Below are 105,945 nucleotides of genomic sequence, written 5' to 3'. Positions count from 1 at the left end.
AGTATTTACCAATCCAGCCATTGCACTTCAGCATTCTTGCATAGGGTGGCAATTGCGACCGCAGCTGGTTTGCAGGATATTTAACTTCACTTTTCAGAAATTTTTTTTTAATTTTAATGTTCTGTGAATATAATACTTGGTCAATACTGATGAGAGCTGTTCTCTATTTTAAGTATTTGCTTAGTGAAAATGTTTCACAGTTAATCCTATGGAACTCTGTGAAGCAACTGGAGGGGTTTTTGTCCCAGGGGTACCATCAGCCAACAAAAGAGCATTTGTATTTTTTTACTTGATAATGATGCTACAGAGAGTATTTGTAATGATACCTGCCATGTTGTCCATGGGTGTGGGGAGAACTGTAACTTGTCCTCCCTGTATTCTGCTTACTAGAAACGTGAATGGGAATGCAGAGATATTTTTACCAGCCTCTAGTGTGGATGCACTCACTGAGGGTCTACCTCCAGGGCCTTGCTGGCTGGAATGCTTTTTGGAATGTCCCAGGCTCTGAGCCCAGCCCCGCCCTGGAATGTGAGGTTAAATGTTGGCGGCACAAATACAGAGTTTGAATATCAAAATCCTAGAGTTGCCCAGCACTGCAGTTTCAGAACCTGGCAAGTGAGCCACATGTCAGCTCAGCTGCTCTCCAGTTCAAAGAATAAGCATGCCTCGGGTTGCTGGGGAAGGAGGGGGGTGGGATGGGTTTTGTTTTGGTTTGGTTTTCCCTTACCCGTTATGACACGCAGAAGAACGTGCTTTTCAAACACGTCAGCTGGCAAGATTGTCAGAGGTCCCACACAGGTGTTAGCTGGAAAGAGTCTTCATTCACAAAGGGATTTTACTGCCATTCTGCAATCAAACCTAGGAGCTCAGCATAATGAGAGCTATTGCCTTTTTAAACAGGAATCTGCTTGTATTTGGACTCCAAGTCAAGGAGTGATGAGATGGCCTGTAAGGCTTCAGTTCCATCTGTGCCACTGTGCAGGAGGCTGATGCTTGAGGCTTTGAGTCAGAGGTGCTGATGACAAAGCTGATGAAAAACATGAAAAGCTAAACATGGAAAGCAAGCCTTTGGTGAGGAGGGAGTGCATCATGTATTGTTAAAAAACAGTTGTCTAGGTCAGTTAAGGAGAAGAACTGCTGAGCTCCAGGGGGAGTCTGGTTCAGTCACCCGTATTCCAAGGAGCCTCAGTGGGGTTTGTGAAAGGAAGCTTAAAATATGCCTCACTTGTGGTGTTCATTTAGCTCCGAAATGAAACTGTGTTGCAGGAGCTAATGTGAATCAGCTGTTAAACATCTATCAGTTAAACAAATAAATATTTTTCCCTTGCCCTGGTGTGGTGGGAGAGGCTCTGTTTTCTGTTTTTAGGAAATTATTGTCTGCAAGAGTACTGTAGTACAAATCTGATACTTTACTCATTTTAACTTAATTTTCCTTGATAAACTTCGTACATTTGTTAATGCTTCAGTATGTCATGGTGTTCCTGTTCAATTGTCTTGAAAATTGGTGATTGCAACCAATGGATATCATTTCTGTACAGTTGTGAACCTGCATTTTTTGATTAGTATTCTGTTGCATGGAGCTGGCAGAACTGGATTTGAATACAGATCTTCAGCCTACTTTTTAGCTGTTTAAAATAAACACATTCCCTTTTCTAGTACTTTTCTTGTTGATTTGCAAACTTCTCTAAGCAGTGTTAGGCTGCTGTGCATGCCTGTGCACAGGTGTTAGCATGGGCTGTCAGCAGCTGGTCATGGGCCTTTGTGTTAAACTTCTTAAACAGAAACTGATGAAGTGGTTTCCCTCATTGTGCTCAAAGACAAGTGAGCGTTATAAAGAATTAAAGTTAGTACCTTTTTACTTTTCTAATCTCAAGTGTTGTCAAAGATTATCTTTTTGAGTAAAAAAAAATCAGGCTGTAATTGAACTTCATTGAAAAGCTTCTCACTAACTTACCTGGTCTGGCCCAGTGTATGCTTATTTACTTAAGAAATGGACCTCTGCCATTCTCTAAGTTTTTCAGGCAGTAAAAGGGTGGTTTTTTTGGTTTTCTGTGTGTTTGGGGTTTTGTTTTTTGTTTTTGTTTGTTTGGGTTTTTTTTTGTTATTTGTGGGGTAGTTTACTGTTTCAATAGCTCTCTGAATTGCTATAAAATTGAAAGCAAAGTTTCTGGCCATCTGTGTCTCCATTCCAGTTACGTACCCATACTAAATGCCAGGCAACAAAAAATATAAAAGCCGAAGCCATTGTTTTGTTTTGTGCTGAAATAGAGCCAAATCCTGGACACCAGACAGAACACAAGTAAACGTGTGAGTGGAGGCACCTACACGAGCCACAAAACCCATGAGATCTGAAGGGTGTTAAAAACAATATGAGGCAGTCTCACTTGAGCAGAAGTGTGCATTTATTTCCCTTGTATGGCATACAAAAGGGGTGTTTGTAAGGGTTGGTTTTTTTTAGAAGTTAATTTAACAGTGTGTATTCAGATCTGTAGGTGGAAGGGAATGGAAGGTGGAGTGTTCACAAGGGCATCAGAATGATACGATTTCAGAGAGGTGCAACACTGGGATTGCAGGATTCAGTCAGTAAATCACTGTACAGTTAGACCATGATGCCTACCTGTCACATCAGTGGCATGGTAATTATGTCATGCTGCCCTGTGACATTCTCTTATTACAGCTAATAGCAGCTTTCATGTTTTCCAGTGCCTGAACATGGAAAAGATTTGTAGTTCTTAGAAAGTTTGTACCCTGTAGGCTATAGAAATACTGCATTATGAATGCTGAATTAATAGGGATTTAATAAATTACCTTCTCTCCCATTGACTTTTATCAGCATGCCAAGTGTTGCAATGTAGACTGTAAAATCCGTGGTAGTTTGCTCACTGGTGTGGGTAACATGCATGACTGTGCAGCATGACCTGACCATGCATATCCCATAATGGCAGCGATGCTGACTGAAGGGATAGAGAGACAAAAAAAAAAAAAAAAATTAGTCACTGCAGCATTTACCTATAGATTAAACATCTACCCCTTTTTCTTGTGTTCATTTTTAGTATTTAAACTCACTTTTGCAGTAAGATGCTCCATTCTTTGTTAGAGGCAAAATGTGTAATGCAGTGTTTATTGAAAGTGATGCCTTATGCCACAAAAGAAAACACAGCTCACAGTAGGATGGAGGGAAGAGTTTCCATTTAACTTTGTAGAGAAACTCACTGAAGACAAACAGATTTGATCCACCCACACTTTATTTTCTTCATACCTCTTCATTTAAAAAAACAATCAATTTAGATGAAGAGGAGGTTTTACAGAAAAAGTTGATATATTTTCATGAAAGGAAGAGCTAACCTCATCCTGTTAGAAAACATCTTGCATCTTCACCTATCACTGCCTGACTGCTATTGTGTACTGTTTTCCTCTCAGCCCAGCCTGTGAATTCACAGGATCACCTGGTCTGAGAGAACATTTCACCCACACAGCTCACTCCTCTCACTTCCCCTGTGCTTTAGAACCTCCCATGTCACTGTACTGACAGTGAGCAGCTAATTGTATTCCTTCCTGCATTAGGAATTTTATTGGCTGTTCTAGGACCGTGACTTAAATTGATTTTCATTGAATACAACTCAGCCCTTAGAGAAGAAGCCATCTGCAACTTTTTAACAGATTTTGGGATATTGACAAAAGCTGATCTTACCATACTCATGGTAGTCTTCACTCAGGTCTGTGTGGGTTGGGAAGAGGGTTTTCAAATGGTAATTCAGAATAGCTTCTGCTCAGTTGTTTTCTTAGCCTTACTAAACTAAAGTTAGCTTTTGTAAACACCTTTCTTTTCTTCCACTTCAGTATTTAGAGTAGGCATGTCAAGCTGACCAGTCTTTTTAGCTGAACATAAATAGTCACCTTGTTAAACCTGGAATTTCCACTGCAAGCCTTTCTTGCATCCCTGAGTGAACTAAAATGAATTTGGGATGCAGCTGTTAAACACCTGAACAGTATTGTGCAGGTATTGACTTCCATTCAAGAAGGTTTTTAGCTGGGGTGACAAAAAACTACATCAGTTGTTTTCCAGTCTTTGGTCTGCAAAGATTATTTCTGTAGTAGAGGTCATTACACAGCTTCTTCCTTGAGGTTTGTAGGGCAGACCTGGCAGCATCCAACTGCTGCCAGTGCTGGTTTTCCTTACAGTGCTCACTCACACTGCAGCTGGGAGCCTCAAGAACATGTGTGTACAAAACATCCTGTTAACAACCTCAGCACAAACATTAGTGGCAGAAAAAGGGCAATTAAAATATTTCTTCATCTGTCCAAGTACATTATGTCCAGATCAGGACTCAGTCAGTGATAAGGGTGCCTGTGGAATTTGTACAGTTACTGTCTGTAATGCAGCTCATCTCCTAAAAGAATGTAATAATTTTCATTCTTTGTCACCTCTGTGCAAATTAGCAGAGAAATTAGTGCCATCAGAAGATACACATCAACAGATTCACTTTTCTGTTATGCTTCCTTGTGACTGAAGAGATGAAACTGGAAAATCTCTGGAAAATTTCTATCCACTATACTTCACATTTATTGCCTGCTCAATATTGTGCAGATGAGTTCATAAGCTTTGCATAGGTATTCAATTTATTCTATTCGTTTCTATGGATTAATCAACCAATGAGCAATGTACAGTATTGAGCTCTGTCAACAACTTGTATCCATATAACAGAAATGCACCCCCAGTGCATGGTGAACTGCTGTAGATAACACAAAACTTGCATCAAGAGGATGTTCCTTGATAAGTGAGGAAGTGGCATGATCTGTCATTAGCTTCCTTCTAACGAGAAACAGGTATCTGCAACCACATCTTCAGACTCCCACGCCACTGTGGATATCAAGATGTTAAACTTGGTTTATTTTAAAGGTCATTGTGTGAGATCTCATGCACAATTTCTAAGCCATAAACAAAACATAGCTCCATAAAAGGAAAATGCAGATTATCAAAAGTGAGTGAAACTTAACACAGTGCCTAAAAATAGACTTCTACATTGCTTTTCTGACTCAAAAACATTAGCAATTTTGCACAGGGTTTGGGGGTTTTTGGTTCATATGAGAAAATGTGTGGAATACAGTTTTATCCTCTATATGATAGCAAAATCCAAAGTAGGCCAAGGGTTAAGAGTATATGGAGTGCTTGCTGTGAAGAATTTACCATCTAAGAGAAGAAATCTGAACAATAGAGCAGACAGGATATAACTACAAAGGCTAAAAGGTAGGGAGGAGCACAAAGCTGACTGACCCATTTTTCACAAGAGTAGAGGAGAAGCTGGAGTACATATTTTTGCACTTTTTGTGCTCTGTGACAAGAATGGATGTGGTGAAGGAAGGAGGAAGCTGAGGGACTCAGAATGGACTCAGAGTGGACTCGTGGTATCATCAAGACAAAGGAGAAAGAAAACCATTATCCAAAGCAGCTTAAAGAATGTGTTGTGGATGAACTGGTGAGCAGAAAGTTAAAATAGTCAGGAATCTGGAACTGGGGTCACATGAAGCAATATTAATGTCAGGGGAAAATTATTTGCCATCTCCAAGAGTGCTTTTATTAGTAATTTTGGTATGACTGCAAGATTCTGGGTGATGTCCTGAATTCACATCTACCTACAATATACATGAGAAGTATTGATGAACTTTCTTATATATGATTGTTGACAGGAGATTGTTTAACATGGAAATCAGCATTTTTTCAAGTTTCACTAGTTGAATATAAAGCTTTAGCCTGAATTACTTATAAAGGATGAAATGCTGGTTGAATTAGATGGATTACAGTAACATATTTTGGATCTAAGTTCTCACAAACTTAAAAGCTATTTAGCCAAGGAATTTTGCTCCGAGCTCTTTTCTGTTTGAAATTTTTTAATTGTGTGCTAAAGAAGAAGGAACTGATATGCAGCAATTCATGGAGACTGCATGAGATTTTTTGTGAAATGTATTGTATTTAGCTGAGATGGGAGGTGAACTGAAGAATGCCAAAAGGGGTACTCAATTAAGGAAATTGGTACCATCAATTGAGGAAGTTGGTACCTGCCCCTGAGTCTTGTAAATGTATTGGAAGGACACTGTTTGAACTCTGTTGCCAGTATATTCTTGGATTAATTATTCTTGAAACAACACACATTTCTCAGAGACACTCAAAGCTACTAAATAAACTCTTGTAGCATTGAATTCAAACCTGTTAAATTCCTTCTTTATTGAAAGGAAAGAGTGGAGATATAACCAAGGCGAGGGACTATGAAGGCTGGCTTGACATCTATTCTGAACTCTTTAACTGACCTTTCCCACTCAGCAGTCATTTCATGCCTTTACAGTTCCAGATTCTCTGTTAGAATAGATGCACTCTGTTAGCAAGGCTCACGTAACAGGCTGTGATTTGAACCAACGTATCAAGTCCTTGCCTTCTGCTTCTTACTGCAGCCTCTTTTGCTTCTTACCTCCTCCCTTTTGCCAACAGACACTTGCTTGTGCTTGCTCTTTTTTTTCAGCTGAATCAATTCCCTGATTTGATTTACTCTGGGACCAAACCAGTCTCGGTGGTGGCACAACAGCAAGGATGGCACCTCAGTGAGAAACAGTACCTAGGAGTGGAGCCTAAGGAGGGAAAAGGGCGACTGTTGGGCAGCATTAGTCAGCTAGGAAAGGTCAGTACAGCCAAAGCTTTATTAGCTTCAGGCCCAGAGAAATACCTCCCAGCAGTTTGTGGGCAGTGTTGATATTAGTCAAATGAGACTTGTAACTTTTTTGCATCAAATTATCCCTAGAGATGATGAGAGTCATGGCAAAAGAGCCTTTCTGAACAAGGATATGGTACACGGGGAGACAGTTTCCTTTTAAGTTTTGTGATTTCTGGGAGCAGTTAAGACAAATGTTATTTCCATGTAATTGAAGTTGTATTGTTAAAATACCAGTTAAAATGACTGACTACTGGCAGAAGAGCTAGACTGAAACAGATCTCTGAGCTGGCTAATAATACTTCTCAAGTATTTATTCAGTTTTGCAGAACATCATGCACCCCTGCAATGAAATCTGTGCTGCAGGAGTTCTGCTAACAACAGCTGCTCTACAGCCAGGCTGGCTGTGCTTTCATGAGCTGTAGCTCTAAAAATGCCTGCAGTGTCCATACCCTCTCAGACTCACTGGGGAGTTGCTGGGCCAGTATCTCCATTACTGAATGGTTAAAGTAGTTGTAGTCCAAGTGGGCTAGCCATTGATTTTGATGCATGTGGCAGCAGTGCAAGTTTGTGATGGAAATCTGCATTTCTGAGCCTAGATGGTGATTTTAGGCAAGACTGCATCTTTCAAGCCCTAGGCATTTTATTAGTTCTTGCTAGCTCTCAATAGGGATCATGGCAGCTGATAAACAATTCACTCAAGTGTAGAATCTAAAATAAAATATCTTGGTTTACCTCCTTTATCCTCCCTCTATTGTTTCCTGAAAATAAACATTTTGAAATCATTATTGAATCCACAGCCTATTTGTAGATGCTTGCCTGAGGAATTAGTGCTGTGGAGGTTTGGGTTAGTGTCTGTGGAGGCTGAAGTCCTCTGTCTATGATTTGGATGCACTGTGGTCAAGTCAGTTTTACAAGTGTGACTTGTGAAATTCTAGAAGAGTAGATTTGAAATCTCCTCCTGCCCTGCATCACACTCTCAGTTCTGCAAGTGCAGCTGTGTACAGCTCTCTGGCCAGCTTGGCTGGGGAACTGATGCAGGGTGAAAAACAAGCCTGCAAAAGAAAGTGGGTTTGTTAGGTGGAATTTTTTGATAACAAAGGACCACTGCTGCCAGAAGAACCACTCAGGAACCTCATTTATTCCCTCTGGGATGCCTTTGAACCAGGTTAAATAGTTCCTGGGCTACCCAGGGCCCCACAGTCCACATTACCAGATGCTTTGGACAATGTCTCAGTACTAAATGAAAGATGAAAACAGATACCTTTTCAACACAGAAGTGGCAGCTGGAAGTACTTAAAGGGTAGATATATTGGCAACTACAAATGAGCTGAAATGGAAGCTAAGTGGATTCTTGTACATCCAACAGACAAATAGCATTCTTGTACAAAGTGAGTTGTCTTTCCTGGCAGTAAGGCACTCAGACTTGTTTCTTGACTGGGTAACAGATGCTGTGCCTCTTCTCTATGCTATGTAAGATAGCAGCATTTAATATTTGGAGGGAAGTTAGTCTGCAGCAAAAAAAGTTGTGCTAATTCAAAGTGTGGACAAGAGAACAAATATATTTCATCTTGCAGCAGTTTTTGAGTTAACTGGTTTTAATTATAAGAGATTATTTTTAAATAGAACTGCCAGAGGCTAAACTTTGCAGATCATTAAATATAAATACTTTTTTTCCAAATGGCCATCAGTCCCTCTCTTTAAAGAAACTACTATACAGTTGCCTACTCCTATGATATTTCTAGTGAGATTTCACTCTCCTTCTAAATCATGGTATTCATTCACTTTCTATCAAGGTATTAACAGCCATGGTTACCAACTGTCAGTGAGAACCTTGTCCAGTCCCAGGAGTAAGAGGAGGCAACAAAAAGGAACATTTTTCTTTAATTCCTTTCCTATGGTTCTCTGATAGTTTGCCACAAAAAGCAGATTGTTTTGACAGAACCAGATTAGGGAGTGGCTCCATGTGTAGTCAGACTGTAGTCTGAGGGGGCTGGCAGCTATAGGTGATGTGGAGGAGTTCATCTCTTAATACAGACCAGCTGCACCACTCTGACCATGTCCCCAAATTCAGTAGTGCTCTATCTGAGATCAAGGCAGGGGAGATGGAAATTCTGTTCTCAAAGTCCCTTGTGATACAGGGGCCAAATAAATGTTCAGCTTATGGTCTGTATAATTTCTGAATGATAAACTTGAGGGTCTGATTGCTCTAGACAGGCAGATGAGTCTGATCCTTTGCTTTACTTGACTGTGAATGAAGCCAAGGTTTGCAGAGCAATCCTCTGTATTGAACTGGTCCCAAAGAGCTTGTGGGATGAAAAAGCCAAGGGGAAGGAAAGATCCAGGGGAGAGGATTGAAAGAAAGTTGTCCCAGGATCCACACTAACATTTTTTCACTACTCTTTGATGCTGCTCCTGAGAATTTATTATTTTCTAAATGCATGAGGTGATGACATGTTGAACAATATGTCCAGGTATTTCACAGCTGCTGGGATAGGTGACAGACAAACTACACAGTTATCTGTGAGCCATGTAACATATGTCTAGGACAGCATATAAACTTTTGGGACATTATTCACCCTTGAAGGCAGATTGGCAAAAAGAATACAGTTGGCTCCAGTCTCCACGTTCCTACCACATCTATATAAGCCTAGATAAGATAGAAGCTCTTTTAAAAGGATTTATGCATTTGAGTTTTCTTCTGGCTCCAGATTTTTGTCTATAGACTAAAAAAACACATGCATGAAGGATTACCAAGGGTTGTTTCTGAAGGTAAAGATTTGGGAGGGGAGGAGCAAAACAAAAATGTGCCTCTGTTCCCTAAAACAAAAGCATATTCTTTGGAATCTCTTTATAGACTTCTAAATAAGGAGCATATACCCTGGTCAGTATGTGAAAGGTACTTAGTCTAGTCCCACTGCCCTTCAGAAAATATACCAGGCCCTGGAAGTATCACTGGGGAGGCAGATATGACCTGTAAACAGACTAAGTGTTAGGGATTACCTCCTGCCTCATGGAAAAACAAGTACTCTATTATATAGAGTAATAACTCAGCCCTCTATTCATAAAAGTGTGGAATGAGCAGCTGCCTAACAGCTCTTTTCTGTGTATTACAGAGCCTTTAAAATTTGGTCTATGAATTTTTACATACAAATACCTATATTGTGTAACTGGTTTGGGGACAGCAAACATACTGAATCTTGGAAGTTTGTACATTCATGTGGGGCTATAAAATAGTCTGCATATTTTAATTTTTAATTTTCCAATAAACTGCAAGAGTCACTAACAACAAGCTGGTTCATACAAAAGCAGTGTGAAATTGCAATCTTATAGAAGGAGAGACCATGGAGGGCTGTGTGTGACCCTCTTTAAGTAGGAATCTCCTTGGTCCTAATAGTGTAAGTCTGATTTATAGGTGGATCAGGGAGCTTTTGCAGGTTAAAACCTGAGTTCTCCACATCACTTCCACCCCCCTCCAAACAGTCCATTGAGGGCAACAAGGCAGAAAGAAAAGGAAGGAACAAGGAGCCTGGAGACAAGGATGGCAAAAGCAGCATTTGTCAGAATGTGTCCTGTAGATATTAGCTACCTTTGTTGATGTGCATGTCTGTGACATTAGAAATATTAAAGGCTTCCCAGCAGAGCTAGTGCAAGGAAATATGAAACAAATCCATTTGTTTCAGGACAAAAAACCCCCTGATCTATGGAAAGGGAGAATTGCCATTATGGAAGAGATGTGATTTCTTCAGCTGCCCCTGGTGAGGCAGAGCACACAGAATTTATATGTACACCATGGCCCTTCCCTGCATATATGTGTATTTGTCATATAAAACTGTTAGTAGAAAAATGTCAACAAGTTGAAGTAATTTCAAATTTGAAGATTCATTTTCCTGACTAATATTAGAGGCTACATCTGACTGACTTAAAATGAAAAAAATATAAATATCTAAGGCATTTTGGAAATGAAATGTAGTTTTTGGAGGTAATGTATTGGTGGTAGACTACTCATTCCATTTGTTGCTAAGACTCAGTCCTACTGCTGTGTATGGTCAAGCTTCATCTCTAGGCAATGTCATAAGAACTTGCTGGGTGTCAGAGTTACAATTCAAGTCAGCTGAGAGGCATTTTTGATTTTGTGCCATGTGACTAAAAATCAGAACAGAAGTTGTATTTCCAGTTGAATATATGGGGACTTTTTAATCTTGTAAAATGAAAACAATTCTCTCTCTAACTGCATGCAACTTTTCAGTGTTAAGGAAAGTTTTATATTACTATCCCATTGTCTCTCCCTCTCACAAGAGGCAAAGTGAGTTTATGTAGGATGAAAATCTCACCATAATCTTCTATTTTTAGAACTGAACTTTTCCCCCACAACTGCTGAAGACAAAACACCATGTGTAATGTTGACTACTCTCATCATATTCCAGATGAGAACAGAAAAAAAAGAGCCAACATCACAAATAAGCCTTTTTCTCACAAGACTTACAGCACATTTTTTTCTGATAGAAAGCATTCAGATGAATTTCTAAACTCTTAGATGTTTATCTAAACTATACCCACATTTTTTAACCTTTTGTAGCTTTCCTTATATCTGAGACTAAAAGATGCATTCATCAGGGTCATGGCTTAGAACAACAATCATCCCTAGCGGATAAATTGTTTGTTTTCAGATTTACTGCTATGAATTGTGAGGAGGGGAAAAGTTGATGAATTTTTGTCTAAGTGTTTTAAAGATTGCCTCTTATTTGATCTAAGCTTTAGCCTGTTTTTCCTGATTTACTATTTCATATACATCTTTCTGACAGTGATCCTTTAAGGTGATTATCCTTTTCTTTACTGCATGCAAAATGTCTTTAAAACAAAGATTAACATGAGGAAATTGTTTAGCAAATAATTCAATTTATCACTTCCAATAAGCCTCATTATTTATTGTTCAGATTCACTTTCTCCAAGTTTCACTACTGATCAGCCTCATGACAGCTTTTATTGTAAAGTCACTGTACAGCAAAGCACTCCCAGCGTTGATCCTGGAGGTACCATCTGTTCATCCTTCATGTGCTCGTTCAGGGGGTTTTTCCTGCTCGTGGGGCTCATGGATGACTCAGAGCTGGAGCGTTTCTCTGGGGCTGCTGCCTGCCGTGGGCATGGCCAGTGACCAGGGCTGCTCCTGTGGTTTTGTCTCATGACACGCAGCCCTTGGCAGCAGCACTAACTTTAGACATGCTCGCTGTGTTCCTGCTGCAGCCGCTGCCCCATCCCTGCGTGGTGGTGCTGACACAGCTCTTCGTGGGGCCACGCTGGGGATCTGGTCAGGGGAACTCGCCCAGCCCTAGCAAGCCTCCCCTCTCCCCCAAATAAAGGCCAGAGCTGGGTCAGTTCCCTTGGTCTGGCTCACGGGGTGGTCTCACACATGGTTCTGCTGAGGCAGCTGAGCAGATGGGATGCTTGCAGGGCACAGAGGGAAGGAGCAAACCATTACACTGGCATTGCCTAACACCATATTCTTATAAGCCTCAGAGTACAAACAGATGAAAATATTAAATTTATTTCCTAATACTTGCAGTTATAACTGCAATCTACTTTAATGGCTAGGTTGCTGATTTTAAGGGAGGAGGTTTTGAGACTTAGGTGTTATAACTTATCATGTAGCCTAAATTAATTTATTTATTCAAATTGATTAAAATATTTTTAGAGAAAAATCCATAGTTAATACACCCCAGTTGGCATTAATGGCAAGCTAAGTAACTGGTATGGATCAAAGCATTGCTTCTTTTGCTAATTATTCTTTAATTGCTAGGCTAATACCATCTTTGGTTTGTTATCTGGCACAGTAAAGATACGTGTTTAAAACAGCAACAAAGGTCCTGCAAATGGGGTCAGGTCTGGCTGTGTTCCCTGGATTAGAGTGTGCTCTGGCATTCAGTCAAATTGAACCAATTCCAGTGATTTCTGTCCTGTACCTGACTTGGGCTGGCTTTTCTTGCAAGTCTTGTAGGTCAGAAACCTGTGATTATGCCTTTGCTGTCCTGCATTCATTCTCCATGTATTGTTCTTTGATCAAACCTTCAGGTATCCCGTGGTTTAAAAGCTTTTTTTTTTTCTTCTCTCACTCTCTGCAGTTTGACACAAGGCAAGCAATTGACAATTTCTGTTGAAGCAACAGGTTCACCCTTATTAGTACTGTATTTTTAAAACTCGATGTGTTCAGTTGATACAAATTGCTCTTTTTGTTTTAATTTTATGGTGAACATGTGGAGACACAACAATAGAGGAACAGGAAAAGGTTACATGCAAAGCCCTGTCTTTTACATGTTTGTTGTGGCCTCATTGCAAAATTGGTGCATAATGAGGGAGCTCTGGTACACACCCATCAAATACCTCAGAGTTGGCTCTGAGGCATAGGCAGGTGGGCTGTTGGTGAAGAAAACTGAGGTGATAAAGGTGTGACAGATACAGGTTCCATCCTGATTTTCACAGGGAAAGTTCTTCAGTTTAAGCTGTGTGGGTAATGTGGCTTATTTAAATAGTGACTGCAAGGGAGTGTCACTGGGTGAGCTGTGGGTGCCTGGCTCGGTCACCCCTTCCCCGAACCATCCCACCAGGACATGCATCCCCAGCCCGGGAGGGAACAGCCACGGGCCGAGCAGAGTTGAGCTGAAAAACCTGCTTCCAAAGAAAATTACTCCATTCCCACCTTGTTCTGCCCCAGGCAGAAAATTAACACAGCAAAAGCGAGTGAGACATTTCCATCCGGTTGAGTGAGTTTAGGCGGTTCTCATGGAGGGGGGTCATAGGGAAGGATGTGTGTGGAAACCCCCTTTCCACACAGGGAAATGTCCAGCTGGAGCAGCGATCCCACTGCACCTTTACTGTGCTGCTTCCAGCAAACCGCTTCTAACAAGTCATGCTGGGCCATTTGTGACTTTTCTGCTGAAAGATGTTACTGTTCCCATGCTGGAAGTCTCAGGTTTGGTGAAGTTTCATCTGTTTAATTTACTACCTGGTCCAGGCTAATTCCAGTTCATGTCACTCTGGGGCTCCCAGCAGGGTGGTCAGCCACGGAACTCTGGGGGTCCCAGGGCTTCTCCAGGACCTCCTCTCAAGCAAGCCTGAAGCTGGGCTGGCTGAGCTCCCTCCCTGGTGCCACTCACGCTACCGGATAATGAGCCAGGTCAGGGAACTGAGACCAAAAGTTGCTTTCTTTGGAGCACGAGCCTTTAGCTGGCTGAGCTCCCTGAGCTGCCTCGGTACGCAGCGCTCACAGCAGCACAAATCAGCACGGGGAGGCTGCAGGGCCAGGCTGTGGCAACTGTGAGTTAGGTTGGCTTAAGGTGTTAGGGAAAAACACCCTGGATGGAAGCAGAAAACATAGAAAAACTTCCCTTCCAGAATACTGTTTTTCTTGAGCAATCGAGCCGCTACTGAGAAATGCGAGGATATTAAGTACAAAGGAATTTAAATCCTACATAATTCTAATTGAATTTTTAATTTTGAGTCATATTTGGGCCGGTTAAGTTATAAATATTGAAGTAGATTTCCCAAAAAAAGGGATTATTTCCACCCCTTCCCTTTTGTTTAAATACCTGTCATTCTGGTGATATTATGGGTTAATTAGTTTATTTTCTGAAATGTATTTCTGGAATATTTCCCCTTTAACTACTTCAACCCATAACCTCGTGTTCTGAGAGTTACTTAACCTTTGGTCTTGTACAGTTCACTGGAAACCATTCCTTTCCTTTTAGGATTTCTTCTTTCTTTGTGATTCCCTTAGTAATATAAACCATATATAGCTCCTATTTCCTAACATGAAGCCTCACACAGGCAATTGATTTCACAGTTAATTAACAGAAGAGTTTTAGATATTTCACAAAGTTATTGACACCAGAAATGCTGTACATTAATAGCAAATGCTTGACATCATTTACTGTAAGAAGAGATTGTAATCTCAGATTAAAAGCATATTAAAAAGTAGATCAAATTTATTTTCCAACTAAAGGACTACTATAGGAAAGAGTTAACATTGCTTGGATATCCTATATGTAGTTCTATGTCTTAATAAGTTTGGATTTCTTTCAAGTTCTGCTCTAACACTTATTGGCTTACAAATTTTAAAGCTCAATTTTAAACTCTTACAATCAATTTTATTACAGCCTCAATATTATTTGTCAGGGAATCCCCAATGAGAAAAAGTCCAAGGAATCCAGTATGACTATTTTTAATACTCTGAAGATATATAAATACCAATGTTGAAACTATTTTTAGTTTGATCTTTTGTCTGATTCACTGGTCTGTACCAATTGTTTTGAACCAAGCACAGTGAGAGCCTGGTAGCCAGTTGGACTGGGTTTACAACTTTGGAAGCTGCTTAGACAAATAACTTTCATGTACTGTCTTGACTGGAAAAGATTCATTTTCAGTTTATGGTCATACTGCAGCAGACATACCCCTCCCTTTGTGATAATAAATACAAAACTGCATTCTGTGATATGGATCTTTAATACATTGACTGTTTTTGGAAGGTGCTACTGTAAAAAAAATTTAAAGCATAAAATGCACTTTTTCTTAACAGAGATAAAACTTGGAGCAAGCAATGTCCCACTTGGTGCCTCTGGTGCTTTAGAAGGCTTTTCCTTTTAATGTTTTTTGAACAACTGTATAAACCCAGAGGATTAGAGTCTGCTGCAGGAGAGCACCAAGAAGGGCAGCTGTTGTTCTCTTCAGCATTTTTTTGCTGAGCCATCAGGACAGCTTAATGCTACTACATGCTAAGAAAGTCATGCATTACAATGATCGTGGGTACATCCAGTCCTGCTGAGTCCTGCCCAGCTGAAACCTCTCCATGGCTGATTGATTGTTTCTTCTTTTTAATTGTGCAAAACTGGAGATGTGTATGTTTGAGTTATAATGGAGTAGATCTACTCCATTATAACTACTTATAATCTAAGTAGCAGATTCCAGAGACCTTTTCTTATCTGAGTATATTTAGTTCAGCAAAAGGGTTTATGAAGTTAAAGCAAAAATTGCCATAAAACTACTTAGTAGCACCTCCCTGTCTGTATTTTACCTGTCACCACAGAGGTGACCTGTTTCCATTATCTTATATTCTTTGCCTCCCAAATGTTACTACCTGGTTGTAACTACTATTATGATATTTCAGCCTAACAGTCACAGAAACCAGAAGTAAATGACAAAATTAGAGAGTAGTCTGAACACTGAGCAATTTTCTGATGATACATTTTGCAATCGTCTGCTTTCTGATTAATCAACAGATTGTGAACCTCAGTGTCAAAAAATGCTTTGTAAAAAAGTCAGACTGAATAAAAATAAAACTGAATAGTTAATTGTGTTTCCCAGGAGCCAGTGCAACCTTGAATGCTTTAAATGTTAACTAGCCAACATTTTGAATGATAAAGGCACATGACATTTTGTAACAATCATATTTTCAGTCTGTCAAAGTCAAGCAATTATAATGCTCAAAAAAACATTATGTAATGAAACACACAAGAAAAAAGACTTTGAGCACTCTAAATTATGTATCATTTTCTAATGGATGTATTCTGTATTTTTACATTAATCACTCTTAATGTCATGGATTACAGAATTGTTTTAGACAAATTCCATTTTTTAATGGGAAGGTGGTCTATTTGAGCTTGGTACAGACCTCACAGAATTATTTACCAATCAAATAATACCATAATGTTTAACTTAACAAGTTTAGCCTTTTCTCTTATTGGTTTTCTCAATGGGAAAATATTTGCAGCTTATTGGTGTTATTTCTTCTTAATGTATAGGAACACCAGACTCTGGTCCCCAAAGGAGTAAGCATTAGGCCAAACATTTTATTTTGTATTTGTAGACAGATGATTTGTGCATATTCAGGCATCTGTGGCCTTTTTGATAATGAAAGCAAAAGGATTGATCGTATGATTTGGTTTTGCTCGATGATTAAGTGACATGAACCCTTGCAGTAAGATTTCTAATTTGAATACATGTTAAAAATCCATTTTATGTGAGCATTCATTTAAACTCTGTTGTTTTGTTCAATATAAATTACCAGCCAAACCATTCTTTCTATACATATCTGATGAATACATATATAGGATCGGCAACTACTAAATAGGATATAGGTATAGTATCTGCAAATACTATATAGGATACAGCAAAACTAAATTAATTTTAATGGGTGAACCTTTACTGAGTAATATTCTTCCAGAGCTGACTAGGATCACCTTATTAATTGAATAGCTCATTCTCCAGCTAGGAAAACTACTGAGATAGTATTTAATCAGTTATTCCTTTCTGTGTTTTGTCTTTTCTACTTTCCATAAATTTTTAATGTACAGCAGTACCTTTATCCCAATCCACTCTGCCAATATATAAGGAGCTAGAGGATGCAGCTAAGCCTATTCTTGGGAAGGGGTTAGGGTAGAAAGATAAGGATCAGGACCAGCAGCATATCAGATGACTGGCTGTAATGAGGATTGATTCTGTGACCAAATCAAATAGTTAAAGCTCCCAGCCCTTGCTCTGCTAAAGAAGAACCAACCCTCTTCCACGCTGCAATCTGGACATCAAGCCAGGCGGAAACTCAATCAACTAAAGCATGGAGAGGCAAGAGCAGCTAATGAAAACCACCACCTCCACTCCAATGCAAGGGCAAAAATAAACGTCAGCCACCTGGCTGGCCTGTTTGGCTTTAGACTGGGATGGATTACAGCAAAAAAGACACATAAGCACCTGCAACAGCTGGGGAATGGCAGTCGTGTTCCACATGTTACCTCTCAGCTGAAACCTGTTGTGTCCAAATTAAGATGTGGAGTCAGAAAGCTCATTAGGTACAGGCTAAGCAAGGGTGAGCAGATGTGCTCTAAGGACTGCACAATGCATCCACAGAGGAAAGGTGGAAGTCTGAGATCCAACCTGCCAGGGAGCCTTTCAAGTTTTCCACCCCACTGGAACTATTGTTTCATGTTGGCTCAGCCTGGTCCGAGTCAAGGACACAAGAGTGCTTTGCACGAAGCTGACAGTCCTGCTCACTCAAGAGTGAGCCCATTAGGCTTCCTATGGAAACCTGGGGACAGGCACATCAAGGAAAGTTTAGTAATACATTTTTCTAGTTGCTTACTCTGAATTATGGTGAAAAGCTGTAATGAGGGAAAATACTATTTTTCTACTCCCGAAAGTAATCAAAATACTGATGAAGAAACATTAATTTATGGATAAGCAAAGTCTATGTATCATTTACAAAATTACAATACATAAGGAGGGATGACTTAAGCACATAAGATTGTGGTTATACCTAAGCTAATCAAAGCATGTCAAATGTATATATGAAATACAGAAAAACCATTGCACCTTCAACTGTGTGTGCATTACACTTGAACACAACAGAGCCATTCCACGGAAGAACCATAGTATTAATAGATCCTAGGACAGAGTAGCTAAAGGGTCAGGGGCTTGGGTTCCATTTTGCTACAACATTCTGTGATGCTTCTCCTTGTCCAGTACACAGAGAAATACCAGCCCAAATCATCTGGCCAGGCTGCTTCAGTGTTCAAATGGAGTGTATAAGAAGTATTCCAGACTTGAGAGTCCATACTCAGATGCATTTGCAATCTAAGTGAAAAAAGGAACAGAAGTTGTATTACCCTCACCTTAGAGGGAAACTAAGGCAATGTTTTATGTCTATGTAAATAGCAAGTTACTTGTGCCCCTCTGAAGTCTGGAAATTAGACTGCACAAAGGGGAAGCTTGGAATAGAGCCTGCATTTTCTATATCCCAGTACTGTACAAGAGGACTGTCTGCTGGCTAGTGAACAGTCAAAAATGAAAGTTAAAATATAGAAAAGTAAGTAAAATGCCATCTTAGTCTTTTTTTTTTTTTCAAGCCTAAGAGCTTTTAAGAAACCTCATTTGAGTTTCCACAAATATTTATCTTATGCAAACATCACTGTGCATTAAAGGAGTTTGTTCTTGTTCTGGTAGCAATCTCGGTTGTCATCTGATTTCACTCACAAACCACTTTAGGCTTTGTAATAAGACTCTAAGGTATCTGTAAAAGCAATCATTTCAGAAGCAAGTACTTGTGCCTGGAGTGTCCTTATATACTGGTATCAGTAATAATGCAGCTGGTAATTTTACTTTGCTTTCACTCAATGATCTGAGAGCAAAGTACTATGAATTTAAAGTCTGTGAGGAGAGCCATGCAGTTCAGTGCCAGATTTCTAGACCCTCTTAGTCTTTTCAACATGTGTGATGGTAACCTCCAAATAGGAGGATTGCAACCTGCTCTGTAAAACTCTAGAAATATAAAACAGCAGCAAACTTTATGAAGTAATGTCTGCTTTACATGGCATGTTAAACAAACAATAAAGCAAAGCAATGATTGTTTAATGTAAAAGTATATTGAGGAGAAATATATTAAAGCGTATTTAATATGACTGCAGTAGGTTTAGGAGAGCGATGAAATTTCTTGGGGAAAACTGTAAAATGGTTAAATGAGACTGTGACCTCATTAAGTTTTTATGTGGGTATGTTTTTGTCAACACACACCTTGTCAGCAATCTTCTTTTTTTTTTTAACTTTGTAATCTTGGTATTACAAATACCCCATTGATCAAACACCAAGCTCAAGATCTAGATAGGAGTGTGGTAACTAAGTCACGACATAGGAAAACTTAAAAAGGATGACTGCAGATTTTCACTGAAAACTTATCAAAGTTCAGTTAAATTACTGTCTTGTAGTTTATTTTTTGCTACTGTGTATTCTAATGCCTGAATTAGCATAACTCCTAATTTTGCTAGAAAACTTTCCAATGCAATCTACTTTTGTTTTTATTTTCTTTTGCTTTTAATTCCCCAATGGCAGAAGTTTCATATTTCACCCAGGCACTGGTAATTAGCCAAGGAAATTATTTAAAATGCCAGATGTCACATATTAAATATAAATAACCTATGACCTTGTGTGCAGAATGCAACCTCTTTCCTATATGACTGCTGAATTTAATCTTCTTCAACGTAGGCTCTATACTGAAATATTATCTTTCTCCTGCAGAACACCATTCTGCTTGCTTAAACAATGGATGTGCCTTGTTAGCTGGAAGAGACATGAAGGCTATGATAATTTTGTTTGCATGCCATTTGCAAATGAATTTAAGGGTAGTAAGTATACACATTGAGCAAAAAATGTCCCTTGTTGTGCTCACACTTTCTTCAATAGCAGCTGTAAAAGGCATAATCATTGCTGCAGCCAAGGAACACTATCTGCTCAATCCAGGAGCCTTTCTCTGTGCTTTCTCATCTGCCCTTTCTGTGCCACGCTGGTGTGTGTGGCTTTTAAACAGGTCCAGATTCAACCACAAACGGGAATGAGATCAAGCACATGAAATGCAACCTTCTGTGTTATATTCCTAATTCGAGGCTGTTTGGTTGGTTGAATCATGCAGAACGAATGCCTGACCATGCGTCTTGCAAAGCCTATTCTGGCTGCAACTGCACAGCTGGCTTTGATTTGCTGCCCATAGGAAGGGGGGAGGAATCCCTATTACTCCAACACAAATACAGATCTGGGATGTGGCTGCAGATCCAGAATTCCTAGCTATCCAGCATCGGATGATGTGTGGAAAATAAAACACAGCACAATGTAGCCCTCAGGTTTTTGGAGCCCAAAGTCACAACACGCCTAAAAAATAGCCACAGATTGGAAAGGATTCAAATACCACAGGAAGCACGTTCCTTCCTTCTCGAGTCACATGCAATAATTCCAGCTCCTGACCAGATCAAGGTGTATCCCCATCTGGATGCAATAACACAGCCTAGAAGCAACAAGGACAGAAACCACCTATGCATATTAAATAAATGAATAAATAAAGGAAACTTCTCCTCACAAAACCACAAGCGAAATAAAGTTGCCCTTGTTACTGCCACCGTTTCATTTCTCAGTAGCCAACAAATGCCAAATCAGCCATCCATGCCCTGGACCTCAAGCACAGAGGTTGACATAATTCCCTGGAAATTGATGTGAGCTCACTCACGTCAGTTGTTTTACCAACTCACTCCCAGTCACACCCCAATTGCTCTTTAGCTGCGTAAAAGAGGTTTGAAGGTGTATTTCTCTTTACAGTTTCAAATGCAGAAAGGATGTGCTTTTTGGTGCAGTACAACAAAGTAAGCAAAATGAAAGCTATGGTGAAGACAAGATAAAAAGAAAGGATGGGCAATGGGGGTACTGAACTCAAAGACATGTGCAGAAAGGATGTGCTTTTTGGTGCAGTACAACAAAGTAAGCAAAATGAAAGCTATGGTGAAGACAAGATAAAAAGAAAGGATGATGTTGGCAATGGGAGTACTGAACTCAAAGACATACATCTGCTTTTGAAGTAAAAAGCTTTATTATGTTTACTGTAAATAACTTACAATACCAACTTAAACAACTTAAAATACTTAGCTTTTGTGTATTCTCTAAATTCTTACCTTGTCAGCAAGGTGGTCATGTCATAATCAATTACTCTGTTTATTTTAGGACACATAGTCCATTTTCTTTTTTAATTGACACCAGTAGGTAGGACTAAAAGCAATACCTAATGTCCTGCTTATGTCATAGCTTTCTGAATGAATAGTGCAGACAAGAAAGAGACAAGATTTATTTTGCAGTTAAGGGAAATTAACAAGTCATTAATATTAAAATCTTTAATTCGGCATATTCATTAGAAATATAGTCGGAGCATCTTATCAAAGAACATGGATCAAATACTTGTGTTCAAATCCACCCTTGTGAAGAGAACAAATTTGATTGTATTTTTCACCGGGGACGTGCATAATGAATAATCTACTGGTATAACAGAACAGGAAACTGCTGTGGTTGCTCCATTTGCTGTAATCTGACACAACAATTATTTAACAATAAGACAAAGTCTAATTCAGCTGCTTTGAAAACCAAAAGATTACCCCAAAGTTTTTAGACAAAAATTAGCTGTTAGAAGTCATTTTATGTATAGTGTATTTTACTGACTCGTTCATCGTAGATCTGTTTTCATTCAAGAATGTATGAGGGTTTTTCTTAACCACAGTTAATCCAATTACACATACTTTTCCAGCTTGTCTTGCTATGTGACCTTGGATTTAGAGATAAAAAGAGGCTACAGGCCAACTGGCTCTGAGCTCCTTATAAAGGTTGGGGCTTCCTTCAGAAAAGGGAATTGCCTACCCTAAGAAGAGCATGAATCTTTGGTTTAAGTGTTGTAAGAACAGTAGCTGTAGCTGCTCATGTATTTTCAGTCAAGAAATAGCTAGTGCTGTGTGGGAAGTGATAATGGCAAGGACAGTGCTTTACAAGATAAGTAAAAAACATATGGCTGCTTTTGCACTAGAAGCAACTTCCCATTTTGGGCAAACTTGGGCAAACTCCTGCTGTCCCAAGGTCTGCAAAGTATTTTTTAATATTATGCATTCTGTTTCCACTAGAATTGCAATGTCACAAAGTAGCTTTTCATTTAGCCTTGCTTTCTTCAGGACGGATTACTGACCTTCCTCAGAAGTGCACAGTGAGAATTCACAGAGAATTCACTGCACTCTGTTAAGAGCCTCTGGATTGAGGATTATTCACTGTAGCTAATTCCTCTTCACGTGAGCCTTCTTGTCTCACTTTCATTCACAGGTTCTAATGAGAACATCCAGGTACAAATGCATGCCTGGAATTATGACATGCCTGTTGGGATCTGTCTAAATAGCAACAAATATGGAAAGACCCTGTGCATGGAAACAATTAGAATTATTTCAGAATCAAACAATATTAATATCCAGATGGCCATAGAGTCACAACACACTAACTAGTTCAGATGATTTTTCAACTGAGTAATGAAGCCTTAGACACAGCAATGATATTTCTGGTTAATGAGTTTCACATCCCATAACAAATTAAACTGTGAATATTACATAACTGGCTAAAAGCAAACTTGACTAATTGTAGTAGTTTAAATCCCATCAATGCCCAAGTTTCAGCACAAACCTAAAATCTTCCTAGATCATATGTGTTCAGGATTAATATTTTACTAATTCCACAGGACACAGTGACTGTTTCATTAAGTTAGAGCCATAGCATAGACTCACAGAATCATTTAGGTTGGAAAAGACTCCAAGAAAATTGAGTCCAACCGTTGACCAATCAGCACCTTGTCCACCAGCCCAGAGTGCGGTGTCCAGTCATTCCTTGGACACCTCCAGCAATGGCAACTCCACCATTTCCCTGGGCAGCCCCTTCCCATGCCTGACAACCCTTTCCATGGAGAAATTCTCCCTGATGTCCAACCTGAACCTCTCCTGGCATAGCTGAAGACCCTGTCCTCTCATCCTGTTGCTGATTGCCTGTGAGAAGAGGCTGATCCCCACCTGGCTATACCCTCCTTCCTGGGAGTTATAGAAGAGGGATGAAGTCACCTCCTCATTCCCAGGCTAGACCCCAGCTCCCTCAGCCTCTCCTCGCAGGACCTGTGCTCCAGACCCTTCACCAATTCTCTGCTATTCTCTGGACATGCTCCAGCACCTCAATGTCTTCCTTGAAGAGCGGTGCCCAGAACTGGACACAGGACTCAAGTATTAAGGACTCAAGTATTAAGCTCCCTCAAGTTGCTGTAAGATTTCTTAGAGCGCAAATCCCAGACACATCAGGACAGTTACAGTTTCTATACTGCCATCTTCTGCAGGGAACAGATGCTTATGCTGCAAGAACAAATTCTATTTTATTTTGCCCTTCTTTTTGTCTTCTCATCTTAGTGCAAGGCAAAACTATAGATTGTGGTAAGTTATCGTTCAGTCAGAACATCCTGAAGCTTCTGTGATCTCCCTGCTGACTGCTGGGCTCCCTTCATTGATGGCATACATTGCTAAGGAATATTTTAATTAGTTTCCTTATAGTTTAAAACTTTTTAGATGCAGATCTCACAGAATACAAGACTGAGAAGACACTGTTCCATGCTTCAAAATTCTTTTTGGAACAGGTTTCAGAGGAGAATTCCCCACAGTTCTACAGCCTTGGTGCAGCAGCTGTGGTGACCAGAAAGCGCGTGAGCAAGTGGCACAGTGCAAGCCGGGGTGGCTGGGCACTGGGACGGGCTCCCGAAGGCAGCGGCGACAGCACCGCACCTGCCAGAGCTCAAGGAGTGTTTGCACAAGGCTCTCAGACACACGGTGCGGTCCTTGGGGTGTCCTGTGCCGGCCCAGGAGCTGGGGGATCCCTGTGAGTGTCTTCCAGCTCAACGTTCTGTGGTTCTGTGTTTGCTTGATTGTTCCCACTGAGCCGGAAGGCAAGCGGCTAACAGCTTTGAGTCCTGGAGCCAGCATTTGTTACCCAAGCGACATCCCTCAGCTTACGCCATCCTACCTAATTATTCGAGCCATTAGTTGGTGCCAAGAGCACCACCTATTTACATGCGGTGTTTTAGAAAGTGCCGCTCCGCGCGCCGCGAGGGAATTCTGCTCCTTCGCTCTGACGTGGGCCGGTCTGCGCTTTGCAGGAGGGGTCACAGAGCGGGTCCGGGAGCGGGCACGGAGCGGAGCGGGCTCCGTGAGGGGCGGGCTCGGTGCGGAGCGGGCACGCAGCGCAGCGGGCTCCGTGAGGGGCGGGCTCGGTGCGGAGCGGGCACGCAGCGCCGCTGGCTCCGTGAGGGGCGGGCTCGGTGCGGAGCGGGCACGGAGCGCAGCGGGCTCCGCGAGGGGCGGGCTCGGTGCGGAGCGGGCACGGAGCGCAGCGGGCTCCGCGAGGGGCGGGCTCGGTGCGGAGCGGGCACGCAGCGCAGCGGGCTCCGTGAGGGGCGGGCTCGGTGCGGAGCGGGCACGCAGCGCGGGGGGCTCCGTGAGCGCCCCCCCGAGTGACAGAAGCGCCCGGGCACCGGAGCTCGCGCTGGGGCCGCAGCCGCCGCTCGCGCCGCCGCCCCGCCTCCGGCCCCTCCGCCGCCCGGTGTTATGCGGCCGTCCTGAGGGGCGAGCGCAGCCCGGCAGGACCCGGCGCGGCCCTGAGGGGCGACGGGGTCTCGCTGCGCCTCGCCGGCCAAACCCATGACTACGGCAAACTGCGGCGCCACCGACGAGTTCGACTTCAGGCTGATCTTCGGCGAGGACGGGCAGCCCGGCCCCGGGCCGCCGCTGGGGCCCGCAGGTGCGCCCCGGGGCCGGGGGGGTCGGTCGGGTTCCTGTTTTCCTCCGAACGAGGCGGGGAGGGCAGCGGGGACTGCGCCGGCCCCGCCGCCGCGGGAGGCGGCAGCCCGGGGGGAGCGGCGCCGTCTGTCCGTCCGTCCGTCCCTCAGGCCGCGGCCGCTTCCCGGCGCCGCTCCCGTTCCTCCCGCGGGACGCGGGGGCTCCGGGCCGGTCGGCCGGGCCTCTCCCCGCCGTAACAACTTTCTTTGGGAAAAAAAAACCCCAAGAGCTCGCATCGTGCGGGAGGAGCCGCCCCGGGCGCGGTGGCGCTGGCGGGGAAAAGGCCCCGGGTTGGATGGGGTGGCCTCACGCCCCCCGAGCCCGGGGAGCGCGGTGGGGACAGGGCAGAGAGCAGCCAAGTGTTAGCGGGGCAGTGTGCGGGCACTTCGGTGAAAAGTTTCAGCCGAAGTGTTCCCCGTGTATAGAACATCCCGGTACTCCAGCGTGTTCTGCAGACTTTGTGTACGTGTGCATGGGCGAACACCGCGTGTCGAGATGTGATGGCTCTCTGGCTCCGTGTGTACAAATGTACGCATACATCTCAGAGTGCTTCCATTTTACTTTGTTCTGTAGTACTGAAGGTTGAAAATCCTGTTTTAAAATGCTCGTGTTTCTTGAAACTGCAGAAAACAAAGTATTCCCTGTGAATTGTGGCGTGAAGAATCAATAAGGAGCAGCTGTGCCTTGTTTAGCTGTACCAGAGTTTGATGGCTGCGTGCTTTATTTTCTAACGTACTTGAAATAAGTTTTAATTGGTAATGGGCTGTCTCATGTCTAAGTGTTAGATGATAAGATAGCTCTGAAACCCGGCTGTATCCCGGCTAAATGATGCAGCCATGTTGTTTGACTCGGTTGTCTGCCTAAGTTAATTAGAAAAAAAAATTGTTTGATACAGTCTGTGTGAAAGCACTCAGGATTAACTTCTTAGAAAATCCCTAACTTTCTTGATGCTCAGATTTAATTTGCAAATTCGTTTAGATCAGGGAAGGCTTTGTCTATTTTCCATCTCAGTACAATAGCAGATGGTTTGTTTTGTGAAGGGGGCCTGAATTCTGCAATCTAGATAAGTGCATTACAGTACCGTATGAAAGCAATTGAAAACATGTGAACAAATGACAACAAAAATAACTTTGATACCCCCATTTCTGTTATTTAGACATAAAACTGGTTGTCTAAACTATGTTCCTTTGTCAGTAGATGAAAATGAGAGAGCAAGTTTCTCAGAAAACTGGAAATACTAGTGTGGTATCAACTCACTATTATATTTGTATTTGGGTAGCAGTCTTTAACAAGCAGTTCAGATGTTACTCTGAATACTGAGAATTTTCCATGCTTGATAAGTCACAACTATTCTTATGTCAAATTTAAAAATGTGGTATTTGGACCATGAACTAGCTTGTTTGCTGTAGCTCTCAGTAAGAACTTTGCATCTGAAACTCAAGTAATTTTACTGTTTTGTAGAATTCTGGAAATGATCTCGCCTGCTGTGCACAGATGTGGCCTTCAGGGGAAAGGGTTAGAGTAGGACCCTGCCTTCATGTATTCTGTTAAAAGTATTGCCAGAGCTCATCTGTTTATTCTGCCCATGTATTTTACATGTGAAGAACTAGAATTCATATGAGAAGTCCCATGTTGGAAATCTGTTTTTCCTTTACCCCTCTTGCAAACACATTAGATGAACAAAAAAAAAAATTCTTAGAGCTCCCTAAAGCATCTATTTCATAATCCCATATCACTTCCTTCAATGGTGGTGTCTGTTGTGCTGCAAAGTAAGCATAAGGGTATTTTTTTTCAAATGTATGCTAATAATAAAACATGTAAGTCACAGGGAAAGTTGCTTAGTTTGAAATAAATAATTCTAAAATTACTAAGTATTCTGTGATCATGGAAAACACCTGAAAACATATTCTGATCCTTCATGCTTTGTCTCTAGAAGTTTGAGACAGGCATTCTGATGAAGGAAGTGTCTGGTACTAAGTTCTTGTGCAAATAACATGGAAATCTATGTTAATGGTGTCTTTTATACTGAGACTACTCTAGTGTTGTGGAGATTTCATTCTTTTATATATGTACACATATAAGTACATACAGTTACATATTTGTATTTAACTGTATTTGTAATCAAAAGCAAGGAAAAGTGAGCTATTCTTTCATTTTCTTGAAATACTTTTGATATCTGAATTAAGAAAGTGCTAGTGCCAGGCAGTAGATTACCCTTTTTATGATATTAAAAGAACAGTAAGAGAAATTAGGTGGGGTCTTTAGTTATTACACAGAACAATTTCAGTGGGTTTCAGGATATAAGGACTGACATTTGTAGTTTTGTGCTAAGTTGCAGGATTTGAGACTTTTGTTCTGCATTAGTTCTTATTTGGTTGATCTGAAAGTTGTAATTCCTGCTGCAGAGGAGAATGCATGAAAGAAGATGTGTGAAGATGCTTGAAATCCCTAATGAATTGAATACTGCAATCTTTGCAGCATACTTGGATTGAAATTAAAAGGGGTAGCACATTTCCAGTTGTTTTTGAGTGGAGGTAAAAATGTGCTCAGGTAATTGCTAAATTAAAGATTCTCAAAAGTTCTTCAGCTGCTTTCAAGTGGATGTTAGGTACTGAGCAAGACATTGTGCAAACTCTTGCTTTCTGTTTCTCTGATTGTTCAGTATCCTTATTCCAAAGAACCAAGAAATTGTCACTTTGGTTTTGTAGTGTTAAGCACCAAAAGCATTTGGTACAGTTCTAGGTACTGATGAGCTTCATCTTTTTATCACCAAGAAGTTCAAGCCTCTAGTTCCCGAAGGTAATGCTATAGCTCACTCTGAAGTGAACTAAATCTCTTTGTTGCGAAATTTTGGGTAGCTGCAATAGCATCAGAGTGCATCGTGCCACCTTGTATCAGTTGCATTTGAAATGTCTAAGTCAGCCTGTGCATTGCAGATGTTCAGGTGCTCCACAGTGTGTGAAAGAGACTGGCATGCAGTGACAGTGGCAGTGTTTGGTGGGCCACCTGGTTTGGTCTTTTGGATGAAGACACCTTTGGGATGTAATATGTGAACTTGAGTGATTGAATTAGCTTGAATGCTTTTGTAATGATGCCCCCATTCCCTTCACCACCACCACTTTTGCAATACTATTCAGTGTCATTTTGGAGAATTTGTCTAGAATTTATTAAGCAATTAAACTGCATTGAGTTTTTCACACTGCTGAGGACACGTTATACTTTTTAAATGCCAATCTTCTCAAAATGGAAGCAAATATGAGTTGCTATGATATTTTCTGAAGTTTTATTTTAGGGGTTCATGTTCTCTTTTAAAGAATGAGTTTTTACAAAGTAAAAGCTGTACTTGGAGTATATACTACTGAGCTAGGAATTTGGGATCTTAGAGGGTTCTGTGTCATGCAAAACTATTTCTTATTGGTATATGAAATTAGAACTAACATTCTAATTTCTTATTGGTATATGAAATTAGAGTCTGCAAAGTGTTCAATATTCAGAAGATGAAGAGTTACAGATGAGTTATTGATGCCATTGTTCAGCATCCTGCCTAAAATGTTCATTATTTGTGATTAAGTATTCTAAGAGCTAAAGAGGGGCTTATGTTTTGTTACCCAGTGAAAGAGCAATGTGAGTTTCACCCTAACTTCTACCTTTTGTTCTTGCATTATGAAGTAGAGAAGGAGAAATTAATATTTCCATGTAAATAATCTTCCCTGGTTGATTTTGTTTATTTGCTTTCCCACAATATGAGTGCTTTAAAAGAACTGATCAAACTACCCTCCTTGGACTTCAGGTTCATAGTATTTATTTTATTTTATTGGAAACCATGAAACAAGCTGAAAACGGATTCTTCGTATTTCCTGTGACTTAACATTTGGTTAAGTAATACTATTTGGTAATCCTGTTACAAATGAGTATTATAATATCTCTTACTTTTCTTTTGAAGACTATAAAATACATCCCAGTTCCGTGATGAATTTAGTGACTGTTCAAAACATCTTTGTGAGCTGCAGCCTCATTCTGCATAAGGATGCTGTGTCTGGATTTCTCTCTTTCATTGATTTACAAACTTCTACTCCTGTTCTCCTCTGAGATTTTTTCCTTTCACTTAGAGCTGGTGGGTTATTGGTTTGTTACTGGATAATATGACTGAAATACACATTTTGCTGTAGTGACTGTCAGAGTAATACCTGATCTTTTCGTTTGAAGGTTTTCGTGTCAGACCTTTCTCTGTGAGCATCCATGAGCTGCTTGGGCTGCTCAGCAGTTGTCTCCTGCCCACATACCAAGTGCTCTGAAGTGATGATGGCTGCTGGATTTTCCCTCAGCTAGGCAGAGTTCTCTTGTAGTGAAAACTGGCACCATGTATGTGTTATTTCATTTATGTATGTCACAGAAGTCCTAAAACCACTGACTTGTACTGAAACACCACCACAATACTAGTCTTTATAGTTTTGCCTTCATCATCAATGTGTAAAGTATCCTTTTTCCCTTCCTAAATGTGCATTCATGACTGGTATTGCTGTCAGGGATTGTTGGTAGAGAGCAGAAAACAGTCAAAGCTGTTGACAAGAGTTTGCAGCGTGGTTGAACTTTTTGTTCTTTTCCCCGAGGTTGTGATTAACGTAAATAATCTTAAGAAAGTCAAGTTGTGGTAGAAAAGAGAGAGTAGTCTTATAATTAGATTGAGTGGAAAATGAAGGCCTGGATGCTGGCAGTAGCTGTGAACTTATGGTGTGCATTGACTGAGGTGAAATTTGGTTTTGTGCTCAAAAGCTGGCGCAGAACTGTTGCAAAGTTTGCTTTCCCTGGCTGAGTAAGAGGAGCTTGTGAGACATCTTTTGAAGTCTTTTTACCGGGCTACCTTGAACACCTGTATGTTTCACTTGAAGTTTTATTGGTTTTTTAAATTAGTTTGATTCTGTTTAGATTTGGTTGTCTGTATAAATAGGTAGGAGAGAAAGTCTTTGCACAAGATGGTAACTGTGGTTAATATATATAATTTGAGCCATCCATCTAAATACAGCTGTCTGTGCTGCTCTGTTAACATTTGCTATACAAAAGAGTGCTCATGTGGTTAAGAATAGGATCAGCTGGTGCAACTCTAACAAAGGAATGAATGGATAAGTTACTTGAATCCATTTAATTTTTTCTCTCTTAGATATAAATTACACTTTCTAACATAAATATTTATTTGATAACTGAGTTTTTAATATATAGTGATAAACCACCACTTGCAGGAAATTGAGCTACTATCATTTTATTTTACAAGCTGGTGGGTGCTGGTATCTGCATGTAAAAGATTGACACACAGGGACACAATGCAAATCAGTCATATAGGCTGTGGTTATATAATCTACTGATAGGGGGGAGGAGGAAAAGCCAAACAGCTGCATCTGACCAAAAACAGAGGGTCTTGTGAATTCAAGATAGCTTAGAGAAACACTGAGGAAGAACCAAAGGAGAATGTGTACTAAAGTGCTGTCAGTGGAGTCAAGAATTGCCTGGCAATTAAGAGATTAAGATGGTAATCCGGGCAAGCTGACATGTTTGAGTATGTTATGATTTTTCACAGTATTCTGGATAAATCTTGCCTATTTGAATGAAGCTTGATCAGGATGAGACTATTCAGGGAAAATACCAAAATCTTTTGTGTGGTATTGCACAGCAGTTGTAGCTGCAGCTAATCTAATTTAATAACTTTTCTGTTTTGGCAGTTTGGTTCTTTGATCACTACATAGTGCATTGAAAGTCACTAGCTAGTGAGTCACTATGTATTGCAGGGATTTGAAAAAGGTCCCCAGTTTGACAAAATGTCACTTATTTTGTTTGTGAATTCATAGTTGCACATCACTCTCTGTCCCCTTTCCTCTCAACTGAATTGTGGGCAGAGTGTAAATGAAAACAAATCCTGAGACTTGGGATGTGGGAGATGGCCAGGGTAAAAAAGCATTTGGGCTTTTGTCTTACGTATTTCTGAAAATTATAAATTTCTTGCTATTTCTCAAAGTAAAAAGTAGTAAAAACATGACAGTCCCATTACTTTGGTCTGTATTGTCCATCTGGAAGCAGTTTGTCCGATGCCACCTGAAGTGTAGCCAGCTCAGTAATGTGGCTGTGAATGAGAGAGAATAAATTTGAGTAGATGGGCCTGGGTCAATAGTAAGCAGCAGTTTGGCTGTTCACAGCAATAACGTAAATGTGGGAGTTGTTGCCTCAAGCTGCCCTAGTGGGCCAGGGAAGTACGTGGAGCAGACTTGGCAGAGAGCCCAGCCAGTAAAACAACATCCAAGTCCTTGTATTTGTCCAGGCATGCCATGTGGGCTCAAATGACACTGGAATTCAAGATGAGTGAAATGATCAGTAAGGCTAAGTAAAACTGCAGGGCAGGAGCAGGCTTTTTAAGAAGCCAGTACACCCATCTGTGAGTGTTCTTTGAAATACTGGCAAAAGAGAACATTAAAAAATCATAGAACTGTTCAAAGTCATTCAGGGAAGATGAATTTGAATCTGAAGCACTGCAGGTCTGGTGGAAGGAGAGAAGAATGAACTTTCTGGGGATCTGACTACTAACCCATGACCTTTCAGCAGTAAAGTCATGAAAATAGAATTCTGTGTGTGGTTTGATTTGGTGTCATGTGGTGATTTTGGTGGGTTTTTTTAAAGGAGAAACAAAAACTTCATTTGAGGTTGCATGAAGGATGTTTGTAGGTAAAAATATGAGCAAGTACTTGGAGCTAATTCATTAATACCAGAAATGTAGTATCATATTATTTAGATTAATATTTAGATTAATAGGAATTGCATGCTTAAAAATGGCTCTCAGGCTGCACTTTGAAGATTAGTCATCACTTCTAAAAATGAGAAATATTTTTAATACAGATAAAATTGTTGAATGGAGTTTAATATTTCTGGTGTTTTTCTGGGTTTTTTAGCAGGTTGATGGAGAGGGTTAACAAAAATCTTAATGTTTTAGTTGCTGCTAACATTGCTTTTTTGGGAACAAATGCTGTGAGACATGTTCTTTTAATCTCATATTTTAATGTTTTTAATGGTTTTGGAAAAAATGGAAGGATGACTTAGACATACTTTCAGAGAGGCAGTATTTGCTCTGTGCTAGAGAGGGAATGAAATTGTGACTGATTGTAGTTGGGCCAGGGCAGAAGCTGTCACCTTTTAACTAAAGTTGTTTTACAGGGTAGCCCTCTGTATCTTTGTAGCCAAAATGAAAGTGTGACAGAATGACAAACTGCTAATCCAGTCATGTTGCATTTATTAACTGTTAGTGACAATGATTCATTGCTTTGATGGCTGCATAATGGCCTGTAATAATATCTGCAGTGATGTATAACTGCTCATGTGTATCTTGAGATGCTTTCTAGAAGTTGTTCCCTAAGTCAAGGACAAGAAGGAGGTGAGGAGATTCAGTAACTGATTACAAAGGGCTTTAATAGTGTCATTTGGGATAACTGTATTCAAACAACAAGGCTATAAGGAAATACATTATTTAATCCAAAGAACTGCTAAGAAAAATTGTCAGCATTTTGTATTTTGCATAGCTTCTTTAAGTGACGTAAGTCTCTGTATTTCATCAGTGTAATTTGTCACATTTAGTCTTTTGAGAGCAAATGCTGCTGTCCTTCAAATGGCCAAGCTTTTTGTGTTGGGGGCAGGAGTTAGGCTGAGGTACAGTATGTGGTGATACCTCCACTCCTACTGGAATAAACACAAGCCATTTAGGATTCTGGGAAGAGATGCAGTTACACGTGGCACAGTCGTGAGGCATGCTAATATCACCATCTCTGCATTTTGGGGTGTCATTCTGAACCTTGCTGAGAAAAATGGTATTTGTGCTCAGCTTCAGCCTCCTCTTTTTCATTTGGCTGATTCATGTCTCTGCCTTTACTGTATCAATCTAGCAAAGTGAACTCAAGGTGTTTCTGATTCTACATTCATGTGAGCAGATGGGAAAACAGGGCAGTTTCAGATTGTCATTCTGGTTTATTACAGCCTTTGAGTTTAATGCACCTGAAGTCCGCATTTAAGCTGCATTATAAAATATTGGTGAAAAGCTGTAATAACTGATGGTTTGAAATATTGAGTTAACTATATGGTAGGACTGCCTGCTGTGGAATGGTTTGCCCTCTGTCATGCAGGCCAGCTGCAGCAGTACAGTGTAATTTGGCTGAGGTGTGAAGAGTTCCCAAACGAGTTTGTTCAGATACTATTGATACCAGTTCTCAATCTCTGTGTTGTGCTCTGTTTGATAATCAGAAAGGGATGCCCCCATTTCAGTCTCCCCTGCACTGTGTAACTGTTCCCCACTCAGACATCTTGCCTTGCCTTACTGCTCTCCTTTTCTACCAGTTTGCACAAAGACCCTGCTCTGTGTCACTGTACTCTCCTGTGAACTAAAATACACATTTTCTTGCACATTCCTGTCTATTTTCTTTGATACGGCCCTACTTAACACCTTCTGATTTTGGAAGTTTGGTTTCTGCTCAGTGCTTGCTTTAGGACTGGCATTGTCTCTGTAAAGAGCAGCAGGTTGCTGTGAGCAAGGTCATGTTGGAAGTTAGTTTGTGGTAAAAACATCCATGTAGGAGTTAGGTGAATTCAGTGAGGATTTCGGTTCATTCTGTTTGAATAACTGAGGAGAGCCTTTTCATGGGGTCTGTTAGCTCTGCCCCCACAAAGGAAGAGTTGTGCATGGTAAATTGGCCCACAGTAGCAAGAATCTAGGCAAACCTGGCCTTCTGGCAATTACAACACGTGATTAATTCCCTTGTTCCCTTCACTCAGTATTTGCCTAATCTTCTCAATTACCTTTATGCTCAGTCTACTTCCAGTGGGTCAGGCACAGCACACCAGTTTGGGAGTGATCAGGCTTCTCTCAGGTCTGCACATCTGAAATGCTCTGGGGTTTCAGGGCTGCAGTCCTTTTGCAGACTCTCACACCTGATCATATAGAGTAAGTTCATCTTCAGAACAGCAGTGTCAGATGGCTGCTCATACTGTGTGAGAGTACCTGCTGTGCCCATGCACTGTGCTGCTTCCAAAAGGCTGTACACTAATATCTCTGAACTACTGGGTCGTGTTAAGATTACCTTTGATCTGACAGTGAATGACAAATGAGGCTTCATCAAACTGGAGGGCAGCAGCTTCTGTTTTGTCTACAAGGTTATTATGCAGTGACATACCGTGTCCTCTTGAATGATATAGACACAGATTAAAAATAGGAACCAAAGAGGAGCCCACAGAACTTGGAGGCTTCTAAAGCAAGAGCAGATATTTTTAACCTGTTACGAAAATTAATGAATAATCCTTAAATACTGAACCAAAGGCTTTATAAAGTTATCATTTAAAGACATGCTTCATATCAACCAGAGATAGCAGGAGAGCTGGAGAAGACACAGGTATAAACACTGCTTAGTGCTTCCGGTTGTTATTTTCTGTTTTGTAACTGAACTTAGAATGACTAATTCTTGTTGAATCTTACAGTTACAAGTTGAATTCTTTACCTGCCTTGTACATAACCTTTTAACAATGTATCTCAAAGCTGTTCTTCCCTGTTTGAAATTTAATTTCATTACTTCAATGTGAAGCTGGATGTACCCTAAGACAACAGTTCTGGTTTAAATGTGTACCAGGCTGTGGCCTAAGGGTTTATTTAGTTGCATGTTAGGTTTTTATTTGATAGTGAACACCTGCAGTTCCTGTCCTGGTTGCTTGTTTCCTCCCATGTCCTAAAGCTTGCCATTCTGTCAGTTGTGTATATACAGGTGTTAGTGCACTGTAAATATGATTGCCAAAATCATCTGTGTTAAAAGAACGTCTCTTCTCAGTTCCCCTCCCCCTTTGTGTGTGAAGGTGTGTGGGAGGGTGGTTGTTGCTCAAAAAACCTTAGTGTAGTTACACCCCAAGAGCCAGTATGTTCTTATTTTAGTCAGTGTCAGTTGTAAACATTTGATATGCTGGATTATTCTCTTGCTTAAACTGGTTAAACTACTGCAGCTTCTTTATTCTTCTGTATTTCTACAAAGGATAATGAATTCTTATCCAGACTAGAATTTGGAAAAGACTCCTTGATGAGCTCCCACTGTTGAGAAGGTTCTTTTTCTTCTATGTTTCCAGTATACTTGCTTAACAAAAGAAAATGAGTGAAATTGTGACTGGCACAACAGAACAGCCTCTGGCGTATATGATTGACAAAAGTAAAATTCATTTTTATCCTTTTTTGCGTAATCTGACATGACCATGAAGCAGAGTACAAAACCATCGAAGAGAGTGAACTACTTCATAAAATCAGAGTTGTAAATCATCCCTTTCTGAAAACTTAAACTTGCAGTATTGCTTCATGTATTGCTAACTTTGGTCTAGAAGGATGTTTCCCCCTACTCCACCCTGCTACCTTAATTTTTTTTCACAATTTATTCTTTTTCAGTACCATATTTGGCTTGCTAGTCAGTTGAACTCCTTATAAACTAATACATTGCTATGTTTCACTTGGGGGTTGTGGGATTTTTTAAGCTGATGTTTGAGCTTGTAGGAAGTATTTCTGGAGAACTGATAGCTTGTAATGGAAAACTGGAGTTAAATATCCAATTATAGAGCTTTAGTGCAATAGTATACCAAGAAGAACTCTCACCAATCGTGCCTTTAAGTACACAAAAGAAAAACTATTGATTATTGACTATTTTAAAAACTATGGATTATTAACTATTTTGTGTTCCTTGTGAAGATTAAGACTCTTCTTTCATCCCAAGAAATATATAAACTTGTGCAAACCTGCAGAGTAATGAAATAAAAAACCAGCCACATATGCTTTTTGTCCCTTTTTACAAATATTTTTGTAACCATTGTGTTCAGAAAGAGATAATGGTAACTGTCATGACAGAAGTGGAAAACAGAAGAGTTGGTCATTCTTTTTAAAGCTTGTAAGTGAGACAGACTTGCCTGAGAACACACATGATGTCTGTGTCAATGTTCAGGTCTTTCCTCATGCTATTTAAAGGACTTGATTGTTGGTTCTGTTTTCACAGTAGTAGTTTTATAAGACCTAGGTCATGTTGCACTTTCTTTGTACCTTATAGCAACTCCTATTGTCTGAAAATGTTTGTTTATGGGCTTGTAAACTTAGAATAATAAAACAGTTTGGGTAATTCTGGCACAGGGCTTATGTTCAGACATTTGATAGTAATTGACCTTCCTTCTCTGGAGAAATCTGGCTGAGTGCACAGCTGCACATGTGCATGTGCCAGTATCACTGGGGACTGAACAACTGGTGGGCAAGCATTGCTAGTCCTAAATGTGCACTCTGATACAGCAAGTAGCAAGCAAAATGTACTTTAGAAGCAGTTGTTGTGGATATTATTTAATTATATTCCCCAGTTAGACAGCTTATGTTGAAGTGTAGTTAGCAGCTTAGTAAGGGATGAGCCAGCATTGTTTTAATGCTGAACAGGAGCTGCTGTACACGAGGCTGTTTCCAGACAGTAGCAAATGTACATCCAAAATGAGCAACCTTCTGGTTCTCATTGACAGTGGATGACACAGACGCCTGATGTAAGATTGCACTGAAAGTCTGCAGCTTTATTTAGCTTATACACTGTGAATATAGAGCATCTGCTCATTTTTGTGATCCCTGGGTAGTGAACCTGATCTCAGCAGGGTGAGGAAGATTTCTCAAGTGAATTTCTAAAGACTCGTGACTTCTCTCTGCTTCTCAGTGGTAAAAGTCTTAGTAAGTAAAAACAAAGCTGAGTTTCTTTCTATGACATTTGTCCAGAAGATCTCCTTTGATTGTAAAAGAAAATGTGTTTGACGTGGTTTGTCCTTAGGAAACTGACTTGTTTTGTTTCTTTGTCTCCTTTAAAATGCTTACTGGAACAAATAAACTATTAATACTCCTTCTAAAACTGAAGTTGAACTTATTGGCCTATAGTCCTTCATTATTTTTTAACCTTTTACTGAGTCCAGTTTTCTTCACTTTGTATTGCTGTTATCTTTATTAGCAGTTTATTCTGTTGTCGTTACTAAAGCAGAAGCATTTGGCACACCTGCCTTTTCAGTGGCATGAAGGGATTTGATGTGAATGGCACTACTTCTGGTCTGTGTATTTTGCTGTGTCTGCCTTGTCTAGCATCTTGCCCCCATGTGCTCATGGTAGTTTTTCTGCTCTACCTTTGTAGTCTGCCCTAGTTTCTGTGTCTTGAGTGCTTTCATATATTTTATGGTCAGTGAAGGCCTCATGACTTGGCCAACTTCTTTATTGTCTTCCCTCCCCCAGTAGGATTGTTTGGATGTAATAGCTCTCCTATTAAGTAAACAGATTTCCATAACTCCATTTTTTTCCCTTGGGCTTCTCCATAACTCCTTTTTTCCCTAAACTTGCCTATTGTGAGACTTCCCTTTGTTTGTTTACCCTTTGCTTCTTGAAGCCCTGTGTTGGATTTGTTTTGTGCTGTTCTCACTGCTTTCTCTTTTACGGGTTATCAGCAAAGTTTTTTTCATTCTTTCTTCCACCCCCCCTGCAGTTGTATGCTTGTGTTTGTATGTTTACTGGTTCCTTAAGATAGGTTAGAGGGCTCTTTCAGATTGGATTCTCTGCAGTCTTTATTAGGACAACAATAATTTCTGATCAATTATTAGTAAAATAAATGACATGATTTGTAAAGGTCTTAGTGTTGTGCTTTTTTGTGAGCAGCTAACAGGTTATTTAAATACGTGAACTGTAAGGGGGAGGATTTATGTGTGCAGACTGAAATAAATCTACATGTTTATCAATTGAGTCTGAAAATTATTTGGGCGATTTAGACTACAAACCGTGTTGTGTTCACAGTGTTAAGCGTGCTTTTGGGATTGGATATTCATTAGGTTTCTAGCTTCCTGTTTTGTGTGTGTGCAGCTGGGGAGGGTAACGGCCAGCACAGCCAGGCTCAGGAGAGGCTGTTTGGCAGGAGAGGACCCCAGAAGCCTGAGTCAGGAAAGTTCTGTCTCCTGTCTGCTCCATCTCTTTCCCCAGCTGCTGTTGGTAATTCTGTGCCAGTCTGATCTCTCCACCTCAGCATTGTGAAAATTAAATTCTGAATGTACATCTGCTTTTTGTAAATCGGTGACACTGAAAGTAGAGAAATTGTCTTAAATGTTTTAAGATTTCTTGATTATTGGTGCAAGAGGAATAAGGCTCTTTGCAATGGTGAGAGGTTTAGTGCAAACAGTGTGCTGCTACTGTTGCTAAAACCATTAATGACAGTAAATGGTTACACACAGGACTTGAAGACTTACAACTGCTGTTTTTCTAAAACATTCTTATTATTATTTAAAAAGTTCTGTAGCTGTAACTGTTTTATTTCTGAGTTTTGATAAGCTAGATAATAGCCTTTATTAGGATTGCCTTTTTGTTCCCTAGGTCTATGCTTTTATTAATACTGAGTTTGAAACCGATATCTGTGATCTTGCACATTAATACACCAATCAATGTGGAAAACCTAGAACCAATCACTGTCTGCATTTCATTATTTTGTGATGGAAAACAGCAAAAAGCAAGACCCTCAATTAATGTTTTAAAAAATGTTCGTTCCCTAGTGAAAGAACGGGGAAATGCAGTTTTGGTAGTGCTCAACATAGTGAGCTTGTGTTAATTGTGTGTGATACGTGCAGTGGTCCTTCCTGAGAACCCTGATCCTTTCAGTGTGTGCATATTTAGCAATCAAGCTATGCTGATTTTCCATGCTTTTAACACATGTAATAGTAGTTAATGATATATAGTATGGATAATTGTCATACATAACCATAACACATATAAAATCATGCAGTGTTTATGATATTACTAAGTACTCCTTAAATGCAATGTGTGCCTCCTTTAATAGATTTCTTATGGAGTTGTTCCCTGCTCATGAACCTACAACCTTTTCTTTTTGTTTTGGTTTATTATGAAGTCTGAGGAATGTAGTCCATTCCTTGGTAACAATGTGCTTTCACTTCATTTGAAAATGCTTCCCTGTCTCTGAGGAGTTGATGTTTTGTTTCTGTTTCAGTTAATTTTAAGCTGATTGTTATTAGTGAAACTGGTAATAGACCAACTTCATTAACAAAGTAATTTTTTTGTCATGGAAAGGTCTAAAATACATAGCTTCCAGTCTGGATATTTTAACTGATTGTGAGAGAGAATACATTTATTTTAAAACAAATGTTATTAGTCTGCTAGTACTCAGGATAAAAAAAAAATTAAAAGAGCTAATACCTAGAGCTGCAATTAATGTCATTTAGCCTGCATTTGTGGAAAATTAAAGTGTGAAGACCCTATTTACAAATGAAAAGAAACAAGAGTGGAATCACAGTGGCTACAAAATATGGAAAAAGTTGTGTTTTCTGCTTTTGTTTCAGACAAATGTCTCCTATTGGCAGTTAATTTAATATTGAGAAGTGGGGCAAGAAAATCTGCTTCAGTTCTGTGAGACAAAGTTACTGATTTTGTTAACGGGACTTGTACTTCTCAAATGCTTGTTTTTCTTTGGAATATTTCCTGTGTTTTGGATAAGTTAGTGAGGTCTGAGAATATTTTGTTTTGCCTTATTTTGCTGAACAACTTGTGCTCAAACTTCATGCGACTGCACTGAAAAATGCTATTTAGCATAGGCACTTGAGAGTTTTCTAACCTACAAAAAAGATATCTTAGGAATACAATTCTTCATAGTTTCTCTAATAGTGTTCCTTGTTAGGCCTCCTTTGGTTGAATGTTTTTAGTAGTTCATAATCTTCATTCAAGTTTGAGTCACTGTAAGATGCTTTCTATTGTTAAAGTAGATCAATATTATGGATGTGATGTTCTGGTGCTTGTATGTATTGACAGGACTTGCAGAAAGTACCTCCATCCTCTTTGTGTCAAAAAGATGAACTTTAAATGATTTTTGATTAAAAATGTTTAATTATAAGTGGGATACTTATATTCCACTTACGTTATGAAAGATGAAGTTTGAATTGAGTGTTCAAGCTTAGATCCTTTCAGGATTTCAACCCGTTTTTCTGTTTGCATTATAATTTCTTTATAAAGATGTGTATAAACTGTGAAATCTAATTGAAAACAGGATTTATGATAGAAAACCATACTGTAGTTATATTTAGTTTTAAAATAGACTGGGGAAAATTTTAAATTAAGAATTAACTTTATTTTGTGTAACTAGTGTAATGGGAGATGTCTAGGATGTTGATAACAGTCCATATCTGGGAAGCAAAGGATTTTGTTTATGGCATTTATCCAAGCATTGCATTCTGACTCTTCCTCTTTTTTTATCTTTTTTATTTCATTTTCAGATCTCGAGTCAGATGACTGTGCGTCCATATACATCTTTAATGTAGAGCAGCCATCATCCTCTGTCAATCAGCCAATTTGTATTCCTCGCCATGGACTGCAGTCTCACTCCTCCCCTACAAGATTTCAGAGTCACAAGAACTACGAAGGCACTTGTGAGGTACCAGAATCCAAGTACAGTCCACTAGGTGGACCCAAACCCTTCGAGTGCCCCAGCATCCAAATCACATCGATTTCACCCAACTGTCACCAGGGGATTGAGGCCAATGAAGATGAGTTACACACAAATGGCACAGAAAATGAGTATATGGAAAGGCCTTCCCGGGACCATCTCTATCTTCCTCTTGAGCCATCGTATAGGGAATCATCCCTTAGTCCGAGCCCTGCCAGCAGCATTTCCTCCAGGAGTTGGTTTTCAGATGCTTCCTCTTGTGAATCCATTTCCCATGTTTATGATGATGTAGACTCAGAGCTAAATGAAGCAGCTGCTCGATTTACCCTTGGCTCTCCTTTGGCATCACCTGGTGGTTCTCCGAGAGGTCCCAGCGATGAATCGTGGCAGCAGCCCTATGGGTTTGGGCATGCCTTGTCACCTAGACAGTCTCCCTGTCATTCTCCTAGAACTAGTATTACAGATGAAAATTGGCTGAGCCCTAGACCAACATCAAGGCCCTCATCAAGACCTACGTCCCCCTGTGGGAAACGCCGACACTCCAGTGCTGAGATTTGCTATGCTGGTTCTCTCTCTCCTCACCATTCTCCAACTCCATCACCTGGCCATTCTCCCAGAGGAAGCATAACAGAAGACACGTGGCTAAACACTTCCATTCATAATGTACAAGGCCTTAACTCTGGGCTTTCACCATTTCAGTGTTGTACAGAGACTGATATTCCTCTAAAAACCAGAAAGACCTCAGAGGATCAGACTGCCACTTTATCTGGAAAAATAGATATCTGTCCTGAAGAGCAAGGCAACTTGTCATCATCCCTTGAAACTGCAGTGGATGATTGCTCTGGATCTCAGCACACCTTGAAAAAAGACTTGCCTGGAGACCAATTTCTTTCTGTTCCTTCGCACTTTACTTGGAACAAACCAAAGCCTGGTCACACTCCTATATTCCGGTAAGTGATGACAAAGTAACTCCTTCCTGGCTTTCCCCTCCTGTGCTTCTTAAATAGACATATAAATGCCCTTGTATTTCAGTGATGCATTAAGACTTCTTAAAGAAAACTTGTTGAAGGCAGATGAATGCTATAATGAGGAAAAAACAAGTTGAGATACCAAATACCCTTCAAAAAACACAGTAGATGCATTGTAAATAGGATTCGTTTTATTTAAGTTAAATAGCCCAGCACAGATCCCAGCTGAATTGAATATCTGTGAATTTTGTACATGCTTTGCAGTTCCATCTAATCTGAACACTTGACATTTTAATATAGCTAGGGAAACCTGACTTACATGATTTTATAAAACTGGGAGATCACAAAAGAGGTAGAGAGTTTACTTCTTTGGGCTCATATAATTCTAGAAATAGAATAAAGAAAAAAATTTGTATGCCATGCTGAAATTCATCCACAAAGATGATGTCTGGGCTGTAGTTCCAAGGTATTTCCACCATCCATGATAGAATTAAATAGGTCTTTTCCTTTTGCAGTCCTGTCATATGCTAGTGGGATGATTTGTGGAGATGCAGAAGAGGAAACTGGTTTAATTAAGAGAAAAAGTCCCCCCCCTTTCCACTTTTTAGATGGATCAGTTCTGTGATCTTTCAAGCTATAGAGCTTGTATCAATTCTTGAGAAGTTGTTATTTGGCATGTTAATAGCTAAATACATTTAAACAAGACTTATTCAGCCATTTGGTTATTTTTTGCCTAATTTTATAACCACAGGTTTTAATTGCTCTCCACAGAATTGTGCTGATTTTAGTAAATAGAAGTGGGGTTTTTTTTCTTCTCCTTTAATGTTCTTCCACATCACTGTTTATGAATTTTGTTTACTGTAAAATTTAACAGTAAAGACGCAAAGCTGCTGGCTGGAAAAATCTGTTCTACCAGATCTGAAACTATTGTGTTGACAGATAAGTTAACTGTCCTCAAGTCTGGGGTTTTTTAAAATTCCATTGCCATCTGTTAGTAATAGGTGTTCAATCTGTTTCTAGAATCTTTTCATTTGAACTAAAACAATGATGAATGTCTTAACTGATTTGTGTATTTTGGAATTGTATTATATTTGTGTAGGATACTAAGCAGTCCTAACTTGGCATTTTTGTTAGCTTGCATGCTAGCATTGTTCATAAAAGGTGAGCACTACTGTAGGGTTAGAGGTCATGAGCAAACAGGCATGGCCTGTGGATCTTTGGTTCTGTGGGATGAACAAAGTGGTTTGGAACATGGACAGCTCATACCTTTCCTCTTGTACTGCAGAGAACTGAGCACAACTGAATAAAAAGAAATTTTAGTGTTTTCATTAAACAGTAAAAATATTTTTTCAAATGTCAGACTTTATTTAGAAGCAGGAACTGAAGAATTTCTGTAAATATAAGATGGGCAAACAGAAGACAATGTAGACTACACCTATACACAAGGAAGCTACATAAATCTATTAAGCTGGGTACATTTGCTGCCAAAAATGTCTGCTGACTATTGAATTGGTGGAAATGGCTGCACTGGCAGCTGTATCCTCATTGAAATGTTGAATTACTTAGCAGGTGAAGCCTGTTCCACAGGGGCTATGGCAGTGTGCATCTTCAGTAGGTAAAACCTTCCATTCTGTCATACAGTATTATGTCATTTTGATTCTTACAAACCTAAGCTGACCCTTACATTTTATAAATAAAAATGAAATGCAAGAAGATTGTCTGTTTCTAAATAGTTGATGATGGTGACCAAAAGTGGGCACATTAGTTGTCACAAAGAATTATGTAATTTCTATGTATGTATTTATTCAATAATGTAAGTACAATTGCATTAATTGTAGCATAAATTACAAGATACAGTAAAAATAGTTTACTTTTTAATGTCTTGATTGTATTGTCAAGCACAAAGTAGTGCATGAAGTAAACAAGAGTATTGATTCCAAGCAAAGTAAATACACACCCAGCTGCAATAACTGACCCCTGGAAGAAGGGGAGTAATTTGCCTTTTGTGTTCTGTAGTGTGAAATGTGTAGGTAGCACCTTCTGCTCTGAGTGCTCTCTGAAGTTTTGTAAATCTGTTATCTACTTTATCTGTCAGGCCTTACCATGTTTTCCTTCATTCTTCTGTTTTCAGTAAGTGTGCAATGCTTAAGAAAGTCTAAAAATGTATAAGATGCTTTTGAGCATGTTAGTCATATTTCACATGCCATCCAAACTGGTTTGTTGGATGACAGCTTGTTATTTGGTCACAGAAACTCATAATCTGCCAGTCAGTGGCATATGAAAAATGTCTGTGTATTATGTGCCTCAAGTCCCATTTCTGCTCCTTGTCAGAGATAAATGTAGGGAAGGGCTTGGGCAGGACCACTGCAGCAATTCCTTCCCACAAGTGAAAGAACTGGGCAGCAGCTTCTCTACAGGGAATAGTGGAGGTGCCTGCTGATGGTGTCACTCACCAGGTATGATGGCAGATTCAGCTGGTCTTTTACAGAATATTCAGCAATTTACTTGGTAATTTTATTTATTTCATGGTTACTCTTGTTGCTGTTTAAGATACCTGTTTCTTTCACCCCCAGCCTCCCTACAGGGTGATGGGTGAGACATGGTTTTATCTGTGTCTCATGTTTTCCTTCCCCTCCCCTTAAAAAACCCCTTTTCTTCTTGGAAATCTTAATGTAGTGATAGTAGATCCAACCTTCCCACTAGGATTTTACTCCCAACATTCTACAAATGTGCTGATTTTATGACTTTCATACTTGCTGTTAAGAGTTCCAGGAAGTGCAAAAACATAAAAGTCACTTTTACAGTGCTTTCTTTACTTGAACAAGGGGAATAAAAAGAGTCTAGAGATCACCTAGAAATCTCTACTGAGCAGGTGATAATATAATACCTTTGGTGAGGACTTCACTCTCCAAGTACAATTCACAAGAGATCAGGAGCATTGCTGGTGCTGACCTTGGTTATGGTATTAGGGAGTTAAGGACCATCACAGACATGGCCAGCCCTGGTGCAGGTAACATGGGGCTATTTCTTAGCAAAGTGCTCTCTGATGATGCAATTGAAAATCATGGCAGTTCTGTTATTTTTGCTTTTAAAAAGTCATGATTATCTTTTGCTTTAAATTTTACATTTTAACATGAATGACTAGTGAAACAGTGGACTTTAGGGTTTGGTCAGGTGGATCTTGAGAATCTGTGTCTCAAGCAAACAGGCATTTGCAGGGTAGTAAACTTAATGAGTAATTAATTTCTTTTTTTTTTCTTTCTTTAGCCCCACAGTATTCGATGGCAACAAATGGTGCTTTTTTGTCTGGAAAATAACCAGACCATATTCATTAATGGTCAAAAATCTTGAAATAAAGCCTAGTTTCCTTTATTTCCCTCATGGAATTCCTAAAGGCTTACACATGGATTTAAAAACTACTACATAAATTGATGTTTGTCTCCAGACTGTTTTGTCATTAATTTACTCTATGACACTGAGAAGTGATGGGACATCAAATAGTTTCTTTGTCCCAGTGGTGATGAACAAACAGGCTTTGACAGATGTATTTACAGCTCAGAAATAATTTTAATGCTGGACATGTAATGGCAGCTTGAGAGTATTTTACTGCTGAAAACTAGGATAGCTGACAATGTAATTAATTCATTCAGGGAAAAAAATAGTTTACATAAAGTGGTAGATAGTTGAATACTTGAGAAAACTATTTCTTTTGTTTGAATCCTTCTCTTGGAAGTCTAAAGAATAGAGAGGAACAGAATTATGTCCTGTTTGTACCATAAGTATATTGGACCTTTGGTCTTAATTTTAAGAACTGCACTCACATTGAAAGATTGCTGTAGACAAAGTTAGTCTGCCAAGTATTTATCACCTTTTCCTGATAAGTAGAAATAGCACCAGCTATTCTACTGGCAAAACTTTAAAATTAAAATGTTTGCAAATTACTGACTTTGAAGATAAGAACCCACTTAAGTGAGACAAGCAAAGGAACTTTGAACCTCTCAGGTTTTTAATAAGCAATGCTATCACTGTAATGTTTACACACCATTAATGAATCCAGGGAAATTCAGGCAGTGTTTAATACAGGACCTTAGTGCTGTACCTGTTATTCATCTCTCTGCTTTGCTCTGGGATGATGGAGCAGAGATTTCCATGTGGCACTTCACTGTACCAGTACTCTGACAGCAGTGTGAACTGTGGCTCTGCCAGGAGCAGAATGGTGGTATTTTGAATGTAAACAGGATTAATAAAGTCTGTTAGTGATAGGCCACTGTGGCAGCTGGAATGGCCTCAGACTTCTTAACTTCAGAAATTCTCCATCAGGAGAATATGGCTTTGTTCTAGGCAGTGAAGAGCAGCCACAGCAGTATCTTGGCTCTGCAAGAGATCTTGAAAACCATAGTATTGGATCATTGTTATGATTTGATATTCTCAGGGGGTTGCTGTCTTGCAACATTGACTTGTCACAGAATACACTGTGGGTTCACTCTGCAAAAACTTGGGATGAGGAAAAACTGTGGAATAGCCATTGTACGGTCAGTGAGCTTTTTCTCTTTTGAAATGTTGGGAGGAGCTTTAAGTGGAAAATTATTTTTGCTACAACTAAAAATTAATAAAAGTATCTCTCTAGAAGATCTGGGAATCTCAACCAGTGAGGAAAACAACAACTTTCACAACTATCTGAAGATACTATGAGATATCTGTGAAAGGTTGCTACTAGAATTAGTGGCTACAAAGAGGTAGAAACATTTTCATACAGAGTGCCTAAAATGAATTTTTGTGTTGGTTGCACCTGTGTTCAAAAACAGTGCTACAAGTGGAAGGTAATTGTTTTTAACTAAATTATGTTGATGAGTGCCACAGGCTTTGTTCTTCCTTCTGTCCCACACACACTGCTCTGGGGCCACAGTCGAAGCAAACAGGCCCTGAGCTTCTTCCTGTGGCAGGGGGGCAGAGTCAGCCCATGAGCTGTGCCCTGCCTTTTACAGGTCTGAATGCTCAAGTCCTTATGGATGTTTGGTTCTTATACTGAACATCAGTTGTTTCCTCATCAATCAGTTCTGTTTTGGAGGTAAAGGTTGCAGACAAGAAGGTATGTGTTGGATTAATATTGATAAAATCAATGAAGTGATACCTTCAAATGCTGTTGCTTCTGCTGAGAATGCTGCCAACAGGTTCTCTCTTTAGCTCTGAGTTCCCTTTAATAGCTGCTGTTCTTCAAAGTCTTTAGTCTTGATGTGATATGTATGAGTATGAGCTTTCTGAGGCTTGCATTAATCAGATTATAGAAGTCCCTTGGTATTTCTAGAAGAACATTTGTAGGTTCACAGATTGGTGCTGTTTCAACAATGTGCAAAGATTAGATTTAATGAAAGCTTTAGAATGACTGTCACTCATTACTTCCCTATCCTGATGTGATTTGGTCGTTTACTGCATTGGTTACTGCATTGCTAATAAAGTTTTTAATAAAAAAAGAGAGAGAGAGAAACTTCTGTGAAATGCTAAGTCCCAAGCTGTTCTAACAGTAATTTGGCACTGAACTGGGTAGAACTTACTAATGAAATGTGGAAATAACTACAAACATATTCCTTCTCCATCAAGACTGCAAAGTGAAGGGCTTTAAAACAATAATAAGTGAGTTCTTATTTTTCCTAATCTTTTGTTCTGCAATAACTTGAAAAACCCCTCACGGTCAGCAGCTGATCTGGGTTCTGAATACAAAGTTAAGTGTCTTTATCAATAACACAAAGCTGTCGTGCTGTGTAAGCTGGGGAGAGACAGAAAAAGACTTGTTCATTTCTGAAGCAGCTGAGCTGCTTGTTCTTTAATATGTTCCAGATATTTTAAAAGTAATACACTGCTATAAATTGAATTTAAGTTCTGCACTATCAGAGATTGTGCAGAAGTTCAGTGCACAGTTTACAACTGATAACTGTGGTGAGTTAAATTTATCAGTTTTACTGCTGGTCCTCACCTATCAGTGCAGACTGAATAATATTTTCTTGAGAACAGATCCTTACATGAAGTAAAGCTGGCAGCTTCAGACCTATTTTCCCATATTCAGCATCTGGTACAAAATAGTATTGCTTCATATGACAAAGAATTCAAAATATATGCAAATTTGTTACTTCTTGCACTCCAAAGGCTGACATTATTTTTTTATATGATATTGAATTGTACATAGAAGTAAAAAAACCCAAACAAAATACCAAGAGTTTGTAGACTGTATTATGTTGGGGTTTTTTAATTTATCTGATATGCAGTCTTGTGGGTTCATGTGACTTTAAGAAGGTGACAGTGCTGACTAGGAAGTTCCCACTCTGCTTCCCACCCCTTAGTTCTGCTTGAAGGTGTGCAGGCAACTAAGACTCTGTTAAATTAATAGGATTAAAGAATTTACATTTCAGAATGAACCCAAGTTAGATCACTGATTTGGTTCAATGTGTATCTCTATAGTATTTTCCTGAAAAATGTGTAAGGATGATGTGGAAGCAAAAATACATAAAACTGATACCCCTACAAGGCAGAAAGGTGCATGACAGAGTACCCTATAACCTGCTGCTGAGAAGTTCAGGGGTAGAGACAGCAAGGAAAAAGATTCAGAGAGAAACAACAGTTTGGGTATCCAACATCAAAAGGGAAGCAGCTGTAACTGTCAGACCAGCTGCTTCTAGAAAACATCTGTTGGATGCAGTACAGCCTCGAAAGCTCTGTCATTTACTGGGGAATCTCTTGCAATTTTTTAACATTTTAGGCATCTGCACGTGCACAATCCACTTCCTTGCTCTCTCATGCTGTTATTTTCTTTTTATTTTCTTTTTATTTTCAAAGAATGACAGAATTTTGAGAGTTGGTTGTTTTCTTGTCTCCATGTTTGTCCTAGTATTCCAAATATTTTTTCAAAAGGTAATGTGAGTCTGATACAACTTGTGCCACATTGTTAGTTAATTGCAGGAGGAGGAAATCTCTCTGAGACACTGTATGGAGAGTGGTCATGATCAACAAATACTTATTTCTTGACTGAATTTATCGTTTAACTTACAGTAATACCTCCCAATAATTGGTGTATAGCCTGTGGTGCATTAACAGAGTTCTTTCAGGTACCATATCTGTTCAGTGTATACCGACTGTTTTGACAGAGAAATTTGGGTATATAGGGGATAAAAAGATTTTCACTTTTAAATATTCCTAATTTACTAGGTAATTACCGGCTTGAATCTGGCTGTTCATCTTATTAGAATATTAAGTCTATAAATCTGTGCAGGTAAAAGGGTAGGTAAACATTGCTTTGAGGTTCTTCCATGTTATTTCTATTACTGTATTTTGTTCTTTTTCCCTGGAGTGGCTTTGCTGCGGTATGTAAGGGTGTGTCTGTGGACAAGCTGAACACAACTTTTGGTGTCTTTGTTGCCTTTTGCAGTAAGTCTTCATGCTTAGATAGAACAAGTAGCTTTTTTAAACCTAGGGCGATAACATAGTGTTCGTTTTAAAGATAGTTAACAAAATGCAGTGCTTGCCAAAGGAATGCAAAAACAGCAAGCTGGAAGACAATGCAGAGTTAAAACTTTAACTGGCAGATTGAGTTTATGCTGTTCCTTCTAAACCACATTTGAATTTGCTTGCTGATATACTTAAGGTTAAAAAGTGAATATAAAGGTGTTATAGAGGAGCACTGGTAGTGTGGGGCTGGGGGTCATAGAGTACCTTTCTTTTGCTCAGGTGTTAGAAGAAATTCCTTCTAGTTCAAGATTTTAATGTACCAGCAAAACTGTGGAATTTTCACATAACAATTTTAAGCTGATATTTATTCTTGTTTGTTATCATTTGTTAGGGAAGTGACATCATTGTCTGTGTTTTACACTGAAGGCTTTGTGCTATGGCCGCGTGGTGAGGTTCGTGTAACCACATGTCCTTATCTTGATTGCAGCACATCTTCATTGCCACCTCTTGACTGGCCTTTACCAAGCCATTATGGGCAGTGTGAACTGAAAATAGAAGTCCAGCCTAAAACTCATCACAGAGCTCACTATGAAACAGAAGGAAGCAGAGGAGCAGTAAAAGCATCTACTGGAGGACACCCTGTAGTAAAGGTAGGAAGTCTGACTTTCTTGAATAGAAGGTAATTTTTTAACTACAGTTGCTGGTGTTTACAATGCTGTCAGTTGTTACCTTTTGTGAAGCTTACAGCCTTTCCTGTGCAAGATTTTCTTCCTTAAATGTATTTTGAAAACAGTGACCAATAAAAACAGTTATTGTTGAGCTCAGAATTAGATGTAATGTCCTGGTGAATTAGACTTAGCTTTGGCATATTCTCTTTGAAGAGAAAGGTATGTGGGTTGGGTCTTGTTGGAATAACTGTGCACAAGATGTGATGTGTTGCTCTCTGATTTGGAGTGTTCAGGTGTGTACACAAATATCTTTCTCCATGCTGGGAAGACTCCTGCATTGCTTAGGGACAGTCACTGATGTCTCCTTTAATATCCATGGTGTCAGCTGGCTCACACAGCTTGGAAGGGAGCCCACCCTCACCCACTGGACATGGGGCAAATGGTGCTGAGAAACTGTGGGGCTTCTTAACATGCCTTGGTTTATGTTTGCCACATCCTTAGGTGAAAGCAGTGTCTCTTTACTTATCTCAATATTGTTTAATGGTCTTTATCTTAGTTCCAGGCCAGGTTAAGACAAAATTTAATGATTTGTTTATAAGTCAAATCAGACAACAGTTACAAAATCTTTATAAAGCAAAGAGAGGAAAAAAATCTGATTACATGAAGGTTGCAGCAGGTTTTGCCTATTCCTCCAAATCCAGGATATTTCATGTTCTTTTCTGATTAAGTCCATTTTTCAGCCTTAAATCTTTTGATACAGTCTATACATTAAAAATGTATTTTATATATTTATCCTCTTCCTGTAGTTGAAAGTAACTCATTGCTATTGGAGACCAGATGCAAAGTGCTGATAGGATTGGCATAATCCATCCCCATTCTTTCTCCTACTTATACTGATAAACATGTTATCACTTTTCCTCCTTACAGTTTATTCCTCCTTTTTGGCAAGTGAATTGTGTCACACTCTGTATTTACATCGTGACATTTCATCTATATAGATGAAGATATACTACCAGATTTTAAGTGTCTTGGACAATCTGCTGTTCTTAATTTGTCTGAGCAACCTCTGCTTCCAGGCTCTTCATCTGATGAATTTCTTCCTTCAGCCTGACTCTTAATCGTATTCTTTGGGCTGTTTATCACTGTTTCTTCTCTCTTAGCTTACCTTGAACTTTTTCATTGCACCTTTTTCCTCTACAAGCCTTTGCATCATTCCTTTCACTCCCTCTACAAAGGGTTGGTTATCTGCATCCCATCTTCTTGCTTGAATGTCTTTCCTTGTTTTTCTGTTGCAATTCTTAAGCTGAGCTCTTCATCCAGCTTTCCTGTTCCCTGCAAAGTTGCTCAGTGTTTTTCTTCTCACAATGCCATGGCCTAACCAGCTGCAACTCTCCTTCTGTCAGACCTACAGGGTTTCTTAGCACAGTAGAGGCAAAGGTCAGGTGCTTCTTAGGGAAGTGTATGCTGCAAACTAGAGAAATCTGAGGATGCCTGGACTAGGGATTGGAAAGCTGGCAAGACACGTTCCTTCATGTGGAGTAGTGTGTTGCTTTAGTCAGTGGAGGACAAGTAGACACAACTTCCACATGCCAAGGTGCTTGTGGTGGAATTTAACACATCATTAATGAGGACAGAAACCTGAGAGATTTTAGCTGACAAAATAAATCTTTCCTGAGCTGCTGTGAAGCTCATTCAATATTGTTTAATTTTTTTTCTCTGGGTGCTTACGTTTTGCACTGATATTTGCATTGAGGGAATTTATGCTGATATTGGCAAAATTTGACAAATATATGGGCTTTCTTTTGCTTACAGAAATAGATGCTTCTAAGCTGCAGTACTGGGTGCTTCTAACTGCAGTAATGCAAATTAGAAGAAACATCTGTAGTGGGTGACTTACACCAATGATTTTAAAAGCTATTTATTTGCATTGAAATTGTGAAATACCTTGCTATATGAAAATGCTGTCTTAAAAATGAGGATGGCGTTTATGTGTCTGCATGTGTTATGCTTCAACACATGCATTGTACTATGCCTCTCTAAATTAAAATGAATGCAAATGAATATTCAACTTCGCAATTTTGTGTCTTCCAGCTGTACTGCAAATTAATTGTTGTGTTTAATAGGAGATAGGAAGCTGTTATGGAACAAAGCATTGATTTGTATTTACTTTTTACTTACTGCTTGGAAAAACAGCATGGGAAAGGCCAAATTTGGAAAAGATAATACTAGTATCTGTAAGCAGGTGAATATTACTTTACTTTCATACAAACTGAAACGTTTTCCAGTACTTCTGGAAGCTTATTTCAGAAAGCCACATCACAATATGCATTACTACTTCTTTCTGGCTTTTCTTTTTGGTGCTCTTAGCTTTAGAGCAGTCACTTCATTTGTGTGATCATTGCAGTAAAGTCCTCCACATTTTCCTGTGTAAAATACCTGTGTGTTTACCAGTGTCAGAGATGGGAAAGGAGGTGGGTAAAGAGAGCAGAATCCTTTAATTGGAACAGACCTGCAGTGGTTGTCAAGTCCAGCTGCCACATCTTTGGGTGCCTGAGGGCCTCTGTGCTTTTGCTTCTTACACAACTTGTTTTGCTTTTGAACATTATTTTATAGAAAGCTGGAGTATTTAATCTCCAAAGTGAAGCATCTGTAGTTCTGCATATGCACTTGATGTATTATTTAAAATAAAGGTTTTTAAGATAGTACATGGCTTCAAGCCTTTAATGTATTAGTGCATGTCATTAATCTATTACTAATACTGTACCACACCTGTTGCTAGGACACTAAGCTTCTGACAAATTTGGCATCATCTGTTGTGAGTACATTTAATCAGCTTATTTCCAAATGGGAGGAAATTAAATAAGTGGAGCATCATGCCTTGCTTTGTATATCTCTTAGCTTTAAGAAAGCTAATTCTATAATGATGTTCCCTTGTTTTTAGCGTTTTTTAATGCAAAATGTTTTAAGTAGCAGATACCTTCCATTTTAAGCTCTGCTTTCTTGGGAGTATGTTCCAGCTAATCCTTGTCATCTGAAACAGCTTCTTTTACCTTGGTAGAGAATGTGCATGATAATGCTGACAGTTTTCACAGGGAAGGAAGGAATAAATAATATAGCAGAATGGTTTGCAAGGAGAAAGGTGGCATGTTGAGCTTTTGTCATCCAAATGATGTGGAAATTTTGTAGTGCATTGCCAGGAGACAGCCTCTGAGCACTCCCTAATTTTACCATTCTAATTCATAGGTTAGAGTCTGCAATTCACCCATCTACAAGCCTTTTAAACAAGTAGCTGTCACATTTTATCCAGCTCTAAATGAACAGTCATCAATGCTTGAATTTCCACCCTTCCCATGGGTACAATTGTACATAGAATAACGTTTGCACTTAGAATTTGCTAGAATGAGCTTTTACTTCTGTCTGAACTGGTAGGGTTCTTCATGAGACCTCACTTGGATAATGCTTATGATCAAAAACAGAAAAGCCTTTTAGAGCAGGTGAGCACCTGATAAGAATCTCTTTGGAATAGTTTGGGGTTTTTACTTTTCTATCTTAGTTTTCTGATCTAAAATGAACTTTTCTTTTTAAAACAAGCAAACTTGTTTTATATGTTGTGTTCCTGTTACTCATGTAATGTTCTGCAATTTTCTGAGCTCAAGGACTTTTAAATTAATGACATCTTTTGGTAGTAAATCATAAAGGCTGTGTTGTGCACAAAAAGTAGGGTTTTCTTTTATCTTTTGTCATGTTGCTAGGGAAGAAGGTGATGTCCATCCTTGGTAATCTTGTAACCACCCAGAGTGATGTACCCAGGGACTGTGGGCTCACAGCTACTCCTTAGCACCACTCTGTGTGCAAGGAGTGTCTGTCCTGGGGCCACTGTGGGAGTCAGGTGCAGCTATGAACTGTGGTGGGTAATTGGCTCTACAGCTGATGCTGTATCTGCAGCAGACACTGCATAGAATCCACTCACACCCTGGGTGTGCAAGAGAGATTTGGAGTGGTGGTAACTGTTAAGAATTTGCCTGGACCAGAAATGTCTTTTTCTATACTGCAAAGGGCTTAAGGATAGAATCATTCTGTTCCTCTGCCATAAGCAGAATTATTCCTGTAGCAGATCCTCAGTAACAGAGGAAGGGGTGCATTGTGGAATCCGTATGGACAACTCGGCAGTTCTGCAGCTAAAAAAAAGATGTAAGATCAAAAATCAAAGCAATATTAAACAAAAGTCAGTTTATTTAGATGGCTACACACTGCTGCTCACTGACAAGCACAGTTTTCTGTGTGAGGTTTCATGGAGATCTGTAAAAGAGGGATTCTGTGTCAGCTCTGTTTAAAGTGATTGCAGAGCTTGAAGTCATGATAAGCACTGCAGTGGATGAAAAAAGTAAACTGATTGAGCAAGAGTAAACTAACTTTGAACTGCTTTGAAAGTTCTGAGACAGGAATGTGTTCTCAAAAAGCCTGTCAAACTCTGCCTGAGTCCCGATGGAAGAAACTGCAACCAACAACAGAAGATTTATCCAGGCAATGTCAGATGATCTGATAAAAATAAATTAACAAAGCGTTGTCTAAATGAGTATATATTTCCTGGCCTGTAATTCTGTGGCTGTCACCTTTTCCCAACTGTTCCCTGTGGCCAATGCATGTAACTACTTGAATATCAGATACAATATTGGAATTCTCCCTCTTCTCTGTGTCCAATAAACAGCATACTTTTTCTGTGTTTTGCAACCCCTCCCATTCTTCCAGCCTTCCACTCTAATTTTCATTTTTGGCTTGAATTTTTCCTGGTTTGTCCCTCACCAGAAGGCAGGCTGTATCCCAGCTCTAGTTGCCCACTGTTGATTGATTGACAGCACCTGCCAATAAATCTAAAAGGCAGAAGGTAAATCTCAGCCTGTGTGAACTGTGGAATGGGCTGTACTGGCAAAAAACATTGGCCTTTGGACGAGATTCTAAAAGTATGTATCTTTCAAGAACAGTTTGATGATTTAGGCATCTTCTGCTTCAGAATCACAAAAACAGATAGCAAAAGTGATGCATATACTCACTCTAGAAAATACAATAATTGCTGTGAAAACCAATAAAAACAGTCACCTGCTTTTTGTATCATTGGTTTATTAAATGTTTCTATTTTCTACAGGTTATGTGGGAGTAACCTCTTCCTATCCCAGCAATGCTTGTCCAAAAACTCTCCGTAGCATAATTAGCATTTGGAGTTGGTATTTTAGGAGTAACACCTTTTTTTCCAAGAGCGTGGTAGAGCCAAGTGCAGATGGATGTTTGATGGCTGGTTACCTGGGATTGGCAATTCTGCACTCTGTGTTAGCCTAATACTATTTTAGCTATTAGATTATATCCTTTTTTGTATAGTATAAATGAGACCAGGACTAAAACCCCTCCAAAAATGCCTGAAGTCAGTATTTAAAACACTTTCAATCCTGTCTGCAAGCAGTGACTGTGTAAAAGTGTGAGATTTCAGAAAAAGAAACCCAAGTTTTTAAACCTTGAAAATGTTTTGTACATGTATAAACACATGGTACCATGACCAACAATGAACTGATATTTGCCATTACTCTTTTGCTTTGGTCCTTTGCAGGATCTGTTTGTTTTTGTGATGACCTTTAAAATGCTTTTAATTTGACTTGTGCCCCTACTTAATAGTTTATTAAAGTTTGTTCCTTTTATCTGTCACTATTTTTTCACAATTGCAAAGGTCTGTGCTATTTTAAAGTCTTGAAGTCAGTCTACTCAATAAGTTTATTTAACAACACACAGAGGAAGACTTTTCTGATGTGTTTGCTTTTCCTTGTCTGTTGATGGAAAGGTGCACCAAATAATCAAGCGACAGAAAATAGTACTGCATGAGGAAGGGATTATTGAAATGGATGTTTTGGTTCAATGTATTGAACTTTAAAATCAGACATTTAATTTATTCTAACATTATAACCTCTGCAGAATCAGAATGGAATTATAAAAAAAATCCAATGTACTGTTAAGACTTTCTGAGCATGGTTGGGATATTGCAGGTTAGATCCAAATGGAGTTTCCTTCCATCAGTTTCTGCAGTCTCTTTTAAGCAGTCCATTGGAGATTATAGTCAGCACTCACTGCAGCTCTGCAAGGGGATGACTGTGGTCATTTTGACTTTCAGTAGCTTCCCTGAGCTCTCCTTTCTTCATTTCATGCCCATGGTTTGCTTCAAGTTTTTCAAAATGCAGCTGTTGATAAATTCACAATAAATTATATCACTGGCATTAGTCATGGTGTCTTTTGTTTTAAATTATGTTCATCTTCATGCCCTTGGATCCTTGTCATCCCTTACTTGTCATCCCAAGTCATGGCTGATAGATGTGCTGTTCAGCTTGGCAGATAGCCCTTCAGCTTTTAAACCCAGCAATCCTCACAGTTCTTTAGGAAAGCTGCTGCACACCACTTAAAAGGGAAACTCTTGTGGGGAAATGTCAGTAGAAAAAAAGTTCAGTTGATCAAAGCTGTGCACTGGTGTCTCTCTGATAGCACTGTCCCAAAGATTCCAGGCTTGTGGGTCATGCCTCCCTTTTCTCAGAGATAAAACATTTAGATGGTTTAGTGTTTTCTTTAAATCATTTCTTGTTAAAGGAAATTGTATTTTACTTTTGAAGTGGACTGAAATTTAAGCAGTGAAGGGTCTATTCCTTTAGGATTATTTAGGTTTCATAGTGAACTGTACCATATTTCACTCAGTCTTCCAAAGTAAAAGGAAAAGGTACCTGATTCATGAGAAGAGCTCTTTCTTTTCACCCTCTGCAATAGGGTCTGCATTCTTCTCTTTTGTCCTCCTTACCTTGTCAGTCTGGGGGTGTTCTAAGGAATACAGAAGTCACTGAAATGCATCCAGCTGCTGTGAGTCTGTCCAGAGGGAAATAACTATTTAACAGCCTGCTTTTCATATCAAGGTGTTGAAAAGCCTTGGAAATCACCATCTGAAGTAAATGCTTAGTAAGTGCTTGTGGATCTTTACACAGATGAGTTTCCTTCCCTGTTCTTTACATTTGAGCTGAGGATTTCTCAGCTCACTGAGACACTGGTGCATTTGGTGAAGATGGATTGTGAAATTTAGGGACTTGATTACGTCAAACTTGCATTGTATTTCAAGACTATGCCCTATTTTTAGGGAGGCCTATTTGTATGTAAAAGCTTTCTTTCTAATCAGCCTACTTCACCAATCCAGTAATGCCGTAAGCAGTGAATTAATTGTGCAAAGGCAAAGGAGCACTGAAATCTTCATCTCCAATTAGCAAGCAAAAAAGAGGCACATAAAACATGAGTATTAAAGACCAATGAAAGTTTTATTAAGCGTGGCAATTTCCTAATAAATGCTGGAATGTTTTGCAGGAAAAATGCTTTTAAAATGCAATCAGATAGGTTTTGACACCATCACAATGTTGTTGGTATCATATACTTGATAGCTGAGCATAAAACCTAACTGATGAAATTATCTTTCCCCTACCACCCCCAGCCCATACCCACACCCCCAGTTCCATGTTTTCTCTTAAATTCTAAGATGGAAAGTGTAAGTGTATGGAATGCTGACATTATTTCTGGATTCAGTGACACTAGGAGTTATTTGGGGTTTTGGATACTTTGGTTCAAAAACCCAGACTATTTCAAAGTGTACCAGTGATGTCTGTAAGTACCTTGTTACTGTGTGTATTTCCTGTTGGATATTTTTCCCAAGCTTTGTTGTATGTCTCAAGAAATGACACTTTTACACTTGAATAGAGATTGGTAAGACTTGGCTGCAACAATGCATGGAAAACACGGACAGAATCTTCTTCATTTAAAAAAATGGTGGGATGAGGAGGTAAAAATTTTAAGTATTGGAGTCTAAAAAGAGTCTTACAAGCTTTTCAAGTTGCAAGGTTGCAAGGTTTTCTTTAGATCAGAGCATGGAACCAATGAATTGTGAGCCAGCTATGGTCCAAATATAACTCACGTGAAATCTGGAAAAATGCTAGTGTATTTTTTCCAGGTTGATGTTTCTTAATTAAGGTAACCACTTTGTTTTTCTCAGCAAGGAAAGTTCTCACCACTGCCATGAAATTCCAAGTTTAAATAGTGCTGTCTTCAGTGATCAAATGAATCCGTAGTCTCTAGCGTGACATGTTTTTAAAGGATTTTCCATGTGTGCATTAAGAACATAGATGTGTTTTTGTTGCACAAAATACAGCTTCTCGAGGATCCAAAACTCTCTCATTAAGTGCCTGCCTTTGTAGTTGCTGGGTAAAAGCTCTGAACTCGCAGTGCCATGCAGGGGTTTCCTGTGTGCAGTGTAGTAATACACTGGAACTGCTTTGGCGTGAAGCCCTTGTGGCTTATCCTGTAGTGACCTTCAGTCTTTAGCCTTCCAGCTTTAGTTTAACTTACGCAGGCACTGACCTTTGCTATGGAAACGATATAGAAACACAAAAACAACTTGGCTGAGTTTCCTCGGCAGAGCAGTGGGTGGTGTATCAGGATTCTGTTACAGGGGAGGGTTTCTGGAGGTCACTGGTGACACAGTGCAGTAACTTACTGCTTGTCTGCAGCACACTGTTTGCTGCTTCTGGGAAAGTGCTATATCTTTTTTTAAAGTAAAATTAGCAATTTTTTTATTTGTAGTGAGCAGCTCTAATACTGCACATTAATGGAATAAGTGCTGTAATGTGCACCTGAAGGCCTTCCTAGGGCTCAGTTCATGTTACTGTTCCTCTGTAAGTGACCCATGACTGAATGTTGAGCACACTGATACTGCAGTGCCTTACCATAATGCTTCTTCATGGTGCTGATTCTGCAGCACTTGCCAGTAGGTTGTAAAATGCTGTTTATTTAAATACCTATGGTCTGTAAAAACACACTCTGTTCTTATTTGTCCGTATTCTTTACTAAGGTGAACTAAAGGTATAGATACTATGGCTTCATTATGTATTTGAACAAAATATAGTATTTTTTTCTTTCAAGTTAATTAGTACTTATTTTCATTGAAAAACAATTAGCAGGTTGGGGTTTTTTACTGATTTAAATGTTCAGGCTGTTCAACATACAAAATTGTGCATGAAGCAGACAAGGTAATAAGGAAGCATCACCCTGCTGTCAATGAAATTAAGAACAATCAGTATTTTTTGGAATGAGAACAAAACTGTATTTAAAAGCAATACATTTTAAATGCCTAAATAAGTACTTTTCCCTGATTTGAAGTTTATTTGGGGTAGTAATTCTCCTTAATTATTCACAAGGTAGGTTTTGCATCAATACTGGCAAGTCAGCCTGGAGCTGCCAGCTTGCTTGTTACACAAGATTTAAGGGGAAAATGTTCATTCTAAAGCACAGACTGGTATAATAAAAGTTGGGTTTTTCTATGCACAGTCTCTCCAGCTGCCTGAGTTCCACTAGGCTGTCAGGCTGTCTCGTTAGCATGCACAGCCCGTTGAGCCTGCTGGCCTTAGGCTGGGGCTGCTGGGAGCAGGGGACACTGCAGCCTCTCCACTGCTTGCTTGAGGCTGGGATGTTTCCCTTAACGAGGCCCTGTTGGTGCAGCCAGGCCCTGAATTACACTCTGTGCTGGAGTAATGGGGGTTATTCTCCTTCCCACTCCCTGGCTTACTTTATTGCCACAGGTATTGCACACAGTGGTTATATTTATTCCTTTACTTCTTGGGGGGGGTGGGGTGGTGATTCTCTTTTTGCTTGACCTTGAATAAAACAATAAATTGTCTGCAATACCAAATATATATTTTTAAGTCTCTGTTACCTTGCCAGTATACATGGCCATAGATCTCCTGGGCAATACCAGTGTGACTGCTGCCATGGGGGATGTTTTACTTCCCTAAACTGAGCTCCTGCTCTGTGTCTTCTGTAGAAGATGGTCTTCATGCACTGTAGAGAGACCAGCTTAGTTTCACAAGTATCACCCACCCTTCCTTATCTCTGGTATCACCAGTATCTCTAGAACTGCTGTGTACATGTCCATTGTTCAGCATGGGGAAGATTAGCCTTAATTGGAAATTAGCTTTGTCACAGTGACCGCATTTGGAAGTCAGTCAAATTTTTGAATAGGTCTGGCTTGTAATTTTTATAATTCCCAGTATTAGAGTGAACACATTTAACTAACGTCACATTTAGGCTGTATTCCATTGTGTTAAGATTTAATTTTAACTCTGAGGAAAATGGATGGTGGAGTCACAGTGTTGAGAACTTGTGACAAGATGGCTGCTGTAATGCTAAACTAATATGTGTCCTAATTTTCTTTAAACTCCTAAAATAATTCAGATTAATTTTTTAAAAATCAATTATTCATTTGGTATTTAATGAAAAAGACACTGGATTCCTGTGTCAAGCGTAAAAAGAAACTTATGCATGTGTATATATTTAATTGGTGTAACAGTCCCTGTGCTCCACTGTGTTGGCAGCACTAAGAGGAAAGTTCCTTGTGGTCCTGATGTTCCTGTAGTTTATAGTTGACTTCTGACAGTGAAGGGAGAGAAACCTGCCAGTACACTGGCTGTCACAGGAGGTTCTTTACTGTAACCTTTCTAAATGCATGTTTATCACTTTTACTTACATGGGAGGCAACTCTCAGAGTCTAGCCTGTCTCCACTCAGTGACTGATGAGATAGTTTGGTTTGGTGCTTTTCAGCTGAATTTAGCTCTTTTTGTATTGAGAACTGCAGGGCTAACGTATTTGACAGAACAAAGTCTTTCCAGACTTCTGTTGATTCCTAAATTTCTATTCTTGACTGGGAAAGCTCTAATAACAGTGGCAGACCTGGTAGGTGCTGCCACTTGAATATGGAAATCAAGCTGTACCTTGGATATGGAAACCTGGTGTTCATCTGGTCCATAGAGCTCCCTGCCAGGAGTGATGCACCAGCACTGGGGCTTCTGACTGCTGGGTGTGGGTGTGCTTTGGGCTTTCCTGCCGCTGACTACTGGCTTAAATTACTCTTCTAAGTAGGTTAAATTGACATGTTTTGTTTGGTTTTTAAGTGTTAGCTCTGTAAAGAGCTTGGATAATATTGTTGTGTGACCAAATAACTCTCCCTAGAGACAAAAATATTGACATGACAAAACCACGTTTAAAGAATGACTGTCTGTCCCTCCCTCCCGTTTGAACACAAGTTGATGTCAAAGTCAATGAAACGTAAATCTGCTCCAGTGCAGTTTAGCAATTATGTAACTTGCAGCCTGCATCAATCTGCCAATTGCAGCAAGGTGAAGGAAAATGGGTTTGTAAGAAATACTCTGTAGGCTTCAGATTTATAATAGCAGGGGTTAATGGAAACTGGTGCTACTGTTGTTTACGTTTGTTTCCTTAACAAATTACCCACGTCCTATCATAAAATGGGCTTTTTCTTCTAGTTTCAGTTCATAATGTTTTTCTGCTTCAGTGTTGTGCCAGAATTGCTGCAGTTGGCTCAAGCAACAGGTGGTTTTATGGCAACTGATTGCATTAGTGGTTAGATGTGTATTTGAGAAACAGAAAGGTGTGTAAATTAACATTTGCAGAATTTGGGGGTTTGAAGTATTTTCTTTGCCAAAAATAAACCACACATGATTGCCTAGATATGAATTTAATCTTCTTGTCCTAACTTGATACATTTTTATTCACAAAACTTCTTAAGTTTAATAAAAATATTCCATTTCATAGTAAAAAAGCTAAAAGTTTTTAGTATTTCTAGAATCTAGGTACATCTTAGTAAAATTGGTAATTGGTAATTAAAAACAGTACCAGAAACAAACCTATAGCGTAGCATAGCTTTGATTTAGAAATTCTGTAGATAGAAAAATCGCCTTTGAGAGATTCAAAAATAATAATGATATTTTGACATTAATTTATTTCAGTAATTGTTGCCAGTCCTTGTGTTTGGCGACAGATACCTGCACTCGAGTTTGAAGAAGTTTGTGATGAAATACTACTGACTCTTGACTCTGTGGACTGGTTGTGTGTTTGTAGTGTGCACACACAGGTGCAGTGGGAGTCACCTAACGTGTTGCTCTTGCCTGTGCCCCTCCCCAGCTGCTGGGCTACAGCGAGAAGCCAGTGAACCTGCAGATGTTCATCGGCACGGCCGACGATCGCTACCTGCGGCCCCACGCCTTCTACCAGGTGCACCGCATCACCGGCAAGACCGTGGCCACTGCCAGCCAGGAGATCATCATTGCCAGCACCAAAGTGTTGGAAATCCCACTGCTTCCTGAAAATAACATGTCAGCCAGGTACATCACAGCATGAGTTAGCCATTTGGTTGGTATGTGTAGTTTTTATGTTCTTTGTTTGTGCAAAGGTGAAAGAAAAGTCCTGTAAAATCAGCGTATTTTCCACAAATCTGGGTCATGATGAAGAGACACATCTCTTAAAGCAAGCCAGTGTGAGAGCAGTCAGAAGTAAAGGAGCAGAGAGGCAGGGAAGCTCTCGTACAAATGTGGTATATGATTGGAGTTATGTGTCTCATATGGATAATTGACCACAGTGCGGAATAGCAGCTGGGATTTGATGGGTACACTTTGTTGTTCTCTAGTCCTTCCTAAACTAGAACTAAATAGTGATCTCTTGCTCCTTGTAAATGACATTTACAATGTTATATAACTCACTTTGGAGGTTAAACAATGTGCAATAACAAATAATCTTTTAAAGGTTCAAAAAAGCACCAGCTGGACATTTACAAGACAAAATGTTTCACCAGTACTTGCTGCTGTTTCCACACTAAGCGTTCTTTTAATCACAGACATTTAAAATAACCCTTAAAATACCATAATGTGGGGGAAAGTAGAACAGCTTCATTCTTTAACAAAAGAAAGGCTTACAGAGTGAACTTTGGCAGTAGTTTGATTGGTTTTCTTCCATTTCTCTTGTGATCCATCTGTCCATCCTCTCCCATCTCCAGTATCGATTGTGCTGGTATTTTGAAACTGCGCAATTCAGACATCGAGCTCCGGAAAGGAGAGACAGATATTGGCAGAAAGAACACCAGAGTGCGCCTTGTGTTCCGTGTGCACATCCCACAGCCCAGTGGAAAAGTCCTATCTCTGCAGACTGCTTCCATACCTGTTGAATGCTGTAAGATTGCTCTAACTATACTTATATGCTCATGGTTTCTCTATGTGTCAGTAGTAGTGTCGTTCTGACAATATTTATTGCCAGAATTATATGTAGCAATTGTGTAAAAAGCATTGTGTGTGAAGCTCTCAATTACCAAAAGTTAATGTATCTTTAAGTAAAGATGGTACTTGCCCAGTGACAGCCTGCAGGCTTAGAGGAAAAACAAGGGTTTGGGCTGTAGACTCAGTGCAGTCATATAGCAGCTTCAGTAGTGCCTGTGTATGAGCAGAGGCAGCTGATACATCTCAGTGAAAATATTCATTCTAAAGCTGATACCATTTCATTGACAGGAGTCTGTACCATGACTTTCCCTATACAGTAATATCTAGTGACCAGCTGAACTTGTAAAGAGTTGATTTGTTAAATACTGGCACTAAGGAATCAAGGCATAGTCTGAATTTCCCATAGAATTCATTTTGTCCAGAAACTACTAAAGTAATTTTTAATCCAGTACTCCTAAAGTAAAAATTGAATTTGCTGTAACAGTAGAAACTGTTGGCATTCATGTCTTCTTGGTGTTTCTTTTCTCTAATTACGTAATTTCAAAATAATTTTAAAAGCAAAGATAAATCATAGACAAATATGTTTTGTGTATGTAAACAGATGGTCATTTTAGTTTCATCCCTGATTCTTCAAGTTAGAATCATCAAATAAATGTCATTATGATTAAAATTATGAATAATAATTATTCCCTTAATATTTCTAAAGCTCAGCGATCTGCACAGGAACTTCCTCAGATTGAGAAGTACAGCATCAACAGCTGCTCAGTAAATGGAGGCCATGAGATGGTGGTGACAGGATCCAACTTTCTTCCAGAATCCAAAATTATATTTTTTGAAAAAGGACAAGGTAAATACTGTCTTGTTTGGCTTTTTTTTCAAATCAAGCTCAGTACCTGTGCTTGATTTTAAGAAATAAGGATGTTTAAAAAGAATGTTTTAAAATTTTAATGCAATTACTGAGTAGTAATTGCAAAGTTCATTTGGGCACTGATCTGTGTGCTGGTTGGCAGTTATTAATGAAGTAGTCCTTCTGATTCAGGAACACAGAGGGTAGCTAGCTTGGAACGTGTGCATTTGAAAGATGCTGTTAACAGATCATACCATGTATTTGCTCCTTATAGTAAAAATATGAAAAAGTGAAAATGGGATCTAATTGAAATGTAGTATTTGGCATTGATGCCATGTTACATCTGATTTAATCAATGCATAGGAACTGACTCCTTAGTTAATGAAAGAAATGCTAGCTAGAAAACAATAAAACATAAAACCTGAACAGCTTAAATTATCATTTTGGTGACTTAAGTGTCTGATTTGAGCTTACAGCAAAAAAGTAGCAAAAGAAATTATTAAAAATAAAAATTTGCAAACCGAGTTCATTTCTTCTACATCTTATTATTTCCTTACATATATAAATAAAAGTGATGTCATTTTTATTAGTAAATACAAACTGCTAGGTAATCATGTGTTCTGCCACACAAGCTGAACCCCTCTGGTTCCCTGGTTACCTGTAACAGCACCCGGTGGCAGAGAGAGCTGGGTGCAGGTGCAGGGTGTGGGTTGTGCCGGGTCAGAGCACACGGAGGCTGCCCAGGTGATTGCCCCTCCGGGCAGGGCACCTTGCCCAGCCTTGCACCCCGGGCTCTGCGGCTTCAGGGCGGGGAGCCCGCGGGCACCGTGACCTGGGGCCGGGCAGGGAGGGGCGGCCTGGCTATCGCTGCTGCTGCTGACTCAGCCTCCAGCTCATCAGTTTGTTTGAACAAGCACAAGTGGCAGCAGCAGGTTCAGCACCCTTCAGAAAGGTTTCAGAAACACGAGGGGAGAGCCCTTCTGTCCCTGCCAGTGCTCGGAGCCTCCCTGCAGCTCCAGCACGCTGGGGTGCAGCACACAGTCCTGCACAGCAGGCAACTGCAGTGCCTGTGCTGCTGAAACTCCTAAAGCATCTCTCCAGTTTGATTACATTCTGTGCCTGTCAGTTTAACAGCCTCTTCATGACTGAAAATAAATCCTGTTTTATATTAAGTATTTAAATATTTTGAAGATTAATTATTAAAGTGTTAAGAAAATGCTTTTTGCTTGAATTATTTGTGAATTTCTCTCAACAGATGGACGACCTCAGTGGGAGGTAGAAGGGAAAATAATTAGGGAAAAGTGTCAAGGGGTGAGAAACAATTTTTCTTACTTTAGAAAGCTTATTTTTTTTAAATGTGAAAGTTGATATTTTCATTGTTGTTCTGAAATTTAGACTTCATTTGTTAAAGTAAGTAGATCACTGACTAATTCAGACAGACAATTGGAGACTTCTAAATTGTCTTAACACTATAAACTAGCCATTAAGAGGATGCTTTGAAGGAACTGGAAATAGCATGCTTGTTGTGAAAGCAATGAAAAAAAGAACTTGAAAATTAAAAAGCGGAAACTTAAGATAATTTTGCCAACGTGACAAATTACTTCCAGTGCATTAAAACTTACTTTAAAACCCTAATGGTCGAAAATGCACTTTTTTAACTGCTAGAAGGTTTTGCTTTTTTTTCCTTTGGCAGATAAGCAAAGCATCCTTTAGATGATATGTCTGTTTAATTAAAGAATTCTCTTCAGAGCACTTGTGTTTAAAAGAAAATAAAATTCTCCAAATAAAAGTTTGCCTGTAGTACTGTTTTACTATGTAATGTGCATGAACTTGAAATTGGAGTGTTTTAGTTTTATCATAAGTGTTTCAGTTTTTCTGTAATTAATAGTTTCATTTGCATTTAGTGTGTACAACTTCTTTATTTCAACTTTCCTGTAGGCAAACATCATACTTGAAGTTCCTCCATACCATAACAAAGCCATCACAGCTGCAGTTCAGGTGCAGTTTTATCTCTGCAATGGCAAGAGGAAAAAAAGCCAATCTCAACGTTTTACTTACACACCAGGTATAGAATGAAAAATGTAAAACTGGCGTTTTATTTTGTTTTTTAAAGTGGACATACAAAAATACTCCAGTCTTGTTCCTTTGACAGGTACATAGGATTAGCTTTGTACTGTTTGTAAAACAGTTACTAAAGCTTGTCTAATTAAAAAGCTGAAATATAGAGTAATAAGCTCCAGTACTGTGACTACAGCTAGTTATTTCCTCATTACACTTTCTACACAGTAATTTTTACATTCTACATTTCTTTGAGAATGATGCTGAAGCTGCTGTCAGAAGCTGCTCTTGAAATAGCCCTGGTAATGACACGATGGATAGTGAGATCGTAGAAGAACAGATTTGTGCATTTTTTTCCACTCTCAAATGTCAAAAAAAAAAAAACCCAAAAAAAACAACAAACCAGGTTTAGATACAAGGAAGGTCAAATGATTTTTCCCCCACTCTGGATACATCTGCAGTTTACTGAGACAAATCAGCTTGTAACTTAGGCAGAAGTAAAAGCAGGACATGTTGACTGCAGATGTAGTAACCCAGCCTGTTCCCTCCCACTCGGTGTGAGGAAGAGCTTGCACCAGACGTGCAGTGCCTGCTCCTTTCCTGCCCTTGCTTTATTTCAGCTGTGTGCCCATTTGGAGCAGTCAGAATGTCCAAGGTGCCAGGGATGTGGGGACCCTTTGGTGCTGCTTGGAGCACTTGAAGTCAGATATCTGAAGGAGTCTTTAAAGCCGGATACAGATATTAATATAAACTTCTTAAAACTTCTGTATATGCTGACAAAGCCAACTTCCATTAGTTAACACAATTTAAAATAGGCTGTGCTCACTTGTTGTGCTCTAAAATTACCTACTTTTTAAATTTAGGCAGTGTTACTGAGGTGTCTGGTATGCCAAGTACATGTTAACTGTGTTATCAGATTTCTGTGCTATTTGTCAACTGTTTTTCAAGAATATCAGCTCCTAAGATAGTTACACATCTATATTTTTGTTTGAAACACCTCTCTTTAAATGGTGGAACGAAATAAGTTACTACTTAAATAAGAAACAAGCTGAATTGTAACTGCAGCTGTTATTACACAAGCACTTAAAGCACTCTATATGTATTACAGTTCATTTGACTGTAATATTTAGTTAACTGTATCTTATGAAGTAGTGAGTGAGCATTTAAGTGTTAGCAAGTACTTAAGATCAGTATCTTGTTGTGAGCCTACCAGTAGTTTAAAAAAATAAACCTGTAACTGAAAGTGTGTCAGTTTGTAGCTCTTGTAAGAACAGTTGCTGCCATCACTGAAATTGGGGGATGAGCTTAGAGCTGCTGTAATTAAAACATGGTGCACTACTCAAGATAGGGTGTCTGTTGCCAAAGTTCAGCTGTCCTTGTGATCAGAGTCTAAGGAAGGCCTGAAGCCTGCTAAAAATTGCCTTCACCATTTCCTAGTGCGTGATACTGTCCTCGCATCTGCCCATCTTCAGTGGAGCCCAGCAGCAGCTCCCGCCCTCTGGTGACAAGAATGTCCTTTAGATGAACTGGCCTTTCTCTGGCTGGGTTGCAAATGTCTTTAAAAATCATCCATTGCATAGGAAGATGTGCTGGAAGGGGAGATTGCTTGCCCTTGCATACCTGCTGGGAGAGTTGTTCTGGCTTTGCAGGGTTGAGGTAGCAGGCATAGAAACAAAGGTGAAAGCAGAGCAGAAGGGAAGCAATGACACTAACAGTGCTATAGTGGTTGTTAAACAGCAGTTGGTGTGTTTGTCACAGGGTACAGATGGGCTGCAGTTGTAAGACTGTTTTACTTTTTCTAGTTATAATGAAGCAGGAGCACCGAGATGAGGTGGATTTGTCTGCTGTTCCATCCCTGGCGCTGCCGCACGCGGGCAGCGTCCAGGGCCTGCACTCAATGCGAGCCCAGCTGCCTTCACCAGAGCAAGGGCACCCCCACGACAATTTGCTGTCTTCGTCACCCAGGAGCCTCGTGTGTCCCATTCAGCCACCCTACACGGCCATGGTGACCTCGGCAGTGCCACACCTGCCACATATGCAGGGCAGAAACCTCAGTCCAAGTGAAGAGTGTCACGTTTTGCCTCCTGCCGTGGTTCAGTCTTTTCAGGTAACATCAGCACCTCCTGTGAGGCCTTCTTACCAGCCTATGCAGCCTACCGACGTGTACAATGGACAGCCTGGTCTTCCCATGAACTCTGCCTCCAGCCAAGGATTTGATGCGATTTCATTTCCGCAGGACACGGCTGTACCTCATTTGATAAATCTCAGCTGCCAAGCTCTACCACCAGTGCAGTTCCATTCTTCAAATCCAGGCTCCGTGTCAGCATCAAGTCCAGCAGGACACCCCATGGCACATGCAGCTCATTCGGGACAGTCATCTGCTCACCTGCCATCCATGGGATTCCACTGTGCGGGCGCCGGGCAGGGCTCCATCCCCTCTGCCATGAGCCGCTCCCTGGGCCAGGCCTCTCCGCAGCTGCAGCAGGTCCCGTACCACTCTCCGAACCCAGCGGCCGCTTCCTCCCCGTCCCCGACAGCTTCCCACCCGCTGGGCCCCTCGCCGCTGTCCGGCCCCTCTTCCCCCCAGCTCCAGCCTCTGCCTTACCAATCTCCGAGCTCAGGACCCGCCCCGTCGCCGCCGCCCGGCAGCCGCTCGGGGCAGCACTCGCCGCAGGCCGCCAGCCCCGCGCTGGGAGCGCTGGGCACGGTGTCACCCCTGGGGCCCCACGCCGTGTGTGACTCATCCCCCTTTGCACCCGAGGGCGCAGCTGTGCACATCAAACCAGAGCCTGAAGACCGGGAATTGAATTTTCAAACCATAGGACTACAAGACATCACGCTGGATGATGGTAAGTGGATATAATATTGCAATAGTGGGGTTATAATGGGCATTAAACTACAAAGTGGGTGTGGGAGGGTTTTTTTCTTTAGAACACACTGCTCTTCCCAGAAGGAAACTTATATCATGGAGTCATCTTTTTGTGTCCAAAGCAACAACTTGTCTAAAACTCATTATATTGGCTTTTAATTTGTAGTTCTACAATTCAAGCATTTTAGTCTATTTGCCCACAGATTTTGGTTTTGTCATAAAACAAGGCTTGAGGATCAACTCTTACACATTGACACCTTGTATTCAAGAAAGTCATTTGAAGTCTTTTCTGATGTGTCACTGATATGTTTCAGTAAAACTCATAATATGATATCTATGTTGCATAGATGTAGTTTGGAGTCTTGTTTCTTGGAGTTGTCCCAGTTTTGAAGGGCAGGCTGGTGTTTTGATAATCTATCACATGCATTTTGGCACTGTCTTGGTCTCCTCACAGACATTCTGTAGATACCTGTCATCATTCAGCACCTCTGCTCACAGTGGCTGTTTGCTTTCTCTGCTCTGACTGCCTTTTTGAGAAGTTCACTCGTTTAACATAAACAGAACAAGGACATTATAATGGCCAGAACAAGGCCAGGCTATAAAGGGCTGTATCGTAAATATTTGGACAATTTTTTTTAAATTTAGTTATTAATTAAATAATTATTTATAATATTTTCCAACCAAGTGAAAAAAAAAAAGTCAGATCCTAAACATCAGACTATTTGAGGTGTAGCTGCAAAGCAATTTAAATAATATGTCATGCTAATAAAGGCTGGAAGAACAGAAGGCCTGGCCTTAAAAGTTGTGTAAAATGTGTTTGGTTTTGATGAAGGGAATCATGCCAGTGTCTCTTTTCTAAAGTAGCCATAAATGTTGTGGTTTGGGGTTTTTTTAACCATCCCTAGTAATTACTTAATTGCATCAGCAGTAGAATAAAGACTTAAGTGTAGGCCATCTGTTAAGTATCTGTGTCAGTCCCAACTCCCTGCATAAACGGAGCTTTGCTATTGTTACCTCCAGACAGAAGTAATAAAATTTGGTAAGAAATGCCTTTAAAGACATGGCATAGTAGGAAGGAAACAAGAGAAACCAGTCTAGTTGAGCTTTCAGTTCAATAGCCACCTTAATTAAACAAAGCTCTCTTTTTAGAAACACTGTTTATCAATCAACTTAAGTTTATTTAGAAAGGAAGGAAGAGACTGATTCTGTCAAGGACTTGCTGAGGGGAGAAAAGCAAGGCTTTGTGAAACAGCATGCAGCAAAAAGCTAGCATTTTATACTTCTGTATAGAGGAACGAGAAGGAAATCTAATGCTTCAAGAAGTGTCAGGTTAGAACCTGCCTTTTTCTCATCCTTCTCCTCCCCACACCCACCAAAAAAAATAGAAACAAAATATAACTGAATACTGTAGTTAGACTGTTCACAAAGCAAGCAGAAGCATTAAGCACTTACGAACATCTTGGCAGTTTGTTTATAATTGTTCAGAAATTAAAATGGATGCACAGCAAAAAAGTTTTTTTCTCTCTGTCACAAGTATTTGTTGCTTTTTGATACTATTTCCTTTGCTTAGCACTGAAAGTACTGCCTGGTTCCTGTGCTGACAAAGCCCTGGAATCACAGGAGAAGCCCTTGGAGCCTCACTGAAAGCCTGGCCACTTGCTGATGGTTTAGAGTACAATGAACATGGGAGTCAAATGGCCACAGCTTAATTAACTTCTTTTTTTAAATGATCGTTGTAGAAAATTGAAGAAGTTCTGATAACTGCTGATAACTTCATGTATGGAAAATGGAGCATGGATTTAAATGCTGGACTTGCCCTTGGCAGCAGCACTGGGTTTGTGAGCAGTGCCTTTCCCTTCCTTGTTGCCGCCGTGCAATGATTTCCTGGGGGTTGGGCTTGGGGCTTGTTTGCATTTCCAGTCTGCAAATACAAATCAGATGTTGAGCATGAAACCTGCTGTTCCAAAAGTCTGCAAGGGCACAGTGACAAGAAGCAAAGCTGCTCAGTTCTCTCAATGTGAGTGAATACTTCCGCTGCTTAATCAGCTTTAAGGGAAAAAAACCCCCATGTTTAGACAAGAACACTTTTTTCAATAATTTATCTGACATATTACTCTGGTTTAAAAAACAATTCTAAAATTTTTTTTCTTGTATAATTGAATTTTAGTTTCTGTACAAATAGCACCAAGCACAAATAGCAAATAGGCTATTCTACAATAATGTTATAACAATTAAAGAAAAAAATCCAAACATAATTATATGCATAAAATGAGTGTTGATACAATATGTTCTCCCAAGTAATACATCAAACCTGAAAGCTCTACTTAGTTGGAAAATAGGTTTTTGAAGGTTACCAATTAAGGCAAATAAACCTCTCAAAATAAAACACTAAGGCAAAGCCAGTTGAAAATTCTTTAAATCATGTCTGGATTACCAGCCTTAAATATTTAAATCAGTAGTCTTAAAATAAACAAAAAACTCTGAAAGCATAAATTATCTTCTTTCTTTTAAGTAATGTATACTCTTTCAAAATTAAAATAGTATCTATTTACTTGCCCAGAAAATAAAACATTTCAAGAAATACTTTACAAAATTTCAGTGTAGTATGGAAGTGCTACCCCATGATAAAGTAAATCATAGAATTACTGTGTAGCTTGACAGAATTGGATTTAAAATCCCAAAAAACCAAAATCCCAATTAAAAAGACCACAAAATTGTGAAATCCTCACCCCACCTCCAGGTGTGATTGTGTGGATAATAGTTACATAAATTCATTTAAGTAAGACCCCTAGAAATTACTCTTACTGCCTCTTCAGCCAACATTCAGTTGTTTTCTTAAAAATACACCAAAACCACCTCCAAATCACTGCATAATCCAGAACTACAAAGCTACTTCATCCAGCAGTGCTCAAGTCAAGAGCATCTGGATGAGTCCTGATCCAGCATCTCCTGGAAAGTGTAACACATTTGCACTTCCCTGGCAAGTCCAAGGTGTTTGCAGTGACCAGATGGAGAATCTTTGGAAATGCTGTTGTATTCCCTTGCCCTTTACCTGGGCTCTGTTCAGGCTGTGGTTGAACACAGGTTACACAGTGGAAGGGCAGGTCCTGCCCATGTGTCTGACAAAGGACTTTCCTTCCTGCTCCTTTCTTTTTTTCCCCCCCATACTGGACTTTATGTGACTCTTCATTGTCATGTTTTTCAGGAGGACCTTGTTGATATCCTTAGACTTTTCTAATCTCCACCTTGAATTTGCTTTTATGTTTTGTTTCCCCTCTTCCTATCCTTGCATCCTACACCTAATTCACTTGAAACAAGGGATCAAAATGCATGAGGTCACATAGATACAAAATTCAAATTACATTATAAAAATATTTGAAGCAGAAAACATTTCAAAGTAGTATTGTGTGCTGCTACTTCAAAGGTATTCTGAAAAAGTTCTCTTTTCTGCTTAGGTTTTGCAGTTGTCAGGCTGCACAAGCTCAGAAACTTTTGGACTGGAACTAACTAAAGCAGCTTCATGCACTTTTATTTGTCCCCTCTACTTTTTCTATCCCTTGGTGTGTTGGACCTTTTTTCCCTTAGCATCTTTCAGCAAGTCAGCCCTGTGGCCAACACCTCAGGTTAACATTTCCCTGGATATAGACAGTGGAGTTTTAGGGCTGCAAATAGATATAAACAAGGCAGCTGAAGTGACAGGAAACAGGCAGCTGGTCATTTCTGGCCTTTCCCATATCCATCATCCATACTGGGCTCTGCTGCACACCCATCTAATAAAGTTTTTTCCCCACTTGAAAGAAAAGCTACTCAAAGTTAGACTCAGTCTGGTTATATGAGGTCTCATTAATCTCTCTGTTTTTAAAAAGTGCTTCTAATGTAGTGGTTTCCCTATTCCCACTGTCAGGTTTTAGGTTTAAAACTCTTCCAATACTGTTGATTTCAAATTTAATCTTTTGTGGTTTGCAGTTTAGGAGGGAGTTTACCTTGGATTTCATGGCTTTCTACAGTGATGAGATTTCTAACAACTCCTGTATTTAACCATTTTTAAGGTATTGTTTGGCTGTATTCAGCAAATCAGGATGACCTTCTACTAATCCTCTTACATTTTGTTACTCATTGCATCTCCATTACATAAAGCTGGAGATTAGAAAAATCCGTTATGTGCATTTGCTATAAATCATAACCAGAAATCCCCTAAGCACTTAGTGCATATAAAGCAATAAGGCTGCTTTGTCAGACACAGTCCATGTAGAACTCTAAGCTGTTAGCATTCATTCATTTTAATAGTTCTGTGATAATTCTCTAATTTATAAGTTCTCTTGCTGAGAAGCTCAGATTATTCTGATCTTGGCTAGAAGACTTGTACATCTTTGCAGGCAGCTTTTTAACTGTAGCTTCAGCTTAATTTTTGGAGAATAAAAGTGGTGAGTAATAAGAAAGTATTGGAGAAGGACTATACTTTGTATTTCTGTCTACATTTAAAACTTATTCATTAACAGATCAGTGTTAATTAAGGCAGCATCCTGCCATTGGAGTTCTGCAGAAGCACAGAAGGTACTGAATGCGGGAGTCTGGTGTAGTGTGGGGGAGAGCAGCTCAAACTTGAGCTTTACATTTCAAATCCAAGGTGTTTTTATTGTCTCCTGAGTACAGAGTGAAATGTTGCACCTTGCAGTGTGTCCAGCAAGGCCAAGGACTCTGAGCTGCACTGTGCCTGGAACTGTCAGAGCAATCCTGCACTAAAAGGCATTCTCAAAACTCTACCAGTGCAGACTGTTGAGTAAAGTTCTGTTCAAACTCCTCCTTTCTTAGCAGTCTCATTGTTAAATCTGTATTGTCAAGCAATATGAGACAGCAGTAAAAAGCAATCCTGCAGTGGGATGTTGAGGTGATAAGGCAGAATCTGAAATGTATTGAAAGAGAATGGAAATCTACTTTGAGAAATGTGTGTTATGAACAAAATGAAGATCCAGACCGAGCAGTAGTCTAAAAACTGAAGGGTGGAACAGTGAGCAGAGGTGAAATGCTTTGCATCAGGGCTTGTCAGCAGTTAAAGGGTGCTTTGACTGTAGCTTTTAAGGGATTTGCTCACTGTGTCCATCAAACTGTGTCAGTGAGGCATCCCAAGAAGACCAGTTACAGATTTCTAATGTGTAAAATTGTCAGCTAAATCCTCAGGTGTTGATGCCCAGCTGTCCCTGGGAGAGCCACAGAACGTATTGTAACTAATGCAAAGTAAATGCAAGTAAATGCAAAGTAAACTCAGTTGACTCATCACTTCCAAAAGATTCCCATTCAAGAATTAGAAGAGGTGAGAGACTTCTTCCATCAGTGCTCCTTGTGACTAGGAAAAAATCCACACAGACCCTTCAGCATCACTTTCCACTGCACAGCCCATGTGTCCTCTAGAGCCAAGACTAATGCTGAATTCTCTGTCAGAGTCAGCTCTCTTCTTATGTGAGAGAAAAGGTAAACATGACTGCAGTGAGTTGGTTTCACCGGGATACAGAAATGCAGAGTGTGACAGCATAGCCAAGCCATGAGCAGGGTATTTATTTGTTACTGTCGCAGATAATTGCAGAGTTGGTGCTGTGATTCTGCAGGTACATTTTGTTTTTCTGTACATAATGTGCACAGGAAAACTATACTCCAACATTCCATACAGTTAATTGAAAAAAATAAAATAGTACTACTTAGTGAAGTTGGCATTAAACCTGAAATTACTGAATAAAGCCTAAGGCTTGGAATGGTGAGCTGCCAGGCAGCCCCCATGTCTGTGGTAGTTTGCCACAGCAACCAAAGCCTGACGTGTGACAGGTTTGGTCTCAGAGCAGCACCACCAGCTGGCTGCTCCAGCACAGACCACTGAGGGTTAATTAGAGCCTGGCAGCTTCTTCGTTTTTGTTAGGGAAAGTTGACACTTGCTGGTCATGTGGAGTCAAAACCAGGCTAAATATACTGCACTAAGCAATGTGACATAGTTGAAGAGATTCTTCACATAAATTCAGCTGGTAGAGTTGTGTCTGGAGCTGACAGAAGGAGGTGTATGTCCCAGGAAATGGGTGCTGCACTCTGTCCATAGTTTTCCTTGAGGTTTACTGATCCTTGTTACCTCTGTCAGGAGAGCAGTTCACTCACCTGTCCTCTAAAACACACATTTTGGATCAAGCTTCTTTTTGCAAAGCATATTTTAAAAAATCCACTCTCTGCTACTCACTGAAGCAGCATTGCAGACAATCATTCATTCTAGAATATTCTGGGAGATTTACTCTTCTAAAACCAGTACATCTTCTAGGTTATGTCCCACAGCCTGCACATCCTGCTCCAGTTCAGCAGCAGTAAAGGATACACAGGCTAAACTTTTAATCAGATAGTGCTGCAAAAACAGGAAGTTAATTGACTCCTGTAGGAGGAGATCCTGAAAACCAAATGGGATGACTCCAGGAGCTCTTTGGTCTGCCTGTGTCCATAACAGAACTGTAATTTTAAGTTGACTTCTTGCTTTGACCCAAACTGGGCGCTCATAATTGAAGGTTTAAAGGTTTTCTTAAGCTTTCTTTACTTAAAGACTGAGTCAGGACAATGAGGTCATTCAAAAAAGTATGAATTTTTTATCTGTTAAAGAGACCACCAGGTGTCATTTTTCTTGATTTTTGGTTCAACTTCCTAGTTTTCATGTTGGCTTTATATTCTTTGGGTACAGAAAGCTTTCTCAAAAGTTTAGGGTATTACAAAGTATAAAGGTATTTTTAATGTCTATTTTTCTGGTACCTCAAGTTCTGCCTAATGTGTGTGTGTAGAACAAAATCTTTGTGCTGTACCACACAGTTGAAAAGGCTGTTGTTTTATGTCCCACGTTTCCCAAGCAAGAAGCAGTGTGTGCCTGAGGGCAGTGCATGCTCTGTTCCAGAAGGTGCTGGCTGGAGATGTTGTGTGTGCTGTGCATGGCACAATTTGTCAGGGATTGATAAAAGCAAACACTCACCACTGTCAGCAGCTTTGGTAGTGCACGCAAGAACCTCAGGATCTTGCTAAGTATGAAACTAATTAGAAAAATTGTTCAGAAACATATTTCCCTGCCAGAGTGACATATAATCCTTACTGTATAAGCTGTGCTGTCTTAATGGTGCAGAGGCTGTTGCTTTATAAGCTAATGAACTGCACTGCTGTCTCTGGAGGCTTTTTGGCAGTGTTTGTTGTCTGCTCTTTTGAAAGATTCACCTTTCTAAAGAGGGTTGTTGGTACAGTTAATTTGTTTCCTCACGAGGCAGTTTCCTGCCCATCTCCCTGGATTCATTAGGTCTTTATTTAAATATCACTTTCTTGCCATTTCTACCATAATTGATGGGGGAAAATGATCTTTTCTTATCTCCTATTATTTGACAAGAATTTGTCCTTAATTTACTCCTTTCCTTCACAATGGCAGCGGACATTTTCATTGAAAGCCAGATAATGCTTTCCACTTCCCATTTAAACATGTGTAACTTTACACTTTGAACAATTAAGCATAAGAAGTCACCCAAAGAGGTAATTTGAGCTGCTTGAATTTCAGAAGGAAGTAAGAGTAGATTCCTTTGTTCTCCCAGGAGTCATCCCTAAGCAGGGCTTAGATACCATGCTGGCAAAACAAGTGTGTGCCTCTATCCAGAAGGCACAATTTAGCCAGGGTCCAGAGTAATTTTCTTAATTGTGTTAAAGCCTAGTTGACAAAATTTGCAACCCTGTCTTAGGCAGGGAAAAATACAAATCCAACCCTTTTGTAAGCTCTGCCTAGCCGCTGATCACAATGAATAAACCCAGACTTGTTGGTTAAAATAATGAATACACTATTTGACATTGATTTTTCCTCTAGGAAAAGCAGTTCCATGAAATGCAGCTCTGCACTACCTGCAGGGTTTCTCACGTGGCCCAAGTGAGAGGGAGCCACCTGTGCCAAGACAAGACTTGGTGCTGTGCCACTCGGGCTGTGGCGGCCGCACTGCGGAGCCGAGCCTTGGGCAGGGACGCGGTGGGACAGCGAGGGCAGCCACAGCCCCCTGGGCCTGGGGGAGAGGCAAATGGCACTGCAGGTTCTGTTCACTAGGACTCCTTTGCCTGCCCTGGAGTTGCTGTCAAGTGCCACAAGTACTTCTAATTTGACGACAGTAAGTAAAGCAAATTGAAAAGGCTGAAGGAGGAATGTTCTAAACGCAAATACTGAAATCAGATTTAATTAGTATATATTCATGATGATGCAACTATGCGGACATCCAAAAAAATAACATTACCTTTATGGCTCTGGCTGCTAAATAAATGAAAGTAAATATACAAGAAAATATACCAGATAAGTGATACTGTTTTTAATAGGCACTCTGATAACTTATAAATAGTTACTTATGTCACATACGCAGTGTTTGTGAATGAAACGGGGTATTTAAATTTAGTGCTATTAAAAGAAAAATGAAAATCACTTCCTGGTTGAGTGAACTGTAACTTCTTGGTTTAGTCCAGTCAGTAGTTATGTCTGTCTTCTTCTCTGACACAGACAGTTTTATCTCTGACCTGGAATACCAGCCATCAGGTTCAACAGAGAAATGGACTCAACATTCAGCACTCATGTCCAACTCCTTTGTGGAAAATCTAGAGGGTGAGTCTGCTTACTGCAATGCTTCAATGTTTGAAATTGGAGCACAGAGGAAAGGGGAAAGTGTTGTAAGAGTTTCAAGAGCTGCAAGTGAAAAGCACTGTGTAATGCTGAAGTATTGCTATAACTGGACACCTGTGTATTCTGAAATAGTTGGAAATTTAGCATTTGTGAACCAGGTGTACACTCATTCAGTAAAAACCTCCACTCAAAGTATACAGAGCTGCCACAGAACTTCCTGAGTGCTGTAGGATCTAGTAAAATAGCAGAAGAGGATATGAAAAGCTTAAGCCAAATATGGGCAAGGTAGAAGAGTGGCCAGATCAATTAACTGAGAAATTTGGAATGTTTCTTTTTCAAAAAGATGAAGCAATGTCAATGTAAATAGATGGAATACAGTGGCACGCACCTCCAGTCAGAGTATTAGGAATACAGGTTCATAACTAGATTTAGAGTTGAATGTGCACTATAATTGGGTAAGAATATCTGGATTTATTATTTCAGCTTCTTTATTTCATATATAAGCAAGATAATTAGGCCCTATGACTCTGCTAAATACTAATGATATTAGAAATTGTTGCATGGTCTATTGGTCTTGTTTGTGTTTAGACTTCAGTGGTTTTCACTTCATTACAAATATGCCTAAAATGCCAGAGAGCTATACTGTCCTTTTTCTCTCAATACATTTACATTATAAAGACTTATAACATGTTCTACTTTCTCCATAGATTTGTAAAGGTTAATAACTGTAAATGTACAGTAAATTTGGTAACAGTGAAACAACCAAGCTCTTTGTAAAACTTTTACACAATTACTGTGTAGACTGATCCTAAGTTTGCTTATGAAACTGAAATAAACCACACTGGTCTTTTGCCCAACTTTCAAGAAACTTAATTCTGCTTTCCTTACCTATCAAAATGTTATTAGTAAGGTAAGTAACTCCTGTTTGGAATGGCAAAGCCAGGGAAAGGACTGTACACCAAGCTGACATTCCTATGTCTTGAAACAGCAAATCAATTAGTAAAATATGAGTTATAACTTAGATTATTTCAGTGTTCTGCACTATATCCTTTGCAATTCAGAGTCTGGTAGGTTCAGAATAATTGTTGGAGAGCAGGAGTTCTTGAAAAATGGAAATTCAGGCTAATAATAAAATAACCCTCAAATAGCAGTGTCCCCAACTGAAAAATAACACATAGGGTGGTAAACCCCAAATTTAGGTCTGTGAAATGTATGCTGACAGGGCCCTTTTATAAAGGCACACAAACAGAAACCCAGACAGAAACACGTTTACACACAAGTGTTAGCATCTGACAAATGCAATCAAGAAACATGGCATTTTTAAAAATGAAAATAATGGGTATTTTATGCATTTGGCACAGTGTAGTGTGGTATTAATACAGGATAGGATTACAGAGAAAGTAGGATGGTTTTGTACCTTGAAGAATGCTCAGTGTCAAATCAGACAAGTTAACTGTATCCACTGCCAGTACAGAATTCTTACAGAGCCAATTTTCAGGCTTAAATTAGGAAGAACACAGCTTCTAAATTATACTGTTGGAGAGGAGAGCAACTGTGACTGTAGTGTGCTGCAGGAGATCAGAGCATCTACAAAGGCAGGAAATAACTAATGGAATACTTGAGTCATCCTTTATAGAAGGGGTAAGTGAGATGACTGATGAGTACCAAAACATGAGGAGAACCTACATGAGGAAATAGCTCTTTATTTGGTTGAAAGGAGTGTACAAAAACTTCTTGAAAAAATTAAATCTTGTTTTGTAGCAGTTTCAGCGTCACAGGCTGTGACAAACTTGAAAAGACAAACTGTAGAAAGCAATCAAGCTTATGAAGATATAATAGGTGGTGAGAAGGGTCACATAGGTGCAAGCAGTCTGCAGATTATTTATGAAGGTTCATAAGTGTGCAGTTACTCTGCTGTGAGAGAGGCTACAAGCTGCTTCCATGTTGTGAAGTTAAATGGGACCAACAGATGACTAATCAGTTATTCAGTTAAAATTAGGTAAGTGATGTTAGAAAGTTTTGTGTGTTGATGTTGACAGTTGAGGAACTAGAGATTCTCCTTCCCAGAGTCCTTTGGAAAAGAGACATGTTGCAGTAGCTGTCTCAGTGTAAGGTGTCAGTGAAAGGTTTCAGAGAAGGGACAGTGACAATTGTCCTCGAGTAGATGACATGCCAGACAGCAGCTCTGGAAGAGCAAGCAACAGTTAACTGTAAAGTAGAACCTGATGTGGAGTCTGGGTAAATGTGGCACTGCTGCTGCTCTGCTCTTGGGAAGGGTGAAAACCAAAAACCTCTACAGCAAGATCTTGTGATTAAGGGAAACCAGGTAGTTAAAGTGGAAATTAGAGTAAGGGAAAGAATCAAACCTGCACTCATCAATGCAGTGTTAACTATTCTCATTTAAAGCTGTCTCATTTAAAATAAGAACTATGAAAATTTGCTCAGTAGTGTTAAAAGTAGTCTTGAAAGGGTGAATAAATGCTAGGAATGTCTAGGGAACAGCAGAGAATAAGAAAATGCTGCTCCTTAGATCTGTTTTATGTCCACATTTTGTCCCTAATGCCACAAAGGAATTAGATGAATCCCTCTTGTTGGATCTGCTAGAGCTCTGCAGCCAGAAAAAGGAGTGAGGAGAAAATGCCAAATATAATAAAATGAGTGGGGGGCACAGAAAAGGTAATGGAAGATAATTCCTGGGAAGGAAACAGCACAGACCACCAAGGAATCCTGGGGCAAGTTCAGCACATCTAAAAAGCATTGCTATTGCTACAGGGAGTTAAGCTCTGCAATCTGCTGTCACAGAATGTTGCACTTGACAGGATTTTGCACAGACCTTAAAAGATCCCAGAGAGAAAAATCCAAATGGGCACAAAAGATTCTGTCTCTAACTCAGGAGTTCCCTGGGAAAAACACATTTTGGAGGCTGGTAGAACACCCTGGGGAAGCATTGTTGTATCTTGCACACGTCTCTGCTCTTGCCTATTGCAGCCCTAGTGGTCTGTAATCTGAACTGGTTTGTCTGAAGTTCTCCATAGAGGTTTTGAGGAAGTATTTTTGACTTTAAAAAACCTAAAATGCTTGGTAACTGCCAATAAAGATAGCTTGCTTGTCCTGTACATGCAAGGAAAAAGAGTTTACTTGATTATTCCCTGAAAGGTCTGTAGGTTCAGGAATTTCCTTTTCTTATACTCTTATAAAAATATATATACTTAGATATACTTCTGTTTTACTCTGTGCTGCAGTACAAAATATTTGTCTTTCAGCACAATGAGAGGGGAAATTAGATACAGAGCAATTCAGAAGCATGTTAGTTTTTGCTTGGCATTTGATTAAAAAAGATAATGCCTTTACTTTTGATATTAGAACTTCAAACACCTTAAAAACACCTTAAGAGAACTTGTTATTCTAAATTCATGGGGTGGGAGGTTTAATTTATCCAAAACATTCAGGAATTTATTATTAGAAGCACCAGGTTCTAATGGTGATGTCATGCTTCATAGCACAAGAGCTTTGTTCTGTTCAAATCAGTGAGCATGGATCACTGCCTGTAGGTGGGAGTTTCTCCAGAGGGGTTGGTCAGTGCTGGAGCAGCTGATGAGATCAGCACCCATAGCTCTGGGTGTCACTCACTGCCAAATGGCTGAGCTGTTCAACCCAACTTCAGGTCTTAAAACTGTGGATAGCAAATTGCAAAGTTAGAGGAGCTCATCCTGAGCAGTCTGGCTGTCAGGCTGTGGCTCTGTCAGCTGTCCAGTGCAGGCCTTCAGTGACAGAGGCAAAGCCCTCGGCCCCAGGGGCCGGGGAGGCCTCGGTGCTGCAGCTGCTGCCACTCGTGCAGTGAGCAGGGACTGGAAACAGGCAAACAGAGCCCAAGGGGAATGAAAACCATGGGAAGAACCCAGTAAAACAGAGTAACTGGGTGTTCTTAGTTTACAGCAAATCCAAAAGTCAGAGCTACTTCTCTGTAGCTCTGCCCATATTGATGTTAGGATGCTGCTTCATATTTTGCAATTTTTAATTTTGTAGGCTGGAGCCTCTATCTGACATTTGGTGCTTTCTCAGTGCAGTGTTTGCTCCATTTTGATGCAGCACAGAGAGGGAAAAGCTTTGCAATGCAATATTGCAGTATCACCAGTATTGACCAGGCCAGTCTAATCTGTCTGTAGCAGATTTTCTCCTCACCAATTTAACTTCTGTTCTAAACTATCTATTTTTAACTGTTAGTATAAATTTGCCAGCCAGCTTACATTCTAGATAAATACTAAGGGAGGAAAAGGTGAAACTATTGCAAATAAAGTAACAGTTGAAATTCTGAAATCCAGGAAAACTGCCAGAGAGGTCAATTACATAGACAGAGAAAAGTTGTTAAAATAATTTCCATTTCACAACCCAATATTAAAAAAAGGAGAAAAAAATATTTTAAAAACCCGCTGTATCACATTTTGATCTGTGCCATATCTGACAAGTTTTCAAAGTGCAGTTATCCCTGTTGTATGGAGGAATGTGCCACGTGTGTGCACAGTGTAGTGTGTGCACCCCTCTCTCTTCGTCTGCTCCAGCTGTCATTTCAGGATTGTTGACCTGGACTGTTAGCACAGAAAAAAAACACTTTGTAACATTTTTGATGTCATCCACTCAGTTGATACTGATCATCCAGAATGATTTTAGGTATCAGTAGGTACCAAATGATCACTAAATATTAGCAAGGCCTCTGTAATGATTCAGTGTGTAAGACATCTGTGGTTCCTCCTGACCGAGGAGAGAGTGGAGGTCCAGGCTATGGGATCAGCAGTCAACACCTGGCCCCACGGGTACCAAACAGGCAGGGACGTAGCTGGAGGGGGCAGTGGACTGAAAAGTCAAGGTCCTGCTTGCACAACTGTTCATCTAAAGGCTAATGAAATTGGCTGTCTCCAAAGAGGCAGCAAAAGTCTGAACTACAAAACACACATGAACCTGGCAGAGAGAGCATGAAAACCGTGCTGGAGATCTGTATTGCAGAATCCCAGACAAGCTCTGCAGCCTCCCCCTGCAAACTTGTGCTGAAGAAAGGAAATGGTATCAAGACAAAGAGGCTTAACAAAGCCATGCATGCTGCTTTTCAGTGTCTAGCTGCTAATGGAATGAGTCTTAAGGCTGAGCAAAAGGGAGTGTGAAATCTTTGTAGATATATTTTTAGGACCGAGTAGCCCCTGCAGCTCATGGTCAAAGTAGGAGAGGTGGGAAAAGTGTTTTTTTAAAAGTAAAGAGATTTTCTTTTGTTTGTAAAGCAACAGCAGTAGAGTCTGAGCTTGTCCTTTCTCAGAATTGTTGAAATCTGTTCCTCTGCCAATTTGTCACCTGAAGAACTTGAGTTTTGCTAGACAATATTGTAGAAAACCTGTATTTATGCACATTAAGTTTTCAGTTTTAATCACAGACTGCTACATATTGTGTGCTTTCCCCTCATTGGAAGAAGGTGACACATCATGCATTCAAATACTGACCTCTGGATTTCTCTTTTAGTCTTTAATACAAAAAGGAAAATGTTGTATGATCTTGCCTTTAGCCTTGTACATTTTTATGCAGGATTTTATCTCTTACTGACTACATGATTTACATTTTAAACTGCTTTAATTTATACCATTCCCCATCAGAAAGACAAGTTCTGATAATACTGGTATTATATGAATATTATATGTGCCATGAAAGATTAGAGAGTGATCTGAGCTGCTGCCTTCTGCAAGTTCTCCTTTCTTTGAAACTTTATTTTTACTCCCATCTGTACCTCATCTAAACACTGGAGAGTCTTCTGGAGTCTGCAGGCTCCCCCAGTCCATTTGTTGGGTACAGAGTTCCAGACAGATGAAATGGACATTCCTGGCAAGTATAAAATAGGAAGATGTGTTAATTGGGAGGCCAAGGTCTGTGGAAAAAACACCTTGGTCAGACACAGCAGGAAAAGCATTTTTGGCCTTTTCTTGAGGCCTGCAAGGTGCTCTAGCAGAACACTGACTTACATATTTATTTTGAAAAAAGCACACTTGAAAACTGGTTGGTTTTATAAATTAGCAATTCTTACAAAGTCACTGGGACAAGTAAGGTTCCTCTACTAGAATTCCCCATCAGAATGAAGACATGGTCCTGCATTTGCCTAAGAAATGGCAGATGTTTCTAATGGAAATCCATGTAAACCAGATAGATCTGTACTCACCACATGCTAAAAGTATTGCAAAAAAAACCCCACTGAGCTACAAAACAGCTTCTTATAAACAAATCAGTGATTATTTAGAACAAAGCAACACAAGCTAACCAGTAGCTTTAATATTCTGCATAATGACTTCTGCAGAAGTTTGGCAAGTAAAACCCCATGTGACCAGCTATTGTCCTCAGTGTAATGTGCTCTAGGAGAATGCAGGGCCAATGGCTACGTGCTGTTCAGTTAAACACCTCTGCTTGTGGGAACTACAAAACATTGCAGGACAGACCAGTTTGTGCTGATGGTGCTACTACAGATACAGATCAGCCATCAAAACTTAAGGGAAGTAACTAATGATTTCAAAATACTGAACTTCAGAATGTTATTTATAATGTTTTTATTGTAGCACTCATGAAAGTTTTAGCAGTACTGAACAGCTGGGACACTGGGTTTGCACAAAGCTACTGTTTAGTAGATAAGAGCTGTTGGAGCTCCTTACAGCAAGCTAAATGCCCTGACAGAAGCTGGTGGAGCACAGTTCTTATGAATAATCATCTACCATTTGTTTAAAAAATAAAAAGTTGTGGGGTTTTTTAGCAGTTGTTTACTTATGTATTGTGTTGGCCTAATAAAAATACTTGGGAAAGTGCCCTACCTGCAGTCACACAATTTCCAGTGTCACTGTGCAGTTTTCATTGAATGACAGGCTTTTCTGAAGCTAGAGAAATTGCAAATCTTGTAATGCTTGAGGGAATTGGCTTTTCCCTGGTGTGTGTGACCTGCTAGAACCCTTGGCTTCCATACCATGTGTTTGACAAGCTGTCCTTGCACCGATGGACTGGTGGATAACAAACACCTCTTCCATTATACACAGGGCTGTGCAGGAGGTGGTTTTAATGCTTTCCTGAGTGACTTTGAAGAATACAGACACAACCTCCCTTCAGAGCTGAATTCTCTAAGTTACATGGACTTCAGCAGATTCACAATACGAATACATTTTCTTTCAGACCCACTTATGGATCCTACTGCCACGAAGGGCAGTGCTCAGGCTGTTCAGTGCTATAAACACAATTTACCACCTGTAGATTGGTTTTGTTATGCTTCTACCAGACAGGAATAGTTGGTAGGAAAGTAAATCCTGCTGTGGAAAATTAAGGAAGCATTAAGAAAGGTGGTGAAGTGCATCAACACTGTTCTGTAAATTACCCAGTGGAGAACAAAGTAGCAAAAGCCTGGGTTCCAAATCTGTTAAGATGTTCAATAGAAGCAGTTTATTATCAGAACAAAATGTTCTAAACATAAAAATGGTCCTTAGTCAACAAAAGGATCCATTAAATACCTGTTTATGGAAGGTCCAAGCAAAGTCATGCAATTATTAAGGAAAAGCTTCTATAATTCAGCCTATTCAAAGTCTTGCTGAGAAAGAGATGATATAACCTACTGCCCACTCAGTAATGGGAATCAACAGGACTCATTGCCTCTAACAATGAAATATAATTTAGATTGTGGTTATGGTGCAATATTTTTCTAAAATATGTCATTATTATGTAATGTGGTATTTTTCATGTCCACGTAGAATGTTATTCGTTTTTCTTTGATAACATTACCATGGTCTGTTTTTGTAGAATAGACATTTCTATCACTGCTTTTACATTAACCTTTAAGATGATAATTTTTATCATCTTCCAACCTCAATTGTCCTGCATTTAATTACATAGGATTTAGAGTAGGATTTAAGGATTATAATTTCTTAATAATCTAGGTTAACTTTGTCACATTCATTAAGGTGTCCCTCACTTTTAAATAGTGCAAGTTGATTAAACTTTGTTGAAGTTGACACACATGGATACACAAACTGGCCTGTATATTAGTCTATCCTGAATCTTCAGAAATTGGCTGATATAATTTAGTTACTGTGGTTTCAGAAATACAAGTATTCAGAAAACTGGCCCAGTTAATAGGTATGTAGTGTTTAAAAAGAATATTCTTTTAACCTGAATCCAAGTTCTTAGGAAGTTCTGTAAGTAGCCTGAAAGAGCCAGGAGTTGCTGGAGTTATTTGTTGTGCCTGTCACACTCCTGAACAGCAGGAGTTCTGTGGGGAAATCTCACTAAACCTGACCTGTGCTGTGCCTTTCAGCTACCTGTGTGTCATGAATGCTCATGTGGTTATTTTATTCAAGGGGCTTGGGGAGTCTCCAGCATGGATTATGGCAGACTGTTTTTTCCCCCCTTGCTTTAACTGTTGCTGAAGCCAGGCTCCTCATTCATCTCCTGTTACGTAACAGCATCAAGGCTTAGCTCTGAAAGTATTTATTTTTGAAATAAAAGGGTTATGCTGATGAGTCCTGCCTTTTGGAAAGCATAAAAACTGTCAATTTTTAATATTTCTTCTTTTTTTATAGTGAATGAGATCATAGGAAGAGATATGTCACAGATCTCAGTGTCACATGGAGCAGCAGTGGCCAGCCAGCCTGCACGTGCGTGTCCTGGATCGCTGGAGACGAGAATATCTGATGGAATCCAGTAATGGATAAGCTAACGACTCAACATCCATGAAAACATCACAGTGTCTCTGAATATTTCTTCATCCTCTTCCTCTTTAGACTTACTGTGCTTCCAACTCTGTGGCCTTTATGAACTGGAACAGTGGATCCTTGCAAAGCCCTTTTAGTGGGTTACATTTTTGATGTAGAGACAGAGCATTTTAATTATAGTTCCTCAGATGCTGTAAAGAGACTTCTTAAAATGGACACACAGAATCTACACCAGATATTTTAACTGTTTTAAAGTTACAAACAAGCTTTGCTTTTTGCATTTAAATAGAATACTTTTATATTTTAAGTGCTTCAGATGTGTGGAGGTGTTAGTTTGCTCTTATAATATTCACAGTCCTGAACGTGGAAGATTTAATGCACATCTTCAGTGTGCTGCTTGCCCTTAGAGGTAGTGTAGTTTGTAACTGATGATTTGTAACACTTTTTGGTCATTTTGGAAAGCCTTTAAAGCTTCTGTTGTTTAATTTTTTTCTTAATAAGATCTTCCAGTGGCAAATCATACCTGTCATCTGAAGCCAATGCCACGGAAGCCATTGTGTATATGAATACTGTAGTGTTTTCTTTCTTAGATTCATAGGAAGCAAAGCCAAATGTAGATCTGCACTTGTTTATAAACTGAAGATGTTACTTGATAGGCTGCAAAAAGACCATTCCATCATGAAAGTGTTGGGATAGAAATTACATTCCAAAATTTAACTTTTATAACTTTGTGGATAAACTTCCTGATCTTTATTAGCACAGGCTCCTTCTTGAAATAGCTTTTTTCTTAGCAAGTTACATTTGTAATCAAATTTGAGCAGTAGGATTTTAGATTAAAGAACAGCAACATCAAAGCCATGTTAGATACAGGAGAAGAATTAATGTTTGCTGAGGATCTAAATATTCCCATTATCCCTGCAAAATATGGTTTTGAAATCAGCAATTCAGTGGCATTCAAGTTTTCAATGCAATAAATCATTTGGTCACATCTGTATCTTTTATGTGCTGTATGCCTGACCATGTCACTTGGAACTCCTAAGGAGATGGCAGTTACAGTTCCTTAAATTCAGGCTGTATGTAAATGTCAGTTGGCTAAAAAGTAACTTACTGTGAATTAGTGGTTGGGCAGTGTGATGTGTCCATGTTTGATTTCAAAGGTGAGAAGCAGGAGCTACCAAAGAAATACACAAGATTCATCACAGCAGCAGTAAACTCCGTGCTGTGCTCTGAGGATGCACCTCCCTTTTTCCCATAATCTGATGAATTTGAAACAATCTGTTTACATCATGACTTAAAAATCTCCAGCCTTTCCAGTCAGACACTGGAGGGGATCTGACACTGCCTGTGGAGGCCATGGGCATTTCCCTCCCCCAGGAATCACTCATTTACAGAGCTTCCCTCCCTGGAGCACACAGGGTATACCAGTCATGGCAAAGGAAGGTCAGCAGCACATGGAACCTCAGAACATCCAAGGTGTTCCTTTTAGTTGCTCATTTGGATGAGCCATGACAATCTAACAAAAATTAAGAGTGAATTAACACAAAGAATTAGAAAAATGCAAAGTATACTTGCATTGGATCCAGTTCAGACATGTGTGGCCATGTTAGCAGTTGACACATGGGAAGGACATGCCCTTTGTAGACTTCAAATGAAGGAAATGCTCTGACAGTGGAGAGCAGTGCTGAGTTATAGCACCTGGGAGAGCAAGCACAGCTTCTACTGATGTTGCATTTTGGCAAACGGGGGTGGGGAAGACTTTCCATTGAGCCTTTTGCAGGCAGAACCTTACACCTGGAGTGAAGTCAGTGCCCGAGCAATACCATAGCTGTAATCCCATCTCTGTAATAGCTGAATCATTAACTTCTAAAGACCATATTAAGTGGGTAAAATTGTACTTTTGTCATGTACTTCCTTTTAAGAGTGCAGCCTGAGGCTACTAACTTGATGTGTTGTAATTATTTCAAACACCTTAATGCAAGGCCGCTATGTACCTGCTGGGAATCTTGAGCATCCTTTTGTGAATGTACTGTTCAGTGGTGCAAACCTTGACATTTGCAGGAAATAATTGGCAGGGCTGGAATCTGGAAAGTGTGATATTGTTATTGTCCCTCAGCAATGGTGCTTTACTCTGTCCTCTACTCGTGTATGTTAAAGATCCTAGAAAGAACTCACATGCTCAGAAATACATCTACTTCTGTTTTTAACACCTTCAAAACAAACCAAACCACACAATGCTGTAAACTCTGTCATTGTCTCAGAGTGTGTGCTGGTGGCAAGGCACGTTCCAGTTTTCATTCATGTATTGGGTCTTTTGCATTAACCATTGTTTATAGGAGAATTCTGACTGAGAAGCTTTTCTTACTGTATGGGATTTATGCTCCTTTATCCTGCTGGTACAGACTCTCCTTGCAAGTTCTCCAAGTAGCTGGAATTCACACTGTACCTAAAATATAGGAGCCCAAACAATCCGGAGTTGCTATGCACTAAATTTTCTGATGCCTTTAAATACCTTGATGCCTGTAGACATAGAAATGCTTTCCTATTTAAAAATGAAATTTAAAAAAATATAGCTTTGGATACTAAAGCAGTTTTGTATTTGCCTTGTAAAAGCTTCAATACAAGGGTCTTAATTTTATTTTAGCTTGTGTGAGAACGTAGATAAAGACTGTTAATCTTGTATAATTTTAGTGGTATAAAAAGCACATGATCTCTATTGGACTATGCAAATTTAATTAAACAACAGAACCCGGCAACTGTTAATATTTTGTTGGCATCCACTTCCTTGTCCTTAAGTCCTGTCTTCTCCCTGAGTACTTTCCCAAAAATTTTTAATTATTTACGTTATCCTGAAGGAAAGCCTTAATGATGAGGTAGCTTTTCTATAAGGAGGGTCAAAGATCAATGCTTAGGGAAAAATATAAAGGGGTAGCATTTTAATCCAGGGGGACAGGGATGAGTTCTGAAATTACCATTAACTAGGAATCTGAATTTCTGTAGTAAAACTTACCTGTTATCAGGGGAACTGCCACCCTTTTTAAACCAAAGAATGAAAAAATGATTTTGTTCTGATACAAAGCTTTGAAACTCTATTTTTGATACTCATAATGGATGTCATTCCTTGAGGTTCAGAAATCGTTCAAATTGAAGTTTTATATTTAAAAATGTGGGACAATAAAGATTAAGTTCTAGATGTTTACAGAGCCTTGTATTGTAATTTCATGTACATTTTGTATTTTAAACATTTTTGTAAGTTATGATTGCAGTGCTACTTGCAGAAATAAAGGGAAAAACTTGCATTTAGGCTCTTAAATCATAGTGTTCAAATAAATAAAAATAATGCAAATACCTTGTCATTTATTTGAAATGCAGACCCAGAGGTAGTGGGAAGAAACTCCATTTGTGATGCAGTGGTAACAGCTGTGCCAGGCTGGGCCAGGGGAAGTGAGGGACATTGGGTATTCCTCCTGGAACAGTGGTGATTTTGAACAATCTGACAGAGTTTGGAGCTCAGATTAGAGCCAGCAACAGTGAACCTCCTGCGTGAGAAGGGATTAACAGTGCTGGCAGAGTATCAGCCTGCACAGCACTGCTGCTTCCCTCTTTGCTAGTGTGGTTGTTTCAATTAGACAATCACAAGATTATTTTGAAAGATTTTTCCAGAAATTATTATTGGAGGAAGTTCATAATAAAAAGTAATTTCCATTCCTGAAAGGATATCACAGGCAAGATGTAGTTAAAACTGTTTCTGAAATAAATGTGAAATTCCAACAAAGTTTATATTACTTGCCAAATCCTGGCTGATCAGGCAGCCCCGAGGGAAGTCCCTGTGGGTACAGTCAGGCCTTACACTGTGTACTCATCTCAGTGATCTTGGTGCTGCTGAAAAGGGTTTTATCTCCCTTTCCGTACCCCTGCAATCCCAGTGAGCTGTGGGGCTGTTCAAGCTCCGGCCCTTGGCTCCCGTGCTCACCTGCGGGAGAGAGCAGCAGCAGCAGCAGGAGCACGGGCCGGGCTGGGATTAGCGTCCCTCAGAGCGCCTGTCCCGGCCCATTACCTTCAGCTGCATTTCGCTATAAATACACCAGAAAGGGGATGCTCGAGTGCCACCAGCCCAGTGCGCGGTAAATATAGCCGAGGTTTAGTAAAAATAGCCGCGGCGGTTTGAAAGCTGTGCACATGTTCTGCGGGGTGATTACCCAGGGTATAATTAGCACACACCGACACCAGCAGTAAGCCATTGACTGCGTCTCCTCTGCCGTCAGTTCAAGTCGCCTTTCGGATGCAAATGGGCTGGAGGCTGCTTCGCTCGGGCTGCTGGGGTGGGACAGGAGGATCTGCGGTCACGCCAGGGCGGGCAGAGCTCAGCGCTGACACACGCACGGCTCTTGGTGCAGAGACGAGGCTTTGTTCCAGGCAGGGTGAAAACGTCTACCTTGCAAAACACTGGTTTGATATTTCAGGTAATCAGGGAAAAGTCATGTCCTGTTAAAGTCAGCTCCTTTAGAAGAGTAACCAGATGTTCATTCACTTACGACCCAAACCCAAAGGAAACGCTGCCAGAAATCAAGGCCTTTTAATTCTCATATTATAGCCAGTATTTCCTTACAATATTCCACAGCACAGACCTGTGCTGTCTTCTTCCTGCTGCTTGTTTCTGGACCTCTCTCTCCCTGCCTAACTCAAAATATCACTGTATGTTCTGAATGTACCATGTGCTCCACTGGACTGAATAAGGTGAGGATTGAACTGTTTGGTTCCTACCTTTTTTCTTTGCCCCTTGGCTTCAATTAATTTACAATGACAGTGTTCAGGAGCTGGCCACTGCTGTAGGGAGTGAAAGTATTAAGATATGTAGAAGGCCATGGAAAAGAAAAAGGAGTTTCAATATATTTAAATTCATGCATAGTTTTGCATACAGACTTCTCTGGTAAAGGAGGTTTACTCAGAACTTTATTCTGCCTGTAAAAAGATAATTTTTATCAGTCATTCTTAACAAACAAAAAGCATTATCACTTGCAGAAATCCTCTAAAAAAATTATTTTACACTAACATACTGTTACTTTTGTTAACACCTGCTACATGCAAAATAAAATAGAAAAAAAAAAAAAAAAACCCAGACTAAGATACAGAAGCAATAGAAAAGGAATATTTACTTTGCAAAGATTTGTGTGTTTCATAGATCTTGTTTTTGAAGAGATTGATCCACTAGAAAAGTCAGGCTATGCAAGTTCTCAAGCTGCAAATGTAAAGTTTTCATTTCATTCGTGGTTTTTATTACTAGAAACTGAAAAATAAATACTTACCTCTTCCTTCCTGTCATTGCTGTGACACCTGCTGGTAAGAGCTGGAAGAATGTTTGTAGTCTGTGCTTGTTCTTTTCTGTAATTTTTGATCAAAGGAAAGTGATGCACCTAAAGAGAACTTGATGTGAAAATATTGCTTGGGAACATGGTGCTGGATAATCAGTGGTATCATGTGAAGTGAGCTGGAGGGAAAAGGGAACAACTACTCTTCCAAGTTCTTCTGACAGTGGAGTGATAAATGACTGATGGCTTAGGAAGGTCCTTCTTGTAATGAAAAGCAGGAAAGACAAGGAAGCAGCATGTTGAAAATCCTGATGGTTGGGAATATTGACATATTTTCTAGAAAACAGGCAATTATAAAAAGCAATAACCACCCTACACATTAACAGCTGCAGCATCTCTTAATAAACACCTCCAGACATTAACGACTGCAGGTTCTGGAACCAAAGACAAAAGTTCCTAAATCCAGCTTCTCCACATACCCACGGTTCTGGCTGTAGCACCAACATCAAGGATTTAGGCTGCCATAGAGCATTTTTTAGGACAAGGCATGAAAGGTCAGGGTTGCCTTCCTAAATTTACTACAGCTTGGTGCAGAAGGTGTGAGGGATCCTTCTCTGCCCAGGAGGTACAACTACTGCAACAAACACACAGCACAGAATAGCTGAGTGTTGTCCTTCATGCATCATAATTTTTTTCTCACAGCAATAAAAGGATCTGTTTGTAAATATTCCAAGAACTCCCTGGTGTATCCACCAGCCAAGTCGTTCTTGCAATGTGTTGGAAAAGGACAAGACAAGCTTCTAGCAGTCAGTATGTCACTGTTTTCAAGTAGGAAATTCTCTAAGTATGATGCAAAACAGATTTTCCCAGTCTTCCATCATTTGAAGTGCCTCCAGAGCTGCTGCATAGCCTGTCCAAAGCACTGGTTTTCTGTGATTTAATGAATTAAGGTTTACTTTCAAGGTTTGAAATTTTAAGAATTGCATCATAATAAAGGTGCAACAACCATTTACAGGTCAAAAACAGCTGCAGTTGACAGCAGAGGTGCAGATTTGCAGTTTAACTGCCATTGGTTCAACTTTACTCTGTGTGTTTTCTAGGCCGGGTCTCCACATGGAAAGGTTGCTCAGGACATTAATCCTCACTCCTGGATGTCACAGCAGCTCCTGCTCAGGTCTGTGCTGTGTGATCAGTTCCTGCTGCAATTGTTTCTGTCTCCAGCTGCACTGTTCAGCACAGTTTTGCCAGTACACACATTTCTGCATTTCCATGTTCCCACCATTTCTTCCCTTACCAGGAATAAAAATTGGCTAATACAATCTTCAACAGAAAGCAACTATGAGAGGTCAAGGATAACTTTATTCAAGTAACAGCAAATACCACCCTGTGACATTTGCCTGGCTGTAGTCACAGTAGCTGGAGGAGGAGTATAAGCCATCAAGCCAATAGGACAAATAAGGCAATACTGAAACTGAATTAAGTGCTACTATGGGATTATTTTTTTCTAAGGATATGAAAAAAGAAGCTATGCCAAGAATGTCATCATTGCCATCTGACCTCACCACTGACAGAAGTTCTAATGGAAAAGCTGCACAAACAATGGAGGATAACAAGCAATCCAGCACTGGCCAGATCCAGGGCTGAATGACATCGTGGCTTGGAGAGGCACAGCCATACATTTTGTGGCTGTCAGCAGAGTTTGCTGAGAGACTCAAACGCTGCTTGCCCAAGCCTAAACCCTTTGGAACTAATCCAGCTGCTAAAATGACACTGGAGACCAATATGGTTTCCTTAGCTAGAAAGAGCAGTACAAAACATACAAAAGACAGAGAAAAGAGGGAAAAGAAAAAAAGAGAAAATATTTTGGTTACCAAGCAGGTCTGTCTCCAGTTACAGGCTTCCACTCCTGTGAAAGGCCGACCTCAACTACTTCATAGCAGAAAGCAATGTTCTTCTTAGATTTACTTTTTAGATAGCTGTAAAGCTGCAAAATTCATTTTTTATATAAGCAACAGTTAAACACATAGCTGGCTAAGCAGGGCATGTTCTAATGTAAATTGTTCCATTTTTCTGTGTCATTTGTGCCCTCCTTCCCAGACCACCCCCTCCCCCCAGAGACTCTGCCTTCATGATTTTGTATCATTTTCACATATAGTACACTAAGTTCAATATTTTTTCTAACACCACATGAACTCTTAGCAGGTCAAACACCATCTGGACCAGACAAGTAAAATGGAATTCTATCACTTACAACAAAAAAAAATTTCCTGTTTGGTTGGCCTAAAACCAGAACCACACAGTTCTGAGTGACATTAAATATTATATTTAAACAGCGACTCAGTCTTTCATAATCAAAGTAGAAAAAATTTAGAAAGCCATTAAATGTTGTCTTTACTCTCAGCTTGTTAGACAGCTTTCAAGTTACCTGGTGTTTCTTTCATTCAAAATACACTCGGGTGGCTTCACTGAAGGCCATTCTGCAGACAGTAGAGATGTGCTGCAGATGGGCCCAGCAAGCAGAATCAGCACTGGCTCCACACAACATAAAATATCCTCAGGGGTGGAGTTAACAAAAAAGAAATGAGATTCAAGGAGCTCAGTTGTTCAGCTGTTCTGAAAATGTCCCCCAAGCTCTCAAATTTGTTTAAACAAGTGTCAAACCTTCATTCAGTGTTACTGGTGCTCTCTCAGTCACACAGATACCATCAGGATCCTGCTCTCAACAGCAAAAAGATTTTTAGGGTTACTTTTTTTTTTTTTTTAAGAAGAGAAATTGCAGCTTGGGCATGGGGCCAGGGGTGTTATAAAATTTAATTCACATAGAGATCCTATACAGTTCTAATTGCCCCCATGAAAAGTCAGGGTAAGAAAAAAGCTGACACAGCACAGTTCTCTGGAGTCTCTTTTTCTGGGAAAATATGTGGGTGCTCACAGAACACACACCTGAATCCAGGTTAGACTTTGTGAGCTCCCCAAAGGCACAGACATTTTGGCTTAAAGCCAGGAGTTAATGGCAAACCAGTTTTAGCTTTCTATTTGCAGCTGAAAAGGAGGTTTAAAATCACATGCAGTTTGAATCATTTCTCTCCATTTGTGTATCTTGAGTCACTTTACTCTCAGTAGGACTCCCACAAAACAAACATAAGTGAGCAGGAATAGGAGATGAAATCTCACATGCAGAAAGGTCACTGAGGGAAACAGCTTTGGTCTGCCTGCACAGAACCAAGCAGGGTTCATCAGGAGGGTCACAGCCTCTGCAGTGTCCCCTGGACTGAACTCTGAGAAGTCCCTGCTGCTTCTGCCTCCAGTTCTTGGCAGGTCCATCTCACAGCCAGAAGAGGCGAGTGCCTGACCAATGTACAATGACTCCAGCTGAAAAGCAAAGCCTGAATTCCAGGTAGCACTGCTAATTCTTCACCTCAGGGCCAGCCACAGACGAGTTCAGGGGAGATTTACTTCTAGAGCAAGAAACTGCTGGGAAGCCCAAAGGAGAAAGGTTGGAAATCAGCTCCCCCTGCATGGTGCTCGGTAGTGCCTGGTCTCTCTCAAGAGCCAGAGCCACAGCACTGCTTTCAGCACAGACTGACACAGGGCCTGGGTGGAACAGCAATGGGCAGTACCTGTGAAAGGAAGAGAATTCCACACCTCATTTTGGCAAAACACCTGAGCAATTTAGTAAAGGAACTGATGCTTAATGGCTGGAAATGTTTACATGCATATGGAAGGGAAACAGCTTTTACTGTAGCTAAAATGGTGGCCCAACTCTCCTAGTCAAGAAAAGAGGAGGATCTGGAAGAAAGGGGGTATCAGGTGATACCTGGATAAATCTTCTAGAAGACTTGAAAGGGAATAATGGCTTTAAAAACTAAAGATACCCCACCAAAAATGTGGAAGACATAAAGGCTAAACCCTTTAGTAAGGTTATCAGAACAGGAAAGAGCAAAGCTGATTACTGCACAAAAAGAAAGCTTTCTCACACAGTATAAATGCAACTAGACTAAACACAGCACTGGTTGCTTATCTATTTCTATGCCTATATGTTTTTTAAAAAATAAAACAACTAACCTGATTGCACTGAGCATTATGATTAAACACAGATTCACAATCTAAATCACACTTATTCGTGCTAGTTAAAGTAATCTGGGTAACTGCAAGGCATTCCTTATCCTCACACATGGTGAATGTAAAACCTGAGACCTCAGGACATTTTAGCAAGAGACCCAGCCACCCAGGACTTCTTCCACTCAGTGGAAATACCAACAAAGCAGGTTCCCCATTCCCTGCAGGAAGAGTTGCAGCGCATGGGAGAAACAAAAACAATTCCTAGTAGCTGTTGGCCATACTGCCATACCCTGCTGGGCATTCAGGTTTTGAAAATACTCTAGAACTGCAGGGTCCACACAGGGCAGAACATCACAGCACTAAACAACAACTAACAGGGGTCTTAGGATACTAATAATTCAGTATCACTGTGTCATAGATGATTTGTGCTACAATTTTGTTTTAACCTGCTTTTTGTCATGAAATACTTCAAATAAATTACAAAAAAAATTGTGTTAGTCACCAAGAAGACAGCCTCCACTCAGCTGGAATGCAGCAAGAGTTTAATATTTATAATGAAAGGTCAAGATTTAAGAAATATCATGGCTGGCTGAATAAAGGTGAGTTTCAAGCAGGTATTATGTAATTACCTGGGTTTGTGCAGGCTACTAAGGTAAATGTTTTCTTAAGAAATTATCATTTGAATTCCGAGTTATTTTCCACTATGTCCCACTGAGATAACACAAAATCTCTGTTAAGTACTGTGATCTCCAGTTCCCAGAACTCAGTACGTGTTGGTTGACATTTCAGGTCACATATAGAGAGCATTTTAGAGTCTTATTGGTTACAAAGTGCACCTTTTAGTTCCAGTCTTTGCAAACATATTGATCATGAGCTGTTCCATCACAATCTTTCCTGTAATTCAAACTTTCAACAATTCACAGCTTTATCAGGAATTTCCCTCCCTACTCCCAGAAAAACTCACCATCTAAAGTCAGCCTGAAACCAAAGGAACCTTGGGTTGCATTGGTTCTTTCTTGCTCCGTGCTACTTAATGATGCCACCATTATATCAGATATCAGATTCCACCTGGGAGGAGAAGAGAAGGACCAGTTCCCAGGTAAGATCAGAGGGTTTGGGTGGTGCACTCATACCCAGCCCCCAGCTCTCCCTGTACTCCCAGAGGAAGAAAACATGGGGAGGGGGCAGGACAGAGCTGTTCAGAGGCTTTTCTTCTCTGCAACTCACGTCTGCAGTGGCAGCAATGCCTGGAGCCAGCTCTTGGTTAGAGAGCATTATCTCACTCCATTCTGTTCCTATTATTTCATATTTAAAGTTGTCCTACCCAGCTCCAAAATTCTGCTGTTATGAAAAGATACTTGGGTTCACCTAATGCCTTATTTATGCCCCAGCATCACATTCACTTAACTAACAGATGGTGGTTGATGGACCCTAGAAATTTTTCACACAGGCTTCTAGTTTTATTAATTTAAAAGTAATGAATAATTTGTATATAAACAATTCATACGATGTCCCTCTCTTGTTCTGACAGCAGTAGAGAAGCATCCAAACCACATGAAACAATTGCTTCCAACACCAGCCATGCACAACTGCCCAGGAAGTCTTCCATCTGCCCCTGCCACTAAAGGTACTACCTGAAAGCCAGTAGTGCACAATAGGTGGTTTCCACTAAACAGATGCAAAACTAAAGAAAAGGACACATGAAGGTGTATTTAAGAAAGGCAGCGTTCATTCTTACAGAACACACTGGATGTCTCAAAAAAATGAAGTGAGAAGAATCAAATCAAATCAACACTCTACGGACTTATTTTCTAAAAAGTAGTGCAGAGTTTTGCACCGAAAAATCACCTTTGTAAGAAAGAAGAAACCTGGCAAAAGAGGCTGGATTCAGAGGCATGGCAAGGTAGGACTGATGATTCAGGGTAGGCTTTCAAGCAGAGGAGCCATTTTGGAAATAAAAATGTGTGTCCTTCAGAGAAAAGATGTTCCTGCTAGAGGAGGAAATTTTTGTTGTTCGCTCAGTGTTGGGAACATTTAAAATTATTTTCTCTTTTTTGTCTGCATAATTAAGGCTGGCCTTGGTTGGCCTTCCAGCAACAACTGCAGTCACTCCAGTGGCTTCACACAGCTGGAGCAATGTTTACAAGGGCTGCAGAGCCGAGCTGTTCTCAGAACAGGCTGGGTGGGCTGGGAACAGGAGGCACAGGGTGTGCTCACCCCGCGCAGCAGAGCCGGCAGTTCAGCAGCGCCCACCCCGCGCTCTGCTCCCTGCTCCCGATAAAAGCCAAACATCCACCTCACTTTGTCAGGCACCCCTTGCTACTTCCTATAAATACCTTCCCATCAGCCTGTCATCCCAGAAATGTCCATTAAATTACTTTTACAGCAGTGCAGAAAGGATTATTTATAAAGTTCCACATTAGCAATCTTTTAGGGAACGCTGCAGTAAGATAAATGTAAAGGCACTTTTGAAAGAGAGGAATGCTTTCCCATCATGAAGCATTATCAAGAGAACATTATCTTTAATACTTTAATAGACTTGAGACAAAAGGCTGGATGTGTGGTTTGATTATTGGTATGAAGTGAACTGCATTTACTGTGTTCACAAATAATTACTTTAAAAAAACAACTTTCTTTGTGTCTCAGAGTGAAAAATTTATGTGAGGGGAGGGGGTGAGTTAAAAAAAAATCACAAGTTGCTGATCTTATTCACTGTTGAGATACAATGTGGAAAACAAAAATAATTTTAGACTAAATATTAACATCATGCTTCAAATGTACTTAAATGTGGCCAAAATCAGATGAGCTCATTCCACAAACAAAATCTACACTTGGGGCGTATCAGAGCAATCCTGGGCTGTTGCTCAGGGCAGATCGTGTGTGCAGGCCATGCAGGGAGAGGCTCAAGAGAACCCCCAGCAGGTACCCCCTGTGCAGAGCTTGCACAGAGCCCACCCCACTGAACAGGGCACATTCTGGAGAGGGAATGAATGCACAAAAACCAGACCAGTGCGAGACCCTGAATGTGGAGCACAGCACAGGCCACGCCACAAAGGTGTTGTGGAAGCACAACCTGAGCAGCTGCTCCTGAGCATCACAAGGCAGGACAAAAGCCTTCCTCTCACACTTATGTCATGAGGTCATCCTTACCATAAACTGTCACTTTCATTTTCATATCTAAAAACCCCAAAACAACTGCTTTTGGCACTACAGAGCCACCACAGTGACAGTACTAGTTAGGGTTGCTTTCCATAGTACTGATGGTTATCTATTTACAAACCTCACCACTGGTGGAGAAGTGAGGTTGAGATCTTAGGTTTTGTTTGCCATTCCTGAAAAATGTCTGTCGGGTTTGGAGTCATTGAGGGGCAGCAAGCATGAAATGTCTTTATGGAATTCCTAAAGCACAACAGCAGAACCCATTTAGGAGAGAAGAGAGGGTCACAGGTATTCTCTCAACACCTCCCAGTGAGGGGGATTGTCACAGCAGCTACCATTCTGCACAGCTGCTGTCTCACACCACCATCTAAACAGGGATCTGCAAAGCACTGCGTGTTCCAAAGGTGCTCGCAAAGAAAGGTACTGAAAAACTCATCTCTTGGGTTTCAGTGTTCCACTGCTGATTTGGGAACACACAATGGAGTGTTTCTAACATGGAAATTTTAAAAAAAACCCTCTATGGTTTATGTGGGTAAAAAATAAAAATGAATTATAAACCGCAGGATCTTATTTTTCCTGGGTACACTGAACAATAGAAAAACCATTCAAGTGGGGGTGGGGATGGCAGTGGTTTTGAGCATTCAGGAAAAAATGCAAGTCCTCTTACACAAAGAGTTTCTGGAGTTCCATTTTCAGTGGCATAGTCTGCTAAAGAGCAACCATTTTTTCCCTGTACACTTCACAATTTTATCTGAAACAAATATGAAACCGAATATTTCTGAAATCAACAACAAAACATAGGAATGAGAAGAATTTCTGAAGAGAGATTATGTGCTTGCTAAATAGAATTCAAAAGTTACTGTAATTCTGTTATAGTTCTTCTGAAGGATTTCTGACTCAAATTCTAGAGTTACAAATTCAAGGGCTCCAAGAGCCAGGCGTGTCTGCTTCATTACTAGCTCCATAATTATTCCTCAAAGTTACTTTTTACAGTGACATCCACACAAATACTGCATGTTCCCCCTTACTACGCCTTGCTTAAAGCAATAAAAACTGAGGTGCTGGCATAAGAAAAACTGTTCCTTGGCTCTTCCTTCTGCTTTCAAATCCAATTTCCTAGTCTGTATCTAGAGGCTAAACATCATTTATGCTCAATGACAGACACGCGATGAACAAACTGCAATTGTATCCAGTAACCCCTCCTTGCCCCCACTCTGATTTATCCCTAATTGTTTCAAAAAATTCTAGAGTCCATGAGTTATAATCAGTAGTGAGTAGAGCTGCTGAGAGCAGCACCATGAGCAGAGCTGTGCTGGGAGCTGCATTCCTGCTTGCCCGAGCGAGCTGCGCGCAGCTGAGCCTGGGCTGCCCAGCTCAGAGCTGCTTCAGCTCCATCTACAACCACTTGGGCTCATTTTCATGTTTGTGGCTGCCCAGAGTTGCCCCAAGAGCAGTCTGCCAGCAGTGCTGCCCTTTGCCACCGACTGCGTGGGCTGATGCTGCCTCCTCAGCATGTTTGCAACCTGCTTTTCCTGTTTGAAACAGGTCAGAAAATCATCCCACCTCCTGAACCATAAGGAGAGTCATTATCCTGGCATTGCAAACCCTCTGGAAGCTCCAGTATCCAGTGCTGAACTTGCTCTGTAGCTGGAAGATCTCCAGGCTGTGCAGTGAGTTCCCACACTGCAGCTGCCCCGTGCTGTTTAACCAGAGTAGCTGTGTCTGAAAGGGAACCACTGGTGGAACCTGGTGCCAGTGAACAGAACAAAAAAAAAAGAAACAAATAGCCCACACTCCCAAAATATTGCCTTCACTGCATTCACAGTCTCCCCTGTTGTTAGCACACTCTCTGGGATGTGTTATCAGTGTCTAGGTCCATGGTCTTACAATTTTCTTTCTTCCCCAAATTATCTCTAAAACAGTCCCCATAACCCAAACATTTGGAATCCTTTCTTTTCTGGGGGCTTACTTTCTACAAGACAAGATCAGGTCACTTTAAATAAAATCACTGGCACACTGTTATCAGTCACCAGTATCCTTCAGCTGAACAAAAAGATTGATTTTACAGACAGGCAGAAGCCACATTTCATTGAAAATATGGAGCCTGCCATCCTTACAGGCCTTCTCCTCCTCACGAGCAAGAGAAAGAGTCCATTACTGTCATGAGCACTGCCAGGTGTAACTCCAGCTCTAACTCCAGGATGTATCTCCTCATGGCCTCCATCACCCAACCTGTGATCTGTGCTCCAGATCCCAGCAGGAATATGATGGACCTGACTTTTGATAAAACATTTTAGAGCAATTTAACACACACACAAAATAAGCAGCATTGTAAGCAATCTGACAGTTTATATTCCCAGACATAGATTTCTTGTCACTAAAAACTAAGCAAAATTGATTGGTTTTCTAAGTTTTTTTGTTGCTTTTCAAAAAACAAAACCAAAACAAAATAACCAACCGACCAAACCCATGCCAAAACAAAACAGAACAAAACAAAAACCCAAAAGGTCCTGACCTTTCAAGGACATTTTAATTTAATGTTATTGCTACAATTAATATTCAGTGCAGCTTGTGTGGATTTTCACAGTAAAGTTCACAATTGCACAAGGACTGCATTGCATCAAACAAAAGAAAGGCACACCTAATCCAATGGGAATGAGTCCCACATTTTCAGGGCATGTTTAACCAAGAATTCCTTGGACTGAGCTGTAGTGACAAATGTTGCACTGCAGATAAGGCTCAGACTGTCCTTTCCTCACTTCAACCTCTCATGCCCCAAGCACGGAGGAGGAAGGACCTGTTCCTTGCCAGTCTTTGGGCTGTGCAGTTCCACCACACCTTTGCATTTCTCCCACAGCAGAACTTTGTGTGCCTTCCATCCCTATGGAAAGCAGTCCCAGAGAGATCCCCAACACTGAATTAGTTTGGAAAACAGCAAGAAAAGATCTTACTCTTCCTGACAAACCCCAAAGCTTTTATTCAATGCAGAAGACAGCTAAATTCTAATGCCATTCCATTGCACACAGCAACACAAGAGATTTTTCCAAAAAACAACCATCAGCTTTTTGGAGCTTCTCACAGAAAATTCCAGTGAGACTCCCTTTCTCCAAAATACATAATTTTTTCCTCTCCTCGGTTATTCTCTTGTTTCTTTCCACCTCTCACCTATTCTTGTGAATAGTAGTAAGAAGAAATAGAAATATATCTCCTTCATTTTTGCACTCACATACTTCTAAGTATTATTATTTAAAACATACCCAGAGTAAAGATTTTGAATATTTTTGCACACAAATACAAAATTTTAAGTTAGGTTTGCATGAAATTCAAACATCACAAGTTATTTTAGAAGAGAATATACAAACACAAGTGATCCATGCCAGCAGCACATTAACTTTTCCCCTACCTCCAGCAAGGAGAAGATAAAGTGCTGATAACAAGGAATGATTAAAACCAAATAGCAACAACAAAAAAACCTTTCAAAAGTTACAATGCCGTAATAGCCAAGCTGGAAGGCAGGGGCCAGAACAGGACATTGGTATAAACAGAACAACTGCACCTTCATCAGGCCTATTGTAAAAGCTGCTTTCCCAAATGAAACACAACATGTTCTTATTTTCACTTATCGTTCAACAAAAGAAGAGTGTCCTAGAAGGTCTAGGACCAGTAGAAGGCCCTGGTTAATGTCCCCAAACTTCAAAGCAACAGAAACTTACAAAGACAACTCCCGTGTTTGAGGGTTAGGGGTTGTGGGTGTGAGGGTTGGTTCCTTTCTCTAAATAGTAGAACTGCTGATATGCAACCCCCCACTCCCCCTCTTTTCAATTTCTCTTGAAAAAATTAGGCCATCCCAAAATGTGGCAAGTGCTGGAGCAACTCAAGACCTAATACTAGACATTAAAAACCTCTCCCCATTTTTACCCTCTTTTCTATATTACAGCGTGAGTGAGTATCCCACGGGATCCCCCACAAGGAGAATTCCCAGCGACTCTCAGTTTATGGTGCTGAACACACCCAAGGGAAATGCCCTGAGAGACCAGGATTAAAACCAACAAGACCAACAGCTGACAGCGGCGAGGAGCCGGGGGAGCAGCCTGAGAAGGTGCCCAGCGGTGTGAGAGGAGCCTGCCAGCCCCGAGGCCACCTCAGCTCTGGGATCCAGGGCTCTGCCGGCCGGGCCCCGCCGCCGCTCAGCCCGCAGCCCTGCTTCCTCCCACACATGTAATCTGGCCTAAAGCCTTGGCATTGCGCTGATCAGCTGCGGGTTTCTTTCTAAGAGCCAGAAGACTAAAGAGTAATTTTTCCTTCATTTTTGGTCTAACACAGTATGTTTACATTAGGGTGACACTTAAAGCACTCCTTTTGTCCAGTCATTGCTACTGGACAATTTTTGCTGTCTAGGAAACATTTTATGGATTTCTTTTGGTCGAGCAGCTTTTAAGTCTTTTTCCTTTCCGACTAAATACGGTTAGATACCACTGTGATTTTCACAATTAGAAATCAGTTTGTACATTTCAAAGCAACCCTATTGAATGTCAATGAAGTCGGAGAAAACATTTAGAATAGAAAAACAGGGACAAATTTGACAAAAAAGAGGGGGAGGAAAAAAAAAAAACAACGAAAAAACAACACAACCAACTTAAGTCAACAATTTCATGAGCAGCAAAACCTCGGAGTTTAAGGCGAACAGACGGCAGAGCACTCCCGGACAGCGGAGCTCCGGGCCCCAAAGCCGCTGTTCCGACCCCTCCTCGCGATCCCCGATGGAAAGGGGACATCTACTGGCAGCCAAAGTCATTGTCACACAGCTGACATTAAATCGGCAAAATTAGAGCAGCGCCTTAGTGATGTTTACAAAAGGGAAAGCATTTTATTTGAACTCAGCTTTATATTATCACAGAAAGCCACAAACAATAGCCATTAAAAACCCCCAAAGGCATGTATTTAAAGTAAAACGATTATAATAAATAGCATAGTAACAAAAGAAATTGCAATTAGCAAGTTTAAATTAACATCCTGTCATGTTTATTTGAATACTTGCATTTCAGCTTCATATCCAGCTAAGTAACACAGTAGCCCTCACCTGTTCTTTTTCAAAAGCATTATAACAAGTAGATATAAAAAGGCAAAATTTTAAATTAACTACAAGCAAACCTTGGTGCATCAGGTATTTTCTGCTTTAGAATATTTCAAGTTTTCCTTAGATGCAATCAGGTTTTAGAATACACTTCTAGTGATAGACTCAAAACATATTACAACAGATTTTGTCAAATATAGTTTTATATAAGACAGGACCCAGGAGGTTAAACTGCCAGCCTTCATCAGCAGTTCATTTTAACTGACTGAAATAGAACAAATACTATTTCAGAAATTAAGGTGCTGAAAGGCTTTTATTCTTTAAAAAAATTTAGGAATTGAATTTCACTAATAAAATATTTGTTGAAAATATCTCAGTTCACATAAACAAGCAAAACTTTTAAGCCTGTTTTGGGTAAGCCTTCTCTGCAAATGAGGAAATCCCAAGAAGAAACACCTGCTCTGGACACACAGCTGCAACTATTGAAACCGAGAACGGCCATTTCAAGCTCTTCAGTCTCACCTCCAACGAGTGTAATAAGAATAAGCTATCTTCTCTCTAGGCTGGGCAGGAATATCCCATGGGATAGGCCAACACACAGAAATCATCTCCAGGTGAAATTATCAGTGTCAAGAGAGTGGGAGCAGAAATGACTAAATGAATCATGTCCAAACCAGCACTATCAGAAGTGTGAAATCGGGAGAAATACAACCAGTGGCAATTCTGTTCCACAGTTACACAACATGGCAACACGAACACAGGTGGAGGAGTTTGCTGATTGCAAGCACAGAAGAAGCTTCTTTTTGAGATTCGAATTTTGGGGCTGAGTGTGAGGACACTTTCTTTAACAACAGCAAAAGTCAAATCAGAGTTCTTTACCAAACTTCTTCTTTGATGAAACACTTAAAGCTTAACACTTTTTTATTTTTCTATTAAGCTAAGTGCATTTAAATACAGAGATTCCTCTGATAAGGCTTTGCAACTCAGCATAGTCTAAAACTTCAATCACAAAGAGTAAATGTCAAAAGAACATTAACAAAGAACAATGTTCTTTTGAACACAAAGAACACAAAACACTTAGCACTTACCCCAAGCTCCCAGCCTTCTCCAGTGATAGAAGCCATCATCCAAACAGGCATGATGCAAGTTTTATCTTCCCTTTCTGAATGAAAGCTCTTGGGCTTGAAGCCAGCCCGCCAGCTATAAAGCATCTGCAGCAAAATTCCAGGTGAGCAGGGCCCAAGGGACGCTGCTGGTGGCTGCAGCTGCTGAGGTGAAGCTGAGGGGTCAGCGTGGGCACAGCTCCACTGCCTCACCTGAGGGCCAGGTGCAGCTCCATTGCCTCACCTGAGGGCCCAGCACAGCTCCACTGCCTCACCTGAGGGCCCAGCACAGCTCCACTGCCTCACCTGAGGGCCTGCACAGCTCCATTGCCTCACCTGAGGGCCAGGGGCAGCTCCATTGCCTCACCTGAGGGCCAGGGGCAGCCCCGGAGCCCAGGCACAAACCCTGCGGGCAGCCCCGGCCGGACTCGGTGTCGGAAAGCTTCAGATGCCGGGTGCAGGCCCAGCCCGGCCCCTCTGGCTCTGGAGCAGAACCCGGGAGAGCCGGAGCGCTTCGGTTCCGCCGTCCCGGCTTTACGGAGCCAAAGGGCAGCACAAGAGGCGGCTGGCGGAGTTTGGTCCCACGGGGGCCAGGCCGGGACCGTCCCCTCAGGGGATCAGCCCCCGGGCAGAGCGCGGTGCCCACAGCGCCGAGGCCGCGGGTTCGATCCCCGGGTGGACCATTCGCGTCACGGCTGGATTTGATGGTCCCTGTGGGTCCTTCCCGACTGGGAATAACCTGTGATCCTGATGGATTCCTGTCCCGGGCACTGCCCTATGCCAGCTGCACTTCGTCTTTTAACGTTATCCTTTTTAAGACAAGACCACAGTTTTCAATACGAGCAAGAAAGTCAAAGTTCAGAGGAAGAGCATCCTCAGGTCTGGTCTCTTGCCAGCCCCATCCGGGGTGCTCTGGTCTACCCAAAACACTGCCACTGCCCTTGCAGTCATTTTACACCAGTAACTGCTAAAAATTATACTCTGGTCCCGTGTTCCACGTGTTTGGTTTCACACACGAAATCACTCAGCCTGAAACATCCCCAAGTTCACCTTGTAGAACTGGCTTCCACCATCTCATGCTAAACAGGAAATAAACCAGCAGTGGGTGGTAGGTAGGTGCAGATTCTGCACGTGGCAGAAAACATCCCCAAGTTCACCTTGTAGAACTGGCTTCCACCATCTCATGCTAAACAGGGAATAAACCAGCAGTGGATGGTAGGTAGGTGCAGATTCTGCATGTGGCAGAGCCTGTTTGCACTTTGTGATGTGGACATGGGACTGCACTCCAAAGCAGAGCTCTGATCCTTGCCAGCTAAGCCACAAAGGTGTTAAAGGAGCAGGGAGAGTGTTTACATCTAAATCATGGCTGATGTGACTGAGGTTCTCCATTCCAGCCCTGCCTCACCTTGCCAAGGAAGCAGAAACCCACAAGTTCCATATGGGTTTTATAAGAGGAAAAATGAGAATGTTTCCACAGCCTACAAAGCTGTGACCAGCTGGACCATGGCAGACTGTAAGTGTGTGATAAATGGACTACACAGCT

General features: G+C 40.3%; 1 protein-coding gene across 3 annotated transcripts; it reads left to right on the top strand.

Annotated features, from left to right (window-relative positions):
• Nucleotides 1-24,559: 24,559 nt before the first annotated feature.
• On the top strand, nt 24,560-89,041 carry NFATC3 (nuclear factor of activated T cells 3). Of its 3 annotated transcripts, none has more exons than XR_005628879.1 (11): nt 24,560-24,851; nt 40,202-41,321; nt 49,264-49,426; nt 61,482-61,681; nt 62,350-62,522; nt 63,273-63,413; nt 64,669-64,724; nt 65,352-65,478; nt 67,274-68,320; nt 76,193-76,484; nt 76,865-76,966. XR_005628879.1 is itself a non-coding variant. In XM_039721139.1 (11 exons), exons 1-11 carry the CDS (start codon nt 24,752-24,754, stop codon nt 85,689-85,691), a joined length of 3,354 nt encoding a protein of 1,117 aa, XP_039577073.1. In that variant the 5' UTR covers nt 24,560-24,751; the 3' UTR covers nt 85,692-89,041. The 3 variants fall into 3 exon arrangements, 2 of the variants coding, with proteins under 2 accessions (XP_039577073.1, XP_039577074.1); XM_039721139.1 differs by lacking the exon at nt 76,193-76,484 and adding an exon at nt 85,567-89,041; XM_039721140.1 differs by lacking the exons at nt 76,193-76,484; nt 76,865-76,966 and adding an exon at nt 85,567-89,041.
• The last annotated feature ends 16,904 nt before the right edge of the window (nt 89,042-105,945 follow it).

Source organism: Passer montanus, unplaced genomic scaffold (assembly GCF_014805655.1).
Source record: "Passer montanus isolate IOZ18808 unplaced genomic scaffold, ASM1480565v1 scaffold45, whole genome shotgun sequence".
NCBI classification, from domain to species: Eukaryota; Metazoa; Chordata; class Aves; order Passeriformes; family Passeridae; genus Passer; species Passer montanus.
Note: the sequence above shows the minus strand (reverse complement) of the source record. Positions and strands in the feature narration are given on the sequence as shown.

Excerpts from the sequence above, each read along its gene's own strand:
- NFATC3 (XM_039721139.1), top strand. The coding sequence starts at position 24,752 with ATGACTACGGCAAACTGCGGCGCCACCGACGAGTTCGACTTCAGGCTG. Across the intron at positions 49,427-61,481 it reads GAGGACACCCTGTAGTAAAG|CTGCTGGGCTACAGCGAGAA; the intron begins GTAGGAAGTCTG and ends GCCCCTCCCCAG. Across the intron at positions 76,967-85,566 it reads CTTTGTGGAAAATCTAGAGG|TGAATGAGATCATAGGAAGA; the intron begins GTGAGTCTGCTT and ends CTTTTTTTATAG.